A 144,179-nucleotide genomic window follows, 5' to 3' on the forward strand; every position below is an offset into this window, starting at 1 on the left:
CGGAAAATTCAAATACGAAGCAAGATCGAGGAAAAGAAAAAGTTTGGGATTAGTAAATTTTTGGTTACGAACAAGTGCCGAGGTAAGTTCGTGTAACTTGAATTATATTCTTAAATGCTTGAAATGTTTATTATTGATGTGAAAATGAGTTGGATGTTTATTGTATGATAATTGATGAAGTATTGATATTCTTGATGAAAAGAGAAAATAAATCCCGGTTGAATGGAAGGAAAATTCGATGGATCTCTGAAAAGGAATTGAGGTAAAAAGGATCTAACCCGGACGGGTGATCCTATCCTGATATAGCCCTCCCGAAGAATATGTGGAAAATGGATTTAGCCCGGACGAGTAATCCGAATTAGGGTCTGAATTTAGCTCGATAGTAATTCAGATCCAAGCTCATTAGAGTAATTGTCGTTGTGGATTTAGCTGGATGATAATCTCGACAATACTCTATGAGTTTGTATTATGTGATTTAGCGGATCGTAATCCATTGTAAGGATGAGGTTCGCGGGAGTGTGCTCTCTGAAATGGAAATGTGCGCACATGAATATGAATTGACGGACCCGGATTTGTACACTTAGGTGTACCCCTGAAAATCTCTCGAAATTCCAAGTAGTTCAACGGGATAAATATGGAAAAATAACAAGGAAATGGAAATCATGAAATTGATGAGCTCATCAATCATGGTATAAATTATTGATACATGGAAATTATTGGACTAATTTGAATGTTGAGTTTGTGCATGATAGGGGAATAATGCATTGAATGGATGTATGAATGTTTATTGCATTGTATTGAAAATATTAGGTAAGTATAATTCTTGTTACATGAGCTTACTAAGCACAAAGTGCTTACCCCGTGTTCCTTTTCCCCTGTTTTGTAGCGTTAAGAGCTCAGATGTCGGATTTGGTCGGAGACGCATCACACTATCAACCTCAATATCTCGTTATATAAAGAAACTTTATTTTGGAAATCAATGGCATGTATAAGCTAGTAAAGTAGACGTTAATGTGAAATGAATGTATAGTTAGCCATTGGTATGGCTAACAAATTTTAGGTTTGGTATGTGATGAGATTATCTTATGAATATGATAAGTCTATCTTGAAAATATACTGAAATGGATTAGTTGTGCCGGATTGGTCTCGGTTTAAAATTTGCAGGGAAGATTAGAGATTTATAAAGGGGTTATATTGAATTTTTAAAAAAATAAAAATAAAAATATTTATTCGATAAAATCTGGCAATGCCTCATACTCTATTTCGGCGACGAAAACGGGTAGGGGGTATTACATATCATTTCTCTATTGACATGAACATACACTAACAAAATTTGGGAACGTATCTTCAACAATATTTGCTTCATTCTCAACAAACAAAATACTGATATGTTTAATTTTGGTTTTCAACTGATAAATAAAACAAAAAACTCAAATGGAAAATAAAAAAAAATCTATGTATAACTGGCTTCAGTGCCAATAATGGAAGTCCGACATCGAAAAAGAATTATTATTTTTTGAACGGATAAAAGGGGTGTTGGCCATCAATGTCCCAGCACCCAATTTTTTTTATTAGAAAAAGATGTGCAGACCATCAGTGTCATGACACCCTAATTTTTTTAAAATATTGGTATAATATGTATACCAGTATGATACGATTTAGAAAAAAAATACATTAATGCCGGCCATCTGATGTCCAAAACCCAAAAAAGTCATTTTTTACTCCCAGACACAATAATGAGGTAATGATTCTATCATAAATTAAGTGGGTGCCGGTCATCTAGTGTCTATTACCTTTGGGCACGATTCATTTCAAGTAATTTAGATGATTATTTTTTAACTAGGGTCATTTCTATCAAATAGCCTAAATTGTATAATAAATAGTACAACAAGTAGCAAATTAATCAAATTCTTTTTAGTACAAGTATTACATTGTTAATTAGCTAGTTTTTAGGGGCTAAATGTGACATTAACCTAAAAAAAAACAAATGAAAAGTAATTATTTGAAATCTGGAATCGTTGAGTCGGAAATCTGAAATTGTGACGTAGATTAGAAGCATAAGTACATAAATATACAACAACTGATTCCACTTTCTTCTCATTTCTCAGTTTGCGATTTGAGATAATAGGGTGGGAAAAAGAGGAAATGGCAAAGAAGGAACTTTTTAAAGAAAATGGGGAAGGAGAAGAAGTGTGCAAAGCTGACTTCCCTCCTAATTTTGTGTTTGGGGTTGCCACTGCTGCATATCAGGTATATTATCTATGTGCGGAACTTAAAAAACGCAAGCCATGCATTCTGTTTCAGTTTACGATTTGTCTCTCCAAATTTCTTTGACTTCTGTTCTCGTCTTTTCTCTTCATTTCTTTTGAGATTTCATTATAGGTTCCAGTTTCCTTCATTTTTTTTAAAGATTTTTTTTTCAAAAAATAGGAAAAAAAATTAATGATCCAATGAGCATCGCCATTCACATCAATTTAACTTTTAGTGTTTTCTTTTTTTCCTTTTTGTTAAGTTCATCACCGTCATTGGATGACCCAAGCTTTCCTCACTGGTTAATATCTGGTTCTGAAACAAATTAGAAGGCTCTATATATATTTGCTGGTTTCTTTGATCCACATTCCATGAATCCATAGTAATAAGTTTGATAGAAATAAAAAAGTCAAAGCAATTCAACTGATGAGAAGACTTCAAGAGCTCAAGCCTTTGTTATATTTTGTTTTTTTGGTGGATTTGAAACCTTCTTAAAGTTAAATAAAAATATACTTCTTTATGAACTTAAGAAGTAGAGATGTAAAAATATGGCATTTTCTTTTTAACATCTTACTGGATTGCCATCGAGGGCTTAATTGCTTGATCTTGCTCTCCTCATTATGAAATGCTTGGATTCGGGTCTCACTGGTGGCCTCTTGTTGATGTTAATCTCGAAAGCAGCAATGAAGCTTTCTGAGATGTAAATCTTGCCTTGCCCTAGGGGTTGGAGCAACCTATCTGCCTCTGGATACTTATTTACCAAAAACTAACTCTTACTCGACTTTTAGCAGCCGGCACATTATAAATAATTAAATCCTTTTAGATTTTTGAGTTTAGCTACTTTTTGCATGTTTTCAGATCGAAGGAGCCTGCAATGAGGGTAGCAGGGGTGCTAGCATATGGGATTCTTTTTCACACACAGAAGGTATATGTCTTTTCTCTTTTAAAACAACAACTACTAATAATATAGGAGAAGTGGAACTGACAAATTGTAGCTGTAACTATTTGGGTTGGTAATCTGATATAAGGGGAATTTTCATTTGAACTTGATTGGCAAACTGTGTCTTTCTAGGAAAAATTATTGATGGAAGCAGTGGTGATGTGGCAGTTGATCATTATCATCGATACAAGGTGGGTAATATAGGATTAGCCATGTTATGTTGTGTTTCTTATTTGTTCATTCTAAGAAGTTAAAGTTTTGTATTTTTCAATTTGATTTTATTATTAAGTAAATTCAGGAGATCTGGTGCTCTTTTTTATATTGGGAAGTGGATCTTTAAGAAAAAATTAGGTGTTGTTTATGAAAAAGAGTATCATATGTTGAACAGTATAACTTAAGTCCTAGATATTATCAGTTCGAAAGTTGTTTATGCCTTTGAGTGACTCTAGATGGGGAGGGGTGGTGGTGAAAAGTTCTCTTGAACTATTATCACACGAACAAGGTTTAATTATGCCCCCAGTTCTTGTACCCTTCAAACTTTTGAAATTTAGTGCCTTTGCTTTTAATTTCAATAATTTAGTCCTTGAAATTGTTTGATTTAAAAATTAAAGTCCAAATGTTAACACTATTAACAAACTTCCATTATATTTGAATACCTTGATTTAAAAAATTAAAGTCCATTTGATAACTTATATTCAAATTTTAAAGAAGTCGATTAACATTGTTATCATTTGGACTCTTATTTTTAAATCAAATAAGTGAAGGAACTAAATTCCTGAAATTAAAAGTAGGGAGACCAAATCTGAAAAGTTTGAAAAGTACAGGGACTAGGGGTAGACATGAACATTCAAACAATTATCATAATGTTCGTCACTATGATATAATGTATATTTGTTCACACTGGTCTTTCAGATTTTGATTTTTTGATTTTCTAATGTTATACAGGAAGATGTCAACCTTATACACAAGTTTGGATTTGATGCTTATAGGTTCTCCATATCATGGTCTCGTATCTTTCCTGGTATGCCCTTGTAGTAAATGCCTTCATTTTACCTCTCTCTCACTCTCTAATTTATTTGTTCTTGTAGATGGTTAATGATTGTGTAATGTTATAATATTAAAATTTTCATAGAATAAACATTTGCCTATTAAGTCCTTCTACTTCGTAAGTTTCTCTAGTTAAAAGAATTGTAGTTGATCATAAGTGCAAAATTTAGTCTTCTCCTTTTGGAATGCAGAATTTGGTCTTCCCTTTTGCTTTGTTTCCATCAATTTTCTTTAGTAAATCCTTTCTGCACTTCTGGTTGAGCTTTCTAGAACCAAGGGTGGTCATGGGAAGTTTTTATGCTTATGTATACACCTTAATTTTGATTCTAGATATAGGGAAGACTTGATGAACACGTTATATTTTATCATAGCATGTAAGATTTTTCATTCCTTTTGTTTTGCCAAAATTCTTGGCTGTCTATGGTTCACTTATTCTATATCATGTCTGGACCAAATGTTAGTATTGAACTATTGATTCCCTAAAATAGTCCTTGTCAGTTAACTAAATTTAAGAGTCATTGAAATATTTATTAAATCTTTTAATCTATCCTTGACCACATCATAGAAATATTCTAGTTGGCATTTTAGTTTGAAGATTTTGTAGTAACTAGGAGGTTTGATGGGCTGAATTTTGCGACAATCAATTTAAGAGAAGGTGTATTCTCGTTAGTTTTGAAGTTTTAATTATAATGAATTTTTCAATTGTCATCCAAATTTTATCTTTGTTATTGTGATGCATACTTCGTGTTATTATGACAAATGGGACAATCAGGGTTTCCATAGAAAATGATGTGATGTCTGCATTATTATACAAAGAAAATGCAACATTTGGTTCTCACTAAAAGAAGCCAGCTTCTGGTTGTCTCAAGCATTAAGTACATGTGTAAAACTTATTTAATGGGAAAGTGTGACATAAATGTTTATCTAATAATAAATAGTTGACACAATCATTTCTTTGGTACAAAAACTAAGTAATTGTTAGTTATTAGATGAGTGGATAATAAAACTAGTTTGCCATGTGACTGTGAGATGAAGGATATAGAGAGGTGTTAATAGGTTTTAAATCTATCTTTATTTGCAGTTGGCTATTTTCTTCATTTAAACTTTTCCCCAACTCGTACCCTAAGTGGGTGCAACATTCCTTTTCTTAATAATATAATTTTGGATGATCTAGGGAGCTTATTTTGACCTCCACTATGAAGATCTAAGACCCAACCATGTCCCATAGGCTACTTTATTGGCATTTGAAGTGTGAATTCCTTTTATGCTTTTAGCTTATAGAATTTTGTGTACCTTGAGTTTGGTGACAAATGAAATTGTTATACTATTTTATGTTGTTCCTGTAGATGGTGTGGGAACCAAAGTCAATGAAGAAGGAATTGCCTTTTACAACAACCTTATTAATGCTCTTATTGAAAAGGGTATGGAACCGTTTGTACTTAATTTGCCGTAGCTATGATTGTAACATATGTTAATCAAAGGTCTCATTTTTGCAGGCATTCAACCTTTTATAACTTTGTACCATTGGGATCTCCCTTTGCATCTTCAAGAAACAATTGGAGGGTGGTTAGATAAGCAAATTGTGTAAGTATTATGCCTTCAATGAATTATTTGATAGTCTATTAGAACTAGGGGTGTGATCAAGCCAGGCCTAGCTCAACTAGTGAAATGCTTGAGCTCAGCTCCAACTCACTACATCAAACTTTGCTTGAGCATAGTAAAAGGTTTGTTTGTCCCCACAAACCTTTTTTCAAAATTTTTTCGTGTTTGTTTGAAGAAAATGAACATGGTCAAAGTAAAAAATTTTGCAAGTCAATGAAGAAACCTCGTTTTTAAAGTAAAAGAAGTCAATTTACAGACCCTTTTGCTCAAACTTTTGATTGACAACATGCATTCAACACCTATAAGGAATATTGTTGCCACTCCTTTTTCTCACCAGTGATACCATTGGCGACTTTGCCTTCTTCCTCTTTCTTGCTTCCATATTTTCTTCTTTCATTGTTTGTTTTTGTTTTTTTGTTTTTAACTAGATCCTTGATTCAACCAAATTTGAGAAATGCCCATAAATTTAACAAAACTTCTTTGTGATAGCTAAACCCATTACAAATTTGAATTAGTGTGCTTCATCCTGGAGAAAAAATGTATGATTTTCCATCTCGTCTTCTTTAATCCTATAACCTTTTGATCTAATATGGAAGTAGAGAAGCAATCGAAAGTCTTTTTCCTAAAATGTTAGGTTTAAGGAAGCAATCTAATTGTTACAATCAGGGTTGTCTAAAAACTTTTACAATCTCCATTGAATTTCTCCTTTGTTTAATAATGTAAATCTTTTTCTGAAAACTGAGCAAATAACAAAAAAATATTTGCACATCATCAAAACAACAAAAAATATCAAAATTTCCAAAAAACAAGTTTATGCTTGAAATTATTTTCTGGAAGTCATTTTCAACAAAACAAACAGGCCCTGAGTTTCATTTTTAAACCACACCATCCAATATCTCTCGACTAGACTTGTTTACCTAGTAAAAATGAACTCAACTATCATGGTTGATATCAAATTTGATTGTGTGTTTGAGATTGAATTGAGTTTTTTTATTTGTGATTAAAAGTAATAAAAGATTATATTAAAAAAAAAAAGTTCGATTAGGCTCACAAAGCACTCAAGTTGGGCATTAAGAGGCTTGAACTTGGCTCTCAAGCTTGGATTGGCATTGATTGAACCATGTTCAAGTTTTTCCTGAGCTTATATACACCCTTAGTTGGAACTTGGGCATCACATAATATGTTTCTTGCCTACTAATAGTTTGTTGACAAGAGTCCGCATACTTAGCTCTATTTTAGTTTTAGACAAAGCACATATAGATTTCCATATTGATATTATTCTTTGATTGCCTGATGCTTTCATGGTTATTGGCCCACTTCTAACTTTGATCATTAGCTAGCCTTTAGAAGTTGCAGAAATTTGTGGTTTGACACTCATGATCAAAGGAAAGATATTGAAGCTAGGTATATTGCATCCCACATCAAGGTAGTATGAGATTGTAAATTCCAAATGAAGGAACACCCTTAGAACATACGAATACATGCTTGTCTATTTGTGGCTAAATGGTGGTACCGGTAAAAGTTGACATGCACAAGGGACATAGCAAGTAAGAATAAGAAGAAGATACTTATATTTTATTAGCACCCTTTTGTCACGAATGCTAATATAACACAAGTCATTTTCATTTCTTATGTACATGGGAAACTAGAATACCGTGAGACATCGAATCAGTTAGAATCTATTTCATTTCATTTTCTGGGAAGATTCCTTGTAACATTCTATTGATGTTGCAGACTCGAGCCTACTTTTTCCTTAAATTTAGATGACATTGTGTCTAGGAAGAAGACTAAAACAATAATACCTTGTCCATTGGAGATCTGTTATGCTGCATTGTTTTCCCTTAACAAGTCTTTGGGAAAATTGTTTTTTGTCGTAAGTTCGCATTTTCCTCTGTGTAGCATCAACCCTTTTCCTTTATTATTCAGAAAATGAAATCAAGTTGGAGTTCCGATCAAACAGTTTTCTCTAATATCGGTCTTAAGTTGTTAAGTCACCTGGGGTACTATAAACACGTTACTAGCTTATTGTAAAGTTCAGAATAGATGGCTAAAATTAGTACCAAGACAATGGCGAAATAGAGTCAATCAACACTATCTGGCTCAAAATAAAGATTTAACAAAATGGGATTCAGATGAAAAAGAAAGATTAATTCATTACGAAAAAAAAAAAGATTTTCAAGCGAACTCATTACTGACTCAAGAATATAAACTGAATCAAGAACAAAAAATGGCAAGGTAATCCTGCTGAAGTTTCTCTAATAATAAAATTCTTTACCATAGTTTTTGGGTTTTAGACTTCTTTGCCAGTGTAATGCAGGTTACTATTGATTGGTTGTTATTCAAACTTAGATCACCCAGTTTGGTCCTGCCTTTGGGGCTGTAATTAATAGCTTTGCATAGAGACAAGTTTCTTGTATTTCACATGTCAAGTGTAGAATATATGAAGAAACCTTAATTGTCGATCCTAACTGAAAGTTCTAGTAATATCACTAGAAATATTCTTATGAGGTTAGAGATCAATTCCATTTGAATTATGACTCCCCCTTTTCTCTTTTTCCTTCTTTTTGGCTGGGGGAAGGGGATTCGGGTAACATAGTTGTATCCTTTTAGCTTTAGGGTAAGAGCATGGTAATTATAGATTATATGTATCTTTTGCTTCTAGTATCTCTCTTAACATCAGGGAAAATCTCACACTAAATTATTTCATTTGAGTGTCACTACAAGATTTATGAACCTAATAACATGTATACTAACATTGGAATGGCTTTTACTTGGCCATTTCCAGAAATTACTTTGCCATCTATGCAGATACTTGCTTTGCACACTTTGGTGACAGAGTAAAGAACTGGATCACTATAAACGAACCGCTCCAAACTGCAGTGAATGGGTATGATACTGGGATATTTGCTCCTGGAAGACGTGAAGGTTCTTCAGAAGAACCATATTTGGCTGCGCATCATCAGATCTTGGCCCATGCAACGGCTGGTTCAATATACCGAAGCAAGTACAAGGTACTGCAAAATGAACAGATCTAGAGAAAGATTTAGGGAGTCGGTAAACATCCATCATCAAAAATAGAAATCATTGGTCATGTTGTGCTATATCTTGAAATTCTCTATCTGACAATAAACTACAAAAATAAGAGGTGCTTGAAATTTAGAGGAACTCTTTTACAGTTTTTTAACAACCTTTGTTCTTACTGATTTCCTTTCTTTGTTCTCATTTGTTGGAAAAACTAACCTCTTGCCATCAAAAGGGAAAAGGCAGACTTGAGATCTAATCTAGCAAACTCTTTGAGGATGTTCACTTTTTCGTTTCTTTTTAATTTCCAAAAGATTACATGTTCAAATGCGATTAGGTTATGGACTTATTTCACTTTTGCTGATGTAGGCCTTGATGGCATATAAAATTTTGAATGTGGTTGCATATATAATCTTTACTGATTATTATTTTTAGTTGAATACCTCCTGTTGTCATTAGTAAATAACATAGCTTCAAACTCTCAACTATAATTTTTCACCACCTCAACCAAATTTATAATGTAAAATTAATTTAGATCTGTTTTTTGATGAAACCCACCTTTATATACGGCTGTCTCATTTGGTTATCTTGTCCATTCTCTAAGACTCTCCAAATGAAGGCAAAGATTTATATCCAGGACATACTACAAATTACATTTCCATGCCAATAAATTTTTTTCTTTTTGTGATCATCATATGATTGTCATTTGTAGTTTTCCATGGGAAAAAAAAGAAGAAAACTCTTATATGTATAATGACAAGAATAACATTCTTTCTGCCACTGCTGTTGCTATACTTTTCTAGGATAAGCAAGGTGGACAAATTGGGTTGGTGCTAGATTGTGAATGGGCAGAGGCTAATTCTGATAAAATTGAAGATAAATCTGCTGCATCAAGGCGCCTTGATTTTCAACTTGGATGGTATTTCTTCTTGTGTTCAATGTTTTTCACTTTAGATAACAAGTTAATTATTTTAATCACGTATATAAAGAGTAGAGTTTTTTGTTGGTGACATGAAATTTTTAATTGGATTTCCTGTTTTTTTTTTTTTTTTTTTTGGCTTAAAATATAGAAAGAAGATTCAAATTTGATGTAGCCAAGTTAGGGTGTGAACGAGACATTTCCACTAGTTAGCTATTTGGGTTTGTTACTAGGATACTTGAATTTTGCTTGGGCTATAGAGTGAGTTGAGTTTGAGTATCCTCATGTTGGACCTCGATTAGCTGTGAACATGATAGAACTTTTTTACTTTTTTATTTCATATATTTAGTTTCTAGTTAGTATTAGAAAATCTCAATTTGAACTCAAGCTTAAGTATAAACAATCGAGTTTGAAGTAAAGTATGAGAATCAAGCTTATTTTTACTAGGTATATGAGCTTAATTGAGCCTCATTGAGCAATTTCAAGCAGTTTGATTTTTATTTTGAATTGAGCTCAAGCTTAAAAGTGTTGGGCTTGAGCTTTTTGCCTCGAATTTGAGTTGAGCTTTGTTATGATTGTATGTATGGGATTGATTCAGCTCATTGAAAAGAGACTGAAACCTTCAATTCATCAAAAGGAGATTGAAACCTTAGGACTCGACAAAGAGAGACCTAGATATCTTTAGGATTTTTTTTATAGAAGTTTCACTTAGGGTTTTATTATTTCATGTATCCCTTTAAATAAGGTGTGTTATGGCCTTAATGATCGTGATGATTGTAATGACCAAGATAGCATTTGTTGTGTTCACAATTGCGGCAAACGCAACGTGACCACTATTTAAATGACTAAACCTACCCAACTTGCATTAGTGAAAACTTCAATGTATCAGCTTGTATTCCTTTTGAAGTAGAGACCTTTTCCAAGAGTCATCTTTAAATATCCTAGAATTCTATAGACTGCTTCCATGTGGTCTTGTAGACCAATCATGAATTAACACACAATACTAACTAAAAAAGCAATATAGGGTCTAGTGTGTGACAAATATATCAATTTTTCAAAGAGCCTTTGATATTTGCCTTTGTCCACTAGATTACTTTCATTAGATCCCAATTTTTGACTTGTGTTCATTGAGTACTTGTTGGTTTACATCCAAGCATTCTTGTTTCTTTTAACATATCAAGTACAAAATTTCTTTGAGATACAAAATTCAACTCCTTTAATGCGCTACTTCCATCCTTAGAAAATACTTGACTCGTCTAAAGTCCTTGATCTTGAATTCTTTTACCAATAGTTCTTTAGACAATTCAACTCCACGATATCATTCCTTGTTAAGATTATACCATCTACATAGATAATAAGGGTGGAGAGTTTATTTCTTGTGTATGTTTGACGAATGAAGTATGTTTTGCTTGACTTTGAAAATATCCTTGTCTTTTCACATCTTTAATAAATCTATCAAACCAAGTCTAGGGAGATTGAGCCTATATAGTGATATTTTCAGTTTGCATACCTTTTTCTTGGTGGTCAAATAAAGTTTCATCACCTGTCATTTGGTTCGTTGTTGTTGAATCCACATTGCAATCAATTAATTTTGCTTTTCTGCCATTGAAGGCGCATAAATTATTACCTTTATGAGCCAAGGATGTGGATCCAGCTGCATAGGAAGGAGCAAGGGTTGAAAGTTGAGTTTGACCGACTAATTTTTGGAGTATTTCCAACATTTCTTCACTGATAGCTGAGGACTCGACTACTGGAGAGTATTTCCACCTTTTCCTTAACAAGTCTAGTCCTCTTCCTTGAATCTTGGTCTTGAAATACACAGTATTTGGGATAAATAACCACAATGCATTTTGTGTCTCTAGTAAGTTTCTGCATGGTCACATGATCAATAACCCAAAAGCCAAAATTGGCACTAATATAATGTGAAAAGAAAGATGACAAAAAGAGGATGGAAAAACCATAAACATTTTCTTGAGTAACTTGTATGTAACAATGGTACAAACCTAGGTAGCTATATACAACCAAAAATTATAAACTAGGATATTAGCAATAAAATCCTCTAAATCAGTCCTAAAATGAAGGGTAAAATGATTCTTAATGTAGAAAGAATTGAAATTGTTTGGGAAAGAATCCATGTATGGCTATAAATTATATTGTTAGCTAGGTGTCAAATCTGTCAATATTTGTTCTCCTAAGATCTTTGGTTGCACAACTTATGTGCACGTTTAAAAAAGATCAGTCTAAATTAAATTCGAGGGCAAAAAAGTGCGTTTTCTTGGGATATGCTCCTAACAAAAAGGGTATGAATTTTATAATTTATTTACCAAGAAATTTTATACAACTATGAATGCAACTTTTTTGGAAAATTTACCTTTTTTCAGCAAAAGTTTCATTCAAGTGGAGAAATTAGAGGAACTGGATTTCTGGGAAATAGAACCTTTACCGTAAATAATTTTTGACTCTTCAAAACAAAACCTACTAAATTGGATAAGGGAACTAGGATCAACCAACTTGGAAACACTGAATTTGATATTGGTCTATCATATATGGAAATACTACGAATGGCAAAAAAATTGATCCAATCTTGAGCCTATGGTTTATTTTAGGAGAAATATCCTTAATAGAAGTAAAGATCATTTGTTCTTCCAAGCACACATACATAACAAATCCTTGAGTGAAGTTCATCCAAATATATTAGGTAATTTGGATTCCATTGATCCTTCATCCTCTTTGCCCTTTATTTTAAATCCTGATGAAATTGTTTTTCCTGAATCTAGTCTAAAGCCCAATACCTATTATTCCTATTCAAGAATCATATCTTCTTATTGCCTTAAGAAAAGAACCCGAACTTGCACTAAACATCAAATTGTCAAGTACATCTCCTATGACAACCTTTCTACCAAGTATAGAGCTTTCACTTCTAAGATTTCAAACATTGTGGTGCCTAGAAATATTAAGGAAGCACTAGATGAGCGGAATTGGAGATTGGCAGTATTTGAAGAGATGATGGCATTAGAGATGAATGGTACATGGGAGATAGTTGAACTATCCTTTGAGAAGAAGGTTGTAGGGAGCAAATGGGTATTCACAATCAAAAGTAAAGCATATGCTAGTATAGAAAGGTATACGACATGATTAGTAGCCCAAGGCTTTACTCAAACTTATGGGATAGATTACTGAGAAACTTTTTCCATTGTTGGAAAGATAAATACAATCTGAGTCTTGTTATCTCTTGTTATGAATTCTAGTTGACCTTTGTATCAACTTGATGTGAAAAATGCTTTTCTCAATGGAGATCTAGAATAGGTATTTATAAGCCTACCATTGGGCTTTGAAGAAGAACTTGGGGCTAGAAAAGTTTGCAAACTAAAAAAGGACGTATGGATTCAAGCAGTCACCTAGAGCATGGTTTGAACGTTTTAGCAAGGTAGTAAAGAAGTATAGGTTTATACGAAGTCAAGCGGATCACACCATGTTTTACAAGCATTCAGGAGAAGGTAAGGTTGCTATATTAATAGTATATGTTGATGATATTATCTTAATAGGAGATTATGATGCGATGGATATATTGAAAAGGAGATTAGCCAAGGGAATTTGAAATAAAAAACCTAGGAGTTCTAAAATACTTCCTTGGAATGGAGTTTGTGAGGTCTAATGGGGGAATTATTGTAAATCAACGTATGTATTTGATTTACTTGATGAACAAACATTACGGGTTCCAAATTGGCAGAAACTGCCATGCACTCATTTGGTCCTGAACATTTTAAGGTTGTCTATAGGATTCTATGGTATTTAAAAGAGACACCAGGCAAAGGGTTGTTCTTTAAATCTCGAGGACATCTTCAAATTGAAGCCTATATAATGCAAATTGGGTTGGGAGTATAATTGATAAGAGATCGACCTCGGGATATTGTACATATGTTGGCGGTAACTTAGTAATTTGGCGTAGTAAAAAGCAAAGTGTAGTTGCGAGTAGTGTAGAAGTTGAGTTTAGGGCGGTGCTCATGGTATCTGTGAAGTAATGTGGACTAGGAGAATACTACAGGAGTTGAGAGCTTCAGAGCTCGTACCTAACAAGTTCTATTGCGATAATAAGGCTACTATTTCTATAGCTAACAATCTAGTTCTTCATGATCGTACGAAGCATGTTGAAGTGGACAAGCATTTTAATAAAGAAAAAATAGGTGGTTTAGTGTGCATGACTTAGGTTCCTACTGAAGATCAAGTAGCTGATTTGCTCACAAAAAGACTACCGAGAAAACAATTCGACTTTATAAAAACCAAGCTGACTATGAAATATTTTTAAATCAACCTGAGGGAGAGTGTAGAAAGAATTGAAATTGTTTGGGAAAGAATCCGTGTATAGTTGTAAATTGTATGGTTAGTGGGTGGTAGGGACGAATGCGGAATAAGATCGCAAATTTGACCTAAGGCTCTAGATGAATAAGGAAATTTGGAGTTTGACTTAAAATGAAGCATAAACAATCGAAGTTAAAATTGAAAGGGCAGAAAATCAAGTACTAAAAGAACAAGAAGATCGAATTAGGAATTAAGGTTCTTGAAAGAATCCAAGTCGATCAAGAAAGCGCTTGTTCTTGATGCATTCCAAACAAAATAAGGCTGTCAATTAACTGAAAATAAACGGTTAGAACAGATTTGCAGATTAAAGACTAAAATCGAATGAAATAAAAAAACCAGATCAAAACAAAGTTCAACTAGCCAAGAAGAATGAAGAACCCAATGTTTGAAGTGATTTAGGTTGTCTTTGATGAAGATGTCGAATTGAGATCTAAACAAAAGAAACAAAACATATTAAAAATTAAATGAAAACAAACGAAAAAGAAACCCAACAACAAAGAAATGTAGGGGTGGGAAAAGGGAATCTAAGAATGAGTAGAATAAGGTTTCTTAGAAGAGAAAGAATCATTCTTGAACTTTAAAGAAGCCTTCAATCAGATATGGAACAAAATAACAAAAACAGTTTAGTATAATGAAGAATTAAGCCAAAAGCAAATTGTTTTGTGACAAGAATTCAAACAGCAAGAAAAGCAAAGAATTTCTAATTTTGGGATGTTTCTTAATGAGGTGAGATATGAGAACACCCCACTTAATTAAAAAAAGATCTGAAATCAAGTAAATTCAAAGATTAGATTCAAAATAATAAGAACAAAATAGGAAAAAAAGGGAAAAAAAAAAGAGATGGAAAAAATAAGAGTGGCATGTAGAAGTCCTTAAGAACCTTGAAAACAAGATGAATCTACAATCCTTTTCAAATTACTCTAATTTTCCCTCCAAGAAAAAATCATTGACAAGAAAAAACTTAAAAATGATTCCCCAAATCTAAAAATATTGTTAAACTCTTTTAAAAGAAATCTCAGGAAAAGTTTTTTTAAAAAAAACTTAAAGAGAATTTTATTAGCTCAAAAAAATAATCAATAAATTAATAAAAGGGGAAGGGGGCGCACTCTATTTATAGCTTCCCTAGTTAGTCTCCTAATTTTAATAGGATTTGAAGTGTGCCAACTAATCATGACAATTCAGTCGACACCTTATCAAATAACTAAAATGTGAAATTAAATCTTTAGCGTGAAATTGAATGGGAAATTCGTCCAAAGGTCTAAATGGGTTTCTTGGGTCGAATTTTTACATGTTGATCTACTAATTAAGTAAAATTAAATAGAAAATTTAAAATGTTTACAAGCTATGCCACTTTAACAATTTGACTAGATATTCAACTAAGTCCTGTCATGGGTTGCGATTTAAAGCCAGTGACCAAAGCACAAAGAGCGTCCTATGGAGGTATACATATTTAATAGGACTCATTTAACCCACTTGAACTAACCCGATTAGAAAAATAAGTGATGAAGTTCATCTACTTGAGGCCTTGGTGGCCCAGTGAAGCATTTATGGGAAATTAGGGCTACCTTAGTAAATAAAGAAAGTAAATTTAAAATTTTTGTGATTTGATAAAGATTTGATTTTGTAATCTTGTGGATTATTAAAATCCCTTAATTGTACATAGGCTTCAATCTCGTTTGTCAATGTAATTCAATCTATACTGTCGGTTTTATAATTAATCATTGTTTTCCATTCTTTAGCAGTGAATACTAAATTAAGAGCATTTACTCAAATACCTTCTGTGCATTGCTTTTTGTGGTTATAATTAATCATTGTTTTTGAGATTCCATTTGAAATGAAGGAATCGCCTAAGGCCGCATGGATTGCGAGACGAAAAGTCTAGCCTTATGACAGTTGATATTCGTGCTAAGGCTACGAAGGCACCATTCGAGATGTCAAAAGTTGTCGATTAGATTGAGCCAATGGACACCTGTGGGAGGGTTAGGAAAGCAAGCCGATCAAGGACATTTTGTCGGCTTTTGAAGGACAAGTGGTTAATTTTGAGGAGTTTGTGGGGGGTGTGAGAGACTTTAGGTGATCGAAAGACGCATTGATAAGTGAGACTTAATGAGGGAGCAGTTCAGAGATTTTGTGGAGTTTTTCAATTCCAATGTGAAAAAGATTTATAGGGTGCTTAATTCCACTGTGGGTAAGTTGATGGAAAAGAATGATGCTGTCAAGGCCATGATGATGGCTTCGAAAGAAGAAATAATGACCACGACGAGGGCTTTGAATACAAGAATTGAGGAGCTCAAAAGAGAGCTTGTTATGTGTCAAGCTACTGTGAGTAGAGGAGTGTTGGGTGCAACACTCAACCGTGAGATAGATGTTTCGAAGTCGAAAGAGTTTACAGGGACAAGATTCGCAAGTGATGTGGACAACTTTTTGTGGGGAATGGAGTAATTTTTGTGCCAAAGGCATCATGGACGATGTTATCAAGGTAAACACTATTGCTATATATTTCATTGATGTTGCTTTGTTATGGTGGCATCGTAGATCTATGGATGAGAGACGTGATGGAACCGCAGCTAAGACTTTGGTAGAGTTCCAAAAGGAATTCAAGGCACAATTTTACTCGGAGTATGTCGAGGATGATGCTTGGGCAAAGTTGTGCCGGTCTATGCAACAGGTCACAGGTAAGGAGTGTGTAGGATTTCAATGAGCTCATACTTCAGATTTTTTATTTGAGTGAGTATGAGGCGTTTTTCTCCTAAATTGATGGGTTGAAGCCATGGGCGAAGCAACAATTGCAACGCCTAAGAGCCCAGAAACTTATTAAAGTCATGACGGTAGGGAATCCTTAACTAAACTTGTTCTGATGAAAGAGAATTTCGAGTCTTCAAAGCCAAATGGAAAGGGCAATGGTGGGGAAGATGAAGGACATGACGAGTATGACAACGTAATAGTGGCAACAATGACAATAGGGAACCACGAAATGGTAAGTGGAAAATCAACAACCCAAAGGAGAAAGAAAGTGAGATAAAATGCTTCATTTGCAGTGGTCCACATATGGTAAGGAACAATTTAAAGATATCAGTGTTTTCAGTTATCAAAGGGGATGTTGAGCCAAAAGAAGAGGCCATGAGGCTTAGTTTTATTGTGAGGGTTCTTGAAGCCAAGAAATCCAAGGAGAGTGAGAAAAAGCTAGTGAAATGTTTTTTTGTGTTATCGGCCGCATAGGTTGCAGGACTGTTTAGAGCGATTTAAGTTATCTGCGACCAGTAAGGGAGAGAAACCGGAGCCCGATGAGAGTAAGACTTCAAAGCTTGAGTCGTAGTACTCATTCTTGCAAAGAGTACTAACAGGCAGTTATGGTTGATACTTGTGGATATTAACATTGCGGGTTAGAGAAAGTGCTCTTGTCGATAAAGAAGCATCAAATTTGTTCATATCGGAGAGAATCACAAGCAAACTCGGTCTCTCGATTAGAAAATCGAATAAGAGGATTAAGATGGTAAATTTCAAAGAGATTTTTACCGTGGGAGTAGCACGAGGAGTTGAGCTACAACTCGGCGAGTGGAAGGGCAAGGTAGATTTTGAGTTAATCCACTTAAATGATTACGATTTTCTTTTTAGCTTGAACTTCCATGACAGGATTAAGGCATGTCTTTTTCATTTTGTCGATTGCTTTCATATATTTGATAATTTGATATCACGAACTGTTGTGTCGATAAACCGAGACATGAAGGTTGGAATCAAGGTTTTTCCGGCAATCTAACTAGCCGAGAATGTTTCGTATGGGAAGAACATTAACTCAATAGATCGGACTGCTGAGGAAAGCTCATATGGAAATGTTAGTTGGGTTAAAGCCTGTTGAGTCATTAGTGGGGCTACTACCTATGATAAAGGTGGGTTGTGCATCGGACTTTTGCGGTAAGGTGGTGATGCAAATTGGCCAGTTGAGACGAATAAATGTTGAGTGAGGTATGTCTCAAACATTTCGTTAGTGTTTTTCGTTCTAATTTATTGGTTTGGCAAGACACAAGAGTCCTTTCAAAGTTCTGAAGTGGGAAAGTCGAGGGACTTATAAATTAGAGTAGGAAAACTCAAGGTTAGTCTAGTGTTCAATGTGGGCATGCCAAAACCTGGTTGTTTGGATCAAGAAGACCCCGATCGAGGTAAGTCAGAATGTGGGCAAGTAAGAGCAACGAGCTCTTGCGAACGAGGTGTACCAAAAAGAAGCAAAACGGGTCGAGTTAGGAAACGACAGAAGCCGAAACAAAAGTTTTGAGGGGCGGGACTACCCAATAGTGAAGTTAGTCAAGAAAGGGCTAAGGTGTCGAGAAAGTTCCGAGGCGAATCAAAACAATCCCATTCCAAGGATGCAACAAAGGTGGTGTGAGAATGAGTGGGGGAGAATGTCACGAGCCGCGGTTCAGAGCTTGTGACTAAAGCAGAAAGAGTGTCTCATGGAGGTCTACATATTAAATGGGGCTCATTAACCCGCTTGAACTGATTCGATTCGAAGAACAAGTGATTGAACTCATCCACTTGAAGTTTGGTGGTCCAGCGAATCATTTATGAGAAATTAGGATTATTTGGGTAAATAAGGAAAGTAATTTTAAAAGATTTGTAATTTGATAAAATTTGATTTTGTAATCTTGGGGATTATGTAAATCCCATAATTGTAAGTAGGTTTCGATCTTGTCTGTTGTTGTAATTCGATCTATACCATTGGTTTTGGGGGAATTTAACTATAAATATAGAGCCTTTCCTTCATTTGTTTTAATTCATTGTATTCCATTCTTTAGTAGTGAATGCTAAATCGAAAGCATTTACTTAAATACCTTGTATGCATTGCTTTCCTGTGATTATTCTGTTTTTTCGAGCTTCTTTTGTCTTTGAGATTGCTTCTGCTATATTTTGGTGCATTAGAAAAATTTTGCGATAATTCTCAATTTGTGAGAGTTAGGCTGACTTAGTCGCATTTGAAGCGAAAGAATCGCCTAAAGCTACACGGATTACGAGACAAAAGGTCTAGTCCTGTGACACTTCTCCGAATTTCATTATGGGCTTGTGGACATCTCAATGAGCCGATTTTTAAGAACTTGTACTTGTGATCTATTTGCTCCCAAAACTGACTCGTTTAAGCTTGTGCATGTAATCTATTGGGCACTGACTTCAAGATTCGGTTTCTTGGACAAAAAATTTCAAGATTTGAAATCTTGATTTCCTTTACTCCTCGTATGCGCTTTTAAGGCCTTTGTAACGAAGTCTTGTATGGTCCCATTCAGTCATGCTTTGGTTTGCTTGGCTTTTGACCTTGTTATTAGGCTTTGAAGTAGTGTAAGCCCATCATGTCTATGAGCTAGATATTAGGCCTAACCCATCACGTCTATGAGCCTGATATTGAGCCTTGATGCTTGAATCACTAGGTGTCAAATTTGTCAATATTTTTCTCTTAAGAATTAGTGATATTATTTTGTACTTTATATAGGTTGTAACTTTACAAAAGATTACTCAATGAATTGATTCAATATTCCACTATATTCATGATTTCAAAGTCTTAAAATTCAGGTCCTAAATCACTATAATTGATACATAATGTTCTAAAATAATTGATTGTTTTCCCTCATATGCATTAGTTGTAAATAGTCAATCTGTCAAGCTTTCTATAATTTCTAAGTTACGAGGTCTGGAAAAATCAGTTCAAGACTAATGCAAATGTTCTCATAAATGTAAATGGAAAATGTTCCCTTTATTATATTGAGAAATGTTGCATGTAAAAATGTTGACAGCCTTGAATAGTAGCTGTTGACAGCCAATATTTGACAGCCATGAGATTCTTCCAATCTCTGTAAATTAAGGATTAGATATACTTGAAATTAGGGATTGTATATTATTTCGTGCCTTAGATAATTTTTTCTCTTTGTATAAATACCTATCTAATTATTTTTTTTGTATGAGTGAAAATTTTTCAAATCCGTTTAAAATTCGTCCCTCAAATGTCTAATTTCATCAAAATATTTATGATGCTTTGCAACAAGAATCTCTTGTGGGTGAGATAGGTGAGGATACTTATATTGGCGTTGATGTTCAATGGCAAGGTAACAAGCAATTTAAACTGCAGGCACTGCTAAAAGAAGAGTTATTTTCGTAATCAAAATATTATTGAACATTTTATGTACATCATCCCCAACTGACCCTGTTGATCAAATTACATCCTAATTGCAATACTATTGCTACAGGTACTTGTGCCCATTATATTATGGAGACTATCCTGCAGTTATGCTTGAAAGATTAGGAGATCGACTTCCCAAGTTCTCAGAGGAAGAAAAGAAATTGCTTTTAAACTCTTTGGACTTTCTTGGTCTTAATCATTATACGTCGAGGTTTATTTCTCATGCAACAAGTTGTTCTGAAGAAAGTTATTTCTATAAAGCACAAGAGATGGAAAGAATCGGTAATAATTTCCATGTTTATGTGTTTATGTCTATCTGTGATTTGTATACTAATGTTCTCAGTAATTATCAGTTGAATGGGAAGGGGGTGAAAAGATTGGTGAAAAGGTGCATACTCTTTTGTCTCTTTGTTGTACATGTGTATTTTATATGATACCACATCTTTCTTTGGCTCATTTCTATATGCTAAAATATTAAAGCATGGCAGGCAGCTTCAGAATGGCTTTACATTGTCCCTTGGGGACTCCGGAAGGTTCTCAATTATATAGCGCGAAAATACAATAATCCCCCAATATACATCACCGAGAATGGTATGCAGTTTGACTTTAAGAATTGCAATGATAATCAATTTATGGTTTCTGCTTTTGCTTTTGCATCTATTTTTCATATAAGCAGTTTCTGCATGGTTTATTTAGTGACACCCTATATAAAAATCTTTCTTACTTCTAGAAGACATTTTCTTTTTAGCAACTTAGGGAATATTCCTTGTGAGCTGGTCAAGCACCTCATAAATGAGGTATCTTTCTGGTTCAGCCTCTTGACGGGCTACTGTAGAACCTTCTGTAGTCGGCATACAATTGTACAATCAACTGGTATCCTTACTGCTAAACAAGCTTGGTTTGCTTCTCCTCCGCTGATTTTTATTTTTTTCTATTTTTCTGTGTCAAATTTTTGGCAGGGATGGATGATGAAGAGGACAACAGTTTGCCCCTCAGTGAGATTCTTGATGACAAATTAAGAGTTCACTACTTTAAGGGATACCTTGCTGCAGTCGCTCAGGCAATCAAGTGAGTTGGTCCACTTTTAATTTTCATATGACATGCAGACTTTACGAATTAAATCAACTACAAAACTGGAAGTTCCCAAGGGGATATTCCGGTGATAGGAACTTGCAGATTTTATGTTGAAAATCTCAAGCTCAAGTGAGATTGGCGGGATGGAATTTACATGGGATGTGGGAGGTGTTAATGAGTCTGCTTTTGTACTAAAAAATGAAAACTCATCACCCCTAATCTTTTTAAAAGATCAAATAAAAAGGTAATGTTGAGAATAATGGATAGCCACCAAGGTTACAAATTCATACGTAGTTTAAAATAGTTTATATGTAATCCATCATAAACAACATTATTGGGATTTAGTCCACGTATTTGGAGAATTCTTATAACTAAAGATGGATGAAATTTGCTAATTGAGCATCTTCTTGGAGGTTTATTTGAATGTGGTCGGTGTAATTAAATCCTCAAATATTTTATTAGTATTTATTTATACATATATTATGTCTGATGATATTATCAAAGTTCAGTATTGAACCCACTTGATTGCATGGAGTGTTGAATATTACTTGTGTTTATAGTCAATGGAAGAAATTCAAGTTCATTACATTTACATTTACATTTACATATTTACATACAGGGATGGAGCAGATGTGAGGGGATACTTTGCATGGTCATTATTAGACAATTTTGAGTGGGCTCAAGGCTATACCAAGCGCTTTGGTTTGGTTTATGTAGATTACAAGAACAGTCTCACTCGGCATCCCAAGTCTTCAGCATATTGGTTCTCACGGTTCTTGAAAGGTGGTGAAAAGAAAAATGGCAAGGAAAACTAAATTGTCTGAAGCTGAAATTGCCAAGCTACAAAACTAGTCTTTTCATCTCGAATCCATAGTGTTTTAGCCAAGAAGAATATAAAAAGTTCGCTTAAGTGGTTGGGAAGGGTCTAACTTTAAAGAACTGAAATGGAACGTTTCTGATGCTATTTGTGTTTTCTGTAAAGCAGATATGATGAGGTACATTAAGTGCCTGGTATGCTTTTTTTGCAGCCTTTTTGTTTTGATGTCATACATACTATATATGAAATAAGCTGGTGTGTAACTCCAAGACGTATTTGCTACTTTATTTTTCAATTATCATTACTTTCTAAGTAAATCAGAGTATGTAGAAGATAGTAGTAATAACATACCAGGCTGACCTTTGTTCAGTTGGTACCGGAGGACTGAAGTGGGTTCTTTAGAGGTGGCAAATAAGTAGTTCCACAGTGTTTGGCTTGGATCAGGCATTCTGGTATTAAAAAGTTTAGCTAACTTTGGATTTTGATTTACTCCAAGATGGATGACTTGAGATTATGAAAATGGATCAAGTTTAGTCCGGATGTTTAGCAACAATAGTTAATCCCAAGCATTTTGATCTGTCTCTGGTGCGAAGAACAAGTGGAGAAGGGTTCAAAAACTAAATAGTACGAATGAGTTTGAACTGCAAAGTCTATGTCCTGCCTATTGGTTTCATGGCCTACATTTTGGTGATGAAGAAAGGCTATCTAAGCTTAGAGCTATTGTCTTCCCTTTTTTGGCCTCTGTATTGATGCACCACTCGGAAAGGCCTCTAATTTTGGGGATCAAGTAGGCACAATCCGTTAATATAAGGCAAAACAACATGAAGATGCCTTCCGATTGTGATCTACTGAGAGCTTCCATGATGCAAAGAGCCATCTGATTCAAAACTAACGAGAAGCATGAAAAGGCAAAGCAGATACCAGCTGAAGCTTTTATATGGAGTGGTGATGGGGATCATTAGGTAACTCCATTTCATGTGGGGGAGAAAGAAAAAACCTCAGCCAGTTATTAGTAGGGGTGTTCAAATTTTGGTTAAAACTGAATTAACCAACCGAACCGAACTAATTCAGTTAATTGGCCGGTTAATTGTTTTTCGAAAGTTTGGTTATCGGTTAATTTGGTTCGAAATCGAATAATTAACCAAATTAATCAAACTTTCAAAAAAACAATATTATATATTACCAATTCGGTTAATTTTGGTTAATTTCGGTTAATTTTAATTTGGTTAATTTGGTTAAATGAACATTACCAATTTATTTTTTATATGTTTTATATTTGTTTTAACAAAAACAAAAACAAAAACAAAATTTCGGTGAATTCGGTTAACTGACCGAATTAACCGAAATAGTTCAGTTCGGTTAATTTGTTTTGAAAAATTTCTGTTCAGTTAACGGTTAAGAGTTTAAAAAGTTTGATTAATTTAGTTAATGCTAGCTCAGTTCGATTAACCGGTTAACCGATTTAACACCCCTAATTATTATCATTATCGTTGCCATTGTCTTCATCTTCTTTCTTGCTTGTCTTTCTCAGCATTTATATATATATATATACCCAAGCTACAAGGCAATCTGTTTGCATGTTTCCCAATCTGAAAAAACTTAGGTATTTTGTTATGTAGTAAACAGAAAAGAAAGTTATTGCAACAACATTGTCAGTGGTCGACTAGATGCAGTTACATTTCTTCTCTTTTCAATTACTTTCCTTTCCTAAGGCCTTCTCTTCCATACGCCCTAACGATCTAAGAATCTCCAGACCAGAGCTACTCTTATCAATGCTTTGATGGCGAACTAGGTGAGTTCCCTTAGATGCAGTTTCTTTACCTGGGAAGGCTCTAGATATAAGACTGTTCAGTCTCTCGTTTTCTAGTGCAAGTATTGCCCGTATCAGTATTCCCATTGATTGAGTGTAATTCCTTATATAGGCGAACCGTAATAAGAGCGCTAGACAGAGATGCCTAGACTGACTCTCTGAGCTAGACAGACAACCTTAAAGCCCTTTTACAACCTTTGCTATCGTTTAGCGGCTACCAAAGCTACTAAAAGCTACTAAAAAAACTCAAAAAACGGCATTTCTAGAAAACTAGAAATGGAGAAGATTATAGCCTTAAAAGGATGTCTTCTTTCATTCTTATTGCAATATTGTCAGTGGTTGACATACAACTCGTTGGATCTCTCTCTATTCCTGTCTCTCTTAGAACTTAACAAAAAGAACTCAATCCATGCCTTTGTTTTCTTTTTGCTTTGGGTAATATATATTTTGGTCTTAGTTTGTTGATTTGTTCTTAGTTGGTATTTTTTTATCTAGTTGGTATCTGGATTTATATTTTGTCTTGATACATTCACAATAACACCATTAGTTTATATGACACCAATAATCAATCTGGTGGTGTCATGAGACAACCTTTAACATATCACATGTCAAACGTAAAAAATTAATTTTTTTTAAAAATAAGTATAATTTTTACACCAAAATGCATCTAGACAATCATTTGTCTTGAGAAATGAATCTAGACACAGGTTTGTCAGATGCATCTAAATTTGAATACTAATTTATTCAAATTCTCATTCCAAATTTATTTTTTAGCAAGCTTACATATTTTTATTTTTAAAAATAAAATATCGGGTTTTTTTATTATTATTTTGAAATTAAAATTATATAAATTAATCAAGAATTTAAAAAATTTACATAAAGAATAAGTATAAATAGATGGTTGTTCAAATTTAAATGCATCTAAATAGTTATTTGATCATATTCATTTTAGACTTGCTTTTTAGTTTATTATTTTATTTATATAATTTTATAATTTATAAAATTATAAATTTTGAGTCATCTTCTATACTTATATATTTTTATAAATTTATAAAATATAAAATATTATATATTTTTAAAATATTATGCTCTTTTATATATTTTATAAATTTATACTTTATATGTTTTTTCAAAATAAAATAACCTAAAAACTTATATGTTATAAAATAAATATATATATAAATACTAAAAACACTTCTAGAATGAATATGGATAAATGGTTGTCTATATACAAGTCCATATTCATTCTTGATGTGAAAAAAAATATTTTTATTAATTTATATATTTTAAAGTTTTTTTATTGTGGCATACAGAGAGCCTACCATATGTCATCGCCAAATTGGCTATCAATGTCATGTTAGCACAAACTAACGGTGTTAGCGCAGAGGTATCAATTTGGGTGATAGAATACAAGTTCAAGTACCAACTAGGTAAAAAAAAATACCAACTAGATACAAATGGAAAAGCTAAAAAGTAAAATATATACTAATGCTTTTCTTTTTGGGTAAACTACACCCAAGTCACTAAACTATTAGTAAGTTTACATTTTAGATACTCAATTCCAAAAAGTTTCAAAATGACCATTGAACTATTCGAAAGTTTTCATTTAAGTCACTGAATTATTTGAAAGTTTTTATTTAAGTGGCTTGGTTGTTAAGTTTTTTTTTAAGGTTAAACTACATAAATGGTCACGAATGTTTCTTGTTTGGTCACCCGACTTTAAAAGTTTACAAAATGTTCACCAACTTATCATTTTATTTTATTCTATTCCAAAACCGATAAAGCACTAATAGTTTATTAATATGGAAGTTAATGACATTTAAATTTACCATTAATTTTTTTCCACATAATGTCCATGTAATTTATTAAAAAATTTTAAAGCAATTTATTTACAATTTAAAAACACCATTTTTTAATTACATCCACAGGAAAATGACCCTTTGATCTGCCATAATTTGATATGTTAAATTAGACTCTCCAAAACATTAAAGGAGCTTATTCTCAAGCAAGTTAAGTGTCTTTTACATGTTTTTTTTTTTTTTTAGTTTTTACCATTAATAAATGTTTTTGCTTAGTTTTATTCATTTTGAGACTCAAATTGGCAAAATTATGCCATTGGGAGTCTAATGAGTGATTTGAGCTTGTGTAGGGAGACAATAATGGCCAAACATTGAGGAAAACATCATTTAGAGCGGGTATTGTGACATTGATGCTAAGAAAATCGTGACACCCTAGACCTTTCACCTTAAGGATGCAAAACTTCAACGAGAAATCAACTTGGAGCCTATTGTCGAGAGAGTCGTAACATCGAGGGTAGGATGTCACATGTGGAACCCCAAACCTGACTAGGACGATTTGACCCGGATCCAGAACGTCACATTAGTCACTTCGATGACTACAATACACACCACAACATTTTTGCGCACAACTAAATTTTTTTCCTACTTATCTAATCGATAACGGAACTGCTAGACATGCAATTAACTCCTACATAATTATGGATAAACAAACAAAACCTAATTGCATGTTTTAACTAACAAAGATCATTCAAATTGCAACCAAGGAAAAATCGTCATTTCACATCCAACGTATGAAAACACTCGTATAACAATAATTTAAAAATAAATTTTAATTCAAAAATCATATTAAAACATTATTGAGAGAATCAGTTTGGACCAACTAATATTTCTCAATTAATTTTTAAACAAGAGTCTTAGGGACTAAATTGAAAGGATGACATAATATAAAAATAATATTACAAAGTTACCGGTGGATTTATGAAATTAAACATCTAAATTTCAGGTATGTATGTTTTCAAAGCATTCTATAACATTTTGGACTCTAATTGCATTACTTCAAAATTAGGATTGAATTGCAATGCTAGAAAACCAAATCGTAAACGAATTGTGTGTTAAGTCGTGACGACACAATTACCACATTGCAACATGATTTGAAGGAGGCCTCACGTCCCGACGACATGACATAGGATGTCTCGACGTCGATTCCTCATCACAACGACAACCGAACGTCGTTGCAACGTCGACTGCAGTTTCTAATTTGGTCATTACCAAACATGCTAGTTTGTGCATTTTGGGCTATTTCTCATTTCTAACAAGTCATATCCCCTTCAAACTTCATTTAGAAAATGCTCAATCATACCACAACACACAAAAGCATAATTTGACAATTCATGTCACACCCCAAAATTGGGTCTAGAAATTTTGAGGGTATTTTTGGGAGTTTAGCTCTAGCATCCTCAAAACTTTCGTAGCATAGTAAACCAAAAATGTTTTCGTCTATGGCTTTTAAAAACTTAAATCAATTTTTAAAAATGAGTTTCAAAAGACCTTTTATTTGAAAAGTGGACTAATTTTTAAAAGGGTCTAAAGATCAATCCATATTTCCCTTTTTTCAGCCTAGTTTTGACGTGAATAAAAGAAAAGAAAGAAGCATTCTCTTCCTTTTTGTTGTGCCGTCCTTTTGAGACCTCAAACCTCAATTGCCTATTTTAATCTTCTAAACTATAATATTTTGATTTATATCATCACCCAAGCCTTAAACCTCCATGAAATATCAAGAAAAACACCCAAAACACCATAGGTTTCTCTACTATCAAGTTTGTGGGTTTTTCGGATTGTCAACAAAAGCTTCGTTTTTCTTCCATCGAAGGTAACCGTTCATGTTTCTATGAGTTTTTAATGTTATTTTGTCTTTAAAACAAAGTTTTTAGCCATTGAATTTTATATTCTAAATAAAAGCCGAAATATGGGTTATTAATGGTGGATTTTGGGATTTTGAAGAAAAACATGGTTTCAAAGTCTTTTCAATTAGTTTTGACATGATTAGAAGGTTACTAACTTACTTTAAAGTTTCGTTGAAGATTTCAAATGTTTTAATGAATTTTTGTGAAAATTGCCATAAACATGTCAAAAATTTTAACACCATGAATTAGTTAGTTTTGAGTAGTTTAAAGGTTGAAAATTTATCGTAGGTGAATAATTAGATAAATAGAATCAGTTTTAGGCAAAAAAAGGTTAAGTATAGGCTGAGATAATTGAAATTCAAGTTTGCTATTTTGAAGGTTTCAATTACATGAGAATTTAGCTTAGGCTTGTGTTTTGATTGTTTGAAGTGAGTTTTCGGCTGATTATTGATTGTGTTGTTGTGTGATTTACCTTTTGAAGCTTTGGAATCATTAAAACCTTCAACAAGGAAAGATAAAGGCAAGGAAGAGCTAGTTTAAGCTTTCGGCAATTAGGCGAAAGCGTCATCGGTGAGTGTTTGGAATCGCTACATGTAGACACAATTCATAGTGTTAATCGAGAGCTTAGGAATAACCTAAACCCCTATCCTAAGTTTCGAGTGTAAGCTTTCTATTTCCCTTGCTTTATTTTTGCAATTATGTGATTATGTGAATTTTTGTGGATTGATTATTATGATGTGATATTGTGATATGAGACATGTGTGATGACTATTGTGAATTGTGTTGTGTTGTGGGCATGATATACATGCCAAATAATAGTGATAATGGTATGCTAATAATGCAAATATGTAATGAAAGCGAGCAAAATTTCGGTAAGTATATATGTGTTGAAATGTGGAATGTGAAATTACTATGACAGGCAATATGTGAGAATACTTGTATGTGATATATGATGTACTAGTTTTAATGCACATATATGTGGTCAGATATGTGATGGCTCAATGAGCATTATTGTAGAACTTAAAGTGCAATTAAATGTGAATCCAATAAGCATGCATTGTAACGCCTCGAAATTTGGGCCTAGAAGTATTGGGCCTTGATCAAGGGACCGGTTAGGAAACTATGCATAAAAGTATGTTTTCTTTAGTGGTTAAGAGTCCTGAGAGGAGTTGGAAAAGTCTTGGGTTCAAACCTGGGCTTCAACAAAAATTTTGGTTTTAAGTGGATAAAACCCTGGATGCTTGGATGTAGGCCTTTTAAAGTATTGTGTAAAAAAAATCTCATAAAGAAGCATGTGGTCTAGTGGTTGTGGCGTCATTAAGGTTACAAGAGAGCCTGGGTTCAAGTCTTGGCCTTGGCAAAATTTTTAGTTTTTCCCTAAAATGAATCTGGAACGCTAGTTTATAGGCTTTATCAATAATAGTGTTTGTTTTATGACACAAAAAGGGCTTGTGGTCTAGTGGCAAGGTGGCATGTGGTGTAATTGGGAGGTTTGAGGTTTAAGTCTTGGGTTGTGCAATGGATTGTTATTTTGCTGCTTGAGCCGCGTAAGTGGCAGAGTTGGAGTGGAATACCATCGAAGGAAGTTTGAATTGGTCATGGAGGGAGTTGAGGAGAAATCAGTAGAGTGATTAAGGGTAGAGATTTGTGGAGAAAATTAAGGAGGGGAGGAGTTGTGTCGATTTGGGACTCTGGCACTCAAGGAATTTCGGCTATGGGGAATACAAGTGCCGAATTGGTCATTCTAAGCATTCGGTATTGGAGTGTTTCTCTCTTGCACAGGTGAAAATTTTGGTCAGTTTTTGCTTTTTGCGTTTGGTACCTATTTTGGCAAATTTCGAGTCGTTTCTGCTCATTTTCTCTATTCTTTTTTCTTCCTTTTTGCTTTTGGCTGAATCTCTCTATTTTCTTTCTTCTTGTTGGCCAAACCTCTTTCTCCTCTAGTCCGAACAATATCCAACCATTATATCGTCTTCTAGGCTGATCCTCGCTGCTGCTTCTTGTCGTATCTGCGTTGCAAGTCTCTGACTTTTAGTAAGTGACTTTACTTATCACTTGGGTATTTTGTTATTCTCCTTTCTTGTTCAAAACTGAATATCATTCTTCCTTGACCTTTGGTTGTTCCTTTCTTTTATGGTGTGCATCATTGCGTTTTTAGAGTTCCTTCAAGGAGTGGTGGTTTGCAAGTGGTTGAAGTAATCGATCTTGGCTTCAATTCAATTGAGGCAAGGAGGGTGTCTGGGTTTGAGTACTCTTAAAAAGGCGTTATACCCTATCGATTATGATCTAACTGTGGGACTTGTTATTTTAGGTGGGTGTTCGTGGAAACAACACCTTTTAGCAGGTGTGTAATCACACCCTCTCTTCTACGAACCGGCAAAAGCCGAAAAGTCGAAAACACGACAGTCGAGGCCACATGAGCGTGCGATCGCTCGTGCGAGAAAGATGAGCCCACAAGACTAGGCGTTGGACTATAGAGGCCCCCATGTGCGTTTTCATCGGCTTAGGTCGTAATGAGCCTAAATTATCGAAATGCCCTCGATAGGTAAAATTACCGAAATACCCTCGATGGGTAAAATTATTGAAATGCCCTCAATGGGTCAAATTACTAAAATACCCTCGATGGGTAAAGTTACCAAAATACCCTCGATGGGTAAAACTATTGAAATACCCTCGATGGGTAAAATTACTGAAATACCCTCGATGGGTAAAATTATCGAAATACCTTCAATGGGTAAAATTGTCGAAATACCCTTAATGGGTAAAATTACCGAAATACCTTCGATGGGTAAAATTACTGAAATGCCCCCGAAGGGTAAAATTATCGAAATACCCCCGATGGGTAAAATTATCGAAATACCCCCATAGGGTAAACTGACTGTTATGGCCTTATGCTGTGTATGACCGTTTTGCTTTATGATATTTATATGACTGTTACTGAGTTTGACATATTGCATTCACGACATACTGCATAGGGTTGGGATCATGTATTGAAGGAAGTGATTGATATGTGAGGATCGCACGGGTCGCATGAGATGACTGTGGCCCCACCGATGGCTTTTAGCCGATTATGTGATTGGCAGCTCTGCTGCAATATTGGTTAGTGCTGCAACCGGTGCTACATAAGGAGTGTAGGAATGGGTGGGTCTATTTAATCCCCACAGGAGTGTAGGGTTAGACAGGAGATGGAGTGCAGGATTGGTATGGGTATTTATGCATCGCATATACTGATTTTGATATTGAGATGGGCTTAGGCCTAGATATATGTGATATGTGTCATTTGATTTGGGCTCAGGCCCAACTGAGGCTGATGGGGGCTAAGGCCATTTGCCACCGTTACTGTAATTGGCTAAGGTCCACACTGATACTGTTACTGTTAAGGGCTCAGGCCTAGTTTGATTCAATTTCTTTAATGAGGGGATTACACACTGAGTTTTCGTAAACTCACCCCATTTTTAACCTTTCAGGTAATCCCCAGCGTTAGCCAGTTTGGAGCTACGAGGGACTTAGAAAGGGTCACACAACTGCACATGTTTTATTCTATTTTCTCATTTACTAAATCATTTTAATTTTGATTCGGGTTGTAATAAGGCCTCTATAATTTCTGGGTTTTAAATTTGGGATTTGATGTGATTGTGATTTATATCTGCTAGAAGTAGAACACAGTTTTCCAAAATAATAACTGTTTTCTAACACTACATTTTCGCAACTCAATTTTTAAATAACACATTTTCACAAATTATTTGTTTTAAATTAAGCTTCCGCAATAATAAAGTTTTGAAGGTAACAATGTTTCTTTAATAAACCTCGATTGAAAATAAGAAAGCACAAACTGAGGTTTTGTACAAGTTTTAAATGGCAAGAAGTTTGAAATTTCAAGAAGTGTTTTCAATGAAAACATAATTTTCGAAAAACCCAGATTCGGCCATAACGTCTAGGCCAGGTTTCGGGTGTTACATGCATTGTGTACAAGTTCTGATGTAAATTGATGAATATGAATAGAGATGATGTGCGTTAAATCAGTAATTAAAAATGTGTAATTGTGGATATTTTGGCCTTGTGGTCTCTTGAAACAATTGGATATAGTTGGCATGCCATAGGATTGTGAGTACACACCTATATGTATTGTGTTTTTGGATATTGAGGCCCTGGGACAAGTTGGAGAGATAAGGGAATGTGAGCTAAACTCCATTCAATAGGACATGTTTGGTGTGTTGGAAAGTGTTAGCTTTATGCTTCACTTTTGGGATATGTTCGACTTTTTTAGTCAATTTGTGTGTTGGAGATTCGTGCATCCGATGTGTGGTGATAGAGCCCACTTTTATGTTTTATAGCCTCAAGTTTCAAATTATTATTTAAATGTGATATTATATATTGTGATAATACGAAGTGAGATAGATGCATAAACATGTGAATAATATGCTAAATGAGTTGATTTAAGTTTCATGAAAATGTTAGTATGTTCTTATAGTAAATTGCGTATGTAATTGTGGTTTGGGTCGTTTCCATTTAACTTGTGAATGCATGTGAATATATAGGCTAGACTTGTGAGTTATTAAAGCATGTATACGTTGTTTGGTCTTAATGAATTATTGTTAAATGAATTACATGTATAAGCTAGTTGAGTGTAATTGCATGTAGGAGTATATGTTAGTTTTATGATTTAATGAAACATGAATATGTTATTTTCACTTGGTTAGAATATGGTTGTGAATGTGTTGCAGTATGCTCTTGTTTAACCTTTGATATTGTGTATACTTTGTGGTTACTCTAATATTCACTGAGCTAGTTTAAGCTCACCTACTCTCTCTAACCATTGTAGATATTTAGCGTTTGCGGTGTGAGCAGTGCAAGGATACCAAGGAAGTGATCCAAGTTAGGCTTTAGTATTTGCGTAGGTGGTATTAATATTATTCTTTGAACTATGGGGATAAGACAAAGTGGTTAGACTTTGATCGATTATTACTGTGGTCGTCATGATATATTATAGGTTTAGTTTTCTAGTACTTTTGATGGATGTTATAATTATTTCATTGGTATTGTTTTGGTTTGAATATTTGCCATGTTGAAGTGCCATGAACTGTATGTATGGTCAATGGACGTTGAATAATGTGGTAGATTTGTTGCATAAATTTTGCCATGATGTTTTGGATGTTTTCATAACTTTATTGCTCTTAGGATTTATGGACTTGGAACTTGCTATGTTGATTCCTTTCTTGGACTTGTTTTCGATGATTGAACCGTTGTTATGGTTGTTTTGTGATGAGGTCAAAGTTGCATGTTGAGTAATTATTATTTTGAATAGATTATATGCCTTAAGTTGCTAAATTTTTGTGGTCTGGAGTAGAGGTATTGATATCCATGTTATAAAAATGATACCTCTGTGATATTTCGATGTGTAGGAAGTCAGTATTGTAATTTAGTATCGATACCTTACCATGAGTATTGATACTGGAGGTAAAATAATCAATACTTTAGTAAAGGTATCGATAACTTCTGGGGTTTAATTTTTAAACGAGAAAAAGAATATTGTTTTGGTATCAATTTTCCAATCGGTATTGATATCGTATAAGAGAAATATCGATACATTTGTTTCAGTATCGATACCTACGTAGTCAGTTTTCAAATTTTGCTAAATGAGCCCTATGGATGCTTAATTATATGTGTAAGACTATTTGATGTATGTTTAGTATGTATTAAGGATGATTTGAGTAATTTTGACTCATAACTTGCACGTATGTTAAAATGGAAGACATTTATGTAAGAATGAACTCATTTGTACTGTGAGTGATGTGAGACGATGGTGTGGCATCCTCATATTCGAGCTTGGCGATCGGGCCGAGTATAGGGTGTTACAATTCAAGTCACAATTCATGCTAGCATACAGTGCAATCACTCAACATACCATATCCTCTGTAGGTTCTATTGCATGCAAGTCCATTAGTTACACGGCCTAACACAAGGTCTGGCATACGGGCGTGTGAGGTTATTTTGAGAGTTAGACGACCAGGCACACAAGCGTGTGACACGGTCGTGTGACCCTACTCAAAAAGTTACATTGGTGAGGACACGAGCTAGGACAAGGCCGTGTGTCCCTAGTTTGAAGGTTACCCGGCCTGAGACACAGGCGTGTCTCAACCGTGTGAGGCAGACGACCTATCCACATGGCCGTGTGACCCCTGTAGTCAAATTTTTCTAACTTTTTCTTAAAATTTCCAAATGTTTCCAAGTTGGTTCCAAATTGTTTCTAAGGTGTTTCTTGAGCCTCAATGGCTCGATTAAGGGACGATAGAATTAATGTATTAACATATGTTTTCAATGATGTATGAAATGTATGTTCTAATGTTCTATTTGTACGATAATACTCCGTAGCCCTAATCTGACGATGGATACGGGTTAGGGGTGTTACAAAATCATTCTGACCTTGTCTCATAAAAATCATTATATATCATAATATACATACCCATTTCTTACAACGTTTCTTTTATGCAAAATTAGACTCAATAATCTTTAAGCTCATGTTTAATTCAACTTGTAAATCCATTTCTACAATTTTTGGTGAATTTTCAAAGTTGTACTTCCACTGCTACCCATAAAGTGTTTAGTTGAACAATTTGCTCTTCCACGATTTGAGTAAGTTCTCATTTCATTATCCATACACAATAATCGTAATCATATTATATTTCATAAACATATTTAAATTGCTATCAAATATATACAAATTCATAATACAAATACAATCATACCAGATAAACTTACTTGACAAAAACAACAAACAAGTTGAATCTGCAGGGACTAGTCGATAATTGTGGCTTTTTCGCGATTATCTTCGTTTGATCCAATTCTCGATCTATACAATAATTTAGTTCAATTTATCAATTCCAAACATCTGGAAGTAACAAGATGTACCGTGACCTCCACGAACTGTATTCATGGCCTAGTTTAAAGCAAGCTATTACAAAATTTGTGGCGAAATGCTTAGTTTGTCAGAAGGTGAAAGCAGAGCATCAGTATCCTTCAGAACTACTTTAGCCACTCAAAATTTCAAAATGGAAGTAGGAAAGAATCACCACGGATTTTGTGTTTGATTTTTCACTAACTTTGATAAAGAAAGATGTTGTTTGGGAGATTATAGATTGCCTTACCAATAGTGCACATTTTCTAGAAGTTCGCACAAGTTATACTCTACAAAGGCTCGTAGAGATTTACGTTGTTAAGATTGTGAGACTTTATGGCATACCAGTTTCCATTACTTTCGATTGAGATCCTCGATTGACTTCATGAGTTTAGAAGAGTTTGTAAAAAAGTTTTGGGTTTAAAGCTTAATTTCAACACTGCTTATCACCCTCAAAGAGATAGCCAGTTCTAGAGAGTGATACAAGTCCTAGAAGACATGTTGTGAAGCTATGTATTGAAGTTCACAGGAAGTTGGGAACGTTATTTACCTTTGGTAGAGTTCGCCTATAACAACAATTATCAAGTAAGTATTCAGATGGCACTCTTTGAAGCATTGAATGGAAGGAAGTGTTGAACACCTCTATGTTGGGTTGAATTGCATGAAAAGTGAATCATTGGACCTAAGTTGGTTCGCGAGATTGAAGACAAAGGGAATCTTGGTTATTTATTTATTCGTTTGCATATTATTCACATAATTATTCTTGTAATTGCCATTGCATTTTCACTCTCGACTTGTTATAACATTTCCTATTATTTATCAGTTACACATATCACACGCATTATTATTCCTTTAAATTACCGCTGCATACTTATCTTTGTTTTTCCATAGCATTAATAATAATTCGTTATAATAACTTGACCACTTTTATACCTAATCCAATCCCTGCGGAGACGATCTTACTTATCACTTTATTACTTGATCCGACGTGTATACTTGCACAATTCACATATCATATTCACACGTGACAAGAGACCTAGAATATATAAAGGGGTAGTAACACTTAAGTGGTAAAAGGCCTTTTAGGGGTGTATGGGCGCTCCTAAGAATAAAGTCGTGAGGGCCATGTGCGCCCAAAACAGACAATATCTTACCGAGTTGGGTGTTGGCTATGATATATAGGGTGTTACAGAAGTAAAGCCTAAAGAAACACAAAAGCTAAATAAACAATGTGAAAAATGAGAGAATCACAATGATCTTAAAAAAGTGATGACATGGAGATGTTGTGGACGTTCAGATCTTCTCACGCCAACATGAAAGAAAAAAATAAACCACCCAAAAGAAGACGGTGAAGAACATCGTATTCGTCAGGTACAATGGATGCAACATACGTTGAAGGCTTTATGATATCTTCCTTTAAAGGAATCTTCGTCGTTGGCTTGAAAGACTGAACAAATTCAGTCAATTAAAGTTGAAGAGCCTCTATTTTGGGTGTCAACGATAGCGGAAGCTCGACAATATCGAAAGAGAATAAAAGAGGAATAGAAGTGAGTGAGGATTTACTAATAAATAGTTGTGTACAATGGTAAGGCACGTTGCACTCCTAAGGGGAGAGCAGAGGTTCGAACATTGGAAATGATATTGTTAGGAGGAGCTTCAACAAAACTCGAACATGGGTTGTAAAATTGATATGGAGAATACCAAAAAAAAAAAGTGAGGATTTTAGTTAGTTTTATTATTTTAATGTAATTTATATATTTTTTAAATTTGTTATATATTTTGAAAAATATTGTGTATTTTTTTAAAAGTTAGGATCAATTTGAGATAATTTGTAATGCTGAGGGTTTTTTTTAAAACTATGACTAAATTGACAGAATATGTAAAAGTTAAAGGTTAAATTTATTATTATACTAATTTTTGGACTACCAGCTCACCCTCTTGTCAAATATTTAACAAAGCTTAACAAAAATGGACCAAAAGAACAAATATGATTAAGTGATCATTTTGAAAGTTTAAAAAATTGAGTGACCAAAAAAACATTTAAGCATAATTGACTGACCTATGGTCAAATTTAACCTAAATTTTTAACCATATGAAATGAGGGAAAGAAGGGAAAAGGAAAAACACAAATATAATTACCCGCTACTGAGAAAAAAAAAAACCAAAAAGAGAAAAAGGTTATGGGTCCAAAAATGGATGAGAAGGCAAAATGCCACCACTCAAACTTGCTAAAGCATAACGGCCACAAAACTACCGCCACTTCATAAAACTGAAATAAAAATTATAGAAAAGAAATTAAAAACAAAAGGAGGAGAAGATGGCAACCAAAGCAGCAGTTTCAGTTTCAGTGGCAGCTTCTATTACGGCTGCCTCATCTTCATCTTCGAAGTTTGTGATCAATACACCTCATCGGTTCTTGTGTCTCAAAAGGTTGTCTTCTTTCAGCTCCTTTTCTGCTTCTGCTTTGGCCATCAAATGCACGAGTATTAGCAATTGCAGTCCCAACAAGTCTGCTAGATCAATGGAGGGTTTTACAACAAGAACAAGGGCATCAGCTCAACCTTTGGAGAACGCCAGCGAGCTTATCGCCTCCGTCGAGACTTTCATCTTTGATTGTGATGGTCATCTTTTTAATTTCTTTTCTATCTCACTATAATGGGTTTTACTTTTAATTTCCTTTCCTAGAAAATAAAACGAAAAATAAAGTATTGTCTATGGATGGTGGTGGTACTGATTAATTTCTATCTAATAATGCTTATTGATGGACTTTTAGTGAATAATGTGGCTATTCGCTTGAAAGTGCTTTCCAGAAATTGATGAAAAATATGATGTAACTATGACTAACATCATTATAGAAAAATAGTTGTCTGCCAATGACACCTTTAGCCAAGCTTAAGAAATGCTAAGAAATTCAATAAAAAAGAATGAACCCTTGTTCTGGGAATCAATTTCTTGATAAATTGATAAGGCGTATGTTTTTTATGGAACTGACAAGTTATGAGTCCAATAATTAGCTTTATTGATTGGCATTGATGTTGTGACCAAAAGAAATTTTTGCTAATAGACGGATATTTTGCAGGAGTTATATGGAAGGGTGATAAATTAATAGATGGAGTCCCTGAAACTCTTGATATGCTTCGGTCAAAGGTTTGTAATTGAGCCTGGATATGTGCATTTCTGTATCCCCGAGGATATTTGTAAAATCAAGTTGCTTTGTTAATCTTATTTTCCTTGTTTAACTTGCTTCCTTAAAGTTAAAAAGTAGCACATAATACCATATTAGGAATTAAGTAAAGCTGCAGCAAACTTAATATTGAAAAAAGGGCAATGTTTTATGCTTAATAGACAAGTTGTTCCTATTGTTCCTCAGGGAAAGAGACTGGTTTTTGTCACGAACAACTCAACCAAATCCAGGAAACAATATGGTAAAAAATTTGAGACACTTGGCCTGAATGTTAATGAGGTTAGTCTGTTAATCGTCACTGGTGTTTACATCTAGATGTCGATCATAAGTTCTGACTTGATTAATGATTTCAGGAGGAAATTTTTGCATCTTCATTTGCTGCTGCTGCATATTTGAAGTCCATTAATTTCCCAAAAGATAAAAAAGTAAGTATTGTTGAATTTTTGAAGTTGTATGCCTAGCAAAACTGGAAATCTGCTGTCAGATGGACTGGCATGCCCAACAAAATTTCAGCATACTGTGTTAGATGGTTAAAATGCTATCAGCCTCTATTTAAATGCCTTCACTTGCGATATGTATGTGTGTATCACATGTATGTTCTATTTCTATGATATCATAAATAATACTAAATGTTGCATCTTTTTCCATTCACTGTTTACTACCCTCATTATCTTATCAGTTTTATATATCAGTGAGCATTTGTTCTCAGTATTCTTGCTTTCCGAATTTCAGTTTTGATCCATCTTCCTAAAATTACTTTTAATTATAAATTTGGTGATTTGATATGAATGATTATGGACTGATAACTTATCATGATATAGGTTTATGTCATTGGTGAGGATGGCATCTTAAAGGAGCTTGAGCTTGCGGGATTCCAATACCTTGGTGGGCCGGTATGCAAGCATTTCAATTTGCATGTAATTCCAGTTATTCTTGAAACATGATAGAATCTGCAAAGCTCTCTGATAATATATAATATATATAAATACAAGGAAAATAGCAATAAATTTCTTGATGTCCTCTCATTAATTTGTTAAACTCTTCTAAACAGTCTAAGGATCATTTCACTAAATTAAAGATGAAAGTTAGCAGTAATACAACAAAAAAGTAGGCTTTTGTGAATTTCTTCTACCATAGCCCTCTCCTCATCCCACAAGTCATCAAAAGATGCTAGTAGCTGCTGTTTGATTAATTGTGTTAATTTAAGAAGAAAAGAGAGAAAAAGAAAAGAGAAAGAGAAGAAAAGAAACGGTTGCTGGCTGCTGCCAATTTGGGCTGTTACCGTTTGAACAAAAAAGAGAGAAGAGAAATAGAAATTTGAATAAAAATGCCCTCATCATACTTCTTTTTAGCATAGGTATTTATACACTCAAAACGAACGCGAAATGAGGAAAGAAAACTATACAATCCTAATTGGTAGCCTTAATCACATAAGTACAATCCCTAATATTATGCTAATATCTCAACACTCCCCCTCATTCTGGAGTGTATAGATCATATGCTCCTAGCTTGTAACATATATGCTGAATCCGAGGTTTCCTAAGAGATTTAGTAAGAATGTTAGCTAACTAATCATTAGAATTGACAAAACTAGTAGCAATACACTTTGACTTGATCTTTATTCTGACAAAGTGACAGTCTATCTGTATGTGTTTCGTCCTTTCATGAAACACCACATTTGTAGCAATATGTAATCCTGCTTGATTATCACATATTAGCTTCATTGGGCTGTCAACTTTACATCTTAACTCCCGAAGAAACTGGTTCAACCAGATAAGTTCACAAGTGACTAGAGGCTTAGTTCAATACTCCATTTCTGCACTTGACCTTGCAACCACATCTTGCCGTTTGCTTTTCCATGATATTAAATTCCCTCCAATGAAGACACAGTATCTTGAAGTAGACCTCCTATCTGAAGGAGATCCTGCCCATCCAACTACCTGTGTTTGTCCCTTATTTCCATACAGCAGACCTTGTGTAGGAGCACCTTTGACATATTGAAGGATGCGCATTACGACATTCTAGTGACTATCACATGGAGCTTAAAGAATTTGGCTAACCACACTGAAAAGAAATATCAGGATGTGTGATAGTAAGATAATTCAATTTCCCAACCAACCTTCAATATTGGCTAGAATCTTTTAAAGGCTCCCCGTCTTGGAATAAGCTTGACATTAGGATCCATAGGTGAACCAACAGGTTTACAATCCAGCCTTCCTATTTCTTTCAAAATATCCAACACATACTTCCTTTGAGAGATCATAATGCTTGTGTTTGATTGTGCCACTTCAATACCAAAAAATAGTTCAACTTTCCCAAATCTTTAGTTTGAAAATGTTGAAAAGATGTTGCTTGAGTTGCATTATTCCTTCGTGATCATCACTTGTGATACCAATATCATCCACATAAACAACCAAATAGACGCACTTACCATGAGTGTTATGACGATAGAAGACAATGATTAGCTTTTCTCCTTTTCATCCCAAATTGTTGATGACAACACTGAATCATCTGAACGAAGCTCTCGGGGAATGTTTTAAACTATACAGAGATTTCCTCAACCGACATACTAGTCCAGACTCCCCCTAAGCAATGAATCCAGATGGTTGCTCCATATAAATTTCCTCATTTAAATCCCCTAAAGAAAAACATTTTTAATGTGTAGCTGATGAATACTCCAACTATTCATTGCGGCAAGGGAGATCAAGAGGCGAACTGAAGTGATCTTAGCAACTGGCGAGAAAGTTCCCCCATAATCAAGACCAGGAGTTTGTGAAAAACCTTGAGCAAACAGATGCACCTTTAACCAGTCTATCTTCCCATCCGAACCGACTTTAATTGTGTATGCCCATCGACATCCAACAATAGTCTTTCTCGGTGATAAGGGGACAAGATCCCACGTATGATTAGCATTAAGAGCATTCATTTTTTCCACCATAGCTTGTTGCCATCCAAGATCAGCCTTTGCCACGCTAACAATTTTAGGTATAGACACATTGGATAAAGATGAGGTGAAGGCATAATAAGATGGTGATAAACGATGATAAATCAAACAAATGTAAATTGGATAAGAATTTTGAGATGATTGGATACCTTTTCTAAGAGCAATAGGTGGAGCGTGTTCTTCCGTTTGAGGTAGAATTGGAGGTGGAAAAGATGGTAATGTAGGAGATAAGTCACTTGGAATAGCTACCTGACTTGTATCTGCAGAAGGAAGATTAGGAGCATGTGAACTGGCACGAAGAGAATAAACATGAAGAGATTTAGTGGAAGGTGTATTATTAGCAATAGGAAAGATAGGAGTTGGGAGGGCTTCAACAATTTCATTTTGGATTAGAGATGTACAGGAGAAATATGGAGTAGCCTCAAAGAAGGTTACATCAGCAAAAACAAAATGTTTGTAATAGGATCGTAACATTTGTAACCCTTTTGATGTCGAGAGTACCCTAAGAAGATACATTTAATAGCCTTGGGAAGAAGTTTGTCTTATCTTGGTGTATAGTTATGAACAAAGCAAGTACAACTAAAAAGCCAAGTAGAGAGAGGACAAGACGATTGATCGGGGATGACTGATCAGGGATGACAATGGAATGAGGACTTTGACTTTGTAAGACAGAGGAAGGCATACGGTTAATCAAAGAACAAGAAGTAAGGACAACACCCCCAAAAACAAAGTGGGACTTGATGATGAATAAGCGTAGTACAAACAGTTTCATTGAGGTGGTGGTTTTTACACTCGACTACTCTATTTTTCTGTGGGGTATATAAACAAGAAACTTGGTGGATGATCCTTTTAGGGGCCATGAATTCCTGAAGAGGTTAAGATATTTTATATTCTGGCGCATTATCACTACGCAAAACTTTAATAGAAACACCAAATTAATTAAAAATCTAAGCATAAACTTTTTTGAAAATATCAAGCAGTTCAAACTTATTTTTCACTAGAAATAACTAGGTGTAATGAGAATAGTCATTAACAAAGTAACAAAATAATAGAAACCAAAGGTTGTACCAACACGACTCGAACCCCATATGTGAGAATGAACAAGACTAAATAAAGATGAGGCTCTTTTATTCAATTGTTTTGAAGAAGTGGGAGTGTGTTTACCAAGTTGACATGACTCACATTCTAAAGAAGATAACTTAGAAAAAGTAGGAATCATTCTTTTAAGTTTGGAGAGGCTAGGATGACTAATTGACTATGAAGATCAATAGAAGTATTGGAAGACAAGATGGTTGAAGTTGCAGCACAAGAAAGATAATATAATCCATGTGACTTACGTCCTTCACTAATTATCTTCCCCGTACTCCGATCCTACACAATCAGAATGGGAATAAAAGATAACTCTGCATTAAATTGTTTGAAAAGTTTACTAATGGAATTTGAATTGTATGGACATTCTGGGGTGTACAAAACTAACACTAATGGAATGGAAGGAAGAAGACAGATTTCTCCCACCCCTTTAATGACAGTTTTGGATCCATTAGCAAGTGTAGCTGTAGAGGAAGTTAAAAGAGGGATAAGAGAAGAGAAAAGGATCTTGCTACCGAAAATGTGATCAGAAGCACTTGAATCAAGTATCTAAAAGGTATCGAATGACTGTGTAAGGCAAGCAAAGGAATTACCTGATCTAACAGAAACCATGGAGGAAGAGAATGACTGCTACTTTGATGCTTTCTATTTCAAGTATTCATCATAATCTTTCCCAAATAATATGACTGATTTATCCCCTGAAGTTTCAGCTAAAATTAGAGAGAGAATGTCAAGAAGAAATACCAAGAGAGTCGGAATGATAGGTGGATAACAGCACCAGATTTGGAATTGCAGAGCGAGAGTTTTGGGAGGTTTGAGACAAAAGATGGTGGTCGAAGGGCGGCCCATGCGCCAACGCATTGGAGACAGTCTAGAAGTTTGTGACGGTACGTGGGAGAAACATGTGCGGCTTTTGACGACGGTGCTTGGTCAGAAAGTTTGACAAAGGGTGGGCTCTTCAATGGTAGGTGTGGTGAGAATAACCTGGCTTTGATACCATGTTAATTTAAAAAGAAAAGAGAGAAAGAGAAGAAAAAAAAGAAACGGTTTTTGGCTGCTGCCGCTTGAACAAAAAATAAAGAAAAAAAATATAATTTTGAATAAAAATGCCTTCGTCATACTTCTTTCTAGCATAGGTATTTATACACTCAAAACACATACGAAATAAGGAAAGAAATATCTACAATCCTAATTGACAGCCTAAGTCACATACTTACAATCCCTAATATTATGCTAATACCTCGACAAATTTGATTGTAAGATTGATATCCCTACTTGATATGTTTCCTAACTGAACAACTTTGCTTTACTCTATGGAGTCTGTCATCTCTTGATATGATGAAAATTTAGACTTTCTGTTGAACAAACTAGGTAAAAGTAATTGCTACAAGCTTACTTATTCGATATAAGAAGAAAAAGGATATAGCAGATCCTAATATTTTTGTTTTAGGTTTTCTTCATTTTTCCTGTTTTCAAAATCACTCTTTATTGAAAACTGAAATAGGCAGGGCAGTATGCCATGTATTCAGCTGGCACAAAGATCTGTATTGATGATAATATATTGATTTAAACTTCTGTGCACCATGTTATATTTCCAAGCTTTTAATACTCAATTGGAAATGATCCTTGACATGTTTGATTTTGCTTGAGGGGTTTTACTGCTGTAATTTGCACCCACAGGCTGTGTAGTAAGTTTGGGCAGCAGGGATGTGGTCTAACCATACAAACCATAGCACTTGACAATCATGTTGAATTCACTCCTTAGTAGCATTTTTATTTTATCTGCCATCTTTTATGTGGTTTTCTCTTGGCATATTTTTATGCTATGTCTTAATTATTTTGCAGGAGGACGGTGGAAAGAAGATAGAACTGAAGCCAGGGTTTTTAATGGAGCATGATAAAGATGTGAAGTCTTATCTTGTTTCTTAGCTGTCTCTTTGTCTTGCTTTCCTTTTTTTTTCCTTAAACTACTGAAACCATGAAAATGAAATTGTCTCAATGGCCTTAATGTTAACTTCTTGGGTCTAAGCAAACAGAAAGCAGCTTTTGAACTTTCATTTTTGCTATATAGGTTGGGGCTGTTGTTGTTGGATTTGATCGATACTTCAACTACTACAAAGTCCAGTAAGTTCTTCACTTTCTAATAACACAACTGTATGTGCACATGACTGGCAAACAGTTTACATACCCAGAGGATACCTACAACAAACAGGATTAAATAGATCAATGAATATTTTATTTCACATTACTGCTGAATGGTAGCTAAGGAGTGATGGTTTAAGTTGAAAAATGACATATTTTAATCTAAGTGAACTGCAATTCTTGGGACTAAATTAATGCTCTTAATGTAAGGGTTTGGAAATGAAAGTGATGAGTCAAACTTTCAATAGAGGATTGTGTACTACTACATTGTATACATAATTATTTTAACAAATACATGCAAGCTAAATATTTATGGTTTTGTTATTTTTATGAGGTTACTAATTGTTTTATTCAATTAATGGAGGTATGGGACACTTTGTATCCGTGAAAATCCTGGTTGTCTTTTCATTGCTACAAATCGTGATGCTGTCACTCATCTCACAGATGCTCAGGAATGGGCAGGTTCTATTCACTTTTCCCTTAACTGGACTTTTGTGTTTCACAACTTCATTTGCTTCTCCTATAAACATTTGGTAAAACTCTTGTGAATTAAGTACTTATGATGTATTATCTGAACTCTGGACCATAAATTATCAAAACAGCATTTTACATTCACCTAGTATTGAGCCAAGTAGTTTGGTTATTTTAACTGTTTGGGGAGGGGCCGGGGAGAACAATTTGGTAACTAATTTGCTGAGTTCCACCAAGACAATCCCATCACATTAAGTGAGTTGTTTCTTTTGTTAAGATTGATAAGTTAAAATTGTTCAGGGTACATTGGAAACGAAGGCTGAATATTGTTTCTTACCGAATGTTTTTCATGTTTCTTTTTCTTATATGCTGGTGCTTTGCTTCTCCATTTTTTCCCCTATTCTCAAAAGTTCTGCGTCCTTTGATATCTCAGTACCTTTTTCCTTTTTGGTACATGGGATATCTTCCTGTTGTTATAATGCTTCGAGAGACATCGATACTTGTTAGCTCTGCTAAATGTCTTTCCTAAATCCCAGGAGTCAGCCTAAAATTATTTTCAAGGGAAATAAGTCCTTAGAAAATATGTCAACATTAGTTTATGGTTCAAATTTTGCTGAAGACTGTTTTGCCATAAAGTAGTATAAAAAATCACGTGCATTAGTTTGTCAATTGAAATGAAATATCCAAAAAAGAAAACTCAGCATTTTTGAGGTTTAACTATTATACAAATTAGCAGAAGAGTATGATTCGAAGCTTTCATAATTGCAAGGTGATGTGTTCGTTTGGCATTCTAGGAAGATATGTATCCTTAAAACTCATTCATCGTAATTTGGTGTATGAACATATTCTTATGAACAATCATTTTTCCTAACTCTGTAATTCACCTATAGGACAATACTTGATTTCAGGTGGTGGTTCTATGGTTGGTGCCATCTGTGGATCTACTCAACGTGAGCCACTTGTTGTGGGAAAGCCCTCAACTTTTATGATGGACTACCTCGCAAACAAGTATGTTTTTTAATTTTTATATACATTTTTTCTTTTTCTTCTCGCTTCTTTAGCAAGTGATAACATGACTGCAGGGGAATTGGTGTAATTGTTACAATGGTTATTAAGTTCCCAAGTAGGCATTATACTGCTATACCTATTATTTGTAAGATACCATACTGGAAGTCTTAATTTGTTACTAATTTTACTGTATTTTTATCGGTAGGGAACAAACATGAATTTGATTTAAGTAGAGTTGAAATGCGTCAGAAAATCCTTTGTGATAGACATACAAAGCGATGGAGTTAACTAGATTTTTATCAGCCTTGATAGAAGTGTGCTTATAAATAAGGTAGCAAAGAGCTGAAGACATGATCCTCTTTCTCTTTCTGGACCGTTTTTCTGATTGCAATTTGCATCTGTTGTCAAATGCTTCTCCTTTTCCATTTTTGGTGTTTTTCACACTTGACTGCCTCATCAAACAATAGATTGCTTCACAGCTGATTGAACACTGTCGGGAGAATGTCTAATTTACAAGGGCTGCAGTGATGCTAGGCAAATGGACACTGGAAACTGTTTAGTTGTAAATCATAGGTATTGCTCTCTAATAGCATTGTTTTTATGTTAACAGATTTGGCATCCTCAAGTCACAGATATGCATGGTTGGGGACAGATTAGATACTGACATTCTGTTTGGGCAAAACGGTGGCTGCAAAACTCTTCTTGTTCTCTCAGGTATAGCCAATACTGCATTGTGATTCTTCTTCCAATCTCAGGTCGGGTAGATAATAATAAAAAAAACCTTGTGGTGCAATACACATCTATAATGAAGTTTTTCCTTTTTTGTTCCATCTTTCTTTTAATAGGCGTGACAAGTTTGTCAATGCTTCAAAGCCCCAGCAATTCCATTCAACCTGATTTCTACACCAATAAGATCTCAGATTTTCTTTCTATCAAGGCTGCAACACTGTGATGATGCAAGGACTTTGTTTTCTCTTGCATTACTAGTTTGCCAACTACTACCATCAGATATAGTAGCCCTTTGCAAATTCTATTCTTTCTTCCATTTTGTGGCCATGCAAAAATTTCTGTATTAAGGGCAATGGTTAAAAACAGTTTTAAATTGTATCAACGAATGATGCAATGTAGATTATTCTTTCGCTATTTGAAAATTATAACTGCAAATTATAAGGGGTTTTTTAAAGATTGTGGTACGCTCTTCAATTTATCCAAAAAATAATTGCAAATTAAAAGAGCATAGTTTTGTACTATGAAATTGGATGTTTAACATTAGTTTCATGTTATGGTGGAAGAAGTCACTAAGTGAATAATCTCAGAAGGGATACCCGTTCAAGTCTGGAAATGCTTGAATCAAAACAATCTTCTCTTGTCAAGAAGGGAGACTTGCCTTTTTGATCCGTTTATAACTTAGTTTTGTGGAAGGGGGGGAGGAGGCATTGAATTTGGAGTCGCAAATCATTTTTTTGGCAAATCCGACGTCAAACTTTTTGATAGTTCAAAATTAGAATTTCAAATTCTTTTTCCAACTTAGAAATTTCAAAATCTAAGTATTCTTTGCCCACACATATGTCCATGAATTGGGCTTGGTCGAGTTGTGACCTAACATTAAAAAGAAACTCGGGCTTATATTAATTTATTTATTTTACTTTTTACTATTTACAAATAATAAAATATTAAAAACATAATTTGTATTAATATTTATAAAATTTTATAATTAAATTAAGCAAAAATATTTTTAAATTATTTAATTTAAATTCATATTGGGTTGAACTAGGTCGAGAACAAAATACTTGCCCTTGGGCAAGCCACCTTGCGCGTTGACATGTCCAGTCACATGTCTCGTCATTTCTCTAGTTTTGTATGATATAATAATCAATTTTGCTTGGTTATGAAAATGTAATTTCACTATATTAGGTTACACCTATAGCATTTGAATTTTTTTTTTTAGATTGTGACACCTTTTACATGGTTTGACAATCATCACAAATAAGTGATGTCATGACACAAAATTTACTTTTGATTTTTTTTCTTTTAATCAAAATTAACGTTTGTTAGATTTAATAAAAATTCCATAACTTTTAATATTCTTAAAGCTTTGGACACATTTTAAAATCATATGACATCATTTTCGAGGTGCTAGTGTCATGGGCTCTAGATCAATGCTCATGACGAATGCACACAGAATGTCCTATGGAGGTCAACTGATTAAATGTGGTTATTTAACTCTTTTAAACTGGCCCGATTCATGGAACATGTGAAGAAGCTTATCTACTTAAAGCCTTGGTGACCTAGTGAAACACTCTAGGAAAACAAGAGTTACCAGGGTAATTATTGTATATTCTAAAGGATAAAGGTGTATAGGGTTTAAATCCCTTATGACTCTCATTTTAGAGATAGGCACTAATCTCGATCGTTGAAGTAATTCAATTTGTACCGTTGGATCTGGGGGAGCAAAATGAATTATTTAAAATTGAAGTTTAAGAGATAAAAATTTTAAATATCTACTTTGAACTCTTAGAAAATTTTTGAAACAAATTTAAAATCAAGCTAAACAATTTTAACTAAGTAAGAAAGTGTTTTATCATTTTATCAAGTCAAAACAATTTTCAAACAAGTCAAAATTGCTCCAGGCCAAAAAGTATCGATATTTTATGAATTATCGATACCCTTCTTAAAAGCGATACCAAAATGGCATTTTGTTTTTGACAAACCTTATTAAGTATCGATACAATTTTGATAAGTATCTATATTTTTTAAAATATCGGTACCCTATCGTAATAATGATACAAAATTAGTATTATGTTTCTCACAAAACTTACAAATTATCGATCCGGTATCGATACCTTTTTATAAGTATCGATAAAAATATTTTTAGTATCGATAACAAATCTCCAACGGTCACTGAATTTAGCATTTATTGTAAAAAATATCGATACCCTTTCATATGGTATCGATACTCGGTGTTGCAGGTGAAATAAATGCTCTGGTTTTTACATTCCCAACGGCTCTATTCATGACACCAACAACCTCAACGGTTGGAAATCAATTAGGGGGTATAAATATCAACTCCTAAAGTTCCTTCAAAAGCAAGAAAAAACTTTAAAGCTAAAATCATCAATCAAACAACCTTTGAGCTCACTATTTTCATATTCTTCTTACATACACTTGTGAGATTTACTTCTATTCTTTTGCTCAAGTGTATTTTATTGTATTTGAGCTTAATTTGCAAACAGTTTGATATTGTAAAGATTATTTCTTTGTTTGCTTATTTGTATTTTCTTGAGAGGGTTTGTGTCTTAAGATTTGGGGTAGAAATCTTAAGGGAGTTGTAAAGTTAAACCTTGTCCTTAAAGGTTATCAAATTAGTGAATTTGGAAAAATCCTTAGTTGTGGAAAGCTAAGGTAGTGGAGTAGGCAATTGGGGTCGAACCACTCTAAATTATCGTGTTCATATTTTAATTTTCTCTCTTTGGTTTCACAAAATTTTTATAAGCCAATTCACCCCCTCTTTGCAATTTCGATTTGACATATCGAACTAACACATTGACATAGGGATGTCAAAATCAATTCATGAGTATGTGTTAGAGAACAATATATTGAATTGACCCGCCCTGAGTATGTTTCTTGAATTATTATGTAATAGTCACAAACATTGCTCATAGCGATAACTATGTATATGATCCTCAAACTTGAAATCATCATTGTCCCAACATCATGAGTCGTATATTTTGATACAGTCAAGCGTCTACCGTAATAGTTGGACTATAAAGATTGATGTTGGGTATGCCACAATCTATGTAGTGGGATATGATTGATCAAGATAGAGTTTATCTCTATTACATAATGGGAGTAATATCTTGGGCCAGTTGATGGAGTGAGACTAGAAATATATGGCCACGCTCAAATAAGTTGATATGAGATATCTACTTATTTTTTTATTGTAGTCTATTCAGAATATCAAGGAATTAGAGATTGGACTATGCAAGTGTGACTAGACCATGACTTGTGTCCAATCCAGATATAAAAGATAAAATGAAATAATACATGAAAAATTTATCACATAAAGGTTATGTCGAATCATGGCTTCTTGTAAATTGGGTAGCAATGATGTATTGTTAGATGCTACTAATTACTTGTAACATTAGAAATGTTCTAGTGTTACTACTAACGTTACAAAAACCTACAAGGTCACACCTTATGGTTAAAGCGAACAAACTTCATGTAAAAATCTTGGGTGTATACCCTCTTACATATATCTTTGGTAGACAGTATCGCCTAACAAATAGTATCGTCCTGTAACACCTCTAACCCGAATCTGTCGTTGAAACAGGGTTACAGAGCATTACCAGGGTTTACAAATCAAACGGACAAAAAATTTCAAACATTTCACAACATATCAATATTCATAATAAAACCAATCAAAATCATACATATTGTCCCTGATACGAGCCCTCGAGGCCAAAAATACGCGTTAGAAACAATTCAGGACTAAATTGGAAACTCAGAGAATTTTTTAGAAAACATTAAAAATTTTTAAAGCTGCAAGGATCACATGGCCAAGAGACACGCCCATGTCTTAGGCTGTGTGGGGATTCAAAATAGGGACAGACGGTCGTGTCTCAGCCCGTGTCCGTACCTATGTACCTCACTGACTTGGGCCACACGGCCAAGCCACAAGCACGTGTGCTAGGCCGTGTACCCTTCGAAGTAACCTCACACGCCCGTGTGCCAGGCTGTGTAATAGCTTGACTTGCAACCCATTGAAAGCTACAGGGGACACGACCGTGTGTCTGTAATGCTTAGGGTTGTGCAAGTGTACACAGTAATTATCAAGTAATAAGTAAGTATCGAGTTATCATCTCCACAGGGATTGTATTTATGCTAAGTCACTTAATTTTTAAAATTATATTAACAATTCGGTAAATAAAAACACAATATAGTTGAGAAGTGGTGATTAAAATATATTAAACTAAATGCAATGATCCCTAATGCAAATTATCCTAAGTATGCAAACTATATGAATGAAATAGATTTTAGTAAACTTAAACACAATTTACAACAATTATAACATAAATAAACTAGGACAATTACTTTAATTAAGCTCAATTTATTATCAACATGCTTAATAACATTCGGAAAAACATTCCATGGCAACTCGATCTTTCATGAGTTTGGAAACCACATTAGGTCCTTTCGAAATCCTTTATTTAGTAAATACACATTCTACTGATCCTTATTTACTAAGGGTTTCTTAGCATCCGTGTGAGATAACAGGGACGTGTTAGGTTTGAAACAATTTAATCACACAAATCTAAAAACTATGTAGATAACAGAGCTTGGTTAGAGTTGTTATGCAACCTACAATTTAATCGTGTTAGGATCTAAATTAAGCATGCTCATTTAAATTATGCATCCATTAGCCCTCGTCTGGTTAGGATCGCTCAGCTAATTCAGATGCATTTTAATCACGTATGAATGAAATACAGACTTGATTTTAATTGAAAACATGATCAATTGAGTCACAAACATTATAAGCATGAATCAAATAAATATTATTTAATCAAAGCAATCATCCTAGCTTAAATAAAATTAAGCTAACATTGTTGAAAACAAGAAGAAAGAACACATAGCAAACATAGCAAACATCTTTATATTAAGTTAAAGAAAAGAAAGATTAAACCCAGTTCAGAGTGACTGTCACTCAAGACTCTGACTGGCGAGACTCCTTCGTTCCTTTGCGTTGCTCCTTTGTTGGTGGTTCTCTAAGGTGGCTGACCAAGGGTTATTTAAGAGGCTTAATTGCTAAATCTCTATGAAGAGATGATGCTAGGAGTGGGAATGGAAAAGACTAAGAGAAAAAGAGAGAATGATGCTTGATGGATGCTTGAGGGATGATGAATGAAGGAATGAGAGGGTTTTATTTATAGGTGAGGAGAGAGATAGTTTGCTAAAGATAGGAGTTTCCATCTTTTGAAGCATCTTTCATGGGTGGCTAGCCATAATTTTAGTAAGTTAAGCTAATTTTTCCTTGATTTTTGGTCAATTTGAGTGCCACAACAACTCAGGACTGAGACTCGGTCAAGTGCAAATCTTCAGGTAAATCTCATATTTCTTCAACACTTCAAGGACCTTGTGCAATTAAACCAAAAAATGGTTTATGGACATCCATGTGTAGCCGAATTTTGGGCTGACTTGGTCTCCAATTTGGACAGTTTTGTAATCCAGCAAAGCTATCAGACCTGCCCAAAATAAATCAACAATTTAGATGACCAAAGAATTAAATTTATCCAATTTAATTTAATAATTAAAACCCAAATTATTAATGAAATATTTTAAAATAAATTATTAAATATAATTTTATATTTTATTATTTAATTTAATCATACATGGCCCACTTTATGTCTTAAAAATATAATATATTCAAATTAATATAAAATAAGCCATTTATTGCATGAAAACTATATAATAAAGCATAAAATCACATTTTACTATTTTCTTTGTCCTAATTTCATATTTTCACATATTTCATTAATTTATTAAACAATTACTTAGTTTTAACAACAGATTTAAATAAAAAGGTGATAAATTACATATGAAAAATCCTATATATTTTTCCATTTACACACTCCCAAACTGAAGTCATTGCTCGTCCCGAGTAATGTTTATGCACATCAAAAGGTCTTACTATGGCAAAATTGCTAATTGTGTAAGCAGCATCAATCTTTGTCCCATAATCATGCATTAATAACTTCATTCTTATCGATCTTATTTATTAACAAGTAATTCATATGCAAACATTCCTTAAGATTATACTAAGCTTCAAAATATGCCAACACGAATCATAGTTTGCATGTATGTCACAGCCATAGATAACATTCTTCATTCAACATAATTTCCTATCAATCAAGCAAACAATCACAAGGCTTATTTATGATCTTCATATGTTAAACTTAGGACTTCCTCTCCACTAATGTAAGAGACATAATCATCAAATCAACAGGTATTTTATAAGGTTGTAATGGGGCTCGGTTAAAGGTAGGGATTTTAAGAGATGGAACATTTCGGTTTAAAAATCTTAACCTTTAACTTTGTCTTAGTTTTCTCGTAATGCAACCTTTTTCTTTGAGTGAACCTTTGGAACACCCCCAAACTTATTTTAAACTCGAACTCATACATTTTTCCTTTTTTTCGGAGGCTGAGCGAACTTTTCTTCGGTTTTTTTTTAAGCATGAGCACATACATCTTTATGAAAATTTCCTCAAATGTTGATTCCCAAGACAACTTTAGTTAAGATAGGTGCACAAATTTAGGATAACTTTAAAAAGATGATAATTGGCTTATAATGTAGGCTCATTGCAAAAAAAAAACTAAGTTAGTCCTTTAAGCTCAAAATTACAATTTCAAGGTTCTAATATCATAGGGTTGGCTTGAAAAAGCTCAAACAATCCAAAGAAATAGTGCCTATATCATTTAAGATTTTTATGTCCCCTAGAATTTCGCCTCAAGAAAGTTACTAAGTCAATTCTAAAGATATAAACCTTCATGCATGTTTAATCTCAAAAGAACTAAGTTTTCATGGCAAACATTACTAAGGCTAAGATCATACAAGCATTTCATTCTTCATGATAACATACTTTCACTTAGATAAAATCATCATTCATACTTGCATACAAACTATCTCAATAACAAGAATATCTCTAAACATTCATTTATTAAAACATACTTATCAAAGAAATGATTAAAAAATACTTGAAAATTTTAAAAGTTTGAGCAATTTATTTGCCTTACCCCCGTTAAAAAGAAGCAATGTCCTCATTGCAAGAACAAAGTAATGAATGAAAACTGAACACCGGGTTGGGTTGTAAAGAAAGAGAGGTGAGTCATTAAGACTGCTTAAGTACCAAGTCTTCCCTAATAACCCAATCCTAGACATGCTCATTCCCATTACCACATCACTTAGTCTTATTCTTTCTAAAGAAGTGCTAAGTTTGTTCATGCTTGCTATGTTTTATTCTGCAGAAATTAAATCCTAATTATGAAAGAAATAAATCCCTAAAGACCTAAAAATAATTAAATAAATAACAGGACAAGAATCCCCCCTTTTATTTTTCTGATTTATTCCCCTTATCTTCTTTAGCTCCATCTCTGCTTGCATCGTCAGTATCTTCCGTCCATGTCTCAAAGATAACATCTGGGAACTCAAGAACAAAAGTATTAGAGATATTCTTAAAAGTATTTTGAATTGAGTCATCTCTAATTTTTGCATATTTCCAGCAAGTTTGTTGTTGATTGTGCATGAACTTGTACATATCCATCAAAATTGACAACTCCGATTTCCTTGAAGTACTTGTAGAAGTCAGCATGGGAGTTGTATATTCAGGTTCAACACTTAGCTTGACTGGTTCTTCTTCTGGCTCAACCCTTGGTTAAGGAATGTTCGGTTCCTTATCAGATTCTTCCTCTTCAATGTCTGTGACTGAATTAGCTTCAGTTTTAGTTCTATCTGTTGACTCTTCTGTATCCAGCTCAGTTGGCTCTTCTTGCTCGCCTTGATTCAGTTTATGCACCCTCTCTACTAATCTTTCAAGATCATAATTTGTAATGCATCCTTGAACATATCGCCCCTTCAAATTTGCTTGTGTTTTAACACGGGCCTTTAAGCAAAATGAAGTGATTCATGATGGGAAATAAACATTTCGTGCCTTCTTTTTAGTACAATCGTGAATCTCCTTGAAGATAATTTTCCCAACATTAATGGAATTTTCTGTCAAAATTGCATATAACAAAAACATTTGTTCCATCGAGATGGTGGAACTATGTGAGATAGGCATAAAACAGTAGCGAATGAAATAAAAACATAACTTTTCTACTGGTTTTAAGTATTCTCTTCGACAAGAATGGCTCCCATACTTTCTTAAAATCCATTGGGTTCCCGAATTCGTTGCAACATCTACCACTTGTTGAAGAAAATCCCAATTGATATTGCTCATCATAGGGTAGTACTCATCTTCTTCAACATCAGGTAAATTAAACAAACCATTGATGGACTTAGAAGTAAGAGGTACCTTTTGCTTTCAAACGATGACTTCAATAGCATCTTGCATAGTCAAACTAGCATAGAATTCTCGAACTAGTTCATCATCGGGAAGTGAACGAGCATCACAAAATCGTTCCACTTGAGAGCATTGATTTTCTTTCTAATCGGTATAGGAACAACCATCAAATCATTACTCTTCAAGTCAAAACCTTTTTTCGGATTCATAGGTTGATGCTTGAAGATTGAATCAAATCTCTCTTTCACTTCTTCATCGATCAAAATCGAGTTTTCAGGAGTAGTCTTTGAAGATCTGGTTCTTTTGCGAGACATGGTATCTTTTCCTGAAAATTTGGCAAAGTTTCTGCACAAAAGTGAAAAGAGAAATGGGCAAAGTGGGTAGAACTTGCTACAGAAAAAATCTTACGACGACAAAAGGGAATTTCGACAAAAAGGGAAGAGAACAAGGGTTTCTTTTGAGATTTGAGGTTGACAGCACAAAAGAGAGATTTAGGGATTTTTAGGGTGTAAGCAAATTGCTTTGAGGGATATAAAAATTAGTAGAATGGAGAGGGGTTTATATAGGGAAAAATTAGGGCAACATGTAACAAAAATTTAGCTACATTAGGGTTACTTGGGCGGCAAGCAATGGGTGTGACGGCAAGGCATGGATTTTTCCCTCATTTTTGCTGTCTTGGGCCTCAAACTCAAACTATATCTTACTAAAAAAACTGATTAGTACTTGGGCCAAATTTGACCCCTTTTATTAACAGAAAAATTTAAAATTTAAACAGAACAAATGAAATTTAAAAATTTTAAGTATTAATTAGAAAATTTATTCTTAACAAATTACATTAAATTAATTCCCAGGAAAGGTTGGAGGGGGCACAGCTGTCCCGCTTAAGTTCCAATCTCCTTAGACAGAATTAATTAAATGTAATAGGTTAAGAAAATAAGTTCTAATTATTTATTTATTTGAAAAATGAGTTCATGAAAAATTAAGGGTCTGATAATTTGAACGAGGATTAAATTCCCTAAACTTCACCATCCCAGTAGTGTTTGAGACGTTGACCATTAACTTTAAACGTACCTCTATAATTGTTGTATAATTCAATAGCTCCATAAGGATAAACTCGGTAGATGGTATAAGGTCCTTTCCATTGGGATTTAAGCTTCCCAAGAAATAACTTCAATCTTGAATTAAACAACAAAACCTTCTGACCTTCTTTAAACTCGCAAGGTTGTATATGACTATCATGCCATCTCTTTGATCTTTTTTTACACATTTTGGCATTCTCATAGGAAAACAACCTCAGCTCTTCCAACTCATCAAGTTGTAACATCCTTCTCTCACCGGCTTGCTTAAGATCAAAGTTCAACTGTTTCAAAGCCCAGTGAGCTTTATTCTCCAACTCTAATGGCAAATGACATGGCTTTCCAAAAACTAATCGATAAGGAGTCATTCCTAACGGAGTCTTAAATGTTGTTTGATAGGCCCATAATGCATCATCGAGCCTTCGAGACCAATATTTTCTGCTACGGTGTACTACCTTTTAAAGGATACCTTTGATTTCACGATTCACTCTTTCAACTTGCCCATTAGACTGGGGGTGATAGGCAGTAGCAATCTTGTGCTTCACATCATATTTGTCAAGCAATCACTTAAGTCATTTGTTCACAAAGTGAGAACCTTCATCACTAATAATAGCTCTTGGTGTCCCAAATCGTGTAAACACATGCTTATGTAGGAATCACATGGCTACCTTAGCATTATTTGTAGGGTATGCTTCATCTTCAACCCACTTGAATACATAGTCCACAGCAACTAAGATGTATTTGTTCCCATACGAAGAAGGAAACAGGCCTAAGAAGTCAATGCCCCATACGTCGAACAATTAAATCTCCAAAATGTTTGTCAAGGGCATCTCATTCCTCATTGATATATTTTCAGTCCTTTGGCATTTAACACAGTTTTTCACATAAGCATAAGTATCTTTAAATAGTGTAAGCCAAAAGAAACCTTCTTGCAAAATCTTTGCTGCAGTACGTGAGCCACCAAAGTGTCCCCCAGTTGGAGATGAATGGCAATGATACAAGATCTCAGCAATCTTGCTTTTAGCTACACACTTTCGGATTGTATTATCTGCACATTGTTTAAACAAAAATGGATCCTCCCAAAGATAACACCGACTATCATAAATGAATTTTTTTTCTTTGTTGGTATGTCATTTCTCGAGGAATTATTTGACATGCAAGATAATTGTTCATCTGGGAAATTCAGCAAACCAGGGTATTTCATGAATTCGATTTAACTCAAATAAGTGTTCATCTGGGAAATTCTTGTTGATAGGCACACATGACTGAGTTACCTCATCTTACTCCAACTTCGACAGATGATCAACTATTTGATTTTCGACACCTTTTCTGTCTTGGATCTCAAGGTCAAATTCTTAGAGTAAAATTAGCAAACGAATTAGCCTTGGTTTTGCATCTTTCTTTGTGATCAAGTATTTAATGGCCGCATGGTCAGTAAATACTGTAACTTTGGTACCTATAAGTGTAACAACTCGATTTTGAGCCTAGTCGGAACAGTGGTTTCTGGACCACAAATTTGACGAGAAAAATTTTTATTTTTATTATATTTTTATGGTCTACGATTTCAAAAAATGATTTCATGAAAATTTCGTTCGAAAATTTCGACGTTTGGGCACTCAATTTAGTCAAAAGGACTAAATTGTAAAAAGTGCAAAAGTTGAGTTTTACATGTTAGAGGTGTCCAATTGTTATAAAATTTTAAATTGGGGGTATTTATATGGTAATTATGACATTGGTTTAGTTGGTGGACAAAAATGGACATGAGATAAGTGAAATAGGATATTTTTAAGTTAAGGGCATTTTGGTAATTTGGTAATTAAAATGAATTAAAAAGACAAAATAGGCCAAAATTTCATCATCTTCAGCCCCATGGCAGAATTTTACAAGGGGAGAAGCCATAGTGAGGGTTTTCAAGCTTCCAAGCCCCGTTTTTAATGTACTTTACGTTTTTGGAGTCTCGGTAACTTGATTTAGCTTATTCTAGCAATAATTTATCCTAGAGTTTATATTTGGAAAAATACCCATAGGTGAAATGTTTTTATTTTGATGTTTTATGGTAGGATATGAAGCTAGAAATTATGTTAAACAACTTTTACTAAGCGATTTTAAGTGAAAACGAGTAAAACGACATAATCGGTAAAAATACCTAATGTTCATAAGTAAGTGTTAGAGTGGAAATTTGGTGTTGCCATAGAAGGGAAAAATGTTCAGCATGTCATAAAACATAAGAATAAGAGATGAAGTTTGATTTCCGAGCTTTGGGGCAAAAGTGTAAATATGCAAAAGTTTAGGGGCAAAATCATAATTTTTCCAAAGTTCGAGTAAAGGAATGCCTTGATGAATGTGAGTGTTAAATGAGTTAAATGTGTTATTATAAGTCAAGAAAGACGAGAAATTGACTTTGATTAGTGAAAAAGAAAAGTGAGAAATTTCTCGGTTGAACCTCTGGAATAGAAAAGATACGAATGAAGTGACAGTAATGATCACATGTGTGGCACGGACTGTGTGCAGGCCACTATGTGAAAGTGATAGCAATAGTCACGTGTGTAGTACTATGTGCAGGCTACTACGTGTACCGGGTACCATTGATTATAAAGGTGGTTGCTATGCGCTGATTCCACCGGGTACCATTGATTATAAAGGTGGTTGCTATGTGCTGATTCCACCGGGTACCATTGATTATAAAGGTGGTTGCTATGTACTGATTCCACTGAGTATCATTGACTATAAAGGTGGTGCTGTGTGCTGATCCACCGTGTATCTATTATAATTCCGAAGTGTTTATCGGGAAATTGACTAAGTGAAAATACATGAGATCATGTAACGATTAAGTGTAATTGAATAATGAATATATGTGTGGAATTGAATTGAATATTGACTTTGATACGAAGTCGACCACGAACGGCCATGATTTCAGCTTGAATTTAGCTCCTCAAGCTCCATTTAGCTTGGTTCAGCTCACCTAATTTTATTTCAGCTCAATGAGCTTAATTCAGCTAGTTTGAGCTCGGTTTAAATTCTTTTCAGCTCATTAATTTTATTTGCTGGAATAAAATTAGTTTAAGTATTTAATAAATTTATTTAAGTGTTTAATTTGTTTTTAAGCTAATTAGTTTGTCTGAATAAGTTCTTTAATGTGTCTAAATTCTTACAGCCATTTAGTTTGTTTTTAGGCCATTTAATTTTTCCTAAGTCCTACAGCCATTTAATATGTTCCAGCCTATGACAAATTAATTAGGTGCTATAATTAAATTTAATGTGCAGATTTATTGAGTTCTTTGTAACCGAATTAAATTTGTCCCAAAACAGATTCATGCAGGTTTATGAGTTTATTTGCTGCCGATTTAATGTGTTCAAAGGGTGTTTAATTTGCTGAATTAATTTTGCTGTAGGTTCATTGCTTGAGATGGCAATAATGAGCTGATGGTTCAGCTCTTCAAATCACCTCTTCATGGACTTGAATGGGCAAAGAATAGCTGCTGGGTTTTCTTCCCAAAGTGGCCGGTTAGCTCCCCAAAGCTACCTTGAAAGCTTTCACACCATCTGCACATTCCTTTTACATTACAAGGCTGTCCATAAATATTTTAATGAATGGTATAATCGATAAACGTTGAGTAAAATGGTAAATACGTATTAGTATTGAACTTACTAATATTGAATTGTACGTGAATTATATGGAAATTGCTAATGAAATTATTTGAATTAAAAGAATTATTGTGGTACTGAAATGTACACTGGATTGAGAAATTGGCTTGAATTGTGAACATGAGAATTGTGAATTAAATGAGATGAACAAATGATGAAAACTATAAGACTTGGTTGAATGATTATGTATTGGACCTTGTAAGTCCTATTTAGCAACTCAAAGATAATAATTTGAAAGTTTTAATTTGGATGAAATTTTACAACTCGATATAATATGTTACAAGTGTCTAGGTTCTAGTAATGCTTCGTACCCTATTCCGGCGTCGAATACGGGTAAGGGGTGTTACAATAAGATATGAGTAGAATTTGTCAAAAGCAAAAATTACAGCGAAGAGTTCTTTTTGGGTTACCGTATAATTGCATTGGGCTCCCGTCAAAGTTCTACTTGCATAGTAAATAGGGTGAAACACTTTATTTCTTCTTTGACCCATCACAACTCCAATGACATAGTCACCTGCATCGCACATCAAATCAAAAGGTGAGTTGATTCCTGCATCTAACCATTTGATCACTTCTTTTCTCACAACTTCTTTCGTAATAGGATTGTGCCTCCTTTGCCCATCAATTTGAGCTTTTTCACCTTCTTCTAAAATGATTTTATGCATGCAAAAAGAAGGGCTTATACCTCAAATATCAGCTATGGTCCAACCAATTGCTTTCTTAAATTTCTTTAACAGCAATTAGTTGCTCCTCTTGATCTTTTGTCAGTTCCGCTGAAATAATCATGGGCAAAGTAGAACAATCACCTAAATAAATGTATTTCAAATAGGAAGGAAGTACCTTTAGTTCGAGTTTAGGTGGTTCTTCAATTGACAACTTGGGTTGCACAAATTCTCTGACTTCCAACTCCAACTGTTCGAACCCTGTGGATTGAATAAAATTTCCCGGATTGGCTTCCATCAATGCCATGTTTTCTTCACCTTCTTCATCCTCCAAAGGGTCAAAATCTAAGGCTCTCTCCAATAGATCTTCTTCAAAATTGCTTTCCATAGAAACCAAGGTTTCTATCTCTTCCATAACTGAACACTCCTCTGCTGGATCGGGAAATTTCATCGCTTTAAGAATGTTAAAGGTTACGTGATTGTGTTGAACTCGCATGGTGAGTTCTCTTTTCTGCACATCAATTAACGTTCTTCCCGTGGCTAAGAAAGGTCTCCCAAGGATGATCGACACTTCCTTGTCTGCTTCAAAATCTAAGACAATGAAATCAGCAGGAAAAATAAATTTATCGACTCTTACCAAAACATCCTCGATCTTTCCTTTGGGATATGCTAAAGATCAATTTGCTAGTTGAAGCGTCACAGTTGTAGGTCTTACTTCACCTATCCCTAAAATCTTGAAAATAGACTTAGGCATCAAGTTGATACTCGCTCCTAAGTCACACAAAGCTTTGCCACAGTAAGATTCACCAATGTTACAGCGTATAGTAAAGCTTCCTGGGTCTTTCAATTTCAGTGGCAGTTTGTTTTGCAGGAACGCACTGCACTCCTTTGCCAAGGCAACAGTCTCATACTCACTCAGTCATTTCTTTTTGGACAGTATGTCCTTCATAAACTTCACATAATTCGGCATTTGTTCTAAAGCCTCCACCAATGGAATATTGATGTGTAACTGCTTCAGAACATCCAAAAACTTCTTGAATTGCACCTTCTGTTTCTGTTTGTGTTGCTACAATCTTTGCGGATATAGAGGTGATGGAACTTTCGGTTAAACTGGACAACTTTTCTGAGTAGGTAAATCTGCATCTAAAGAAGATGTTAAAATATCTGAATTCACAAAGTCAGGGTTTACCTTGTCAGACTTTGCACATTTTGATTCCTTTGGTGTAGGAACTTCAACAGTTGGTTGATTCTTCTCGACGGGCTTATCTTCGACATTAATCAATCGGGGTTCTAAAATTTTACCACTTCACAATGCCACTGCCTTGATATGTTCTTTACCCAAAATTTTTAGATTCTCAGTATCGCTCGGCAAGGTTCCTTGCGGTCTATTACGTAGTTCCGTAGCTAACTAACCCGTTTGGTTTTCCAAATTTTTCAGTGTTGCTGCTTAGCTTTGGATCAAAGCATCATTCTTTGCAATATACGCTTTCAACAAGTTCTCCAAACTGTTTGATGCGTCAGCTTGAGGTGGTTTTGGAGCTTGCTAATTAAACCCTTGAGATTGTTTGGGTCTTTGCTGTAATAAGTTGTTGTTAGGCCCATTTCCTTGGTTGCTCCAAGAAAAGTTAGGATGATTACGCCATGAAGGATTATAGAAGTTGGACTAGGGTCCATGTCCAATTCTATTTTGATATTGGTTCCCCACATAGTGCACTGGCTCGGGATTTGATGAACAATTCTCAAAAGAATGACCTTCCCCACAGTACACACAGGAGACTACTTCAAACGAACTTGGTGGCTGAGCTGCAAAATTGTTAGTACTATTAGCGGTTAACTGTTTTATCATAGAGGAAATAGATGATACCTGAGCTGATAATGAATTGAGGGCGTCAACTTTATGGACTCTGGCTACACGTCTTCCTGAAGCTGTTCGATTTGTTGTCCATTGATAGTTATTACTCGCAATCCTCTCAATGATCTCATAAGCCTCATTATAAGACTTAGAAAAAATTGCACCATTCGCGGAAGCATCTACCATCAATCTTTTGTGTGCATTGAGACCATTATAGATGTCTCCAACTGGATATAATGAGGAATCCCATGATGAGGACACTTACGAAGTAACTCCTTGAATCGTTCCTAAGCCTCATACAAAGACTCGTTATCCAATTGTTGGAAAGTTGTGATCTCGTTCCTCAACTTAGCGTTTTTGCTAGGTGGGAAATACTTAACCAAAAATCTCTCTGCTAATTCTTGCCATGTAGATATGGAACTTGGTGGCAATGAATTGAGCCATGCTCGTGCTCGATCTCGCAACAAGTACGAAAACAACTTCAACCCCAGTGCGTCTTCAGTCACACTGGTTATCTTGAATGAATCACTCACCTCCATAAACAATCGAAGGTGGAGATGTGGATCTTCCGTGGGCATACCACTAAATTGGCCCACCGTTTGTAGCATTTGAAACATCACTGGTTTCAATTCAAACTGGGTTGCTTCAATATCTGGCCTTCTAATTAATGGGTTTAACTCACTGAAAAGTGGCACAGCATATTGTCTGATGCATCGATCCCTATCATCGGCAATGAGGATAGGATTTCGTTCATGATCGGCTTCATTACCTTGGTCTTGATTCTGATTTCCAAGGTCCATCTCGACTTGTCTTTGAGCTGTCCGTTCACGTTTTCTTTGTCTGAAAGTTCGCTCAATTTTAGTGTCTACAGAGAGTAAATCGATAATTCGATCTATGCTCATAAACACCTAAAAATGAAATCACAAAAATTAAAAAGAATAATTTATTAATGTTAGAAATAAATCAAATTGAAAATAAATACTTTCACGAAAAAATGACTATGGCAACAGTTGACAATCCCCGGCAACAGCGCCAAAAACTTGTAACGCTTAGGTTTGTGCAAGTGTACACAGTCGTTATCAAGTAATAAGTAAGTATCGAGTTATCGTCTCCACAGGGGATTGTATTTGTGCTAAGTCACTTAATTTGTAAAATTATATTAACAATTCGGTAAATAAAAAAACAATATAGTTGAGAAGTGGTGATTAAAATATATTAAACTAAATGCAATGATCCCTAATGCAAATTATCCTAAGTATGCAAACTATATGAATGAAATAGATTTTAGTAAAATTAAACACAATTTACAACAATTATAAGATAAATAAACTAGGACTATTACTTTAATTAAACTCAATTTATTATCAACATCTTCAATAACATTCGGAAAAATATTCCATGGCAACTCGATCTTTCATGAGTTTGGAAACCACATTAGATCCTTTCAAAATCCTTTATTTAGTAAATACGCATTCTACTGATCCTTATTTACTAAGGGTTTCTTAGCATTCGTGTGAGATAAAAGGGATGTGTTAGGTTTGAAAAAATTTAATCACGTATGAACAAAATACAGACTTGATTTTAATTATGCATGCATTAGCCGTCATCTAGTCAAGATCGCTCAGCTAATTCAGGTGCATTTCAATCACGTATGAACGAAATACAAACATGATTTTAATTGAAAACATGATCGATTGAGGCACAAACATTATAAGCATGAATCAAATAAATAGTATTTAATCAAAGCAATCATCCTAGCTTAAAAAAAATAAAGCTAACATTGTTGGAAACAAGAACAAAGAACACATAGCAAACATATTTATATTAAGTTAAAGAAAAAAAAGATTAAACCCATTTCAGAGTGACTGTCACTCAAGACTTTGACTGACGAGACTCCTTTGTTCCTTTGCGTTGCTCCTTTGATGATGGTTCTCTAAGGTGGCCGACCAAGGGTTCTTTAAGAGGCTTAAATGCTAAAATCTCTATGAAGAGATTATGCTAGGCATGGGAATGAAAAAGACAGAGAGAAAAAGAGAGAATGATGCTTGATGGATGCTTGAGGGATGATGAATAAAGGAATGAGAGGGTCTTATTTATAGGTGAGGAGAGAGAGATAGTTTGCTAAAAATAGGAGTTTCCATCTTTTGAAGCATCTTCCATGGGTGGCCAGCCATAATTTTAGTATGTTGAGCTGATTTTTCCTTGACTTTTTGGTCAATTTGAGTGCCGAAACAACTCAGGACTGAGACTCGGTCAAGTGCAAATGTTTAGGTAAATCTCTAATTTCTTCAACTCTTCAAGGACATTGTGCAATTAAACCAAAAAGTGGTTTATGGACATTCATGTGCAGTCGAATTTTGGGTTGACTTGGTGTCCAATTTGGGCAGTTTTGTAATCCAGCAAAGCTATCAGACCTGTCCAAAATAAATCAACAACTTAGAGGACCAAAGAATTAAATTTATCCAATTTAATTAAATAATTAAAACCCAAATTATTAATGAAATATTTTAAAATTAATTGTTAAATATAATTTTATATTTTATTATTTAATTTAATCATACAATGCCCACTTTATGTCTTAAAAAATATATTATATTCAAATTAATATAAAATAAGTCATTTGTTACATGAAAACTATATAATAAAGCATAAAATCACATTTTAATAATTTTTATGTCCTAATTTCACATTTTCACATATTTCATTAATTTATTAAACAATTACTTAGTTTTAACAACTAATTTAAGTAAAAAGGTGATAAATTACATAGGAAAAATCCTATATATTTTTCCATTTACACACCCCTAAACTTAAATCATTGCTCGTCCTGAGTAATGTTTATGCATAGCAAAAGGTCTTCCTAAGGCAAAATTTCTAATTGTGATACGATCCGCCTCGATGTTAAGTCAAGTCGTATTTGAGTTGCCCGATCGTCTACGACGAAGTAAGGAACTAATGAATAGATAACAAATAAAATTGAAAAAAATAGGCATGTGTTCGGTTATGATAAAATGTAGGAAAGAAAAACGACTCAAGAAATAAGTAAAAACCAACACTAGTAAGTGTCGACCCAACACTTATACGTTTAATGAGATGGATAGAAAATTCAATCGAATCCTCGACCCACTATCTAGAAAGATAGGAACCTCAATGTAGGGTTCGAACGCCACAATTGCTAAAGTGATAAGTTTGGGATAAAACAAAGAACGGGTTGAAGCCACTAGCTTTGTAGATAAGCCAACAAGTCTTTGTAAAAAATCAGAGAAAAATGAGAAATTTTGCTTAAATAAGTATGCACTCCAATGCTTAGAGTTTCTAGGTCAGCATCACTTTGTTTGCTCCATCGTGTTGTTGATTAGAAATGATGTGATCCGACCCGGGTGAGTCGAGTCGTTTCACAAAGTTTGCCCGATCGTCGACGAGGAGTAGTTAGAGTTGTTATAGTGTTTATATTGTTGCGGAAGCTTTCAAGGGGTTTAGATGAGTGGTTATAGTGTTGGTAGGTTTGACTTAGGATAAAAACAAAGGAGGATAAAGATAGACAAGTTTTAAGATAAATAGTGGGGATGGATAATCGAACTCGAACTTTAGGAATGATTCAACAGTAAAAAGTGTCACCCCGATTCCTATATCGTCTAAGGTGGTTTTGCAAAATAGAAGGTTGTTGAATGCCACATTGGGTTAAGGTGATAAGTTCAGAAACAAGTCGGGAGACGCCACTAGCACGCTAGATAAGTTAACGAGACTTGTACAAAATTTGGAGAGGAGATAAACTCACTCAAGAACACAAAGTTCATAAAATTTGATCAAAATTCAAAAGTTATCTAACCTCAAACAATGTCTTCTTACAAACTATTTATAGGCATTATTATGACTATTCAAATGCCTATTTGTGACCTTTCACCTTCAGCAATTAAATAAAGTTATTACAAGCTTTAATTTCATATTAAACTCATATAAGGAAGCCAATGAGTCATGTCTCTTCATTTGAACCTGATGTAGTTGAAAAGGCATGTTAATTCTCCTTAATGAAGACTATAAGCATCCTTAATGTCTTTGATGGATATCCCTTAAACTCCCTTGTAACCACATGATAAAAGCTTATGTAACATCCTCTTAAATGACACATGATGAAGACTTAAGACTCTAAAAACGTTCATACTTGAAGAGTCTCTTTTGGTCCATTAAACAACTTCCTTAATGTTCTTTTAAAAGCTTTGAAACTGTCACACTTTGAAGAGTCTTTAATCATATGAAAAGTCACCTGCAAAATAGATATTTGAGATTAAATAGTAACTTTAAACACTAATAAAAATAACATATTTAATAACACTCATGCACACAAATTAATTGAACATGCAACTTAAATCACCTTATTTAAAATGAAAATAAACACACTTTAATTTATGCATTAAAATGTAGCGACCAATTAAATAACATACTTATATAAACAAACTCAAACATATTAAACAACAAAGATGCTTAAATGCAAGGTTTAAGATGCAAACTAAATGAACAAATGAGTTACTTAATGCAAGACTTAATTTAATGATGCAGACTTAAACTAACATGGGAGTTACATAATGCATGTCAAAGTTAAGAGATGTAGATTAATAATGCAGGACATTAATTAAAGATGCATATTACTGATTTACAAACTAAAACATAATGAAAGAAACAAAAATAAATGAATTAAAGTCCTTATTCCAGCAACTAAATTAACAAACTAAAATTAAAAGCTTTATTTTGCACTTGGGCCCCTCGAGTTTGGGCCAATCTCGATGTCATCGAGTTGTTTCATAACATGATGTAGCTGGGATCACATCAAGAAAGTAGGATCTACGTAAGAGTGTGTGATATGATTTTGGGGGCATTCTGTTGTAGCAAATGACTAAATAGCTAACGAGATAGTTGTATGCTCCATCCATCTTTTTAGTTAAAGGCCTTAGCTTCATGGTTTAAATTGTGACATGATGAGGTACTCGTCAATTTGGTGTATGCTCCATCGTGATTGTCCAATCAAAAGCATTTTTGTGACATGACAAAATCCCCTAATATGGTTTCAGTAAAAAAAAGAAAGGAAAGAATTAGAATAAATATATGAAAATGTGAATAATATATTTTGGTATGGGCTTAAAGCAAGTGACTTCTGTTTAGGTAACAAATGAACTAAGTGTTTAAAAAGATATTTGATATAGGACGAAAGAAAAAATGTATGGGTACTTAGGAAATTTTATTTTTAGGGATAAATTTTTGCACTGCCTTTGCTGAACAAACCTTTGACATTCGAACCAGATTTAGGAAAAGAGAATATTGCTGAGAAGGAAGGTATAAATTTTTTTCGAATAGCTAAGAAGTACAAGAAGGTTCTTTTGCCAAGGAAAAATGGGTGCATTCATGCATTTAGATGTATTTTGCTTGAGGACAAGCAATAACTCAGGTTTGAGGGTGTGATAACTCTTGAAAAGAGTTATATTTCATTCACTTAAACCTATCTAATTGCTTGTACTTAAGTACATTTTGTTGCATTTTTGGACATTTTAGTTAGCATTTTTAATATTGTATTAGGACTTGGACTATGTTGGAATTAGGTGCTTTTAATCGCTTGTGGTGGAGGTTTTTGTGTGTTGGTATGGCTGGAACAGGTTTTACAAAGAGGAAATATAGGAGTGAAGCTTTGTCAGTGCAAAAATGTATATAGTTTGCCAGCACGGATGCCGTGGCAATGCCGAGAAGACTAAGTTAACATTTTTAGTGCAACAGTCCCAGTTCAAATTCAAACTATACCAGATAAATCCTCTTAAAAGAGGAGAAGATAATCGCAAGCTATTAGCCAACCCTAGCCTAATCTATCTATAAAAGTCGATGAAGGGGACCCCACAAATGGCAAAAAAAAAAGTGTGAGAGATCCTCAGGCGTGAATAAGGGTTCGGCTGTGCAAAAGAAAAGAAGTCCAAGGCAGTCCTTTTTTAGCCATCACAGGACGTTGTGCTGCTGAAGTGTGGACTGGGTAAGTGGAAGTTGTTTCCTGAAGTTCTTTCGTTATTTTCATTATTGTTCTTTCGAAAGACTAAATTGAAGTAGTTGAACACAATGTCGAATAATATTTTGGATTGAAATTTTATTTCCCTGCCCTTTAGCTAAATCTCATAGGGTTGGGATTACTGTCGATGAAACCTTAAACTGTTTCTATGGATGCAGTGTATATCAAGTTACTTTACTGATTCATTTGATTGGTCTTATTCCTTAATTAAAATACAAATGATCTCTAGACAAAGAAGACTATTCATATACTTATAAATCAATTCTAATTCTGAAAGGGTTGGATTTGTTGGATTAAAATTAAATGAAATGAAAGAGTTTTCGGTAGACATGTAGTCGACTCTAGAAATAGAGTCATGATTATACAGACAGGACCCATGCAAGATATTTAAAAAGTCTATAACATGAGCAAGGTAACTTAAGGAAATGAAGTTTTGAATTGCATGAGTATGTATTGGGTCCCAGAAGCCCTATTTGTTACAAATATAGTATTTTGAAGTTATAACGTGAAGATTTATAAAAGCATGTTAAAAATTTGAAGAGTTTAAATTTGAATGAAATTTTATAACTCAGTTTAAAATGTTTATAAGTGTATGTGTTTCGGTAATGCCTCGTACCCTATTCTGGTGTCGAATACGGGTAAGGGGTGTTACATGGCCAATAGAATCCTGAATGGAGTACCTTAGCTAATGTTTTCATTCTTTCAAAATGTCCTCCATATGGGGCTAAGTGACAATGTTGTAAGATACTATGAATCTCATAATTGGGTACGCACTTCTATATTATTTGATCTGCACAATGCTTGAATAAAAATGGTCCATCCCAATAATACTGTTTGGCATCATGCAGAAATTTTCTTCTTTTATGAGCATTGAAGTCAGGTGGCATTACACCACTTACTAAGAAGTTTACTATGTCGGCACACCAAGGTAATGCCTTGGCTATGAGCAACTATTCATCAAGGAATTCTTCCTTAATAAGTTTCTTGTTTTCATCTTCATTTCCCAATTATATTATGAATTCTTCCTTAATAAGTTTCTTGTTTTCATCTTCATTTCCCAATTATATTCTTGACAAATGGTCAGCCACTTGATTTCCGGTTCCCTTCTAATCTCTAATATCCAAGTCAAACTCTTGTAACAAGAATACCCACCTAATTAATCTCGGCTTGGCATCTTTCTTCCATACCAAGTACTTGATAGTCGAGTGATCTGTGTAAACTGTGACCTTTGTTCTTACTAAATAAGAATGAAATTTGTCAAATGCAAAGACCACTACCAGTATTTCCTTCTTCGTAGTGGTATAATTAAGTTGAGCTTCTATTAATGTCCTACTAGCAAAATATATTGCATGTAGTACATTGTTTCTCCTTTGACTCAACACTGCTCCCATAGCATAATCAATGGCGTCGCACATAAGTTCAAAGGGCAAAGTCCATTCTGGAGCACCACAATCGGTGTTGTTACAAGTTGCTTCTTGATTTTCTCGAAAGCCTGCAAACATTGATCATCAAAATTAAAAGGTTTATCCTATTCAAGTAAAGTACACTAGGGTTTAGAGATTTTTGAAAAATCCTTGATAAATCTTCCGTAAAATCCTACGTGTCCTACAAAACTTTTGATACCTTTAACATTGTTAAGCGATGGCAAATTTTTGGATCACTTCTATTTTTGCTCTATCTACTTCAATTCCTCTATGTGACACCCTATGTCCTGAGATAATGCCTTCATGGATCATGAAATGGAATTTCTCCTAGTTTAATACTAGATTCGTTTATTCACAATGGCATAAAACAATCTCCAAATTCCTTAAGCAATCTTCAAAATCATTTCCAAACATAGATAAGTCATCCATAAAAACTTCAAGGAAATTTTCCACCATGTCCGAGAATATGGCCATCATGCAGTGCTGGAAATTGTTGGGGCATTGTATAACTTGAACGGCATCCGCTTGAATGCAAAAGTACCATATGGACATGTGAAAGTTGTCTTCTCTTGATCTTCAAGTGCTTTGGCAATCTGATTATATCCTAAATAACCATCTAGGAAGCAATAAAAAGCCTTACCAGCTAATCTGTCCAACATTTGATCGATGAATGGCAAAGGGAAATGATTCTTCCTAGTTTCCTTATTAAGTCTGCGGTAGTCCATACACACTCTCCATCCTGAAACAATACGAGTCAGTATGAGCTCATTGTTGTCATTACTTACTACCGTGACACCCCATTTCTTTGGTACACATTGCACAAGAATTACCCATGAGTTGTTTGAAATTGGGTAAATAATGCCAACATCAAGCCACTAGATAATTTCTTTCTTGACAACTTCCTTCATAATTGGATTCAGTCGTCTCTTCTGTTCAATGGATTAGTTATTGCAATCTTCTAACAAAATTTTGTGCATACAAAATGTAGGGCTAATTCCCTTTATATCGGCAAGGGTCCAACCCAGTGCTCTTTTAGATTGCCGTAACACTTTTAACAACCTGTCCTCTTGTTGAAGTGTTAGCTTAGTAGAAATTACAACTGGTAAAATACTGTTATCTCCCAAATACATATATTTCAAATGTTGTGGCAGAGGCTTTAACTTTAGTACGAGAGATTCCTCTATAAATAGTTTAGGAGGCTTACAAGATCGATCTAATAAATCCAGGGATTCAAATTTCTTCCCTTGCCTAGACACTATCTGTTGGGCTTCCATAAATTCACCAAGCTCTTCAAAACTTACTATGTCACATTGCTCCATCAAATCGTCTTCATTGTCGGAAATGCTGTAGCAAAATTTTGCGAATTCGTCTGTTGTTGTTTTTATTAAGTTAATGGTGTGACATAACTCATTCCCATCCGCGCATTCTAACGCATCAAACAAATTAAAAGTAGCCTATTGATTATTCACTGTCATGGTTAGCTTGCCTTTCTGCACATCAATTAGGGTCCTGCCAGTAGCAAGAAATAGTCTTCCAAGAATAATTGGTATATCATGGTTAGCTTCACATTCTAAAATAAGAAAATCTGCAAGAAAGATAAATTTATCCACCCTTAGCAATACATCTTAAATTTTACCTTCTATTTGAGCATAAGATTGGTTAGCCAATTGCAATGCCATTGTGGTAATCTCACTTTCCCAATTCCAAGCTTCTTGAAAATAGACATAGGCATTAGATTTATACTTGCGCCTAGATCACATAATGCTTTTCGCACATAATGATTTCCAATTGAACATGGGGTAGTGAAACTCCCTGGGTCCTTTAACTTTGGAGGCAACTTATTCATCAATATTGTTGTGCACCCTTCACTGAGAGCAACAGTCTCAAATTCTCCCAACCTACGTTTATTTGACAATATGTCTTTTATGAATTTCACGTAATTGGGATTTTGCTCCAATGCTTTGACTAGCAGTATATTAATGTGAAGTTGCTTAAAAATATATAAAAATATTTTAAACTAAGCCTCTTGTTTGGAATTATGGAATTATTGTGTAAAAGGTAGCGGTGGTCGTACTTCTGGTTGTTAATATTATTTTGCTGTGGCATTTTTGTTGGCAAGTTGATTTGGTTCTGCCACAGCATTCTTCTACTTATCCTTCTTAGATACAGTATGTTTTTCAGATGGTTCTAGGATCTTTACCTGGTTGTTACTTGCATTATCCTCCCTTGTGGCAGCTTCGTGAACAACATCACTCAATTGAGTCTCGCTTCTAAGGGTGATAGCCTTGCACTACTCCTTGCCTTGTGTTCTTAAATTATCGGTACCACTTGGCAATACTCATTGTGGCCTTGAATTTAGAGCATTTTCTATTTTCCCCACTTGATGTTCAAGTGCTCGGAGAGATATAGCTTGACTCTAAATTACAGCATCATTCTTGGTCATATATTCCTTTAACAAAACTTCAATGGAAATAGAAGATGATGCTTAACTATATTGAGTATTTTGCCCCGGCATAGGTTGAACATCACCAGGCGATACATTGTTGACATTTTGTCTTACGGCATTGTTGAAATTTCATACACCTTGATTACCCCAATTGAAATTTGAATGCAACTTCCACCTTGAATTGTAGGTGTTGGAATATGGATTGTTATTTAGATTGGATTTACCCATGTAGTATACTGACACTGGGTTCGATGGGCATATGTCAAACACATGATTTTTCCCGCAGTAAACATGTAACGCGTAGGTTTGTGCAAGTGTACACAGTCGTTATCAAGTAATAAGTAAGGATCGAGTTATCGTCTCCACAGGGATTGTATTTGTGCTAAGTCACTTAATTTGTAGAATTATAGTAACAATTTGGTAAATAAAAACACAATATAGCTGAGAAGTGGTGATTAAAATATATTAAACTAAATCCAATGATCCCTAATGCAAATTATCCTAAGTATGCAAACTATATGAATGAAATAGATTTTAGTAAAATTAAACACAATTTGCAAAAATTATAACATAAATAAACTAGGACAATTACTTTAATTAAACTCAATTTATTATCAACATGCTTAATAACATTTAGAAAAAAACATTCCATGGCAGCTCGATCTTTCATGGGTTTGGAAACCACATTAGATCCTTTCGAAATCCTTTACTTAGTAAATACGTATTTTACTGATCCTTATTTACTAAAGGTTTCTTAGCATTCGTGTGAGGTAACAGGGATGTGTTAGGTTTGAAATAATTTAATCACACAAATCTAAAAACTATGCAGATAACAGAGCTTGGTCAGAGTTGTTATGCAACCTCCAATTTAATCGGGTTAGGATCTAAATTGAGCATGCACATTTCAATTATATGTCCATTAGCCGTCGTCTGGATGTAGATAACAGAGCTTGGTCAGAGTTGTTATGCAACCTCTAATTTAATCGGGTTAGGATCTAAATTGAGCATGCACATTTCAATTATATGTCCATTAGCCGTCGTCTGGTTAGGATCGCTCAGCTAATTCAGGAGCATTTCAATCACGTATGAACGAAATACAGACTTGATTTTAATTGAAAACATTATCGATTGAGGCACAAACATTATAAGCATGAATCAAATAAATATTATTTAATCAAAGCAATCATCCTAGCTTAAATAAAATTAAGCTAACATTGTTGTAAAGAAGAACAAAGAACACATAGCAAACATCTTTATATTAAATTAATGAAAAGGAAGATTAAACCCAATTCAGAGTGGTTGTCACCCAAGACTCTGACTGACGAGGCTCATTCGTTCCTTTGCTTTGCTCCTTTGCTGATGGCTCTCCAAGGTGGCCGACCAAGGGTTCTTTAAGAGGCTTAATTGATAAAATCTCTATGAAGAGTTGATACTAGGCGTGGGAATGGAAAAGGCTAATAGAATTTAAAGAAAAGAGAGAATGATGAATGATGAGAATGGATGAGGAATGGTTGAGGGATGCTGAATGAAGGAATGAGAGGGTCTTATTTATAGGTGAGAAGAGAGGGATAGTTTGCTAAAAATTGTAATACCCCGAAAATTACTACAGTAAGAAAGTAAGATAATATCCTTGATATATTAAAATAAGGAAATAAAGTGATAAAAAGGGTAATTATGAGTTATGTCAACATTGGGAAGTATATTATGACATATTAATTTAAGAAAGGATTAAATCGCAAAAGTGAGAAAAGTTTTGTTGCCCAAGAGTAAATACTCAAAATATGAAGGGTTAAAGTGTAAATACAAAAAAATTGAAGGACCAATAGTGTAAATATTTTAAGGGTGGAATAATCTAGAAACTAAGGAAAATGGATGAATTATGACCAAATTGAAAAGGTGAAGAATTTTGAGGGACTAAATTGTAATTTTACCAAATTAAGTGATGACTCAAGGATGAAATTTCAAAGGTTATAAAGGGCAAAATGGTCAAATAGAAAGAGAGAAAATTCTAGAAGGTAATGATGATGTTTGTGACATTATTAATTAATTAATTAGATAAATGTTATTTAATTAATATTTTATTAAGATTTTAGTATTATTTTATTATTATTAAGATTTTTAGTATTATTTTATTATTAAATGATTAATATAAAAGGCAGGAAAGATTATGAGAAATCATCATCTTTCCATGAAACCAACGTTAGAAGAGAAGAGAAGAAAGAAAGTTTTACTTTCTTTACAATTTGGTCCTTTCACCAAAAATTCACTATTTTCACCTAGAAATCAAAAGAATTTCCATAGCTTCCAAGAAAGAAAAATAATAATGAGACAATGGGGAACTAGAATGTCAAGCTATATTCAAGAAATAAAAGCTGGAGGAGAGAGAAAATCAAGTTAAAGATTGAAATCAATAGCACAAGGTAAGAACATTAAGATTTCAATATATTTTTAAGTTTGTTACTGTTGAAAAAAGCATGGAAATGATGTTATAGTAGAGTTTTCTTAAGTAAATTCTTATGTTCTTGATATATTAGTGAAGGAAATAAGTGAAAGTGATGGGAAATATTATAGAGAAAGGGAATAAGGGAGTTATAAACTTAGTAATCAACATCTTGCACTAAAATAGTTTTGGACAGCAGCAGTAGGTTCATTTTGAAAAACCACCATAAATTGTGAAAATAGAATTAGAGAATGAAAAAAATATATAATTAAAGCTTATTAAGTCTAGTTTCTCATAGAAGAAACGGTGTAAGTAATGGAATTTTAAATCATTAGATATTATAAATTTTGTGAGACAAGGCCAGAATGAATTCGGGTTCCCCTATTCTAACTTTGGAGAATCATCAAAATTGAATAAAAATAATTAGAGGCTTAATTTTATATGTTTAAAATCCTAAATGAGTGTATTTTTGGTAGAAACAAACAGAAACATCATCCAAATTTTGTACAAAGATATAATTAATTTTTAGTGAAGAGGGGTCGGAACTGTCAAACAGTGAAACAGGGGAAAATTTAAAGAATAAACTGTACTTATTGGCTAACTAAAAATTTTGAAAATTTTATGGTAAGAATATATGTGACTCTAGTTTCATAAGAATTTAGCAGATCTTAATTCGGAGTTCTGTAGCTCAGGATATAAATAATTTAGTGACTATGACTCAAGTGGATAGCTTTGAATTATTATATATATATAAATGGTGGAATTATAGATAATGTTACATATAAGCATATTATACATTAAGGATGTGGAATGGAGAGGAGGAGGAGGAAAATAAATGATTATTCAATTAGCATGAGTTTTCATTAAAAATGACTAATTGCATGTTTTAGGCTCAAGGACTAAATTGAATAAAAGTAATATTTTAAGGGTAAATTGGTAAAAATGTCAAAATGTGACCAAATTGCATGAAATGAATTGTTTTATTATTTAAATTAATAAATTGAATGAAATATTAATTTACATTAAGATTGGGTGGAAATTGAGGAAAATAGAAAATTACCAAAATGTCCTTAAATTTTGTATTTCGCAATTTAGTCCAGTAAGTTCGTGTAACTTGAATTATATTCTTAAATGCTTGAAATGTATGTTATTGATGTGAATATGATTTCAATGTTTATTGTATTAAAATTCATGAAACATTGATATATTTGATAAAAATGGGAATAATGCATTGAATGGATGTATGAATGTTTATCACACTATCCATTAATTCTATCGGTAATTTTGGATGTTTTGATTCTGGTTGTAATGGCATGTATGAGTTAAATTGGCCAACGTTAGCTCATTAATGGTTTGATTTTGATTGATTTTAAATATGAATGCTTAATGAAATGAAATGTTTGTAAATTAATTTGTAAACTCCGGTAATGCTGTATAACCCTATTCTGGAGATGGGTACAGGTTAGGGGTGTTACATTTATTAGTATCAGAGCTAGGTTTAGTTGATTCTCGGACCGAACGTAGCGTATGTGAAGTTTGGAATATACATGTCATTATATAACCTGTGATAGTGTGATATCTCCCGACCTTGATGAGATTTGTTTTACTTATAGATAGAGATAATTTTCAACTTAGCTAATTTCGATAATATTGAAAGAAAAATTCAAGTATATGAGTAGAAAGTTGATTATGATAAATTGGAACTTATAAATGTATGAATAAATGTTTTATAATACATTTCGATGATGAATATTATGTTATTTGTATTATTAAAGTAAATTATAGTGTTACACGAAAATCTTGTCTTGATAACTAAATTATAAAATATACAAAAGTAATACATGAAGTATATGATAAAATTATTAGGGAATTATGGATGAACAGTGAATTTTGAAATATATTACATGTGTTAAAGATAGAGAAGATATAAATGCACGAATTATTGGTACAAGAATTAAATTGTAAAGCATGTAAAAGCATTATGCGAAAAATGTAAAAGTGATATGCATGTATTTTGATGTTTTATAGAAGAATATAAATGTTTGGAGTGTGATGAACGACTTGAACTAAGTGATTTTCGATAAAAACACCTAAAAGGACTAATTTGGAAAAGTTATAAAATATGTCATAAGTGTGTGAATAAGTGAAAATTGTGGATTGAAACTGTCATAAAATGGTTCGGCTAGTCCTAAAATGTAAGGAAATTGAATAAAAATTATTTTACGAGCCTAGGGGCAAAATTATAATTTTGTGAAACTTTAGGGGCAAAAATGTAATTTTTCCAAAGTATGATTTTTGGGCTGGAATGAATAGTGGGAATATTATATATGTTAAATGTATTGTTATAAATCAAGAAAGACGAGAAATTAAAATTTATCAATAAAAAGAGAAGTGAGAAAAAGAGGAAAATTCCTGAATGAACCTTAAGAATAAAAAGGGATACGAATGAAGTGACAGAAATGATCACATGTGTGGCACGGACTGTGTGTAGGCCACTATGCAAAACTGAAAGCGATGGTCACGTGTGTAGTACTTTGTGCAGGCTACTACGTGTACCGGAATGATGGGTCGCATGTGTAGTACTATGTGTAGGCTACTATGCGTACTGGATAGTTTCGATCACGTGTGTAGTACTATGTGCAGGCTACTACGTGTATCGGATGGTAATGGTCACATGTGTAGTATTATGTGTAGGCTACAATGTGAACTGGACATCATTGATTAATAAGGTGGTTGCGCATGCTATATGCTTAATCCACCGAGTATCTGTTATTATTTCGAAGTGTTCATTGGGAAATTGACTAAGTAAAAATAAATGAGATCATGTAATGACTAAGTGGAATATAATTTGAAAATGTGAATTGAATATGAAAATGTGAATAGAAAGCATGAACTAAATGTTCATGAGACAAATAATGGCTCAATGTTAGTATATGATATTAACTAATGAATGAATTATTATTGGAAAAATATTATTGAATTTAATACTCAGTTTGAATTGAACGTGAGATTGAGTACAATCGTTCTATGGCAGAGGATGAATTGATGAATAAGACCATAACTGGGTTATGGAACCTTGAACGTAAGACCATGGTTGGACCATGGTAGTATAGATACATGTGTAAGACCATAGTTGAACTACGGCACAAAAAAAACAATATACTCATATCTGTAAGTCGTTCTTCGATTCAGTAAGAAATAGTAAGAGACTTATGTGATTGAAATGAAAGATTTATAAATTAATATTGATATGGTATTTGACAAGAAAATTATGTATGTTGAGACAAGTAACAAACTCAAGTGTGACATATCGAGAAAATAAGCTTATCAAAGTTGAATTTATATGTAATAGGTGCAAGTACGCTAATCAGTGGTGTTGCTTGATGCTTAGGCAAGTGTCAAGCCATTGGTTGAATGATATGTGCATGACTTGTGTGTCATGCATATGGAATAAGCGTGGAAAGTAAAGAAATGCAAATGAAAATAAAGAAATTCGGAAGATTATAAAATTGTTTAAAATCCTATATTGCTAGGGATAAAATGAACAAGTACTGATGTGGATATATTTACCTTGTGAGTTGATGAATATAGCCACATGAGCATTGTGGTATCAATATTAAATTATTCTTGATATTTATAAATTTCATATTTGAAATGAATGGACATGATTAAAGTTTATACGAGCATACTAAGCATTTATTGCTTACGTACTTGTTAATAGGGGTAAACAAGTGAAATTATAAAACAAATGAAATTGATCGATTGATTTATTGAAGAAATGAGAAAGTTGAAATTGTGAATTAAATGGAGACTGAAAATAAAGGACATGAACCAAAGGTTCACAAGATGATTAAATTTAATTTGAGGATATGCGATATTAATTTGATTAAGTGTTATTGTTGAAAATTTGAAGTTGAAGTATGATTAATATATATACCAATAAATCATTATATGTTTGATATTTAAAGGAAATTGAGAATGTATATTAATTATGAATTTCCTTGTAAATTGAGCAAAAGGAAATATAGGATTATATGAATAACTCCAAAAGCAATCTACTAAAGGTCTTCTATTCTTATGGAAAAGAAAATGAGGTTCATGATCAAAAGAAAACAAGGAAATTTCGAGGACGAAATTTATTTTAAGGGGGAGAGAAATGTAATACCCCGAAAATTACTACAGTAAGAAAGTAAGATAATATCCCGATATAGTAAAATAAGGAAATAAAGTGATAAAAGGGTAATTTTGAGTTATGTCAACATTGGGAAGTATATTATGACATATTAATTCAAGAAATGATTAAATCATAAAAGTGAGAACAATTTTGGTGCCCAAGAGTAAATACTCAAAATTTGAGGGGTTAAAGTGTAAATATAAAAAGTTTAAGGACCAATAGTGTAAATATTTTAAGGGTGGAATAATCTAGAAACTAAAGAAAATGGATGAATTAGGACCAAATTGAAAAGATAAAGAATTTTGAGGGACTAAATTACAATTTTACCAAATTAAGTGATGACTCAAGGATGAAATTTCAAAGGTTATAAAGGGCAAAATAGTCAAATAGAGAGAGAATTCTAGAAGGTAATGATGATGTTTGTGATATTTTAATTAATTAATTAGATAAATGTTATTTAATTAATATTTTATTAAGATTTTAGTATTATTTTATTATTAAATGATTAATATAAAAGGGAGGAAAGATGATGAGAAATTATCATCTTTCCATTCAACCAATGTTAGAAGAGAAGAGAAGAAAGAAAGTTTTACTTTCTTTACAATTTGGTCCTTTCACCAAAAATTCACTATTTTCACCTAGAAATCAAAAGAATTTCCATAGCTTCCAAGAGAAAAAAAAATAATAAGGAGACAATGGGGAACTAGAATGTCAAGTTAGATTCAAGAAATAGAAGTTGGAGGAGAGAGAAAATCAAGTTAAAGATTGAAATCAATAGCACAAGGTAAGAACATCAAGATTTCAATGTATTTTTAAGTTTGTTATTGTTGAAAAAAGCATGGAAATGATGTTATAGTAGAGTTTTCTTAAATAAAGTCTTATGTTCTTGATATATTAGTGAAGGAAAATAAGTGAAAGTGATGAGAAATATTATAGAGAAAGGGAATAAGGGAGTTATAAACTTAGTAATCAACATCTTGCACTAAAACAGTTTTGGACAGCAGCAGTAGGTTCATTTTAAAAAAATCACCATAAATTGTGGAAATCGAATTAGAGGATTAAAAAAATATATAATTAAATCTTATTAAGTCTAGTTTCTTATAGAAGAAACGGTGTAAGTAATGGAATTGTAAATCATAAGATATAATAAATTTTGTGAGACAATGTCAGAATGAATTCGGGTTCCCTGTTCTGACTTTGGAGAATCATCAAAAATTGAATAAAAATTGAATAAAAACAAACGGTAACATCATCCAAATTCTGTACAAAGAGATAATTAATTTTTAGTGAAGAGGGGTCGGAACTGTCAAACAGTGAAATAGGGGAAACTTTAAAGAATAAATTGTACTTATTGGTTAAACCAAAAATTCTGAAAATTTTATGGTAAGAATATATGTGACTCTAGTTTCGTAAGAATTTAGCAGATCTTAATTCGGAGTTCTGTAGCTCAGGATATAAATAATTTAGTGACTATGACTCAAGTGGATAGCTTCGAATTATTATATATATATAAATGGTGGAATTATAGATAATGTTACATATAAGCATATTATACATTAAGGATGTGGAATGGAGAGGAGGAGGAGGAAAATAAATGATTATTCAACTAGCATGAGTTTTCATTAAAATGACTAATTGCATGTTTTAGGCTCAAGGACTAAATTGAATAAAAGTAATATTTTAAGGGTAAATTGGTAAAAATGTCAAAATGTGACCAAATTGCATGAAATGAATTGTTTTATTATTTAAAGTAATAAATTGAATGAAATATTAATTTAGATTAAAATTGGGTGGAAATTGAGGAAAATAGAAAATTACCAAAATGTCCTTAAATTTTGTATTTACGCAATTTAGTCCGGTAAGTTCGTAACTTTGAATTATATTCTTAAATGCTTGAAATGTATGTATGTGAATATGATTTCAATGTTCATTGTATTAAAATTGATGAAACATTGATATATTTGATAAAAGGAATAATGCATTGAATGGATGTATGAATGTTTATCACACTATCCATTAATTCTATCAGTAATTTTGGATGTTTTGATTCTAGTTATAATGGCATGTATGAGTTAAATTGGCCAACGTTAGCTCATTAATGTTTTGATTTTGATTAATTTTAAATATGAATGCTTGATTAAATGAAATGTCTGTAAATTAATTTGTAAAGTCCAGTAATGCTCTATAACCCTATCCTGGAGATGGATACGGGTTAGGGGTGTTACAAAAATAGTGGCTATTAACTTCTTCAAATCTCCTCAAATTGTGGCCGGCCATGCTTAGTGGCTTTTGACTTTATTTTTTGCTTGATTTTTAAGCAATTTTGGATGCCACACAACTCAAGACTAAGACTCGGTCAATCGTAAATCTTCGAGAAAATCTCTAATTTCTTCAACACTATAAGGACCTTGTGTAATTAAACCAAAGAATGGTTTAAATGGATAGCCATGTGTAGTCGAATATTGGGTTGACTTGGTCTCCAATTTGGACGGTTTTGTAATCCAACAAAGCTATCAGAGCTATCCAGAATAAATCAACAAGTTAGAGAACCAAAGAATAAAATTTATCCAATTTAATTAATTAATTAAAACCCAAATTATTAATGAAATATTTTAAAAAGAATTATTAAATATTCTTTTATATTTTATTATTTAATTTAATCATGCATGGCCCACTTTATGTCTTAAAAATATAATATATTCAAATTAATATAAAATAAACCATTTATTGCATGAAAACTATATAATAAAGCATAAAAACACATTTTAATAATTTCTATGTCCTAATTTCATATTTTCACATATTTATAAGCTAAATTTTCTATTATAGATCAAGAAGAACAAAATTCAGAGTTAGACCGGGGAAAGAAAAAGGTTGAGGACTAAAGTGCTAGATTTGATCATATTTTGTACCGAGGTAAGTTTACGGTAAGTAAATGCAATATTTTGATAATTATTATTAATGTTGTTATTTTTCAGCAATTATGTATTTATTTCATGAAAATATCTAATGTTAACTCAAGTATGAGATGACAGAGAATCAGTGTTAAAAAGCCCCGTTGAAACATGAGGAATGTATCGGATACAAATGTCATGACATTAAGAGGATGAGATCCCATGTAAGACCATTTCTGGGACATGGCATTGGCATAATTGAGATTATGAGAGGTCTCATGTAAGATGTCTGGGACATGGCGTAGGCACCGAGACGAGAGGTCCCATGTAAGACCATGTCTAGGACATGGCGTTGGCACCGAGATGAGAGGTCTCATGTAAGACCATGTCTGGGACATGGCGTTGGCACCAAGATGAGAGGTCCCCCGTAAGACCATGTTTGGGACATGGCATGGGCACCTATATGAGAACTCTCATGTAAGACCATATCTGGGATATGGTATTGGTAGTACAAGAAACATCCCATGTAAGACTATGTCTGGGACACAGCTTTGGCATGTTATATTCAGACAGGAGAACTAAGTATCCTTAGTATTCCAAGTGATTCAACGGGCTAATAAATAGACGATGTTACATGAAAGTTCAGGTAAAAGCCTAATAGACAAGTTTAGGTGAGTTAATAAGATTAAGAGTATCTCAGTTATCAGTTGAGAAAAAGAATTTCAGTAAGTGAAGAGTAAGTTATAATCTTGAGTTATTTAAGCAAGCAAGTAAGTAAACAAGTAAGTGAGTAAGTAAAGAATAAAGTAAAGATCTTAATGCTTAATAAAAATTTATGAATATAATTGTTTATGATAAATGTTGTTATTTATTTACTTGTAAACTTACTAAGCTTTATGCTTATTTCTTTTATTTCTTTTTCTTTCATATAGTATTATCAAGAATAGTCGGGATTTTGAATACGTCGGAGAGCATTCACACTATCAACCACCATAAACGATAAATGTTTTGAGCTATGGAATGTATAGGGACTTAGCCATTTCGATTGTATATTCTTAAGATATGACCAAAAGATGATATGACCAAAAGATGATATGTAAATATTTGATGATGAATAGTTATTAAAATGGCTAAGTATGAAGGTGTTTGTTGTTATAAATGTCTAGGTGATAAATTATGCATAGAAATCATGAAAAAGTAAAAATTGGTAGTGAATCAGATTTGAGACAGCAGCAGTGATGTGATTTTGAAAAATCACCAAGGATAGTAGAAAATGAATTATAGGGTGGATGAAATATATAATTAAAGCTTATTAAGTCTATTTTCATATAAAAATAACGGTGTAGACAAAGAAATTATGTATTCTGAGATATTTGCATTTTAGTTAGACAAGGTCAAAGTGGTTTTTGGAATCCCTTGTTCTGACTTTGGAAAATCATTAAAAATTTTAAAAAAATATTTATGAGTTTTAATTTATATGTATAAATTCCTTATTGAGTCTATTTTCTGTAGAAACAAGTGAGAACACCATATGAAGTCTATACAATGAGATAATTTAATTTTAGTGACGAGAGGTCAGGACAGTCGATCAGTGAAATAAGGGAGACTTTAACTAATAAACTGTACTACTTGGATAAACCAAAAGTTCTAAAAAATTTATGGTGAAAATATATGAGTATAATTTCAGGGAAAATTTACGGATCTAAATTTTGAGTTTCGTAGCTCGAGTTATAATTGATTTAGTGACTGCTGTGCAGGTGGACAGCCTTATTATGAAGTGAAATAACTTTTAAAAGTAAATTTTTATGCCCCGAACTTTTAAGTTAAGTCAAGTAATGCCTCATGCTCGACTTCAAAAATGGTCTCGGGTAAGGGGTGTTACGCTACGTCTTTTCTCTCAAAACAACTCCCAATTGATAGCTTCAGCAACTTGTCGAATGCACGCCATGAAATCAATATAGTTGCTTTCTTTCAGTGTAAAGCCCTTCTCTGGATGCTTCTGTTAATTCTTGAAAATATTTTAGTATCTCGCTTTGTTTTCCTCACAGTGGAATTTATTTTGTGATTCGTCAATTTGAGCAGAAGCATGAGTTCTCTTGCGAGGCATGATTAACCTGAACATAAGATGAAAACAAATATTTTCTCAAAAATTTAATCAGTATAAAATATTAATAATTCAATAAATTGAAATTTTAAATAATTAAATTAAATTAAATTTTAGGAGAAAAATTTGTCTTACCATTTTTTTGTAAAAGTTAAGAACTCAAAGAAAATAAATCTAAAGCAAAAGAGGTCAGTTTAGGGATGTTTATAGGGTGTCTTGATGGTGTTGTGCGAGTAGCAAGGCGGCAGCGGCACGCTAGGGAGTAGCATGATATGCGTGTGCCACACGGATGGGCAACAAGCAGGCAGCAAGTGGCACTATCGGGCAAATAGCAGGGCTGGTGCATTGGCGTGCGCGAGCAAGTGCGTGAGAATCGGTCTGGCACGAGCGGGAGTAGTGACGTAAGCTGGTATGCGCACGTGAGCTGCTGGCCGAATGGGGCTATCGGGTGGTGTTGTAGGGAGTTGGGAACTGCGGCACTAGGTGATTTGGTGGGTTTTGGATGCTAGGTTTGATTGAGGGATGAGTGAAAAAAATGGAAAATGTGGGTGAAATTTATAATGAGAGGAGTAGGAGTTTAATTAGAATTCTTAGAAAAATTTAATAATTAAAATATTCTAAGTTCTAATTCTACACAAAGTTAACAACAATTAATAATTAATATAATTCATATTAATTTATTATTTTCTATTAATTTATTAAAATAAAACTTATGAAATAAAATATGATCAAATTTAAATTAATCCTAATTTATGTAAAGTTGATAATAATTAATATATATTATAATGGATATAATTATATATTAATGATTATCATCTTATTTATTAAATTAAAAAATTTATTCTAGATTCCTTTTGAAAATATTTACCAAAAGAGACATCTAATTTTAATATTTACAAAAGAGCAACCAAAATTTGAAAATAATTCAATTAAGTACCTAGACTCAAAGAAAATTTGAAATTGAGTTGCAATTTAAAACTTGGATCAAAATTGACCTTTTTATTTGAAAAACTAAAAATTTATTTTTCCATTTAGGGAAAAATTTCTCAGAAAATTATGTTAAAATCAATTCCCAGGAAAGATTGGAGGGGTCATAAACGGTTTCGTTTAAGTTCCAATCTCCTAGATAGAATTTATTTAAACATACTAATCTCAAAAATTATTTATTTAAAAAGGAAAACAAGAAAAAATAATCATCTGATAAAATGAACGAGATTTTATCCTGTTCAATTTTATCTCCCCAGTAATGTTTTAAATGCTGAGCATTAACTCAAAAATTACCTCTCTTACTTTGAAGTTCGACAACTCCGTATGGATAAACTTGGTGAATCGTAAATAGACCAGACCAACGTGATTTGAACTTACCTGGAAAGAACCTTAATCTGGAATTGAATTACAAGACTTGCTAACCTGCTTCAAATTCTTGAACTCGAATGTACTTGTCATGCCATTTCTTAAGTCTTTCCTTGAGTAATTTAGCATTTTCATATGAGAACATTCGAAAATTTTCTAACTTGTTGAGTCGGAGCATCTGTTTCTCTTTAACAAGCTTAAGATCCAAGTTGAGTTGTTGAAGAGCCCAGTAAGCTTTGTGCTCTAACTCCAAGGGAAGATGGCAGGTTTTCTCAAAGACCAACCTATAGGGTGACATCCCTAAAGGTGTCTTGCATGCTATCCTGTAGGCCCATAAAGAATCATCCAATCTTTTGGACCAATCTCGTCAGTTCGGGCAAACTACCTTCTCGAGTATGCTTTTGATCTCTTTGTTTTCCAGTTCAGCTTGCCCATTCGTCTGTGGGTGCTAAGCTGTGGCAACCTTGTGCTTCACTCCATGTTTGTCGAGTAACCATTTCAACCATTTGTTCACAAAATGGGACCCTTCATCACTGATGATGGCTCTTGGGGTTCCAAACCTTGTGAACACACACTTCTGCAAAAACTTCATCACAACCTTAGCATCGTTTGTCGAATATGCCTCAGCCTCAACCCATTTAGACATGTAGTCTATTCTTACCTATATGTACTTGTGACCAAAAGACGGAGGGAAAGGATCGAGAAAGTCAATACCTCAAACATCGAATAATTCTACCTCAATGATGTTTGTTTGAGGCATCTCATTTCTGTTGGTGACATTTCCAACCCTTTGGCACCAATCACAACTCCTTATGTAAGCAAACACATCTTTAAATAGCGTTGGCCAAAAGAATCTGACTTGCAATACTTTGGCCACAGTACGTGTACCTCTAAAGTGTCCCCCACTCGGAGCTAAGTGGCAATGATATAGAATCTTATGTACTTCATCTTCTGCCATGCATCTCCTAATCATTTGATCTACACACTTTTTAAACAAGTATGGCTCCTCCCAGAAATAATACTTCATATCGTGAAGGAACTTTTTCTTGATGATACGTCTTATTAGTCAACATCAAACCACAAGCTAAATAGTTAGCAATATAAGCAAACCAAGGGGTATTATGGACATGATTTACCTTCAGTAAATGTTCATCTAGAAATGTCTCCTAGATGGGTATAAGTGGAGAAATCCCTTCTTGTGGCTCTAATTTGAACAAGTGGTCTGCTACTTGGTTTTCTACTCTATTTCGATCTTGGATTTCTATATCAAACTCTTGAAGTAGAAGTACCCATTGAATCAGTCTCAGCTTAGCGTCTTTCTTGGCAAGCAAGTACTTAATTGCCAAATGGTCTGTATAGACAACCTTGGTACCTACAAGATAAGATCAAATCAAAAGCAAACACAATACTATATATTTCAGTTGAGCTCCTGTCAGAGTTCGACTTGCGTAGTAGATGGGATGAAAGACTTTGTTCCTTCAGCCCATGATAGCTCCTATCGCAAAGTCACTTGCTTCACATGTCAATTCAAATGGCAAATCCCAGTCTGGTGTGACGATTATGGGTGCCGAATCTAACCGACTCTTCAAATCTTTGAACGCTCTTAAGCACTCCTCGTCAAATTTGAACGTCGTGTCCTTCTCCAATAATTTGCATAAAGGTTTAGCAATTTTGGAGAAGTCCTTGATAAATCTTCGATAGAAACTGGCGTGGCCCAAAAAGCTCCTAACAACACCCTTTACAGATGTTGGAGGTGGGAGTTTCTCAATAATGTCTACCTTTGCTTTATCTACCTTGATTGCATGACTCGTTATCCGATGCCTTAGAACAATACCTTCTCGTACCATGAAATGGCACTTTTCCCAATTAAGTACGAGGTTTGTTTCTTTGCATGGCCTTAGTACCTTGGCTGGACAACCATCATACATATCTTTGAATACTAAAAAATCATCCATAAAGACTTCCAAGTATTTCTCAACCATATCAGTAAAAATAGACATCATACATCTTTAAAATGTAGTAGGTGCATTACATAAACCAAATGACATGCGTCTAAATGCAAATGTACCGTATGGGCAAGTGAATGTTGTCTTGTGTTGATTTTCTGGTGCTATTGTAACCTGATTATACCCCGAGTATCCATTAAGAAAATGGTAATAGTCTCGCCCCGCAAGTCTATCTAGCATCTAGTCCAAAAACGACAAAGGAAAGTGATCTTTCCTAGTCGCTTTGTTCAGCTTCCGATAATCGATGCAAATTCTCCATCCCATAACCGTTCTAGTCGGTATCAACTCATTATTCTCGTTCTCAATGACCGTAATACCTCATTTCTTTGGTACACATTGGACCAGACTTACCCACAAACTGTTTGAGATGTGGTAAATTATACCCCCATCTAACCACTTGATGATTTCTTTTTTTACCACGTCTTTCATGATGGGGTTCAGTCTTCATTGTCCATCAATCTTCCCTTTTTTTCCATCTTCCAGGATGATCTTGTGCATGCATACAAATGGGCTAATACCGTGAATATCGACTATGGTCCATCCGGTAGCCTTCTTGAATTATTTCCATACTAGGATAAGTTTCTCTTCTTGCTTAATGGTTAATTCCACTAAAACAATCACAGGCAAAGTAGAAGCATTACCCAAATAAACATATTTTAAATGTGAATGAGGTACCTTGAGTTCTAATTTAGGTGGCTCCTCGATTGATGCTTTTGGTTGGGCATAATCCCTATTCTCTAACTCCAAAGATTTAAAGTAGGATTGCAGATTAAATCTCTTTTGATTAGCTTCTAGCAAAGCTAAGTATTCATCCTACTCTTCATCATTTAGAGGGTCTGATGTCAAAATTTGTTCCAATGGGTCCACAACATAGTTGACAAGAAATCACATAGACTTAAAAACATTAAATGTTACATGATCGTCCTGAACACGCATAGTAAGCTCGCCCTTCTGCACATCAATAAGAGTCCTTCTGGTTGCTAGGAAAGGCCTTCCTAGGATGATTGGCACTTTTTTTTCAACTTCAAAGTCTAGACTACAAAGTCAGCAGGAAAAATAAATTTGGCTACACGTACCAATACGTCCTTAATTTTTCCTTTTAGATGTGCTAAAGATCGAACTGTTAATTGAAGTGTAAACGTAGTAGGTCTAACTTCACCTATCCCCAACTTCCTAAATATTGACATGGGCATCAAGTTGATACTCGCACCCAAGTCACATAGTGCATTACCACAATATGTTGCTCTAATGTTGCAAGGTATGGTAAAGCATCTAGGATCCTTCTACTTTTGCGGTAGTTTGTCTTGAAGATATGCACTGCATTCCTTTGTCAGGGCTACCGTCTCAAATTCTCCAAGTCTTTATTTTTTAGACAAGATATCATTCATGAATTTGATGTAGTTCTACATTTGTTCAAGTGCTTCAACCAACAGGATGTTGATATTTAGTTGCTTGAGTACATTTAGGAACTTATTGAATTGAATTTCCTGCTTCTGCTTTTAAAGTCTTTTCGCTCCTTAATGTTAACGCTTTACAATGCTCCTTCCCTGGATTTCTCAGATTCTCTGTATCACTAGGTAAAGCACCTTGTGGTCAGTTTCTGAGTTCAGTTGCAAGTTGGCCCATTTGATTCTCCAAATTCCGTAGGGTCGCGTTAATTTTTGCCATGTATGCCTTCAATACGTTCTCTAAGCTATTGGATGGTTCAGCTTGGGTTGGTTTCTAGACTTGTTGGGGGAAACTAGGTGGCTGGGTCGGTCTAGGTTGGGCGTAAGTGTTACTGGTTTCAGCCCTTTGGTTACTTTAGGAAAAATTCAGGTGGTTTCGCCACGATGGGTTATAAAAATTGGATTGCAGTCCTTGTCTTCATCAATTTTGATTCTGGTTACTCATGTAATACACGGATTCTGGGTTCGATGGACATTCTTCGAAAAAATGCTCTTCCTCACAATAGACACAAGCTACATTTTCAAATTGATTCGGTGGCTGTGCTACAAAACTATTGAACCCATTAGTGGTAAAATTTTTAAGCATTGAGGATATTGAGGATATCTGATATGCAAATGAAGTAAGAGTGTTTACTTCATGTATTCTAGTGACTCGTCTTTCTGACGCTGCTTGATTGGTTGGACATTGATAATTGTTGTTGACAATCCTCTCAATGATTTCATAAGCCTCATTATAAGACTTAGAAAGGAGAGCACCATTAGCAGAAGTGTCGACTACCATCATCGTGTGGGCATTGAAACCATTATAAAACGTCTCAAGTTGGATGAAATGTGGGATTCCGTGATGAGGGCACTTCCGTAATAATTCTTTGTACCTTTCTTATGCCTCATGCAAGGACTCATCATCAATTTGTTGGAAAGCAGTGATCTAGTTCCTCAACCTAGCATTCTTGCTAGGTGGGAAATACTTCATGAGGAATCTTTCTGCTAACTCTTGCCATACGGAAATTGAATTTGGTGACAATGAGTTCAACCAGTCTCGAGCTCTATCCTTTAGCGAATATGGGAATAGCTTCAATCGTAATGCATCTTCGGGTACTCCGGCTAACTTGAAAGAATCGCTCACCTCTATAAATAGTCTTAAGTAAAGATAAGGATCTTCGGTATGCATTCCACTGAATTGGCCAACTGTCTGAAGCATCTGGAACATGACTGGCTTCAACTCGAATTGTTGTACCTCGATTTCGGGTCTCCTAATACCCTGATTAAGATCATGAAACACTGGCACGGCATACTGTCTTAGAGCTCTATCCCTATCATCAGCAATAAGGATAGGATTTTGAGCAGGGTCTGCTCCGTTTCCTTGATTCAAATTTTTGAGGTTCATCTTTTCGATCCTTCTCTGACTTACTTGTCTTCTTCCCTGTCAAAAAGTTCTTTCAATCTTAGGGTCTACAGGGAGTAAATCGATAATTCGATCAATACTCATAAACACCTAAAATAATCACAAAAAAATAATTAAGTTAAAATTGAATAGAAAAATAAACCAAATTGCAAAACTAACAAATTCACAAATAATGACTTTTTAAAACAGTCATCGGCAACGGCGCCAAAAACCTCGAACGACGGAAATGTGCAAGTGTACACAATCGCAACAAGTAATAAAATGACAAGTAAATGTCGAGTTATCGTACCCACAGGGACTGTGAAAAGAATTATTTATGAATGCAATTAAAAACACTTTGGTGAAGAAAAATATTTCGATTTGAGGAGGTGATTAAAAACTAGGATTTTAACTAAGTAATATAAATAAAAATAAAATAAAAGTTCCAATGCATGATTTCAAAATTTGATTTTAATTAAGATGACATAATTGTGTTAGATTAATTACATTTATTAACTTAGAATTATTAAACTCATGTTCATATTGTTACGAAAATATTCATGGCAACTCGGTAATTTGCTAACTTATGAACATACTTACCTACCAAAATCCATTTATCTCTTGACTATATCTCTACGTCAATTCAACCGATTAAACAAATTTTCATAAGAAAATGTGTTAATGCACATACATACTTATGAAATTAAAATAATCTCTTGTACATATCTCTATGTCAATTCAAACAATTAATTCAATCTCATAAGCACGTAAAAGATTACGTGAGGTAACAAGTAGTGGAGGGGTTTGAATGCAATTTGAAGGAGTCTTCAAGGGCAATTTTGTAAGTTAAATAATCAGCCAAACAAGCTGATTGGGTCAGCATGTGGGATGGTTTTGTGCTGCCCAGAGCTCAGTTGGTTCGATTTTCTCAATTCAGCTCAATTGGGTCACTTTTCATAATTAATTAATAATAATTAATTTAACCCAAATTAGATTGGATTAAAATTATAACTATATTATGAATTAATACACATAATTTGGACCGTCTTAGGCTGAAAAAATTATTTCGTCTTGCTGCTTCAAAATTGCTTCTCGGTTCTGTGCTTCTAGCAGTGTCTACCGAGCCATTTTTTGCCCTTTGTGCAAATCTGTCGAAAATAATCAAAATTAATCAAAATTTGATATAAAATTAATTAAAATTCAACATGTTCATAATTTGAGTGTAAAATAATTATTTTATAATAATTATTTATTTTTCGACAAGTATTTTATCGAAATTGCATGAATTTGAGTTAAAAAGGGCATGAAAAGTGTGTATATTTTCGTGTTTCTAGGGGTAATATGTTGTGGCAATCTTATGTTTCACCCACCATATCACTACAAAGGATTAGCTACTAACTTACAACCAAAATGAGACCCATCATCACTAATAATTGCTCTAGGTGTACCAAATCTTGTAAAAATGTTCTTGTGTAAAATCTTCATTACTGAGCTTGCATCTTTAGTAGGAAGGGCAACAATCTTAACCCATTTAGAGACATAGTCCACTTCTAACAGTATGTAGACCTTGCCCACTGACAGTGGAAATGGACCCATAAAGTCTATTCCCCATACATCAAACAACTTAATGTCCAATATACTTTGCAATGGCATTTTGTGTCTCATAGATAGATTTCTTACTCTCTGACAATGGTCACATGACTAATAGAATTCATGAGCATCCTTGAACAGACTTGGCCAATAAAATCCTAACAGAAGTATTTTGGCAGCAGTTCTCATCCCTCTAAAATGTCCTCCGTACGAAGCTGAATGACAATGCTACAGAATGCTATATATTTTATCATCAGGAACACATTTCTTAATTATTTGACCAGCACAATGTTTAGAGAAGAAAGGTTAATCCCAATAATAGTGCTTGCCATCATGAAGAAATTTATGTCTTCTTTGACTATTGAGATCAGGTGGCAACACACCACACACTAAATAGTTCACTATATCGGCATACTAAGGTAATGTCGTGGGAACTAACAGTTGTTCATCTGGGAATTCTTATTTAATAAGTGTATCATGATCACCTTCACTTCTAGATTCTAACCTCGATAAGTGATCAGCCACTTGATTCTCAGTCCCTTTTCGATCTCTAATTTCCAAGTTAAACTCCTGCAGCAACAGTATTCACCTAATCAACCTCAGATTAGCATCTTTCTTGCTCATTAGATACTTAATAGTAGAATGATCTATGTAGACTATGACCTTTATACCAATTAGATAAGAACGAAATTTATTAAACGAGAACACCACAACCAATAACTCATTTTCTGTGGTGGTGTAGTTAAGTTGCATTTCCGATAAAGTTCTGCTAGCATAGTATATTGCCCATAGTATTTTTTCTTTCTTTTACCCCAACATGGCTCCCACATCATAATCGTTGGCGTCACACATGAGTTCAAAATGCAGTGTCCATTTCGGAGCTACTACAATTGGTGCTGATATAAGTTTTTTCTTTAACTCTTAAAAGGCTACCAAACATTGTTCATCGGAATTGAAAGGTTTATTTTGCTCCAACAAAGTGCACAAGGGTTTAGGTGTCCTCGAAAAATCCTTAATGAATCTTCTATAAAACCTACATTACCTAAAAAAATTTTAATACCTTTGACACTGGTGGGAGGTGGTAATTTTTCTGTCACTTCAATTTTTGCTCTGTCCACTTCAATTCCTCTCTATGATATCCTATGCCTTAGGAAAATTCTTTCACGAATCATGAAGTGGCATTTCACCCAATTTAAAACAAGATTTATTTATTTACAGCGGCATAGAACAAATTCCAGATTTTTCAAACAATCTTCAAAATCATTCCCGAACACAGAAAAATCATCCTTGAAGACTTTAAGAAATTTTTCCACCATGTCAGAGAATATGGCCATCATACAACGTTCAAAAGTTGTCGGGGTATTACAGAACCCAAACGACATCCATTTGAACGCAAAAGTACCGTATGGGCATGTGAAAGTTGTCTTCTCTTGGTCATTGGAGGCTATGGAAATCTAATTATATCTCGAATAACCATCCAAAAATAGTAGAAGGCTTTCCCAGCTAATCTATCCAACATCTGATCAATGAATGTTGGGGGAAACTGGTTCTTCCAGCTACTTTGTTAAGCTTGTAGTAATCCATACATACTCTCTATCACGTGATAGTGCGAGTTGGTATGAGCTCATTGTTGTCATTATTTACCACTGTGACACCTCCTTTCTTGGGTACACATTGCACAGGACTCACCCATGAGCTGTTTGAAATTGGGTAAATAATGCCAGCGTCAAGCCACTTAATAATCTCTTTCTTGACAACTTTTTTCATGATTGGATTCAGTCTTCTCTACTATTCAATGGAATTGCTAAGGCAATCCTCCAACAAAATCTTATAAATGTAGAAGGCAGGGCTAATTCCTTTTATACATGCAGAGTCCATCCCAATGCATTCTTAAATCACTGAAGAACTTCTAACAACCTTGCCTCTTGCTCGGGTGTCAGCTCCAAAGAAATTACTACCTACAAAGTACTGTTTTCGCCTAAATATGCATACTTCAAATTATACAGCAAAGGTTTTAACTCTAGTGTAGAAGGTTCCTCTATAGAAGGTTTAGGAGGATTGAAAGGTCGATTTGCTAAACCCAAGGGTTCAAACTGTTTCCCTGGTCTACCTACTATTTGTTTGGCTTCTGTAAATTCACTAAATTCCTCAAAACTTACTATATCACTTTGCTCAAATGAGTCTTCATCATTGTCAGAATTATTGTGGCAATATCTGGTGAATTCCTCCACCACTGTTTCTATCAACCCAATGGTGTGGCATTCATCATTAACATCAACACATTTCAAAGCATTAAACACATTGAAAGTAACATGCTGATCATTTACCCTTATGGTCAACTCGCCTTTCTGTACATCAATTAAAGTCCTGCCAGTAGCAAGAAAAGGTCTTCCAAGAATAATTAGCACATCTTGATCAGCTTTACATTCTAAAATAAGGAAATCCATAGGAAAGATAAATTTATCTACTCTTACTAGCACATATTCGATTTTACCTTTCGAATGCACGTAGGATCGGTCAACCAATTGCAACGTAACCATAGTAGGTCTTACTTTTCCAATTCCTAGCTTCCTGAAAATAGACAAAGGTATTAGATTTATACTCTCTTCTAGATCACATAATGTCTACCAACATAACGATTTCCAATTGAATATGGGATAGTGAAACTCCCTAGGTTTTTCAACTTCGGAGGTAGTTTATTCGTCAACGTTGCTGTGCACCCTTCAGTGAAAGCGGCAGTTTCAAATTCTCCCAATCTATGCTTCTTTGACAATATATCTTTCATAAATTTTATGTAATTGGCCATTTGTTCCAAAGCTTCTACTAGCAGTATGTTGATATGGAGTTGCTTCAAAACCTCTAAAAATATTTTGAATTGAATATCCTGCTTGGAATTATGAAATTGCTGAGGAAAGCATAAATATGGTTGTCCTTCAAGTTGCTAATATTGTTCTGTTGTGGTATTCTTATTGACAACATATTTTGATTTTGCCATAGCACTTGGCTACTTACCCTATTTAGGTTCAGTATGTTTTTTAGAGGACTCTAGGATATTTACCTAGTTGTTATTCGAGTTTTCCTCTTCTGTCATGGCATCTTGAGCAACGTCATCAAGCTGAGTTCTGCTTCTAAGAGTGATGGCCTTGCATTGCTCCTTCCTTTGCGATCTTGAATTCTTAGTATCACTTGACAATTCTCCCTTTGGTATTAAATTTAGAGCATTCACTATTTACCCTACTTGATTCTCAAGAGGTCGGAGAGACGCAGCTTGAATCTAAATTACAGCATCATTCTTGGTCGTATATTCCTTCAACAAGGCTCCAATAGATGATGATGATGAAATCGATGTCTGACCTTATTGGATATTTTACCTCGGCATAGGCTGAGTATAACCGGGCAGTGCATTGATGGCATTCTGTCTTGACGTATTGTTAAAATTCCCCGCACCTTGATTTTTCCAACTAAATTTTGGATGTTGCTTCCACCTAGGATTATACGTGTTGGAATAGGAGTTATTGTTCTAGTTGAAATTACCCATGTAACACATAGATGCTGGATTTGATGGGCATTCATCAAACACATGATCTTCACCACAATAAACACATGATAGTTCGACTGATTTTATCTCTTAGGCTGTAGTAGGCCTTTTTATTATTTTAATCATATTAGCCAAATAAGATACCTTGATTGTCAATGAAGTGGTCGTGTCCAGCTCCATAATACCAACAACTCTTTTGCCCATCTCAACTCTTGTGGTAGGATATTGACAATGATTGTTGGCAATCTTTTCCAAGATCTCATATTTTTCATTATAAGATTTATCTAACAAAGTACCATTGGCAGAAGCATCAACTACCATCCTCGTATGTGCATTTAGCCTATTATAGAATATCTTCATCTGAGTCCGATGTTGAAATCCATGCACCAAATATTTCTGAATTAAGTCTTTAAATCATTCCCAAGCTTCATATAGTGTTTCATCCTCCAATTGTCAAAAAGATGTGATGTCATTTCTAAGCTTGGCATTCATATTTAGGGGATTATACCGTAGCAAAAACATTTGACAAAGATCATTCCATAATGTCACTATTCCCGATGGCAAAACATTCAACCATGATCTCGCACGATCTCTTAAAGAATATGGAAATCATTTAAGTCGTAGAGTGTCTTCAAGAATACCCTGTTGTTTAAACGAGTCACAAACCTCTAGAAAAAGTCTTAAATGCAGTATTGGATCTTCAGTGGGCAGTCCACCAAATTGTCTTACTATTTGCAACATCTAAAATATTACTGGTTTTAACTCAAACTACAGAGCTTGTATTTGTGGTCTAACTATCCCTAGATCCAAGTCATCCAAAATTGGCACAACATGCTCTTAGATTGGTCTATCTCATGCTTTTAGATTAGTCTATCTCGGCCATCTATCACCCCACAAACATGAGGATTAACACCCTAATCATTCAAATTATCATCCAGACTAGCTATCACCCTACAAACAGGAGGATTAGCATCTTGACCATTTGGATTATCATTGAGGCCAAGATCATTCCCGTTCCTCGCCATTTTTCACAATTCTTTCCACATTCTTCATAAAGTTCTTTCGATCTCTAGGTCAAAAGGATATTCTTTATTAGCAGGAATGCCTCTTTTCATACATTGATGGCAAACCTGTAGAAATTAAATATAACTTAGTTAAATAAAACTAATAGAATTAAGTAAAATAACCAAACCAAATTACAACAAATTGTCGATCCCCGGCAACAATGGCAAAAACTTGTCACGTGTGAATATTATATGTGAATTGTGCAAGTATACACGTCGAATCAAGTAATAAAGTGATAAGTGAGATCATCTCCATAGGCATCAGATTAGGTATAGAAATGGTCAAGTTATGATAATGATTAATGCTATGGAAAAATTGAGCTAAGTACGTAGTGGTAAATTAAAATAATAAGGATAATTGCAAAATGTATACTGACTAATATTAGAAAATGTGAAGGCAAAGCAAGAGTAAAAAGGCAATGACAATTATGAGAATAATTACGTGAATAAAATGTGAGTGAATAAATAAATAATCTAAGAATGCTATGGCAAAAATACTACGGCAAAGGATGGAAAGTCTACGATGTTGATTGAAAGGTTGGGATTACTAAGAATCTGCCATTAGTTTCAATAATGCCTCAACAAAATCGTATTTAACCTACTACTCAAAAGAGACCTAAGGTGACCTGCTTCTTTTGAGAGCAAGATCTCAAGTTACCTAACATGTGTCTATAGGCTTTAGCACGACACCCTCAACTATTTTGTCTTCATTCTATACAAATGTTGCTCTATGTCTAGAGTCTACTATAGGTATTCGGTCGAATACCCATTTGTATCATTCAATTACAATCCAACTAATCTAACTTTTTTATAATTAGATTCAGTTTATGGGCATACTACACATTCATCTATGTCTAGAGAATGTACGCATACAGTTAGGAAATAAAAGCAATTGAATGAAACAGTAGATTAAATCAAGTTTTTTCTTCAACCATTAAAGAAAACTAAAAGTTTCATCATGTAATCCCAACTCTATGAGATTTAATTCATGGGTTGGTGATTAAAATTCAAGTTCAAAATAACAACCAACATTGTTTCGATCAAATCAATTTACGGAGAACAAAATAAGAAATAATGGAATAACTTAGGAAGATGGTTGTCGCCAAACCAAATCGCAATCCAGCAGTAGAGTATCTTGTGGTGGCTGAGAGGAACTGCCTTCAGCTTCTTTTCATCTCTACTCAGCTACAACCCTCTATTGTTGCCTCCGGATCTCCACCCTTAGGGCTTCCTAGGGTAACTCCAACAACCTACGATATCTTCTCCTTTTTTTTAGACAGATTTTTCTGGTACAAATAGCGTTGGGATGAGACTGGTATGCGCTGAATGTTAACTCGGTCATCTTTCTAAAATTGCCACGGCATACAAGGTGGCAAATTGTCCAACCTTTTGCGCCGGTAAACCTTCACTCCTTTATTTCTTTCTCCACATCTTGCACCGCCAAACTACCAAACACAACCCTTCCATACGCAATTAAAAGTATCTAACATGTAAGCACTGTCCAAGCTCCAAATGCAAATGATAAAAATACTAATAAAATGTCCTAAAATGCCACTAGATGTACCCAAGTACAAGCAATTATCTCGGTTTAAAGGAATGAAATATAACTCTTTTCAAGAGTTATCACTTACTATGATTCTCTCTTTTGATTTTAGGTAATTTAAAATGTTGTGCGATGTTAAGAGGGGCTAAGCCAGAGTCTTCAAGCCTAGTGTGAGCCTATCACCTTTTGTTTGTAACATGTGTAGATATAAGGGCAACCAATGGGTTTAAACTCTTGTATCATATTTTTGAGAGGCACTCATTTAAACTTTGTTATTACTGTAATTTGAACGTATGGGCTTAAATTGTAAAATTATATGAAGTCTTTGTATTTACCAAAATTATACTATATATTTTGTAAGTCTTTAGTAAACAAAAAATGCGAAGCTAACCAAGCCTGTACTTGGTTGCATCTAGCATTCTCGGAGGGTCAATCGTTTAACTTGTAGGAGGGAAGTTACACGTTGTTTTCTTTTCTTTTTTTTTAAAATTTGAAATGATTCCTGCTCGATCTCGGGTTACTTTAGAGCTTTCGTAAGCTCGATTTAGACTCGCATTTTTCTGTAAAACATGATTTGTTTATATGTGTTAGATAATTAAATGTTCATTTTAAATTTTTTATTTAAAATTTTGCATGCAACTATTCTATTAACAATTACATATGTTTGTATAAATCTGTAATTAATTAAAGCAAAATGTTAAATTTAACCCTAAATATTTATAAAGAGTAAAAATTCTCTTTTTAACTAAAATACTGACTAAAACTTTATTTTTTTAAACGATGTTGGCGTAACAACTCACATGGTAGTTCACGTGTACTTTATATTGACATGACACTATTTGTTTTATATGCCACATCAATTTATTTTAAAATTAAAAAATTTTAAAATTTGAAGTTCAAAATTTAAAAAAATATGTGAATTGCCATGCAGTTGTCATGTTTAAAATCTAACATTCTAGTCAATATTTTGTTAAAAGATAGTAATTCAACTCTTTTGAAAGATTAATGGTCAAATTTAACTCTTTTTAAAATATTAAAGACTAAATCTAACTTAAAATAAATAAAATTAAATTGATAAAATAACATTAAAAAATAAATTTTACACCATTAATTAATATCAAGATAGAAAGTTCACGTCAGGTAAGATGCCACAATTATAAATATTTAATGAAACATCCATTTTGTCATGAAATAAGTTCATAACAAAGTTATTTATGTAAGTGGTAACTCAAGCTGTTGCAATTGGATGTGAATTTTGCAATGGAAAAATTATCTATCATTTGATGAATTTTATCTCAATATTTTGAGAAATTAAAATTTTAACTTATCCCCGAAAATAAATTTTCTTTTAAAACACCTCGAATTCGGTCAGTTTTTTATTTTTGATTATTCTTGCTTGGCCCCATGGACTATTATATCTCTCGTTGTAATTTATAAGCTTATAATGATACTAAAAAATAGTTGAGGAGCCAAAATAAAAATTTTACACGAAAACAGTAGTTATTTCGGCCAACTCGGCTTTTCATCGTATACCGAACAGCGCCCTCTTCCAGACTCGTCTCTCTTCGCCCTATCGTATCCCAGTCAGCTCATTTCTGCTCACGTCTCTCCTCCTCTTCCTCCGATCCCTGACCCAAGCCCCCTCTTCCACTCAAGTTTCCGACGAACCCAACCAAAGACCCGGATATTAAATAAAGGTAATTTTGAAACCCTAAACTTCATTTGCAGATTTCTACTTCAGTTATGGCTCGGCTTGGCTATGCGTCACTCGGCTTTATTTAATTTTATTTTTTCGACCGTAGTGTCTGTTACTCTGTCTCATCTCATACTCTTCCTCTGCTTGCATTGCTACAGACTATGTTGTCTTCGGATGGCTCAGACAACCATCCACAGTCCGGTTAGTTCTCTCTTTTTTTTTTTTTCGTTTTGATTTTGTTTCAAAACATTTATTTACGCACCAAAAACGAAAAGGGAAGAAAATAACTTCAGTTATGTTTTCTTCGATTTGTTCAGTAAAATTTTTTTTTTCTTCTCTGAAAATGATTCCTCCATCTTAATTTATTGTTTAATTAAGAATGGTGTTTGAGGCAGTAATATTAATAAAATACCCTTATTATCATGGTACTTTTATGCGATTTGTTAATATGAATACGTGTGGCCTCTCAGGCACTGAGAATTGTTTGAACGCAGTTGCTGGTGTAGGCTGGTATATACTTGGTGAAGATCAACAAAACGTTGGCCCTTATGCAATTTCTGAGTTACGTGGTAAGTTTTGTACTTAACGCATGTTTTGAAATCATTATGGGCATTCAAAGTTTAGAATAATTGTCTTAAGTTCTGTATCAATGTATTATAGATTGCATTAGACAAAGAAATCAGAACAATTTCTTTTTGCTTTTTTTTTTAAATTGTTGTTTGTAGTAATTTGTGAGTTTTATGAAGTTGTTTGGTTTGGAGTACTGCAAATTTACTGGTGAATCTCTCTCCTTGAATTTCAGTTCCAGTAATCAGTAGCATGGTTTCAGGACAATTGTTCCATCTGTAACATGTTCAATTGGTCTAATGAGCTATTGAACCATCTGCTTTGCTTATTTGCTTCGCCTGCACAGAGCATTTCTTAAACGGATACCTCACTGAAAGTACACTTGCATGGTCTGAAGGGAGAAGTCAGTGGCAACCATTGTCCTCAATTCCCGAGTTTGTTTCTGTAATTTCTCATCAGGCCAACAATTTTTCTGCTACAGGTTAAATTAACTTCTAGTTGCTCTTTTTATGATTTGTAATTAGGATCTTTATCTCCGGGATGTGGTTTTCACTTTTGATGTTTACAATGTCCTTAGGTGATGATGATGCTTTCTTGAACAGTATGAAGGAGGGTGATAATTCAAATGCAGGTTGATATATATATTATCTTTATTGCAAAGCAGTCATCATCTTAAGAGGGCTTCTGACCATGTAATGTGCTGTGCAGTGCCTTCCAATGATGGTGATGGTAGTGATGAATTTGAGAAATGGCAGAGAGAGATTAGAGAGGCAGAGGCTGAGACAGAACGTTTGAAAACTGGATCTGTTTCTAGAAGTACTGGTGATGCCTTTGGTTTTGATGATCAGGATAGGCCTCTAACACCGCCAGAAGGTGAAGAAGAATTCACTGATGATGATGGAACCAGGTACAAGTGGGATAGAAATCTGCGAGCATGGGTTCCTCAGGTTGGTGCTCAGTCATTTTTGTTAAGTTGATTTGAAAACATGGTTAAGCTTGGATTTCTTTAGTGGGCATATCATTTGTGTCTATGTTAATTATTTTCTGAAATGTTATATACCATGGAGACTTCATTTAACATGTTTATTTCCTTTAGATAGAGTTTTGTTTTACAAAATGAAAATTTTCAATACTGAAAAAAATTATAGACTTAAGTTTTGAAAGTAATAAGTACTAAACTCTTGCAAAAATGTTTGATATGCTACTAAATTTTAAATACTTAGATTATTATTATTATTATTATTAAGTAGATAAAGTAAAGCTAAAAAGGGGAAAAGAAGTAGTTAAAAGGAAAATAACATAGGGTTTATGTAATTAATGAAAGCTTTCCTCAAATAGGATGATTGAATATATTAAGTAGCATTTAACTCAATATTTTTATCACTTTTTTATTGGGGTCAATATAACTTTTCGTCCTTGAATTTGGCAATTAGGTTCACTTTGGTACTGTTACAATTTTTTGGTCCACTTTGGTTCTTGAACTTGAATTCCATCAATATTTGATGACATGGTACAATCTCCGATTGCCACATCATCGAACTTTTACATTTGCCAAGTTCAGGGATCAAAATGGACCTAGTTGCCAAGTTCAGGTGCCAAAGTGGATCAAAAAAGGTATAGGTACCAAAGTAGATCTAATTGCCAAGTTCAAGGACTAAAAGTTATATTAATCCTTTTTATTGAAAATATTCTGGCAAAACGCTTTCTGAAATAAGCTAGCAAAGCACTGAAAATAAATGATATCATGGAAATATTTAATGCTTTATCAAAGACCATTTTACTCTTTCTGTACTTTTCCCTTGTAAAATATGTAGTTTAATGTATGGGTGGCTTATGCATCCTAGTCAGGAATAGTTAGTGAGTCATTCGAGCAATATTCTATTTTTCACTTAGATTTATTTAATTGTTCATACACATCTTTAGATTGGAATGTGTTACTTTTATTGTGAAACAAAATTTAACCAAAAGCCGTAATTACAATTTAAAGAATACTTTGCTAGTCTCTACCTTGAGAATATGTTTTGCTGAAGTTTTTTAGTGGAGAAATTAGCTTAAGTTAATTTGTAAAAGTCAGTAGTAATATGATGTTCTTGCATTACAGTTTTGGTAGCTGAATTGAATTGGACTGGGATGTTAAGGTTTATAGTGGTACTCTTAATGATCATACATTGATTATGTTCGTCTTCAGTAGGACTATGATTATGTTTAGTCAATTATTGGTGACATGCAGTACTGACTCAGTTTTGCTTCTGGGTTTTTCTTTATTGCCAGCATTACCTAGTTGCTGGTTTTAGAGCTACTAGGGAAAATAGATTGGGAACCTGCCTACCCTTATCTTATCTCTATCTCAATCTCTATCTGTCTCTCCCCCCTGATTTTCTTATGGATATCTAATCCAGAATTAGGGTTTCAAGAAGCATTAGTTTGGATTTCGATATTGGCATTTATGGTTTAAAGGGATTTATGGTTTCTTATCCAAAATTTAAGGTGTTTCCATTGCTATGTGAAATATACGAGTTTCAGGACAGTTTACACCAAGCACAGGTCACTTGAGAAGGGACATACTTTGTCATAATAGTTTGCACTTTGGGAGTGTTACATGCAAAAAGAATTTGAGTGTATAATTATAGAGAATTAAAAATTTAGCCTATAATTTGTTTGCTTTAGGGGTTGGCTGACAGTCAATAATGGTGCCTTTAAGAACCCTTTTGTGGTTATTAGGTATTAAATTTTTTTGTAATGATATTTTGGTCATCTCTGGATAATACCTTTTTGATGATGATGCTTATTTGGTGCTTTTTGAATTTTTTTAGTCATAGGTTGACATGTGTCTTAATTCAAACATTTGTTTCGGTAGGTGTCAAGCTGTAATGATCATACTTTTTATGCTTTGGATAAGACTTAGAGGAAAGGGGTGTATCGTGTTTCGCTTTGTAGTTTGAGGTGTTTCTAATAAATTACTTGTATAAAAGCTAGTGCCAAGAGGCTAGCCAAAAAAGGGACTTTGTTTCTCTTAAGGTAGTATTCAGGTTACCATTATTATATGTTCCCTCAGCTGCCTTCGCTATTCGTTTAGATGATTTGTAGCATTCCTTTGCCCTCAATAGCTTTATATCTCATGAATGTATGGTGAATTAGCATTATGGTTATACCTTTTCTGCTATGTCCTCATGCTATTCCATGCAGCATGGGTTTAGAGTTGTACAGGCTTCTGATGCATAGGAATCATTTCTGTTTCAGTAATTTGTCATATTGTTGCCAATTTCATCTTTATGATACAGGAGCGATAATACTAGAAATGAGTACACAAAGGAAAAGGCAAGAGTTTCATCCATTAAGGAAAAAATGAGTGACATTTTAATGTTGTTTGAGCTCATAAAGGGAGGCATAAAAATGTCCCATGAAAATCGGATTAATGGAGGGAATCCATTTTAAGATGAGATTAAGGTTAAACAGGACATTATGAAAACTATATTAAAGAAAGACTTGATTTTCAGTGATTCTTAAGGATATGATCTTAATTTGGGTGTGAGGGAGTGCTATTATGCATATAATCAACTCTGCATATTGGTTAAATTCTTAGACTTGTTATTGCTCATGGAAATTCCATCTTTATACTGTCTCTTCTGGCTCCTAAAATTTAGTTTTGAATTGTGTGATTACTGATAATGGCTGATAGGATGACATGTCAACAAAAAATGGGAACTATGGAGTAGAAGAGATGACATTCTTGGAAGAAGATGAAGTTTTTCCAACTATAAGTGCTATTGATGCTTCTGCTGCTGTTGCTGATGCTTCTGTTAGAGAAAATGTTAACGGAGGTGGTGAGCAAACAGAAGTAAACTGTAATGCCAAGAGAAAACTGTTGGAAAAACCAGTTGATAAGAAGGTATCCTTTCTTAATTTGGTGGATTCTTGTTATGTTTTTTTCATCATTCCTAGTTATAATTCTTTATCTTGCATGCTGTTCCCAAGTAGCATTACAGTTGTAATCCTCAGTCTTTTGGTATCATTATTATGTTAATGTTCTTTTCATGCAATGTTTTGTGTTCTTTTCCAAAACTAAGAACCTAGGTGGAATTGTCTTTATCCATTAGTTATAAGCGACCCATTTCTATTAGTAGTATTATACTACAAAAAGAATGATATTGAATTATAAAGTATAGGTATTGTTATTTTAATTGGACTCAAATACCATTTGTTTGTACACATAATATGAGCTAAGTTTGCTATATTTATTATTTAAACCACTTTGCAGGAAGCTAATAAACCTCCCGATTCTTGGTTTCAACTGAAAGTAAATACGCATGTCTATGTGACTGGACTACCTGATGATGTAACTGCAGAAGAAGTAATCTTCACTTTAGGACCTAAATATCTTTACTTCCTCTTTCTTTTCCTCTTTTCTGTTAGCTAGTCTCTAATTTTGGAATATGTGGCAGTTGGTTGAGGTTTTTTCCAAGTGTGGAATAATCAAAGAGGTAAAACACCTGTTATGCATATTTTATTTATTTGAATTTATTTGTGAATGGTTTAAATTGTGCAAAATGCTCAGCATATTTTCTTTTTGTGTATTTATCCCAACTTGAAGTTCTTAACAACATAAAATGTGAAGGGGAAAAAATGACAGAAATTATCTTGCTGTGTAGCTGAATTTCCTTTATGTTATGCAAAATAATGATAGCATGTGTGGAAGTGTTGTTGTCCATATAAAGTTTATGTTGTTTCAACTATCATTGTTAAGTGGTATTATCGCACATTGGTTAAGTATTCAGTTTCTTGTGGTTTTATCTTTGAGTTGGCCCTCCACCTATTACCAATTGGTTTTAGGTTCAATGCTACAATATGGCATCAAAGTCCAGGTCTAGTTATGTTATTTTTGCTGAATCCCATGTGAGGTTGATGTCAGTGAGGTTGTCCATGTGGATGCCCTGTGAACAACAGAAGGGGGAGTCTTAAGTGGTTTTATTCCATATCAGTTAAGCATTTTCTATGGACTTTTTATTAAAGTTGGGCCCTCCACCTATTACCAATTGCTTTTAGGTTGGATGCTTTAACAATAGTAAATCTCAGGCCTTCCCTGAGGAACATAGACTGAATTTGGTGGTGTATTATTTTATTCATCTTAGCTTTCAGGCTCAACTATATTAAATTTTCTTCATACTTTTTTGCTCATTTTCTATGTACCATACATCTGAATAGCTTGATAGGTGCTCGCCAAGTATGTGTTTCCGTGTGAGGTCTGTTGTGTTGTTGCTTAGTGCTGTCACTAGACGTTCAAACGTTATATTTTCCATTGCAAAAGGTTCAATGAAAATCAGAAGTTCATGGCATTTTTCATTCATATCTCAATGAGTAATTTTGAATTGCTTGGTCTCTCTTTGGGACCAATATGTTGGTTACTGAGTTTGGGTACATTGTGCCGAACTTGCTAACAAGTGTGTCATAATTATAATTAAATATATTTTTCCTCTACATGTTTACCACAACTTTGTGTAGCTACTGCTGGGGCTTAATTAAAATTCACCTAATAATAATAATATGGAGACTGTTTCCATGGATAACTAGTAGTTTCAGTTGCACACATCATGAGTCTGTATAACAATTCTACAGGACCCTGAAACAAAAAGACCTCGTGTGAAGATCTATGTTGACAAGGAGACAGGAAGAAAAAAGGGGGATGCACTTGTTACATATCTAAAGGTAGTTTCCTCCTTCATATTGTGCTTCTGATGTACAACTTTTTTAAAAATTTTCCAACTTTCAAGTTCTTTTTGCTTCTGTGCCAGGAGCCCTCTGTTGCTTTAGCTGTTCAAATTTTGGATGGAACACCTTTTCGTCCTGATGGAAAGATCCCTATGTCTGTAAGCCAAGCTAAATTTGAGCAGAAAGGTACAATGATTGGCGCTGTTACATTTTCACTTTGGCATTTTGTCCTTTTGAATTACTTTTGTAGTTTTCTTTTTTCTTGTCATTGAGTAATTGAATACACTTCTCTGCATTCAGTCAAGTTATAGAACTATTTTTAATCTCTTATGAAGTCTTGCTGTATTGATAAGCTTCTATTGCAATAATGCAGGGGATAAATTTATAGCCAAGCAAGTGGACAGCAGGAAGAAAAAGAAACTGAAGAAAGTTGAGGAGAGGATGCTCAGCTGGGGTGAGTTCTCAATTTGCTTATTATGGTGATGTACTATAAATGATCGTGAAGTTGTTCTTCCTACTTTCCTATTCTGTCCCCCCCCCCCCCCACTTTTTATTTCTATTATAAGCAAACAATAGCTGGATTTGATTTGGTAATATTTTTCATATCGTCCTGACGCTAGAAGGAAAAAATATGCTGATCAAATTATCCATTCCTCACAGAGCTTATTCCCTTTTTTTGTGTGTTATTAATTTATTGTTTGCCAATTGTTGTATCTATCTATTTCACGTGATGGTTAGAGCTTGAATATTTTCCATTGTAATGTGTCTTATCTGAGATTCTCTTTGTTTTAAAAAAGTTTTAGTTTTGTTCTTTTCTTGTTGAAACTCTACATTGTAGTCAACATCAGCCTGCTAGTATGAATCGACAATCTTGGTAAAGAAATAAGCACAGATAATGAGATGGAATGATTCTGAATGATGTGCAATACTAACTGTTCTATTGGATTTGAGTTGCTTTTCGGCATTGATCCCAAGAAACCTTTTCTTTGAAATAGTTTCACTTGTCACCTTTCCCTTGTTCAACACTTGTGTCCTGAATGCTACTTTTTCTATATATGATGCAGGTGGCCGTGATGATGCAAAGGTGACAATTCCAGCCACTGTTGTCCTTCGTAACATGTTCACGCCTGCTGAAATGAGGGTATGCTTGAAACCATAGTAAAAAATGCATGACAACATTTCCCAAATGTGCATATGATTGTGTTCCAATACTTGCTGTTTTCTGCTTACTAATTTGTATATTATATTTCTATCTAGTATTCTCCTTATGAGGTTATTATAAATAGTATGAATAATCTCAGGTCCCTACAGCTGTTATTTACATTAACTGGTATTCTCAGTTGACTTTCCCCTTATTTCTGCAGGCGGATGAAAATTTGTGTTCAGAGCTGGAGGAGGATGTTAAAGAGGAATGCTTAAAGCTTGGTCTTCTGGACTCAGTCAAGGTAATATAATATTTTACCATAAGCATATCTTGATAATTTTGATAGATGTGTTCTGTTCTAGAGCATGTATGATAAATAGCCAGACTCATGTTTGGTGGCTGACAATTGCTGCATGTAGGCACTGTTAGAGAACTGTGAATTGTTTGTTAACACTAGCTATCTGGTGTTTGATATGAATAAGTAGTTCTTGCTTCTTTCTGTAATCCCTGAGATGAGCCATTAGCCCCTACTTCACAAGCTTGTTTGAGGAGAGGGCTATCTCATACTGAAATTGTTTAGAAAATTCCAGTTTCTGATTAACTCCCTGACATTCTTTTCCTTGCTTGGCTTGACCAAAAGCTTCGCAACTACTGATGTTTTTCTCTTTTACGTGTTAAATTTAACTTTCATTGCATATTTGACAAGGCTGAATAGAATTTTTTTTTTTTGTTGTGATCCCTACAAAAGACCAACTAAAAATGGGATCAAAATCCTACCTCCGTGTAAAGTTAACTAGAGATAGTGTCAAAAGGGACTGGAAATCAGTTAAAAAAAGTAGTTTCCTTGAAGCCATCACGCTACTTGTAGGAATGCTTATCACATTGCTCATATGCTGTTTGCTGCGGAGACAGCATAGCATCTTCTGGTGACATTCTTGGCCTTAAATTACATCCCTCAGAAAAGCAAAAAGTTCCATCTCCTGCACTTCCATCTGTGTACTTAACAAGGTTGAGGCCCCTAGGTTTTTCTCTATTCTACAAGCTGATTAACTTTTGTGCATTCCTATAGGTAACTTCTCCCAGTTTGTAATCGCTTTTCCTTTTACCGTGTATTAAATCATGACCTGCAGAGTTCTATCTGTCTCACAATCTCTGTCCATCTATCTCGTCTTCTCTGTTGAACTACCTGCCTAGATTCTTCTAAATGATTAGCTCAACCATGCGGAGTGATTGTTCCATATTTAGTTACATGTTCTCTCTTTTCATTTTTTTGGTTTCTTTTGTCTGCAGGTTTGTTCGAACAATCCCCAAGGTGTTGTTTTGGTCAAATATAAGGACAGGAAGGACGCTCAGAAGTGCATAGAGTTGATGAATGGACGATGGTAAATTTTATCTTGTAATGTTTTCCTTTTGTTTTGAAAACAGCTGTTAGGGCATGGCAATTCATTCTATCAGAGAACTAAAAGAGAAAACCATCAAGAAACTAAAAGAGGGGTAAAAGCAACAGAAGGGGTAACTGACCGTTAAATTTGAAGTAAAGAAAGTTTCTGTTTAGTGTATTGGTCACCACTATTAACTCAAGTTTTACTTTGGTTCTCTATGCTAGTTCCTTTCTTCAGTAGATGTTTTCCTTAAAAAGGAACAACTTGCTTTCTTGTTAGAACCAATACTAGTTTTCTGTGACTGTAGTATTACACACCTGGTTTTCTGGTTCTCATAGTATTTCTGGTAAAAGTAGCTTCATGGATTAGGGTGCGGATGTGATTTTGAATTTCTATAATGGGTTCTTTGTTATTATCTCATTTCCGGTGTTCATGATGTTTCTTGGTTTGATTTAGGTTCGGCGGGAGACAGATCCATGCAAGTGAAGATGATGGAGTGGTTAATCATGCTTTGGTGCGGGATCTGGATGAGGATGCCTCTCGACTGGAACAATTTGGGGCAGAACTTGAAGCCGAGTGAGTTGAGTCATCCTACTGAACTTGAGGATGCTTGAAACTTGATCAGACTTTTTGTTTTGTGCAACTAGTAGCTCTGCCTTTGTATCAAAAGAAAATTTAGAGTATTTAGATTCAGATTCCATATCCATCGTTGAGTTCCTTTGGCCACTTTTTCGGTGTTCCAGACGAAGCCTAGGGTGATGAACAGGAGGATTCACCTACGTCATTTTCACTCGCCCTTTTTAAAACATGAACTCTTAACACGGTAGTTATTACATTCCTACGTATGGTAAATCCCATTGATAATATGTACCTAAAAAAAGAGCTGTGAGAGATGTTTAGTTTCTTAGAGAAAAACGTTTTGCAAGAAGAAAATTTGAAATTTGTTAGGATTTTTGGCAAAAAATATTGACGCTTAAAAAAGATTTTAAATAATAAATAATAAAAGAAGGCCAAGAAAATAGTGAATCAAAGAAAAAGAAGAGGATCTACCAAAACAGAAGAAATAAAAGAGGAGATTTGGTGAAGAAGATGAACTAAAATATATATAGAAAGCAACTCAATCTTTTAGAACAAAAAAAGTGCAAAACTTTCTTTTAGTAAGACGGTAACTAAGATTCTAAAAGGTCTCAAGGAAATGTTTTGAAAGGAAAATAAAAATAATTTAAAAGACAAAAGTAAAATTAATTTCTTTGTTGGTTAAAGAAATATATTATTTATTGATATTATGAAAAGATGTGATCGATTAAAACATTCAAAGGAAATATTATTTTAATATCAAAAGAAAGAAGCGCAGAACAACTTTAACTATCTTTAAAATTTTAGTTTTTTTTTATTGAAATGATCCTTTCCTTTGTTATTTTCCTTTGTGCTATTTTTTTTCCAGAATTTTTTAATATGTAAACAGGTTGAACCGGTAGTTTAACTGGTATGACCACCAGTTTAATTATAAAATTGTTGCTGAAAGGTACTTCCATGCCAACCTAATAGCAAGCTAACACCTGGTACCAAATTTCTTTACCATTAGTTATAAAATAAAAGATCATACCACCATTCAAGGTCAAACAAATCATCTTACCCTTTTTACTCCAAAGTTTTCAATTTCCTATCATGTTTTGTCCTCTTACTAACCTAAGTATTGGAGTGTGCCTTTGAGGGAAGCCTTTTTGTGCCCACTAACCTTGTTTCTCTCTAGCAGACATCCCAAAAGCTCTCATACTCTGAGACTATCTTAGTTGGTCCGTTACACTGGAAAGACCTTGGCCACGTTGCGACCATCCCATGCGAGCTTAGCCACACTAAGATATCCTTCATGACCATCTCAAAGTTCACTTACAACCTCAACATCTTTTTCGAGATCATCCTCAATGTTGCCAACATCAAAAGATCCCCCTTTGAGGACATTGTTGGATCTAATGCCCTAAGTGTAGTATTTTCATCTAAGTACACTTGTAATTTTTCGAATAGATTAGTTAATAAAATTATTCATGAATTACAATAATAATTTGTACATTATCCTCACATTGCTTTTGCACGCAAAGCAAAATGGAAGCAAATGTTGCTCACTGGTTGTCTAATGTTTAACTAATATTAAGCGGTCTTACATGGTCGGATTGTAATACAGAAAGACAACTTGTATTAGTAGACAAACCTAAATATGTACTTAGTCTAATTGGAAATGAGCAAACCAATTGAAAGACTAATATGTCATCTATCAAGTCTATTTGGGGAGATGCTTTGTCTTAGGTATTAGAGCGGATGATTCTCAAAAGATAGATACATAGATGTGACTGACTGGACTGACAGTACATCGGACAAGATCCAAGCAGAATAGATCCTAAATCCATTTATGGATTTATTCACTTGGGACGTTCATAGTGTGACATACCTAAATCCTGAGTGGATGACGGACTATGTATGTGTGACTCTACACTTTCATGTAAGTAAAAGCCTAAGTTCGAACAGATAAAGAATCGAAAGCTGGTGCGTTGGGTGTACGACTTCTATAGTATGTAGCTTCATTCATAATAGTGAAATTCATAGCCCGAGACGTGGGTAAATGATATCCTCTCACTGGCATTACATGGTTGATGAAAAGTAAACGTGGCCACAGGTCATTTGTTTTTGTGATGAATGACTTGATTACTATTTGATAGCAATTGACTTTTCTTGAAGAAAGATGTAATGAGTACCATAAGATAAAATATGATCATATTGGGAGAACATATATTATCCCAAAGAGATCAAGGATATCCTATGAGGGTAACACACTTATGACAAGGTCATTGGATGATCACTAAGTAGTTGCTTTTGTAATGGTATGTCATTAGGGAGAGCTCAGTCAAGATACTATAGTGGAATGACTTCGTGACTAAATGAGTTTATAATTAGTAGCAAAAAAATTGGAACTTAATTATAAATCATTTGAGCCTTAATTACATATGTCAATTGGTCCCTCTGCTAGCTCGTTGAAACCGAAAATGAATTGCGTATTTGAATAGAAATGAACGGAATGAATAGAAATAGAGAAATGAGAAACATTCAAGAATAAATATGGTTTTCTCTGAAATGGAAAAATCAAATCATTTGGAAATGAATGTAGGTTTCTCAAAATGGAAATGGAAATGCTAATGCAAATGGAAATGGAGATGAGAAGTGATACATTTGCAAATGTACATGGATTACTCAGAAATGATTGAAAGAATGAGATACATTTGCAAATGTACATGGATTACTCAGAAATAATCAAAAGAATGAGTTTATGTTTTTGAGTTGTTTTAAAGCCTGGAAATGAAAATAAACCATTCATTTATATTGAACATGTTTAGTGGTGAAATATTAAACTTATTTTCTCTAAAAATTTACCAAGGGTAAAATTATCATAATTTATCAAGGGTAAAATTGGGATGAGAAAATTATTTAATATAAAATATTGAAGTTTATTTTGGGAAATAGAAAAACGGAATCAGGTGCTGGGTTGAAAAGTCCAGCAAATACTCGTAATTGGACCTGATGTGAGAGAGGCCCAAAATCCCCTCATGGAATATGAAGGGGTGACAACCCTAGTAGGAATACTAGGGGATGTCGTCCACCCTAATCTTACTCTAAGTAGGAAGTTGTTTTTCTAGATGAAATAAACTTCTATAATTCAACAAGGGTTCTACTTTCTCTTCCTATAAATAGATGACGCCAGTAAAACTATTAAAATAACATTGAGAGATTATTGCTCTACCAAAAAATAGAGAAAAATTATTCTCAACTATTAAATATATATTTTTTGGAATAAAAATTCTGCCGATTTCTATTAAAGTAGAGAGAATTTTTGTTTTCACCCCATAAAGAAAATAAAACTTTTTCTAGTTTTGTGTTTTGATTCAATTGGTTTGAGCCTACACTCGAAGCAGTTCATGGTACGGGAATAGAGAAGAAGATCGTTTGGTTGAAAGCCGAAAAAAACATCAAGGATCTTCTTATCCCAAAACACATGTACGATTTCAATATAAGGTTTATTGCTATAAATATCACAAACCAGGATAATTTTTAAAATTTTAATTTTTCGCTGTGCCAAAATACCGTTTTTAAACAGTATTTTTTCCAACAGACATTTTGTCTTCACTTACTGGTATAACTTCGCTATTGAGAACCACTCCTCTTGCTGTTATGGTCTAAGAACTTTTGTGCCCCCAACATTTGATGCTTTCTAATGAATACTCATCATATCTATATTTTTAGGCCATTTTCACTTAGATTTTGGTTGATTATAAAAGCTCTTTTGATAACATGAGGTTGATTTAGGACCAACTTACAAATTTTGAAACCTATCAGGTTGACGTCGCGATATCAGAGGTTCTAGGTCGTGACATCACTCACTTTCCATTTCGCATTGCGATGTTAAGAGTCCGACGTTATGTAACACCCTTTACCTTGTCTTGCGGCCGAACCCGAGTAATAAAATGTTACAAACAATTAGAAACCATTTTCAAACAAATTATAACTTAAATCTCAATTAATTATCATAACATTCATGAACAATCAAATTAACATGTATTTCAATCAATTTCAATTTAATATCGAGCTTAAGGAAGGAGTAAACTAAGTAGATAATTAATAGGGATCAAATTGAAACAAATTAAAAATGGTAGGAAAAATCTGCATACATGGGTCACACGGGTATGTCCTCTGGCCATGTGCAAAAGCTAAACCCGTGTGTAATGAATCACACAGTTGTGTCACTAACCGTGTGCTAGAGCTCAGCCCATGTGAGATAGGCCATACGCCCTTGTCCCTAAACCGTGCAACTAATTGCTACCGTGTGCACCAAAATACCTAATTTTTACGGCCGTGTCATGATCCTATGTATGGCACATGGCCGTGTCTCAGGCCGTGTGAACCTGTAGTTACCTTTCAAAACAAGATTTCAAGCATAATTCACTTAGGCTACAAGTCATCCATTTTAAACCATCTTAATCCACTTCAAAAACAAATCAAAACAAGATAAAACCATCATTTAAATTCACCATCCTATGTGCCTAACCAATATGCCAAAAGTGACACCTCAATTCACAATTTAAAGCTAACCAAATGAATATATATCCAACTATACCAATATGCCTTTAAGGCACCTCAACCATTTCCATTATGCCAAGCACAACCAAAAGAACATACTAATTAAATAATCACTAAATGACATATTCACCTTCAACTTCTCAAGCACAAATTAACCATTCAATCAATCTCCCATGTTAAGCATTAACTTAAAAAAACATCTCCTAAACATAACTAAATTTATAACATCCATCATTCCACATCCAAGCATCAATCAAAACAAAATGCATATCATGATATTATCTCATCCATTTGGGCATTAAACATGAAAACTAAGTAACCTAACAAGGCATCAACGACATGACCTTTACCATATTATTTATACACATATATATACATAACCTTAAAAACTGCCTACAAAACACAAAAATGATCGTTGTAGGTATAAAATCATTCCTAGGTATATGCCAAAACCCAAAATGAATAATTCACCAACACTTGAGTTCGAGAATGTCGTTGGATGCCGGATTGATGATCGAAATGTTAAGGACCTAACATGCGCACGAAAAATAAAACTGTACACTGTGTATAACTCAGTGATATTTCTATAATCTGAACATCAAGGCATAACATATATTATAAAGATGCATAAGTTAAAACATATGGTAATATGTAATATATCAATTCAATTATTCTGTCACATACATTTATTATTTCATATCTAACACATTTTCTCAATAATAGAACTTAACAATTAGATTACATATATCATTTGGTAACTCAAATCATATAATGGCACCATCCATTTCACTTTAAAATTTCATGGTTTCATTGAACATAATCAATTTATGCTCATAATTCATTCCGTAATTTCATTATGTTCCATTTCACATTTTACTTTCATTCTCATTATTTCCCTTTTCAATATCAAAGATTTCATTTTTACCATTTTTTCTCCTATTAACACGACTTGGACTCGGACGGATACACGGATCCAACCAACACACTAGTTTGACACCCAGTGCCTCATCGGATAAATCCGAAGCAAATAATTGTGCCCAACACTATGAATAAATTTGACACATAGTGGCCCATTGGTTAAACCAAAGCAAATGGGCACCCAGTGCCTCATCGACTCGTAGTCGAAGTAACCCTAAACTTTTTCAATTAATAGGGTATTCAGTTCATATTTCATTATCATTTAAGATCTCAATTGACATAAATTTTTATCATGAATTCTTTTATTCAAACATATGACAACATCGAATATCTCATTTTGTATTCAATTCCATATTTATATAAACATACACATGTTTTTCACATATAATCAATTTAGTGATTATAGTCATCAACCAATTAAAATAAATTAAAATAATCTCAATTAAACAAGGAGCCTCATCTTACATTCTTACCATGGATAATCAAATCAAAATGCAACAACTACAAGTTAGTTCGTAGTATAGAAACACAAATAGTAAACTTTGAGCTACTCGTCGACGACTTTGTCTTTTCCTTTTCTTTTTTGAGGAATCTAGGTCGATGTTAGCTACAGATTAAAACAAATATAATAAATTATCAATACGCAACCAAATTTGCATTCAATTGCAAAATTATACAACTTTTTCATATTATTCAATTTAGTCCCTAAAATCGAGATTGACATAACTTTCACATTTAGCCCTCTAATTTAATTCCAAATACACTAGAGTCCCTATAGGAGTTCCTATTTTTTAATTGTACAACAGATTTCATAATTTTTGCATTTTAGTCCCTATTGCACAAATCATCAATTAACTTTACAATTTAGTCCTTTTTTAATACTAAACTTAAAATCTATCAAATTAGTCCCTAAACCTCAACTATTCAACAATGGTAACATACTCAAACTTTAACAATACTGAAAAATGTTACATGGGTCAACAAGTTTGAACTATTAGGATTCCAAAAACATAAAAATTACAAGAAAAGGACTAAATTGAACTAACCAAATTGAACTTGAAAAACAAAAATCCCTAAACTGTGCGTCTTCTCTTCTCCCGTTTTTATCTTGGCTTCTTTAACAAAAAAGATGAAAATAAAATGCTTTGGTTTTCCACTCTCTGTTATTATTATAATTGTTGAATTGATTTTTTTATTCATTTTTTTTTAAAATTTTATTACAATTTAAACACTTAAACCTCATATACCATCCATTGTATTTGTAAAGTGGTATAATTACCATATTAGCTCTTATTCCTTTTACAAATAATGAAAACATATAAAAATCAAACTTTTGACATTTTTCGATTTAGTCCATGTACCTTAATTAAGCACTAATTCGCTAAAATTACCCGTCCGAAATTCAAATCACTTCTAAAATAAATTCGTAAATATTTATGAGTCCATTTTACGAAATTGGGGTTCCAAAACCACACCAACATTGACTTTTGGGTCGTTAGAGATTACGATGTGCTTTTCGTTTTCATAAGGTTCATATGGTACTAATTCACAACACCTAAAAACAAATGTCAAATGAATCATTCCAAACATTTTTGCAAGATTGCCCAATTCAGGCAAGGTTAGAATTGGCGCTTCAGCTAACATTTATTTCAATTTCTCGAAACTCTCCTAGCATTGATTGCTCCAAACAAACTAAACATTCTTTTGAAAAAACTTTGTCATAAGCATGTCTACTTTTGAAAACCCACTAAGAAACCTTCAGTAGAAACTGACCAATCCAAGAAAATTGTAGAATTTTGACACATTTCTCGGTGCTTTCCATTGCACAATGCCTCGATCTTTTTCGGATAAACTCTAATCCCATTAACTGAAATAACATGTCCAAGAAACACAACCTCAAGTAACTAGAATTCACATTTGCTAAGCTTTTTGTACAATTTCTTTTCTCAAAACATTTGCAAAATGATCCGAAGATGCTGTTCGTGCTTAGCTTCAGATTTCGAATATATCAGAATGTGGTCGGTAAAAACTACCACAAATTGATCCAGATAGGGTTGAAAAATACGGTTCATGAGACCTTTGATGCTGCCAGAGCATTTTTCAAATCGAAAGGCATTACCAGGAATTCATAATGTCCGTAATACGTACAGAGCGCCATTTTTGGTATGTCACTATCTTTCACTTTCAACTGATAGTAACTCGATCTCAAATCGATCTTAGAAAAGAATAAAGCTCCTTTCAGTTGATCGAATAAGTCATTAATACAAGGTAGGGGATATCGATTCTTAATTGGTAAAAAAATATTTGAATTGCCTAATTATTGTAAATTATTGTATATTTAACTGACCGTAAAGTTTAGATGTTAAATTTTATTTGATAGATGTTCATTGAAGACTGAGACATCCTCAAAGATGGAAATTTGGGTTGACACAGAGTCAGTGTCACAACACGGTAACCTCGTGTCACGACACTTTGTGTAGAATACAAGAACTAAAGAAACCAACTCAACGTCGCAACACCACACTCCCATGTTGCGAAATGGATGACAGTCTCCCCAAATTTCCAAGTTGAAAGATGTGTCACGACACTAAACCTTGTGTCGTGACAACGGTAAGCTACCAGGTGTGTCGCGACATGGAACCCCTGTGTTGCGACATTGCTACAATTTTATACAGGGTTGACCAGACCCAATTGCGCAACCCAGCGACTAAACATTTATTTTTACACAATTTGTACCATTGAAAAAACTTATTTTATAACCCTAATATACCTCATAAACATATTTAACACCCTTTTACTCCTTAATCCTCTTGATTTTTTTAAAACCTTTTGAACCCTAAAATTCCAATTCTCACTCTCTTCTTGCAATTAGTGTAAAATCCTTCATCATTCAAAATCTTTAGATGTGGCAAACGAGGGGAGAACTCATAGGAACGATAAACAAATGTGTATGACAAGGACTTCAAAAAAATTCTTCGAGGTTAAGGGTTCCTAACTCAAACTTGTTACTGTTTTATTGAATATTGCTTAATAAATTGATTTGGTTCTTAGTTTAATCATTCCTCCGAGAAAAGTGAGACGAACTAGTGAACGTGAACCATCGATGGTTTCAAACCCCTCTAATTTTTCAAACTCAGATATTGGAAAATATTTTACTAAAGTACAAGGAAAAACCTTTATCTAAGAAAGGGGATTTAATCCATTGATGATTTTCTGTAAGGAAATATGGCCTTTAGTAAGATATTAGGTGGGAACATTTTTGGATGATCCTAAAAGATAATGTTGTGGTCTCTATTGTTCAAGAGTTTTATGCATCCTTATGGGACCAAGAGTCTAGAAATATTGAAAGTCATATGTGGGACATAGTACCTGTGCGAGGGAAAGAAGTGCGAGTAACCCCTCGAATTATTTATGACTTTTATAATGCTCCATACTATGAAAAAGATTTTATTGATGAAACTGATTTGGAATATTTTCGAGACATAGATATGGATAACATTATAAACTTTTTGATTGAAGGTAGGGGTGAATGGAAATATCGCTCAGGTACCAATGTTCTTGTGTCCTTTCATCAAGCCATTATGTTTCCAAAGGCTAAAATGTGGATTCAGTTTGTGTGCATGAGAATAGTACCTTCTTTGAATGTTTCTAATGTTAATGCTTTTTGAGCAATTTTATTATATCAAATCTTACAGAAAAGGCAGGAGAAATCGGTAAACGGATCCACCATAACATGAAGAGATGCATTAGTGGCCAGAAGGTAGGCGTTTTCTTCCCCCATCTAGTGATGACTTTATGAAAAAATGAGTTGTACCTAAGACATCCACTAAACAGCCGTTAAAACCTTCAAAAAGTATCATTGAGGACACCTTGTTCCAACAATACATTAAGTTGAGAGCCAAAGAAGTAAAAGATTAGAACAGGCGACAACAATATGTGATGACTACACCAGCTTCATCCTAGAGGTTGACACAAGCTCAACAAGAAGTTGGTGAAAGTAGTCATCCAAAGCTAGATTAGATGATATAGTGGATGTAAGAATCGAGGGCAATTTTCTAAGAATTCACTAGGATAAACAATATTCAGGTCCCTGATTATACACCTAATGATAACTATTGAAAAAAGTTATAGTTTAGGCCTTTAGATTGAATTAATTGTTTGTAATTAATTAACTATGTTTGCATTTTAGGATATTTTTAGAACATTGCGTAACAAAGTTTTGGATTGGGCTATAAATGCTATTATTTGTTACAGAGGAAGAAATGTGCTGGTTATTGTTGGCAGTAGGTGCAAGATGAAGAAGAAAAGAGAGAAAAGAGAAAGAAGATGAAGGAAGGGAAATATTTTCATGGAAAAATGTTGGTTACATTGCCAACAAGAATGCCATGGAAATTCTAGGTAGATGACATAGCACTTAGCCCACATCACTCTCAGCTAGTTGTACTGTACCAAATAAACCACCCTGAAAAAGAGGAAGCAAAAGGTGTGTGTTAAGAGGGAGGGACTTATCATATAAAGTAGGAAAGGGAAAAGACGCAAGGAGATGAGGAATTTGCAGAGAGAGGAATTAGAGATGAGGATTTTGGGAGAGAGGAATTGGGGACGAGGATTTTAAGGAGAGAAGAAGTGGAGAGCAATTTTTCTCTGCATCAAATTCTCACGGAAAATTTTAAAGAAAAGAGAGGAAAGGGTAGCAACTTACAAAGAAAAAATCGTAGACGCAAGGGAGGGGAAGAGAAATATACCCTGGGTTTTGCATCAAATCTCAGTATTAAAGTGAAAGCTGGAGTAGCGAGAGCTTACTACAGTTTTGCCTTTATTTTCTGATTTGAACTTTGTGATTCATAAACTTGAATGATGATGTTGAATGATTTTGTTTTGGATTTAAATGTCTAATCCATGAGCTAAATCTCATTGGGTTGGAATTATTTGGGTGAATTTTTCAAATGTTACAAACTGTACGGTAGTTCAGCGGATTGTCTACTGAAGATCTACGGTTGCACTTAAGACTCTTTTTGGAAGTCTGCGATTCATTCAGGCAGCAGGGTGTTCCTAAAGATGCCCCAAGACTGAAGTTATTCCCTTTTTCATTGCAAGATCGTGCCAAAACATGGTTATATGCATTGCCCTCAGGTACGTTGACATCTTGGAATGAACTTTTACAAAGGTTTCTGCTAAACTATAATCTTCCAAACATGAATGCCAAATTGAGGAACGTTATTACGTCCTTTCGGTAATCTGAGGATGAAACATTATATGAAGCATGAGAGCGATTTAAGGAGTTAATTAGAAAATGCCCAATGCATGGTTTCCAACATTGGATGCAAATGGAAATGTTTTACAATGGATTGAATGCACCTACAATGATGGTGGTTGACGCATCTGCCAATGAGACTTTGCTTGATAAATCATATAATAAGGCTTATGAAATTCTGGAGAGGATAGGAAACAATGATTATCAATACCCCACGACAATAGTAGGGACTGGAAAAAGAGTTGCTGGAGCAATGGAACTTGATGCGATTACTTCCCTAAGAACTTAGGTGTCATCTTTAATGAATATGATTAAAATAATGAAAAGATCAGCTGCAGTGTAGGAAATGAAAGTAGCTGAGTTAGGATGTGTTTATTGTGGAGAAGATCATGTTTTTGATGAATGCACATCGAAACCAGCCTTAGTTTATTATATGGTAAATTTTAATTGCAACAACAACAACCCATATTCCAACACATATAATCTGGGGGGGAAACAACACCCCAATTTTAGTTGGAGTAATTAAGGGGTGGGAAATTCCAGCAATGCTATTCGACAGAATGTTGTGAGTGCACCACTTGGAAACAATCAGCCCATGCCATGGCAAAATGCTCAGCAAAATTCAGCTTTGAGTTCTTCATCTATGGCAGCTCTATTGAAGGAATACATGACCAAGAATGATGCTATCATTCAAAGTCAAGCTACATCTTTAAGAGCTTTAGAAAATCAAGTGGAGAAAATTTCCAAAGCATTAAGCTCAAGACTGCAAGGACCACTATCGAGTGATATAAAAAAGTCATGATCTCAAGGGAAGGAATAGTGCAAAGCCATTAAACTCAGAAGTGGTACGCAACTACCAGGAGTTGTTAATGACACCACTATTGAAGAAGGCAGTTCAGGTTTCACTAATAAGAAGAATTCATAACCAGTAGTGGAGCAGGCTACGAAAGAAAAGAGCAACAAGAAAAATGTTGAAGTAGATTCATCTTGTATTGCCAATAAAAATGCCATGGCAAAACAACCTCAACAAATGGAAGAAAGGGCACCACCACATTTTCCTCAGCGTTTCCAAAAATCTAAGCAAGATTTTCAATTCAAGAAAATCTTGGATGTCCTGAAGAAATTACATATCAACATATCATTAGTGGAAGAAATGGAAAAAATGGCCAACCATGTGAAATTCATGAAAGATATCTTATTAAAAAAGAGAAGATTAGGGGAGTTCAAAACTGTTGCTCTGACTGAATGGTGCATAGAAATGCTGAGAAACAAGTTGCCACCAAAATTGAAGGATCCAGGGAGTTTTACTATACCTTACTCTATTGGAAATCATTATGTAGGCAAAACATTATGTGACTTAGGTGCAAGTATAAGTCTAATGCCTATGTCTATTTTCAGGAAGATGAGAATAGGGAAGGTGAGACCTACAACTGTCACATTGCAATTAGCTGATTGTTCATATGCACATCCAAAAGGTAAAATCGAAGACGTGTTGGTAAGAGTTGACAAATTTATTTTTCTAGCAAATTTTATTATTCTAGAATGCGAGGCTGATAAAGAGGTACCGATCATACTTGGGAGACCTTTTTAGCAACTGGTAGAACATTAATTGATGTAAAAAAGGTGAATTAACAACGAGAGTTAACGATCAACAAATAACCTTTATTATTTTCGATGCTATGAAGTGTGCAGATACATATGAAGAATGCAATGTTGTTGAGATTGTTGACACAATAGTTTAGGAAGTGTAACACCCCTAACTCATATTCGTCCCCGGAATATGGTTATGGACCATAAAAACATAACTTAAAATCTTACATTTCCAACTTCAACATAAACATGATATAAATCATACAAACACATGCATATCGTCTTTTATTCGAGCCTTCGAGGCTTTAGAAACACTTCAGAAACAATTCGAGACTAAATCGAAAACATTTGAAACATGTAAGAAAAAGTTAAAAAATTGAACTGTAGGAGTCACACGGCTGAGACAAACTCCCGTGTCTCAGGCTGTGTAACAATCGAAATAGGGACACATAGCCGTGTTCCAGCCCGTGTCCGTACCCGTGTAACTCATTGAGTTGGGTCACACAACCAAGCCACACACCCGTGTGCCAGGCAATGTAACTCTCGAAATGGCCTCTCATGAATTGGTAGTTCTTGTTCTCTTTAGGGTTGTGGTATGTATATGTTTCTGGTATAATATGGTGAATTACTAAACTAGGTGATTAGGTACTTGTTTAAGTTTGTGAATAGATATCTTTTGATGCAAATAGAATGTTATGAAAGTAAACACATATGGATTGTTTTGTTTTTGGATAAATTAAGTTGATATGTTTGGTTTATAAATATGGTATATTGATTGGTGTGCTTTTGGCCAAGTAAAAGTATGTTTTGAATGACCAATTTGGTATGTTTGATTTGTGGTTACTTAGGAAATGATTTGGTAAAAAGATAAACTAGTTGATGAATGGTTAAGTGTGATCATGTTTAGGCATGTTTTATGTATGTGTTTGAGGTGCCTATATGGCATATTGGCTGTACAGATTATTAGCCTATTGTATGGATCTTTTTATGCATGTTTTGATCATGTTTAGAAGTCTTTATCATGTGTGGAAAAGTGCCTAAGTTTATGCTTGTGAAGGGTGAAGGAAATGGCTTGATTTTAGCCATTTTCTTGTCCACACGGGTAGAGACACGGGCATGTGTCTCAGCCGTGTGTGACAACGGTAATGTGTCCCTACTTCGAATGTCCACACAGCCGGGGCACATGGCCGTGTGACCCCTGCATTATGAAATTTTCTAACTTTTTCCTTATTGTTTCAAATGTTTCCAAATTAGTCCCGAATCATTTTTTAAGTGTTTCTAAGGCCTCGAGGGCTCGAATAAGGGATAATATGTATATGTTTGAATGAGCTATGATATGACATATGAACTGTTTCAAGACGAATGATTTAAGTTGCATATTTACGGTAATGCTCTATAACCTTATTCTGGCGACAGATACGAGTAGGGATGTTACATTAAGTGGTATTAGAGATACGGTTTAGTCGATTCTAGGACTAACGTAGAAGAGTAGAGTTTAGTATATACATGCCACATTTACCCTGTGATAGTGTAATGTTTTTGATCCGTTCTAACACATTAATTCTTATAGATTCAAGATGTCAGCTGAATCAAATCGAGCTATAGTTAATGAAGTTGGAAGTAATGTTCAATCTTTGAATCCTATACCTGATATGGTTACTCGAGTATCTGTGGACAAAATTTGGAAATGTGGAGCGAAAGGGTTCAGAGGTACGGTAGATGATGATCCTTCAAAAGCCAAGTATTGACTATTAAACACAAAGAGAATTTTTTCGAAGTTATTGTGCACCCCAAAAGATTTCTTTTAGAATGAATTCAAGAAAAAGTATTTTAGCCAGTTGTTTATCGACCGAAAAAAGAAACAATTTCTCGAGTTAAAACAAGAAAACCAGACTGTAGCTGAGTATGAACGAGAATTTGTACAATTAAGCAAGTATGCTAATAACATCGTATCAAATAAGAATGAAATGTGTATCAGATTAGAAGATGGGTTGAATGATGAGATCCGCTTGGCTATAACAGCATTAAAGCTACGAGAATTTGTAGAACATTTTGAATCGGCTCAGAAGGCCGAAGAGGTTTGTAACAGCAAATGACAGTCAGATTTGAGATTTAGAGATCATATCAAGAGAGGGTCATTCAAGCTTGCTCAATCATGTCCCTCGAAGAAATTTAGAAATGAAACAAGTTGATTAGCTACTCCTTCAGAGTTTGTTAATCGAGAGAAACCGAGGCAAAGCAATTTCCAGTCAACCAATGCTCTAGCGGTGAGTGTCGGAAGTGTAAGAAATGTGGTTAGAACCATTCCAGTGTGTGATGAATGCACTAAAAGACATTTTAGAGAGTTTCGATCAAAGACAGGAGCTTGTTTCCGTTATCGGTTGACTGACCACTTTCTTTGTAATTGACCGAGGAAGCAAAATGATTTCGGGAATCAATCAAATAAGCCTGAATCAACTTCTCAAAGGGGTAGACAATCTGGAAATGCTAGAAATACTACTTCCGGTCGAGGAAGCTACTGCTTCAGATGTTATTACGGGTATTTTTTCTCTCTCTTTGATATTAATGTATATGCATTAATTGATCCTGGATCAACTCATTTTTATATATGCACTACAGTAGTAGATAAAAGGAAAATACCTGTTGAATTCATTGAATATACTGTTAAAGTTAGGAATCCCTTGGGTCAGTGTGTTTTAGTTAATCAGATATGTAGATCATGCCCACTGAAAATTAGGGGTTACGATTCCCCACTAGTTTGATGTTGTTAATTTTTGATGAGTTTGATATGATTCTGGGTATGGACTAGATGACACTGCATGATGCTATTGTGAATTGTAGAGGAAAACATATTGTGTTAAAATGTCAGGATGGCAAATGGGTCCGAGTTGAGTCATACAGATTAGATGGTACATCTAGTATTATCTTCGTTATGATGGCACAAAATATGTTAGAAAGGGTTTTGAAGCATATTTCGCTTATATAGTTTATTCTAGGGTTTCGAAATTGAAACTAGAATCAGTTCCGGTGGTATGTAAGTTCTCAGACGTGTTTTCAAAGGAGTTACCAAGGCTACCTCTGACTCGAAAAGTTGAGTTTGGTATTGACTCGGTGCCGGGAACATCCTCGATGTTGATAGCCCTATACAGAATGACATCTACAGATTTGACAGAGTTGAAAGCACAGTTGCAAGAGTTGACAGATAGGGGCATTGCTCGGCCTAGCTTTTCTCATTGGGGTGCTCCTGTGTTATTTGTTAGGAAGAAAGATGGGTCTATGCGGTTATGTATTAATTACAGAAAACATAGCTAGGTGACGATCAAGAACAAAAAAGACGGGTCTTCGGTCGTGTGGAAATGAAATTGGTCAAATTCAAGCCATTTCCATCACCTATTTTAAACTTGTACTTAAACACAATTTGCACACATGAAAAAATCATCATCAACATACCAAAACATGCATAATATGACCAACAGGCACTTCAATCATAGTTAATCAAACATACTTAGACAAATGCATATTTGGCCATATATCAACCATACACACCTAGCTCAATTCCATAACAAAACATACCATACTAGACCACATTGTAACTACTCCATAACAAACCAATTAGGGTATTGAAACATACATGAATCTAACCATATTAACGCATAACAACATGGCACTAAGAGTACCAAAAGTTCATCAACCAAAATGACTTATACATGCCAAACATATAAACTAGACCATTAAACACAAGTCCACCTATACATCTAACAGCCCGATTCTGGGCCTAGTCGGAACAGTGGTTTCAGGACCACAAATCCGACAAGGAAAAATATTATTTTCATTATATATTTATGGTTTAAAATTTGAAGGAAAAATTTCGTAAAAATTTCGTTCGAAAATTTCGACGTTTGGGCACTCAATTTAGTTAAAATGACTAAATTGTAAAAAGTGCAAAAGTTGAGTTCTACATGTTAGAAGTGTCTAATTGTTATGAAATTATAAATTGGGGGTCCTTATATGGTAATTAGACCATTAGTTAATTGATGGACAAAAATAGACATAAGAAATGGGTGAAATAGATTTTTTTAATGGGGGCATTTTAGTCATTTGGTAATAAAAAGAATTAAAAAGGGAAAAAGATGGCAAAATGTGCTCATCTTCTTCATGGTGAACGAAATCAGCAAGGGGGAAGCCATAGTTAGGGTTTTGAAGCTTCCAAGCTCAATAGCAAGTGATTCCAAGTCCCATTTTTAATGTTCTTTACGATATTTTGCACCGAGGTAAGTAAACATGTGAATTAATGCATTATTTTGATATTATTCAATATATGTTGAGATTTAATTAAACATAGAATAAATACTTGGTATAGATACTAAAAATGTGGTTAAGTTGGAAAGGTGGTAAAGTGTTGAAAAACACGGTTTTCGGTTGAACACTCGGAATAGGCCGGAGTACATTGAATATAAAGGGGATTGCTAAGTGCTGATTATCACAAGGGGTTGCTAAGTGCTAATTCCCCCAAGGGGTTGCTAAGTGCTGATTCCCCGACTCATTGTTGGTTGCTAAGTGCTGATCCCACCGTATCTTAAATGTGAAAGGGATTGCTAAGTGCTGATTCCACGAATCACTGGTAGTTGCTAAGTGCTGAATCCACCGATAACGGACAACATTCCGAGTGTTCAACAGGGGAAAATTGGAAAGGTGAATATATATAAGGTGGACGAGAATATGTGACGGATATTGGGTTTGATACTGAATCAACCCATGTGTGAGGTGGAAGGAAACATCAAACCTACAAAAGAGCAAATTTAAATACAAAACTGTTGTGAACAACAATAGTTGGTAAACTTTGAAAAATCACTATAAATGGTGGAAAATGAATTAAAAATTGAGTAATATGTGAAATTGAAGCTGAATGAGTCTATTTTCATATGAAAGAAAAAAAAGGAAGCAAAAGAGTTGTATATTTGGGGATATTTGAATTTTATTGAGACAGGGTTGAACTGATTTCGAAATCCCCTGTTCCAACTTTGGAAAATCACAAACAATTGTACAAAAATAATTATGGCTTGGAATTTACATGCTTGGATTCCTTAATGAGTATATTTTTAAGAGAAAGAAACTAGAACATTGTTTGAATTTGTTACAAGGAGATAAGTAAATTTTAGTAAGGAGAGGTCAGAACTATCAGGCAGTGAAATAGGGGAAGTTTAAAGAATAAATTGTACTAATTGGCTAAACCAAAAATTCTGAAAATGTATGGTGGAAAGGTATATGAGTCTAGTTTAAGGGAATATTTAGAGAAATTAATTTGAATCCCTGTATCTCCAGATAAAAATAAATTGGCGACTATGACGCAGAAAAACAGCTTGCTGGAAATAAAGCAAACAATAAAATTTATGTGATAAAAATTATGTCACTATGTAATCTTGTGAAAAATTTATTTAGTTGTCATATGTTTACTCACTAAGCTATATGATTACTCGTTTGTATTTTCCCCTGATTATAGTGACATCAGCCAGTTCGGAACTTGGACGAAGTCAGGAAATCATCCACACTATCATCAACTTTTTGGGTATTTTGGCAATCAACACTTTTGAAACATGGCATGTATAGATGACTTTATGTAATGTGGTATAAATATGTATATATAGTATTATTCGGTTTAATAGGTTGGTGTTTATTAATGGATAAATTGCGTATACACATGTATATCTGCAATTGGTTGAAATGTTGAAATCGTTTGAAATTGTGTTTTGAAAACTTGCAGGGGGTTTTATGTAAAAATAAGCAGAAATGCTGCCGAAATTTTTTTATAAAAAAATTTAGTAATACCTCATACTCTATTCCGTTAAGGAATACGGTTAAGGGATGTTACATTTTAGTGGTATCAGAGCTACAGTTTAGTCGGTTCTCGGACTAATAAAATATGCTGTAAGTCAATCTATACATGCCATAAATATATTGTGATAGTGTGATGATTTCTGAAAATTTAAAATTTTATTTTATATAGTAAATGGATCCTGACCGAAGTGTAGCAAATGATGTTGAGAGTAACGCGCCGGCTCGCACACAAGGGACAGCGCATGAAGAAAGTAGACATGAGACGCATAGTCAGGATGAGGCTCGGGAAGCCTTCCTTCGAATGATGAGTAATTGGTATACAAATTTTGTTCGTGCAAATCCGAATGTTCAACCTCCTCCACCCCCTCCTATTCCTCAACCGGTCCCCGTAGCTCCACTAAGTGTTGATTTGGTAAGATCAAGTAAACCTCCCGTTGACAAAATCCGAAAGCATGGGGCTGAAGATTTTAGGGCTAATGTTAATGATGATCCAAAAAATCAGAGTTTTGGCTTGAAAACTCTATCCGGGTATTTGATGAACTATCTTGTACTCCTGAGGAATGTTTGAAATGTGCTGTGTCTTTACTGAATGATTCAGCATACCGTTGGTGGAAAAAATTAGTATCGGTGGTTCCAAAAGAAAGAGTTACCTGGGACTTCTTCCAGGAGGAATTCAGAAAGAAATATATAAGTCAGCGGTTTATTGATCAGAAATGCAAGGAGTTTCTAGAGTTGAAGCAGGGCTGAATGTTTGTGGCAGAATATGAAAGGGAGTTTGTTAGGCTCAGCAAATATGCCCAAGAATGTGTACCCATGGAATCCATTATGTGTAAAAGATTCGAAGAGGGGTTAAACGAAGACATCAGATTGTATGTTGGGGTTTTAGAGTTGAAAGAATTTGTAGTACTGGTTGACCAAGCCTGTAAGGCTAAAGAACTGAGTAAAGAAAAGAGAAGAGCGGAGATTGAAGCTCGAGATGTAAGAAAAAGGTCAACGAGCAGGACATTTCAATCCCAACCAAAGAAGCTTAAAGGGATGGATCCACGATCAACTAGTTCAACTGGGTATTCACGTAGAGATCAAGGGAAATCATACCCCGGAGCTAAAACTCAAGCTACCTCGATGGCAAGTGTGGGCAATGTGGGGAATAATAGACTTGAGTGTCGACAGTGTGGCCGACGACATGCTGGGGAGTGTTGGGGATTTAGACGAGCCTGTTTCAGGTGTGGTTCTCAAGAACACTATATAAAAGATTTCCCTGAGAGAATAGAGGAAGAAAAATTACAGATGGCTAGATCGGGTGATATTGTTAGTAGAGGTAGACCACCGAGGAATGTTGAGAGCAAAGTCAGCGCTAAAAGTGTGGCAAAAGATATAGTTGGGAGATCAGAAACTAGAGCGCCTGCCAGAACTTATGCCATACGTGCTCGTAAGGATGCATCATCTCCTGACGTAATTACTGGTACATTTTCTCTTCACGATATTGATGTTGTTGCTTTGATTGACCCTGGGTCTACTCATTCATATGTATGTGAGAATTTAGTATCCAGTAAGAAATTGCCTGTTGAAAATACTGAATTTGTGGTTAAAGTATCAAATCCTTTAGGCAAGTATGTCTTAGTCGATAAGGTTTGCAAGATTGTCCTTTGATGATTCAAGGTCACTGTTTCCTGACTAATTTGATGTTGTTACCATTTGATGAGTTCGATGCTATTTTGGGGATGGATTGGTTGATATTGCATGACGCCAAGGTAAATTGTAGACAGAAAATCCTTGAATTGAAATGTGAAAATGGCGAAATTCTTCGGGTTGAAGCAGAGGAGCCTAATAAATTGCCTATGGTGATTTCGCACATGTCTGGTAAAAAATACTCGAGAAAAGGATGTGAAGCTTATCTTACTTATGTGTTGAATACTGGTATAACTGGGTCGAAGCTTGAATCAGTGCCGGTAGTCTGTGAATTTTCGGATGTATTTCTAGAGGAATTGCCTGGGTTACCTCCGATTAGAGAAGTTGAGTTTGCTATTGACTTGTTACCTGATACTGCACCAATTTCTATTGCTCCGTATCGAATGGCTCCGGCTGAGTTGAAAGAATTAAAAACTCAGCTACAAGAGTTGACAGATAAAGGATTTGTGAGACCGAGTTTTTCTCCCTGGGGTGCTCCTGTATTATTTGTGAAAAAGAAAGACGCCTCAATGGGACTTTGCATTGACTATCGTCAGCTTAATAAAGTGACTCTAAAGAACAAGTATCCTTTGCTGAGAATTGTTGATTTTTTTGACCATCTAAAAGGAGCAACAATGTTTTCAAAGATTGATCTGAGGTCTGGTTACTATCAGTTGAGAGTTAGGGAGTCCGATGTGCCAAAGATCGCTTTTAGAACGAGGTGTGGACACTATGAATTTCTGGTAATGCCATTTGGGTTGACTAATGCTCCGACTATTTTTATGGACTTGATGAATCAAATTTTCTGGCCGTATCTGGATAAGTTTGTGGTGGTGTTCATAGATGATATTTTAATTTATTCTCGGGATGAATCCGGGCATGCCGAACATTTGAGAATTGTGTTGCAGATTCTGAGAGAGAAGAAATTGTATGCTAAATTCAACAAAAGTGAGTTTTAGCTGCGTGAGGTCGAATTTTTGGGGCATATAGTTTCAAGTGAAGGTATTCGAGTTGATCCAAGCAAAATTTCAGCAATTGTTGATTGGGAGCCACCAAAGAATGTGACCGAGGTTAGAAGCTTTTTGGGCTTAGCCGGATATTACAGACGGTTTGTCAAGGGATTCTCGATGATTGCCTCTCTTATGACTAAGTTATTGCAAAAGAATGTCAAGTTTGAATGGACCGATAAATGTCAACAAAGTTTTGAGAAATTGAAGGCTTTATTGACTGAGGCACCAGTGCTGGTACAACCTGAGTCAGGGAAGGAGTTTATAAGTTACAGTGATGCATCATTGAATGGTCTTGGGCGTGTGTTAATGCAAGAGGGCAAAGTAATAGCTTATGCTTCGAGACAGCTGAAACCGCACGAGAAGAATTATCCGACGCATGATTTAGAATTGGCTGCCATTGTTTTTGCTTTAAAAATTTGGCGTCATTATCTATATGGTGAGAAATGCCGAATCTTCACTGATCATAAGAGTTTGAAGTATTTAGTGAATCAAAAAGACTTGAATTTGTGACAACGAAGATGACTCGAGCTAATAAAATATTATGAGCTAGTGATTGATTATCATCGCGGAAAAGCTAATGTTGTTGCTGATGCCTTGAGCATAAAATCTTTATTTGCTTTGAGAGCTATGAGTACGAGATTAATTTTATCTGATGATGGTTCAATTTTGGCTGAATTGAGAGCTAGATCGTTATTCCTTCAACAAATTCTGGGAGCACAAAAAAATGACAGTGAATTGCAAGCCAGGAGAGCTCAGTGTGAGGCAGGTGTTGATTCAGATTTTTGACTTGGATCAGATGATTGTCTAATGTTTCGAGATAGGGTATGTGTGCCGAGAAATGATGAGTTGATTCGGACCATTTTATGTGAAGCACATAGTGGTGATTTGTCAGTTCATCCAGGTAATGTGAAAATGTATAATAATTTGAAGAAATTGTATTGGTGGCCGGGCATGAAAAAGGATATCTCGGAATTTGTATCAAAGTGTTTAATTTTTCAACAAGTGAAAGCTGAGCATCAAGTACCATCAGGCTTACTTCAGCCGGTAATGATTCCAGAGTGGAAGTGGAATAGCATCACGATGGATTTTGTGACGGGATTGCCTTTGACTCCAAACAAGAAGGATGCTATGTGGGTAATTGTTGATAGACTAACAAAGTCAGCCCATTTCATTTCGGTACGCATTGATTACTCACTTGACAGGTTGGTGGAGTTATATGTTGCTGAAATGGTGAGACTACACGGGGTGCCTAAGTCTATTATATCGGATAGAGATCCGAGGTTCACATCGAGGTTTTGGATAAAGTTGCAGGAAGCTTTGGGTACAAAATTGAACTTTAGTACTGCGTTCCATCCGCAAACTGACGGGCAATCAGAAAGAGAGATTCACGTTCTTGAAGACATGCTCCAGTGTTGTATTTTAGAATTTGAAGGCAGTTGGGAGCAATATCTACCATTGGTTGAATTTTCTTACAACAATAGCTATCAGTCATGTATATGAATGGCACCGTATGAATCTTTATATGGGCATAAATGTAGAACTCCTTTATATTGGACTGAGCTTAGTGAGAATCGGGGATTCATGGAGTTGATTTGGTGAAAGAAACTGAAGAAAAAGTGAAAATAATCCGTGACTGTTTAAAAGCTGCTTCAGATTGGCAAAAGTCATATGCGGATTTAAACAGGAAAGAGATTGAGTTTCAAGTGAGTGATAGAGTGTTCTTGAAAGTATCTCCATGGAAGAAGATTTTGAGGTTTGGTCGTAAAGGCAAATTGAGTCCACGTTTTATTGGACCGTATGAAGTTATTGAAAGAATTGGACCTGTAGCTTATCGGTTAGCTTTGTTGGCAGAGTTGGAAAGAATACATAATGTATTTCATGTATCGATGTTACGACGCTATTGTTCTGATCCTTCACATATAGTTTCTCCTACAGAAATTGAAGTTCGACCGGATATGACCTATGAGGAGGAACCGATAAAGATTATGGCTGGAGAGGTCAAACAGTTAAGAAATAAAAGTATAGCCTTAGTGAAAGTGTTGTGGAAAAAAAACATGGAATGGAAGAGGCTACGTGGGAACCGGAGGAAGTTATGAGGAAACAGTACCCAAGCCTCTTTTCCGGTAAGATTTTCGAGGACAAAAATCCTTAAGGGGGGAGAATTGTAACAGCCCGATTCTGGGCCTAGTCGGAACAGTGGTTTCGGGACCACAAATTTGACGAGAGAAAATATTATTGTCATTATATTTTTATGGTCTACAATTTCACGGAAAAATTTCGTAAAAATTTCGTTCGAAAATTTCGACATTTGGGCACTCAATTTAGTTAAAATGACTAAATTGTAAAAAGTGCAAAAGTTGAGTTCTACATGTTAGAAGTGTCTAATTGTTATGAAATTATAAATTGGGGGTCCTTATATGGTAGTTAGACCATTAGTTAATTGATGGGCAAAAATAGACATAAGAAATGGGTGAAATAGATTTTTTTAATGGGGGCATTTTAGTCATTTAGTAATAAAAAGAATTAAAAAGGGAAAAAGATGGAAAAATGTGCTCATCTTCTTCATGGTGAACGAAATCAGCAAGGGGGAAGCCATAGTAGGGTTTTTAAGCTTCCAAGCTTAATAGCAAGTGATTCCAAGCGATAGTAGATACTAAAAATGTGGTTAAGTTGGGAAAGGTGGTAAAGTGTTGAAAAACATGGTTTTCGGTTGAACACTCGGAATAGGCCGGAGTACTTTGAATATAAAGGGGGTTGCTAAGTGCTGATTCCCCCAAGGGGTTGCTAAGTACTGATTCCCCGAATCATTGGTGGTTGCTAAGTGCTGATTCCACCGTATTTTAAATGTGAAGGGGGTTGCTAAGTGCTGATTCCCCCAAGGGGTTGCTAAGTGCTGATTCCCCGACTCATTGGTGGTTGCTAAGTGCTGATCCCACCGTATCTAAAATGTGAAAGGGGTTGCTAAGTGCTGATTCCCTGAATCACTGGTGGTTGCTATGTGCTGAATCCACCGATAACAGACAACATTCCGAGTGCTCAACAGGGGAAAATTGGAAAGGTGAATATATATAAGGTGGACGAGAATATGTGAGGGATATTGGGTTTGATACTTAATCAACCCATGTGTGAGGTGGAAGGAAACATCAAACCTACAAAAGAGCAAATTTAAATACAAAACTGTTGTGAACAACAACAGTTGGGAAACTTTGAAAAATCACTATAAATGGTGGAAAAAAAATTAAAAGTTGAGTAATATATGAAATTGAAGCTGAATGAGTATTTTCATATGAAAGAAAAAAAGGAAGCAAAAGAATTGTATATTTGGGGATATTTGAATTTTATTGAGACAGGGTTGAACTGATTTCGAAATCCCCTATTCCAAATTTGGAAAATCACCAAAAAATGTACAAAAATAATTATGGCTTGGAATTTACATGCTTGGATTCCTTAATGAATCTATTTTTAAGAGAAAGAAACGAGAAAATTGTTTGAAGTTTTTACAGGGTGATAAGTAAATTTTAGTAAGAGAGGTCAAAACTGCCAGGCAGTGAAACAGGGGAACGTTTAAAGAATAAACTGTACTAAATGGCTAAACCAAAAATTTTGAAAATTTTATGGTGGAAAGTTATATGAGTCTAGTTTTGGGGAAAATTTACACAAATTAATTTGGAGCCCTGTATCTTAAGATAAAAATAAATTGGAGACTATGACGCAGAAAATAGCTTGCTGGAAATTGAGTAAACAATGAAATTTATGTGTGATAAAAATTATGTCACTATGTAATCTTGTGAAAAATTTATTTACTTGTCATATGTTTACTTACTAAGCGATATGCTTACTCATTTGTATTTTCCCTGATTATAGTGACATCAGCCAGTTCGGAACTTGGACGAAGTCAGGAAATCATCCACACTATTATAAACTTTTTGGGTATTTTGGCAATCAACACTTTTGAAACATGGCATGTATAGATAACTTTATGTAATGTGGTATAAATATGTATATATAGTATTGTTCGGTTTAATAGGTTGGTGTTTATTAATGGATAAATTGTGTATACACATGTATATCTGCAATTGGTTGAAATGTTGAAATCATTTGAAATTGTGTTTTGAAAACTTGCAGGGGGTTTTATGTAAAAATAAGCAGAAATGCTACTGAAATTTTTTTATAAAAAAAATTTAGTAATACCTCATACTCTATTCCGTTAAGGAATACGGGTAAGGGATGTTACAATACATGCCATTATAAACTTGGCCAAAACATAAAAAACTACCAACATATTTGCTAGATAGTGTGATAGATATTTGACGAGCTTTCAAACCAATCGAGCTTCTGATATCTATAAAACATGGGAAAGAAAACTACGTGAGCATATAATGCTTAGTAAATTTGTAAAACATGAACATAACTTACCATTTCGATGCATAATCTTAAAATTACACATGATACAATCCAACCAGAAGCTTGGCATAAGCCTAAGCATCATCCACAACATATGTTAGTGCATCAATTCATAATTCACTTGAATTAGCATAAGGTAAGTCATTATACATGAACATCACATGCAATCATCATTTTCATGAACATAGATATACTTTCATTGAAAATTACCTTTTCATGGAAGGCATAAGTAATTTGAACACTTACCATTCCTTTCCCTTTGATGCCCGTTAAACCATTTTGAATAACATCAGATACGCAGGAAAGCTCACACAAAGTGTGCTAAACATATAACCTTTCCTTTCTTTTACATCATTGCTCACTTGAGCGGTGAAATGGGTCTGCTCACACAAGCTGATGGTCGGGATGTAAGCTATACGATACTGCTGTCACAAGCTGTTGAGTATCTGCAAAAAATGCTAGAACTCAGCCATCGGTAGGACATTCAGGACCAGCACCCGAAACATAGTAACCCTAATGACATGTAATTTGTAACCTATACATTTCTAAGGTTTAAATGGGGCATGATAGTCATTGTAACATTGTTGGATTTCTACATTTACTTACATGATAAATAGCACAATGACTTATGAATCAAAATAACATTTAAATCATTATTTAAACATACGAACTTACCTCGATTACAAAGATGTCGAAACAGGATCAACTAATCTGATGCTTTTGCTTTTTCTCGATCTAGACCCGTAAGAGGTTTATCTTGATCTAAATAAATAAATTCAATCCTTTTAATACATATACTATTCAATTTAGTCCAAAATTCTTACTTTTGAAGAATTACACTTTAGCCCCTAATAGTTTAAAATTTTTACAATTTAGTGCGTAATCTCGTAAATTGAAATTTATGCAATTTCATCCACCTTTCATGCTAGTTGAATTCACTAGGGACCTATACAAACTCATACAAATAAGCATTTCACAATTTTACCACGATATTTTACTACTTTTACAAATAAGTCCCTAAATAATAATTCCATAAAAAATCCCTTTACAAAAATTGTTCATTTAACAACAAGGACTCATAATCTTTTATTAAATTTGAAGAATCATGAAAACATGTTATGGAAAACCGTAAACGTTTAACAATTTTGCATACTAGTCCCTGGGCTAGCTAGATTAAGCTACAACGACTTCAAAAACATTAAAATCATTAAAAACGAGATAAAAACACTCACCATGCAGCAAAACAATCCTAGCTGAATGAAGCTATCATCAAAGGGTGTTTCTTTGTCTTAGTTTCAGTTAGGAAAGAAGAGTAATAAAAGATGATACATTTTCTTTTCTTTTGTTTTTAACTTAATGTACTTAATTACCATTTTAACCTTTAAAAACTTTAATAATTTCATTAAAATAATGTCCATAAATATTTACTATCACTTAAATTGGTCTAATTACCATCCGAATCCTTTAGTTTTAAATTTTCATAGCTTTTTGACCCCTTTAACTAATAGAACTATACTTTTACACTTTTTACGATTTAGTCATTTGAACTTAATTAAGCATGTAAACATCGAAATTTCTTAACAAAATTTTTGTACGACCTTTCTAACATACTACAAACATCGAAATAAAAAAAATTACTCATCAAATTTGTGGTCCCGAAACCACTATTTCGGTTTCACTGAAAAAGGTTTGTTACAACTCTTTCCCTTTAAAAAACTTTTCGTCCTCAAAAAACTTACTAGAAAAGAGGTTCGGGTATTGCATTTTCATAGCTTCTTCTATTTCCCAGGTAGCTTCTTCTATACTGTAATGTTGCCAAATAACTTTCACTAAAGCTATACTTTTAGGTCTCAATTCATTAACCTCCCGAGCTAGTATTCTACTCGGTTCTTCTCCGTACGGCATATCTGGCTGAATCTCAACATCGACTATTGAAATCACGTGTGAAGGATCTGATTGATATCGCCCTAACATAGATACATGGAGTACATTATGAACCTTTTATAATTTTGACGGTAAAGCTAATTTGTAAGCTATTGGTCCTGATCTCATACGACCCAAGAAACCTCCGACTAAGCTTTCCTTTACGACCAAATCTAAGAACTTTCTTCTAGGGCGATACTTTCAAAAACACTTTGTCGTCGGCCTAAAATTTGATGCCTTTACATTTCAAATCTGCATAAGATTTCTGTCGATCTGAAGCTGCTTTCAAACTGTCACATATCACTTTATCCTTTTCTTTGGTTTCTCGTATCAAATCAACCCCGGGAAGCTTTTTCTCACTAAGCTTAGTCCAATACAATGGAGTTCGACACTTTTGACCATACAAAGCCTCATACGGTGCCATTTTAATGCTCGATTGATAACTGTTGTTGTATGTAAATTCAACTAACGGTAGAAATTTCTCCCAATTACCTTCGAACTCCAAAACGCAATGTCGAAGCATATCCTTGAGTATCTGAATCAATCACTCAGATTGACTTTCGGTCTAAGGATGAAATGCGGTACTAAAATGCAAATGAGTACCTAGAGCCTCATGTAACTTGCCCCAAAATTGAGACATAAACTGTGGATCTCTATCAGAAATAATAGAAATCGGCACACCGTGCAATCTAATGGTCTCCATCACATACAACTCTGCTAATTTCTCGAGTGGAAAATTCATACGCACCAGAATGAAATGCGCAGATTTCGTCAAATGATCAACAATGAGCCACACATCATTTTTCTTTTTCAGCGACAGAGGCAATCCTAACACTTTCTATTTCCACTCTGGAATCATCATCGGTTATAACAAACCAGAAGGTACCTGATGTTCAACTTTAACTTGCTGAAAAACTAAACATCTCGATACAAACTCTGAGATCTCTGATTTCATACCTGGCCACTAGTACATCTGTTTGAAATCACTGTACATTTTATTGCTACCAAGGTGAGTAGACAAGCTACTACTGTGAGCTTCTTGTAAAATCTTCTGAACGAGATTAGATTTCTCGGAATACAAATTCTGCCTTTGAAGTACAAAATACCATCGAAACCAACATAAAAATCTGAATTAGGTGTCGTCTCAATCTATTTTTGTCTAGCTATCAACACATCGTCACATTTCTGAGCTTCAAAAATTTGTTGTAAAAACATCGGTCTAGCTTTTAACTCAGTTAAAATCGAACCATCATCAATCAACGTCAATCTTGTATTCAAAACTTGCAAAGCAAATAGAGACTTTCTACTCAAAGCATCAACAACAACATTAGCCTTTCCCGGATGATAATCAATGATCAAATCATAGTCTTTCAGTAACTCGAGCCATCTGCGTTGTCTCAAATTCAAATCTTTCTACGACATCAAGTACTTCAAACTTTTATGATCTATAAAGAGATTAAATTTTTATCCGTATAAATGGTGTCGCCAAATCTTTAAGGAAAATACAATAGCTGCAAGCTCTAAATCATGCGTCAGATAATTTTTTTCATGCGGTTTCAACTGTCTAGAAGAAAATGCTATCACTTTGCCCCCTTACATTAGAACACAACCCAAACCATTCAACGATGCATTACTATAAATCACAAATTCTTTACCAGACTCTAGCTGAACTAATACAGGTGCCTTGGTTAACAATGCTTTCAACTGATTGAAGCGTTGCTAACAGTTCTTGGACCATTCGAACTTAACATCTTTTTGCAACAATCTCATCAATGGTGTAGCAATCATCATGAATCCTTTGATGAATCTTCTATAATATCTGGCTAAACCTAGAAAACTTCTAACCTTAGATACATTTCTTGGAGGCTTCCAATCTACCGCAACTGAAATTTTGCTCATATCAACTCTAATGCCATCGGCCGATAGAACATGTCCCAAAAATCTGACTTCCCAAAGCCAGAATTCATATTTGCTAAACTTAGCGAACAATTATTTTTCGTTCAAAGTTTGCAAAACAATTCTCAAATGCTTGACATGCTCTGTCTCATCTCGTGAATAGACCAAAATATCATCAATGAATACCACAACAAATCTGTCTAAATACAGTCTGAAGATTATATTCATCAAGTCTATAAATACTGCAGGTGTATTAGTCAAACCAAATGACATCACAAAAAATTCATAATGTCCATACCTGGTCCTAAATGCGATTTTTGGCACATTTGAGTCTTTAACTTGCAATTGATAATAACCAGAATGAGGATCGATCTTTGAGAACACCGTCGCACCTTTCAATTGATCAAACATATCGTCAATACGTGGCAATGGATACTTGTTCTTGATCGTGCTTTGTTTATCTGTCGATAATCAATACATAATCCCATGGATCCATCCTTTTTCTTAAAAAATAACACTAGAGCACCACAAGGAGAAAAATTGGGTCGAGCAAAACCCCTATCTATCAACTCTTGCAACTGTGCTTTCAACTCATTCAACTCTGAAGGTGCCATTCTATAAGGAGCTATCGATATCGGAGATGTTCCTAACACTAACTCAATAGGAAACTCAACCTCTCTGATCAGTGGTAACTTGGGTAACTCTTCTGAAAATACATCTGTATACTCACATACCATTGGAACTGATTCTAGCTTCAACTCAATAACTCTAGAATCAAATATGTAAGTGAGATACTCTTCACATCCTTTTCTATCATATTTCTGTGCTGACATAGCCGATTTAACATTAGATATACTATCCTGTCTATCTGACTCGATTCAAAGCTTTTCACTGTTCTGACGTTTCAACTCAATATGCTTTCGTCTACAGTTCACAATAGTATCATGTAGAATTAACTAGTCCATACCCATAATCATGTCAAACTCATCAAAAGGTAGTAACATCATATCAGCTGGAAAATTACAACCTCGAATCATCAAAGGACAGTTTTTACAAACTTTATCAACTAACACATATTGACCTAGGTTCATTATTTTAATCAAAAACTCAGTAGACTCAAAAGGAAATTTTTTATTTCACACTAAATTCGTGCATACATGTGAATGTGTAGACCCCGGGTCGATCAAAGTAGTAACATCAGTATCAAAAATAGAATATGTACCAGTATAACACCTGGTGTTGAAGCATCCTCTTTAACATGGATCACGTAAGCTCTAGCTGATGCTCATGCCTCAGATCTCACAACAAAGTCCTTTATCCCACTACAACTATTTCCTGCATTTCTAGTGTTCCGTGGCGGTCTACCTCTCACAGTAGTGTTACTTGGTCGATTAGTATGAGCCTTTTCTTTGACAAACCTTTCTCGGCAATCTTTGATAAAATTTTCATAGAACCAAATTTAAAACATGTCCCGTCTTTCATCTTGCAATCATCGAAGTGTTATCGTCCACAATATTGACATTTAGGCTTATTTTTTTAACACTACCCACGCTCATTATGGACGTAGCTTGAGGTTTTGAACTTCCATGTTATTTTCCTCGATCTCTACCAAAGTAACCTACAGAAGTTGACAAACGACCATGATATTCTTTTGAATTTTTTATGATGATTGATATGACCTTCTTGCTGAACTCTTTCCCGAATCACGAGCCTCATAGTTAACATTTCTCTTTACTTTACTTAACTCTTTCGCTTTGTGCGCTTTGTCAATCAGAATAACAAATTCCTTCAATTCGAGAATCCTGACTAATAGCTTGATGTCTTCGTTCAACCCGTCTTCAAATGGTTTACACATAGCAATTTCTGTTGGTATACATTCTCTGGAATACTTGCTGAGTTGAACACATTCTCACTCGTATTCAGATACCATCATCTAGCCTTGTAATCTTTGGCTCACATACTTCTTTTGAAATTATGTCTGGCAGAAGGCTTGCTAATTCGTATTGGTTCCAAACCCTGAGGAACTACGGGGACCGGTTGGGGAACAAGTGGGGGTGGAGGTATTTGAGCCATAGAGTTCTTTCGTATGAACTTGGTAAACAATTCATTCATCATATAGAAGAAGACTTCCTTAGCCTCTCCTCTTTGGCCCTCAGATATGGGCCTACTACCACTCGATGCTGCTTCGCGATTGGAGGCTTGCGAGTTACTTTCAGCCTCATCGAAATTGGCTCGGTCGGATGACATTGTCTATATGAAAGCATAATTCAAATCGAGTCAGGAGTTACACACTATCACATGTTATATAATGACATGTATTTCTAGACTCGTACATACTATGTTCAGCCCGAGATCTAACTAAACAGTAGCTCTGATATCACTAAATGTAACACCCCAACCAGTATCTGTCGCCAGAACAGGGTTACGGAGGATTACCGTAAAAATGTAACTTAAAATATTACATTTCAAACTTCAACATAAACATGATATAAATCATACAAAAATATGAATATCATCCCTTATTGAAGCCTTTGAGGCCATAGAAACACTTTAGAAACAATTCAGGTCTAAATTGGAAACATTTGAAATATGTAAGAAAAAGTTAAAAAGAAAAATTGAACTACAGGTGTCACACTACCGTGTGGCCAGGCCATGTGACTCACATGGCTAAGACACACACCAATGTCTTAGGCTGTGAAACAATCGAAATAGGTACACATGGCTGTGTCCCAGCCCGTGTTCGTGCCCGTGTAACTCTTTGAGTTGGGTCACATGGCCAAGCCACACGCCCGGGTGCCAGGCCGTGTAACTCTCAAAATGGCCTCACACACCTGTGTGCTAGGCTGTATAACTATTTGACTTGTAACCTTTGAAATGTATAGGGGACACATGGTCGAGAAACATGCCCGTGTCTAAGGCTGCATGGACATGAATTTGGCCAAATTCAAGCCATTTCCATCACCCATTTTAAGCTTGTACTTAAACACAATTTGCACACATGACCATAGCATCACAAACATACCAAAACATACAAAATATGACCAATTCAAATGACCAAATTCCATTCAACGAATATGCCAACAAGGCACCTCAATCATAGTTAATCAAACATACCTAAAAAAATGCATATTTGGTCATATATCAACCATACACATGTAACTCAATTCCATAACAAAACATACCATACTTGACCATATTGTAACTACTCCATCACAAACCAATTAGGCTATTGAAACATACATCAACCTAACCATATTAACATATAACAACAAGGCACTAAGAGTACCAAAAGTTCATCAACCAAAATGACTTATACATGCCAAACATATCAATTAGATCATTTAACACAAGTCCACCTATACATGCCATTATAACCTTGGCCAAAACATCAAAAATTATCGATATATTCGTTGGATAGTGTGATAGATCTCTGACGAGCTTTCAAACTGATCTAGCTTCTGATATCTATAAAACATGGGAAGAAAAACTACGTAAGCATATAATGCTTAGTAAATTAGTAAAACATGAACGTAACTTACCATTTCAATGCATAATTTTAAAATTACACATGATACAATCCAACCGCAAGCTTGGCACAAGCCAAAGTATCATCCACAACACATGTTAGTGCATCAATTCATAATTCACTTGAATTAGCATAAGGTAAGTCATTATACATGAACAACATCACATGAAATCATTATTTTTATGAACAAAAATATACTTTCATTGAACATTACCTTTTCATAAAATCATGATATAAGTTATTTGAACACTTACCGTTCCTTTCCCTTTTCATGCCCGTCGAACCATTTAGAACAACATTGAATACGCAGGAAAGCTCACACAAAGTGTGCTAAACATATAACCTTTCCTTTCATTTACATTGTTGCTCACTTGAGCTGTGAAATGGGTTTGCTGACGCAAGCTGACGGTCGGAATGTAAGCTACATGATGCTGCTCATACAAGCTATTGAGTAGCCACAAAAAATGCCAAAACTCAACCATCGGTAGGACATTTAGGACCAGCACCTGAAACATGGTAACCCTCATGGCATGTCATTTGTATCCTATATATTCTCAAGGTTGAAACGGGGCTAGATAGTCATCATAACATTGTTGGATTTCCACATCTATTTACATGATAAATAACACAATGACATATGAATTGAAATAACATTTAAATCAATATTTAAATATACGAACTTACCTCGATTACAATGATGTCAAAACAAGATCAACTAATCTGAGGCTTTAGATTTTCCTCGATCTAGACCTGTACAAGGTTTATCTTGATCTAAATATGCAAATTCAATCCATTTAATACTTTTACTATTCAATTCAGTCCAAAATTCATACTTTTGAAGAATTATGCTTTTGCCCCTAATATTTTAACTTCTTTACAATTTAGTGCTTAAGCACCTAAATTGAAATTTATGCAATTTCATCTACCTTTCATGCTAGCCGAATTCACTAGGGACCTATACAACCATATACAAATCATTATTTCACAATTTTACCATGGTATTTTACTAGTTTTACAAATAAGTTCCTAAATGATAATTTCATCAAAAATCCCTTTACAAAACTTGTTTATATAACAAAAAGGACTCATAATCTTTCATTAAATTAAAAGAATAATACAAACGTGCTCATGGAAAACCCTAAACATTTAAAAATTTTGCAAATTTATCCCTAGGCTAGCTAGACTAAGATAAAATGACATCAAAAATATAAAAAAATATAAAAAACGAGATGAAAAACACTTACCATGCACAAAACCATGCAATTTAAGTGATGATGAATAATCATTTAATTTAATTGAAGTAGAATTGATTAAAGAGCTTGGTGAACTGATGGAAGCTAAGCAAATTGAGAATGGATCAATGAGAAGTTTCTAATCATGAAATTTATTGGACCGTTCTTTTAAACCTCCTCGACCATCCATAGAAGATCCTCCTAAATTGGAATTGAAGCCTTTGCCAGTACATCTAAAGTATGCTTACTTGACAGTTAACAACACATTGCCAGTAGTTATCTTTACAGCATTGACATTAGATCAAGAGGCTCAAAAATTGATAGTTTTAAAGAAATCTAAGAAGGCATTGGGGTGGACGATTCCAGATACCAAAGGAATTAGTCAAGTAATCTGCATGCACAAGATATTACTGGATGATTACCATGGTTAATCTATCGAGCAGCAGAGAAGACTGAATCCCATTATGATGGAAGTTGTCAAAAAGGAGATTATCAAATGCCTGAATGCTAAAATTATATACCCAATTTCTGATAGTTCTTGGGTGAGCCCTGTTCAATGTGTACCTAAAAAGAGGGTGTCACCGTGGTAAGCAATGATAACAATGAACTCATTCCTACTCATACTGTAATGGGATGGATGGTTTGCATGGACTATTAGAAACTCAACAAAGCAACAAGGAAAGACCATTTTTCTCTACTATTTATCAACCAAATGTTAGATAGATTAGTAGGGAAATCCTTCTATTATTATACAGATGGTTATTTGGGGTACAACCCTATTTCCATAGCTCATACTATCAAGAGAAGACCACATTCACATGCCCTTATGGAACTTTGGTGTTTCGACGAATGCCGTTTGGATTATGCAATGCCCCTACAAAATTTCAGCGTTGCTTTTGAAGTTTTTATGGCTGACTTCTCGATGTTTGGCGATACTTTTGAAGACTATTTAAAAAATCTAGATTTAGTTCTTTGTCGGTGTGAAAAAACCAATCTTATTCTCAATTGAGAGAAATACCATTTCATGGTCTATGGAGGCATTGTTTTGGGACATAAAATTGAGGTTATTTAGAATTTGCCACCACCCTCCACAGTTAATGGTATTCGCAATTTTCTTGGCCATTCAGGATTCTATCAATGATTTATCAATGATTTTTTAAAAGTATCCAAACCCCTGTTTACATTGTTAGAACATAATAGATCGTTCAATTTTGATGAGCCATGCTTACAAGCATTTAAGGAATTGAAAAAAGCGACTAGTCACAGCACCAATAGTCATAGCACCAGATTGGATTTTATCTTTCGAACTTATATATGATGCTAGTGATTTTTCCGTAGGGGCAGTACATGGGCAAAGAAAGGACAATGTATTTCATGCTATCTACTATGCAAGCCGTACGTTGATAGATTCACAGCTAAATTATACCACCACTGAGAATGAGCTGTTAGCTGTGGTATTTGCCTTCGACAAATTCAAAGCTTATTTAGTGGGCACCAAAGTTACTATTTATACGGACCACTTTGCTATTAAGTACTTTGTGACCAAGAAAGACGCCAAACCCAACTTAATTCGATGCATACTACTACTGTAGGAATTTGATCTAGAAATTAGAGATAGGAAAGGCACAGAAAATCAAGTGGCTGATAACTTGTCATGAATTGAAGCATGAAATCAAGATAATATTCAGCGCATTCAGGATGATTTCCCAGATGAACAGTTGTTAATTGCCATGGCATTGCCGTGGTATGCTGATATCGTAAATTTTTTGGTTAGTGGATTGTTGCCACCTAAGCTCACCAATCAAAGATGAAGGAAATTTATCCATGATGCCAAGTAGTATTATTGGGATGCGCCATTTTTATTCAAACATTGTACAAACCAGATAATTCAGAGGTGTGTTTCGGATGACAAGTTTCAAAGTATTTTATATCATTCTCATTCCGTACCATATGGAGTACACTTTGGGGGCATAAGAACCGCTACAAAAGTTTTCCAATCTGGTTTTTATTGGTCAGACATGTTTAAAGATGCTCATGAATTTTGTCAAGCTTGTGACCGCTGTCAAAGAACTTGAAATATATCAATAAGGTATGAAATGCCATTACAAACTATTTTAGAAGTGGAACTAT

At 34.4% G+C, this 144,179-nt stretch overlaps 3 protein-coding genes and 4 non-coding genes across 11 annotated transcripts; 6 read left to right on the top strand and 1 right to left on the bottom strand.

The window, feature by feature from the left end:
• The first annotated feature begins 2,028 nt into the window (after positions 1-2,028).
• Positions 2,029-22,458, top strand: LOC105788314 (beta-glucosidase 42). The gene is made up of 13 exons (XM_012615146.2): positions 2,029-2,250; positions 3,109-3,175; positions 3,323-3,381; positions 4,136-4,211; positions 5,584-5,658; positions 5,734-5,821; positions 8,625-8,850; positions 9,664-9,779; positions 20,366-20,580; positions 20,652-20,686; positions 20,787-20,889; positions 21,258-21,366; positions 21,992-22,458. Exons 1-13 carry the CDS (start codon positions 2,146-2,148, stop codon positions 22,185-22,187), a joined length of 1,470 nt encoding a protein of 489 aa, XP_012470600.1. The 5' UTR covers positions 2,029-2,145; the 3' UTR covers positions 22,188-22,458.
• Positions 22,459-36,853: 14,395 nt separating this feature from the next.
• LOC105788315 (phosphoglycolate phosphatase 1A, chloroplastic) lies at positions 36,854-46,618 on the top strand. Of its 2 annotated transcripts, none has more exons than XM_012615147.2 (11): positions 36,854-37,218; positions 37,677-37,744; positions 37,968-38,060; positions 38,135-38,206; positions 38,603-38,698; positions 43,660-43,719; positions 43,886-43,938; positions 44,321-44,418; positions 45,336-45,435; positions 46,046-46,149; positions 46,281-46,618. In XM_012615147.2, the coding sequence occupies exons 1-11, from the start codon at positions 36,915-36,917 to the stop codon at positions 46,385-46,387; spliced, it is 1,155 nt and encodes a 384-aa protein (XP_012470601.1). In that variant the 5' UTR covers positions 36,854-36,914; the 3' UTR covers positions 46,388-46,618. The 2 variants fall into 2 exon arrangements, with proteins under 2 accessions (XP_012470601.1, XP_052482620.1); XM_052626660.1 differs by having other exon boundaries at positions 36,857-37,218; positions 38,603-38,674.
• A 15,348-nt stretch (positions 46,619-61,966) lies between these two features.
• LOC128039347 (small nucleolar RNA R71) lies at positions 61,967-62,073 on the top strand. The gene has a single exon (XR_008193851.1). It is a non-coding gene; the product is annotated as a small nucleolar RNA R71 (small nucleolar RNA).
• A 26,818-nt stretch (positions 62,074-88,891) lies between these two features.
• On the top strand, positions 88,892-88,998 carry LOC128039390 (small nucleolar RNA R71). Its single transcript, XR_008193895.1, has one exon. It is a non-coding gene; the product is annotated as a small nucleolar RNA R71 (small nucleolar RNA).
• A 5,945-nt stretch (positions 88,999-94,943) lies between these two features.
• On the top strand, positions 94,944-95,050 carry LOC128039412 (small nucleolar RNA R71). The gene has a single exon (XR_008193914.1). It is a non-coding gene; the product is annotated as a small nucleolar RNA R71 (small nucleolar RNA).
• A 3,581-nt stretch (positions 95,051-98,631) lies between these two features.
• On the top strand, positions 98,632-108,373 carry LOC105788312 (splicing factor U2AF-associated protein 2). 4 transcript variants are annotated; one of them, XM_012615138.2, is made up of 16 exons: positions 98,632-98,871; positions 99,029-99,071; positions 99,341-99,439; positions 99,784-99,918; positions 100,015-100,068; positions 100,146-100,384; positions 103,117-103,326; positions 103,696-103,788; positions 103,880-103,918; positions 105,051-105,140; positions 105,227-105,329; positions 105,517-105,597; positions 106,208-106,284; positions 106,508-106,588; positions 107,578-107,669; positions 108,126-108,373. In XM_012615138.2, exons 2-16 carry the CDS (start codon positions 99,032-99,034, stop codon positions 108,247-108,249), a joined length of 1,557 nt encoding a protein of 518 aa, XP_012470592.1. In that variant the 5' UTR covers positions 98,632-98,871; positions 99,029-99,031; the 3' UTR covers positions 108,250-108,373. The 4 variants fall into 4 exon arrangements, with proteins under 4 accessions (XP_012470592.1, XP_012470595.1, XP_012470597.1 ...); XM_012615141.2 differs by having other exon boundaries at positions 99,365-99,439; XM_012615143.2 differs by having other exon boundaries at positions 98,633-98,871; positions 99,365-99,439; positions 99,673-99,918.
• Positions 108,374-118,915: 10,542 nt separating this feature from the next.
• LOC128039356 (small nucleolar RNA R71) lies at positions 118,916-119,022 on the bottom strand. Its single transcript, XR_008193860.1, has one exon. It is a non-coding gene; the product is annotated as a small nucleolar RNA R71 (small nucleolar RNA).
• Positions 119,023-144,179: the final 25,157 nt, after the last annotated feature.

The sequence above is a fragment of the Gossypium raimondii genome, chromosome 2 (genome assembly GCF_025698545.1).
Source record: "Gossypium raimondii isolate GPD5lz chromosome 2, ASM2569854v1, whole genome shotgun sequence".
NCBI classification, from domain to species: Eukaryota; Viridiplantae; Streptophyta; class Magnoliopsida; order Malvales; family Malvaceae; genus Gossypium; species Gossypium raimondii.

What these genes read in the sequence shown, in the direction of transcription:
- LOC105788314 (XM_012615146.2), top strand. Translation starts at nt 2,146, where the DNA reads ATGGCAAAGAAGGAACTTTTTAAAGAAAATGGGGAAGGAGAAGAAGTG. An exon ending in TTGCCACTGCTGCATATCAG is followed by an intron (nt 2,251 to 3,108) that starts GTATATTATCTA and finishes GCATGTTTTCAG; the next exon opens with ATCGAAGGAGCCTGCAATGA. An exon ending in AATATACATCACCGAGAATG is followed by an intron (nt 20,890 to 21,257) that starts GTATGCAGTTTG and finishes AATTTTTGGCAG; the next exon opens with GGATGGATGATGAAGAGGAC.
- LOC105788315 (XM_012615147.2), top strand. Translation starts at nt 36,915, where the DNA reads ATGGCAACCAAAGCAGCAGTTTCAGTTTCAGTGGCAGCTTCTATTACG. An exon ending in TTTCATCTTTGATTGTGATG is followed by an intron (nt 37,219 to 37,676) that starts GTCATCTTTTTA and finishes GATATTTTGCAG; the next exon opens with GAGTTATATGGAAGGGTGAT. An exon ending in ATGGACTACCTCGCAAACAA is followed by an intron (nt 45,436 to 46,045) that starts GTATGTTTTTTA and finishes TTATGTTAACAG; the next exon opens with ATTTGGCATCCTCAAGTCAC.
- LOC105788312 (XM_012615138.2), top strand. Translation starts at nt 99,032, where the DNA reads ATGTTGTCTTCGGATGGCTCAGACAACCATCCACAGTCCG. An exon ending in AAAAACCAGTTGATAAGAAG is followed by an intron (nt 103,327 to 103,695) that starts GTATCCTTTCTT and finishes ACCACTTTGCAG; the next exon opens with GAAGCTAATAAACCTCCCGA. An exon ending in ATGATGTAACTGCAGAAGAA is followed by an intron (nt 103,789 to 103,879) that starts GTAATCTTCACT and finishes AATATGTGGCAG; the next exon opens with TTGGTTGAGGTTTTTTCCAA.